This window comes from Bos mutus, chromosome 23 (assembly GCF_027580195.1).
Source record: "Bos mutus isolate GX-2022 chromosome 23, NWIPB_WYAK_1.1, whole genome shotgun sequence".
Classification (NCBI taxonomy): Eukaryota; Metazoa; Chordata; class Mammalia; order Artiodactyla; family Bovidae; genus Bos; species Bos mutus.
This window is the reverse complement of record NC_091639.1, coordinates 16,648,805-16,792,983: the sequence shown is the minus strand read 5'-3', so window position 1 is coordinate 16,792,983 and position 144,179 is coordinate 16,648,805. Positions and strand designations below refer to the sequence as shown.

Below are 144,179 nucleotides of genomic sequence, written 5' to 3'. Positions count from 1 at the left end.
AAACGGGTAAAGATTGAGAAGATGAGTGGCACATATTCTATAAATGTTAACTACTAACCAAATAAGCAAAAATCAACAGCAGTCATTGCAGAGAATTAAAATGCGATCAGATCAAGTACTGCCGGTAAAGAAGTCTGAGCACTGAATGATACTAACAAAGAAAAAGCCATCCATCTGAAGATCAGGGAGAACAATGAGAGACTGAGGACATCGCTAAGGTGCAGACCCTGAGATAGGAGAGAGTGCACACAAGGCTCTCTCTCATGTTGGGCTCTGAAAGCCTGGTAAATGCACTTGGATTTTAGCCTAAATGGAAAAGGAAAAGGTTACATGGTTTTAAGCCTGAGAGTGACTTGATGCCGTGTATAATTTTTAAAGATATTACTCTGGCTGTCTCGTGGAGAACTGATTTTGAAAGAGGAAGAGAGAAAGCTGGGAGATGCTTCAGGATGTTGTTTTAGGCATCCAGGCCAGAGATGATGATGATGACAGCTTGGTCTCACAGTGATTGGATTTCATTTGTTTTCCTAGAGTAGCAAGAATGGATTTGCTGATGAAGTAAATGTAGGAAAATGAGAAGAAAGAAACAAGTATAACTCCTAATTTGGGTGAGCAAGGGTGGATGGTATGCCAATTACCGAGATACATTTAAAAAAAAGAGAGAGAGGTTGGGATTTTTGACTTCTTCAGGAACTCTCATATTGGATACCATTTTGTTGTTTTCCTAAGTATATTGTAAGTTACTTGAGGAGAAGAGCATAGTTCCTGCCACAAATGGTTTACTCTCCCTACCCTTGTTTTTTCGAATGGTCTGAAAATGTCTGAAATGTTTTCAGACAGTCTGAAAACAAGGAATGCTTTTTGAACAAATGAGTAAATGAGAGAACATATCCTCAAGTGGAAAATGAAACTTCCGCTACTATCAAGAGTTGTTTTTCTACTGCTTAATTTTACTGTGTTCTCCTAGAGCATTAATCTCTATTGTGGAGTGTGTGTGTGTGTGTGTGTGTGTGTGTGTGTGTGCGCACTCAGTCTCTCAGTTGTGTTCAACTTTTTGTGACCCCATGGATTGTAGCCCGCCAAGCTCCTCTGTCCATGGAATTTTCCAGACAAGAATACTGGAGTGGGTTGCCATTTCCTACTCCAGGTGATCTTCCCGACCCAGTGGTAGAACCTGCATCTCTCATGTCTCCTGAATTAGCAAGTGGATTCTATAGCACTGAACCACCTGTGAAGCCCTGTCATGGGGTCCTTGATCTTTATTTACTAAAATATGGATAAAAACAAGTTGTAGCACTTCCTTACACTTTTAAGAAAAGAAAAATGCAAAATAAAGGAAAATATCATAAAATAGGCTTTTCAGAGAGAGCAGATTTATCCCTGGAGAGGCTATTTAGCATCTGGAGCTATTTGACTTCAGGAGGGATGAGTGGTGGTTGTGAAAAAAATTCATATTAAATAAGTACCTATATATACCAGATATCATTTAGATGTGTTTTACACCACACAACACAAAAGGGAGATGATATTATTATTACTGTTATTTGCATTTTATAGATGTGGAAACTGAGCTCTCAAAGAGGAAATGACTTGTATAAGGTTTTTTAACAACAAGGTGCCTAGTCAGGAGTCAAACCAGGCCAGTCAGTGCTCACAGTTTTTGTTTTTTTGCATCTGAGGTTTCCCGAGGCAGAGACTAATAAGACTTGGGTCTGAGAAGTCAGTGGAGACCTAGGAGTGACCTATCCACAAGTTCATGGACACTTAGGAGCCATTCCACCCCCGCCCCCAGGTTTCACAGATGAGCAGTGCAAGGTTCTCCAGGAAGACCTGCCAAGCATAGACACATCTATTTCAGGGCAATCAAAGAAGTGGGAAGCCCTTTCCTAATTGGGCAACACACACCTGGACATAAGAAAGCTGAACTGAATGAATGTGGTCTCTCAGAATTTTTTCCCAGTCAGATGAAACCCAGACATTGGGATGGCCAATCTGAAACCTTCAAGTCTGTGAACCTCGATCACAGCTGTTTGACTATGTTTGACTATCTCTCCCATCCCAAGTGCCTGTTAAGCTTACAAGCCTCTTGGCCCACAGAAAGAGATGTTGAGGTAGGAGAAAGTTTAGGCTAAGGGTCTTAATAAATGGTTCCTATGAAATTCGCTTCTTCCATTGTACAAACTGGAAAAGAGATTTTCAAGTAAATCATTCCAATAACTCCATTATTACTGTATCCTCTGCCTCTCCTGGAAGCCCTCTACTAGCTGTGTTTATTCTTACATTCTATTTGACACCTCAAACCCAACCTCTTTTACACACATACACACCATTCACTTATTTCTAAGACATCACAGAAACAAGGAAATAGTTCAAGCGGCTAGGTTTAATTTTAGCAAGAGGAAAATTTGGCATTGAAGGAACTTTCTAGGACAGAGGTTCTTAACCTTTTTTGTAGCATGAAACCCTTTCACAGTCTGGTGATTGCCATCGACCCCTTCTCCAAACAATGTTTTTAAATGCATAAGATAAAATACACAGGATTAAAAAGTGCATGCTTATGTGCTCAGTTGCTCAGTCATGTTCAACTCTGCGATTCCATGGACTGTAGCCCATCAGGCTACTCTGTCCATGGAATTTTCCAGGCAAGAATACTGGAATGGGTTGCCATTTCCTTCTCCAGGGGATCTTCCTGACCCAGGGATCACATGTGCACCTCTTGCATTGACAGGTGGATTCTTTACCACTGCGCTACCTGGGAAAAGCCCAGGATTAAAAAGAAAGTCAATTATATTGAAATAAAGTTTCAAAATACAAAAAAATACAATACAAAAAAAAAAGGTTTTTTTTAAGTTTCAAAAAACAGGGCTGTGATATAGTTATTTATGCAGTTCTGTATTGAAACATCAAATAAAAAGATCTAGCAGTTGGTCTAATAACTGCCATTATTTTTAAGTGATGACAATCCTAAATGATATTCAGAGCTATCTGCAACCAACATAAAGTGATAAAAGAAAGAGCTGTGATTCCTATTAGTAACAAAATCATGGGTATACTGAAATGCAATATGTCTATATTCAAAAATGAAGGGAAATAAATTCTTAGTGGTTAAGGAAACTAAAAATGTAGTGTTTCCACCTCCAGGTTATGAGCCTCTTAAGTTTATATGAAGAATAGCTGTTTTACAGAATACTGTAAAGATCATAAATTAAGTGCAAGTTGATAAATAAATAAAGTGCAACTAAAATATCTCTGACTCTTTTAGTCTTCACATGTTTGTTTTCAGTCCCTAAGCTGTGTCCCTCCCTTTTGCAACCCCATGGACTATAGCCCACCAGGTTCCTCTGTCCGTGGGATTTCCCAGGCAAGAACACTGGAATGGGTTGCCATTTTCCTTCTCCAGGGGATCTTCCTGACCCAGGGATCGAATCCTCTCTAGCATTGCAAGCAGTTTCTCTACTACTGAGCCACCAGGGAAACCCCTTCAAATGTGGTATTTCCACTTAACTTCATTATAAGAATAATCTGATGACTGTTTCAAAGTGGCCTAAGACAGTTTGGACAAGAACAACTCTTTGGTGGAGAAAGTTAATCACAGAATAGTTTGAGGTGAGAGGAAGTTAGCTAGAGAATCTTATACCAAATTATAAACAAAATAATTTTTAGAGAAAATTCTGTTGTTACAAATATAGAAAATATTAAACATTTACATGCAATCCAAACTCTATTCTGTAAGCTGGATGAAATCTCACTTTCCTGCCTACCATCTTGCATGAATCTTTCTCTCCAGGTAAGTGTTTTAACATTTGGGGGATGTAAAACTGTGACTTTAATAGTTATCATCAGGCCTTCAAGGACCAGCCACAAAGTCATTAAGGGTTCAAGCATCAGAGGCCATCCCTGAGAACCACAGGCAATGAGCCTCCTTGAATTATACACTCTGTCCATGCACATTTATGCAACATTAAAATATTTCAGCCAGGCCACATCTCCAGAACGGTTTTCATTTTATCTCACCAGAGTACGGTTCTACTCAAGATCATGCCAAAAACCAAGTCACTAATTTCACTGAGCAAACCCTTGTCTGAGCTTCATTATGCTGATTAGAAAATCCTCGGATGTTGATTGAGCTATAGATAGTTAAAGGCTTTTAGTAGTCACCTTTGGAATTAGCCTTTTTCCTATGATGTTAAGCGCCTTCCTTGGAGTGTGGATTCTTGATTAGAGATACTGAATGGCCCTAGAGTTGAAGCTTAAACTAACTAGCATGCACATAATATTGTACAGTGTGTGCCAAAGTGTCTTAAAGTAAATCATTACAGACATTTGTAATAGTCCCCCATTCAGCTTGAAATTAACAAGTGTGATACTTTAATAAGTTCTGTTGCCGAGTATTTCTGGATGCCTGACAGAATGCTCACATGTCCTCAGATCTACCATGCTGCCATTTGGTACCTCAAGTGAGGTACTGACTATCACTGAAACTTTCTGCCTCATCACCCCCTCCTTTTCCCAAATACCAGCACTTTAAAAATGTAAGATTGAACTCCAGGATTGAAATGAGATCCTTCTTTAACAAGTTGTTTAGTTTCTGTTATCTTCAGTTCAGTTCAGTTCAGTCGCTCAGTGGTGTCCGACTCTTTGCGACCCCATGAATTGCAGCATGCCAGGACTCCCTGTCCATCACCAACTCCCGGTTATCTTACATTGTCTTATTTACTAAGATCGCGGGTATAGTAAAGTATGAGCTGTTTATTTATTAGTTTAGTTGTGTACTTTCAGCTCCTTACAGGGAAGGGAGATAAGAGGTCCCATTAATTTCCGTTATTATTGCAAAAGTGTAAGCATCTTTTTTCTATACAGGGTAGAGATGAATGCGTTCGTTCTAAAGGAACTAGAAAATGTATGCTCGTGGCACTTGCAAGTTATTACAGTCTAATTGTAGTTAATTTTATTTTATTCTCTGGGACAACTAATCTCTCGATAACATTTGCAGTGACTGATTAAAATCCACTCCTTGCTAAAATCAAGGTCTTTAGATAATTGATGTGCTAATAGACCCGCAATTATTTGAGGCTGTGCTTCCTCACGGAGAGCAAGTCAAGGAATGGATAAAGCCCACATAAAGCACCTATTTTGCAACAGGAGCTCTGATAATTGCCAGGAGACAGCCTGCTTATCAGTTGTGAGAGGTTTTCATCCTTCATTAATATGGAGTTCAGTTGGACATCAGAGAAACTGGCCCCCATGAGAATATGCTTTGAATCTCCCATTATCTCATTTTCCATACATTTGGCTTGACCCACTTTTTATCTACATTCACAGAGAGATCTGGCTTTCCACATATGGGCTTTTTAAACAATCAGCTAGCCATGAACCTGGAGTCCCTAAAGCTCTACGCAGTGTCGGTTGCTATAAATTTGGACAAGTGTGTCCACCAATAAAGTATCAGTTTAAATGGTTCAGACTAAATATTTTTAAAGTAGACAAAATAAATATTCTAAAGTGCTAACTTGTGAGTTCTCCATGCTGTGGCTCGTGCTTGCATGGCTTCCTGCAGTGGGCTCTCAATGGAGACTATAGGTCTGGACTGTTGGAGAGCCGCCCTGTCCTGTTTTAGGTTTCTTGTACATTAGGGTGAGCCCTCTACTGAGTCGAAACATACTTGTGAAGAGATTGGGAGCAATGCTTTAAGATTCCATTTAGTAAGGCAAAAACTACAGTCCTGGGCTTGGGAAAGAATGTTTGAGTGGATTACAATTCTTTTACAGCTTTGGCTCTCTTTATCTTTGGCCTCATAAAGAATATTCTTTCCTGGGAGTTTATAACTGAAGTTCATTAAAGATAATTCTTTACAATTATGAGTGATGACTGGTTTATTTTTTGACTCAATCATCATTATGGCACAGAACAAATATCCAAGGTGGTCAATTATTGTGGACAATTATCAAGAAAAACCAGTTGTTCAATGATTAGTAGAGTATACTTTTCAGGTACTATACTAATGGTTGACATATGTTTTGAGTTTAGTGCATGTCAGTCTCTGTGTTAAGTGTTTTATCTCCAGCATATCATTTAATCCTTATAAGAAGTATTACTTCTATATTACATCCCAACAAGTACCATTCTCCTCCCCATTTTACAGATGAGTATACTGAGGAAGGGAAACGTTAACTCGACTAGGGTCCTACACATATTAAGTAGCAGATCCCAGGCCAAAACCAGAATAGTAATTGACTGTTTGATGAGAACCCTGTTAGGTATAACTTGTGGTCTTCTGAATAAAGTTGAATGAGGAAAAACTGGCCATCCATCATCTTAACCAAGTTTAACTTTTGTTGTTGATATTTAAGCATAATTTCATCCTGGGAAATTCACAGTGAGTGATTGTGATTGCATTTTCCTCATCTACATGCCTCTGACACTCTTGTTGAGGATGCTAATCTTGTGCAGAGCTGTCTTTCGAGTTGACGATGCTGCCACATCCCACTCCTGTGGGAAATGGAGAGATGGCATGCATAAAATCGAATAAAATGTATTAGGGCCAAGTTAAACTGCTAATAAGATAATCACAGTAATAGATCCAAAAATTATTTTAAATCTAGTTTTAATTACTTAAGTTCATTCCAGAAGTCCTACTGATATGATGAGAAATTCACAAAATCTATACAAATTGAAAACAGAAATTATATTGCTTATTAAAATACTATCTCTATAATATCACATATGTAAATTTATGCACATATACATAAATTATACATTTACATGTATAAACTTTAATTTATCAGGACTACTCAATTTCATCTCCTAGTTAATAATTTAGTACTTATTAACGTTCAATATTCCCATCAAAATATATTCTCCCATCAATGATGAGAAAACATAAAAGTATTACAGAATGTATTTTCTAAACAAAACTCGCTTCCCATTTTAGAAACTTGATGTCACCAAGGCATTACCATCAAATTTAACTTCTGTATTTTATTTTAAGATAAAAATAGAGAAGAAAGCTTTCAAATCTGTAAGTCCAAGAAAAACTATAATTAGAATCCCTGGCTCTGGCTTAAGATGTATTCTACATTTTATTTCAGCTTGACAGTAGGCAGGAGATTTCTCATTCAATTTCAAGTTGAAGCCAGAATGAAAAATGCTTTAAAAAAAAAAAAAAGCTCTGGTTTCTGTCCTTATAATTTCCTTCTCCCCATGAAATGAACCTATGCAGAATATTTGAAATATCATCCCAAATATACCCAGCTCTTGTCTATTTGTCATTAAAGAAGTTGGATGACTGAGTCTTGAGGGGTCCATGGTGGATCCAATTGGAAACTCATGTCTATAGGGCTTTCCCACCAATGGGTTTCCAGTGGACTCAAAGCACTGTTATTTGCAGAGCAGTTCCTGTGGCTCATGGCTGGCATTAGATATTGCATAAGCCTTGGGATTTGAAACTCAAGACAGGCTCCCGTGGCTTCTCAGCTTTCTTTTTAGTTAAGGACAGAAGACTATCTATCTGTGGCTGAGCTGTCAAAAAGGCCTGCTCTGAAAATGGATAGGCCTGTAGCTGGGAAATTACTGGCCAGGAAACCTACAGTGGCAGGGCTCAAAACCTCCTCTGAAGATATGATATGGAAATAAATGAGTGGGGTTGAATCAGAAGGTCAGGCTAGAGGTCAAAACATTATCCAGACAGAAAGAGACCAGCTTCCTAACTGGTCTTACTGTCTTTAATGGAGTGATCTTTCTCAAGTGAAGTGTTGGATATGCTATTCCCTTGCTTAAGACATTTTGGTAATCAAGGCCTGGGGCAAGAGTACAGATAGAATCCCATATACATATGGTTAAATATATAAAAACTATTCAATTTAATAAATTGATAAATAGAATATGTTCTGGGAAAAATATGCCTTTATATTGACATTGTCTTATATATAACATGTAAAATTATGTTTTTTTAAATATGAAGTCAGGAAAATAGCAAAAATAACTAAAGTGTGTCACTGTTCTGCATATTTTAGTATTCTGTTTAGTCTGGTGAGTTTAGAATGGGTAATAGAAGCACACAAAAATATAGATTTTATATATGTCTATAATATTGTCAGGCAAGTGTATGTTCCTTGGTTCTGTCTCGTCACAACAAAGATTTGGAGTGATGGACATTAAAGCCCCCTCGGCATGTCACAGCTCTCGGGTCTTGGACAGACTGTGTTATAGCTCTCAGGTCTTGAATGGACCATATTATAGCTCTTAGACAAATCAGTGTTACAGCTCAGTGTTACAGCTCTATTTTATTTAGACGATAGCAGGAAAATCCATCTTCAAGGCATGAGGGCACGTCGATCCAAAGACGCGAAAGGAAGAGCACCCCAGCACTCTTCAGAGAGAGAGAGAGAGCCCTTTGCCTCCTCTTTTTATATGTTTTTTTCTCCCTCCTAGGCCTGCCCTATGCAAATTGGGCTTAGTCAGGAATGCTGTTCTACCTGAAGTCCTCACTCTGGTCCTCGGACCTTCCTTTGACCTTCCTCTGTTCTATTTTCGCGGGCTTTTCCCTTCCTTGTCTTTTAGCCACCGCCATTTTGGACTCCTTTTCCCTATTCTAACTACCTAACAATATCCATTTTAGGAAAATTACTAATTATATTATTTTAATCAAATTTTTACATAATTTATGTTCTAGTAATTACAGTGATCTAGAGGATTAAAAAACAGTCCAAGTATTCAAAAGTTTTAGTTTCACTCACTAAAGATGTAAGTCTAAGGACAAATGAAAAATGAATATGTTTTCACACTTTCAGTCTTTTCTTCCAAAATGTTCAGTTGTCTTTAAAATTAAAAGGCAAAAGGCAAATTACAATAAAAGTGTCAAAAGAGTAAGTAAAATATTTTAACAAGCTGAAATCTTTATGTAATTTTAAAGAATTTAGTATTTTCATATAAATAAAGCCTTTTGGATTTTAGCATTCAATGTAAAATTTTCATGCTTTATGTGTTTTCATGAATATGTTTTTGTGTATATATTATGTGTGAGTGTATATGCATAGAGAAAGAGCAAAAGGCGGGGGTAGGGGGAGAGAAATTTTTAAGGAATAAAAATACTTAATTTGTTGTTGTTTAGTCACGAAGTCATGTCTGATTCTTGTGACCCCATGGACTGCAGCCCTCCATATTCCTCTGTCCATGGGATTTCCCAGGCAAGAATACTGGAATGGATTACCATTTCCTTCTCCAGGGGATCTTCCTGACCCAGGGATCGAACTTGTGTCTCCTGCTTGGTAGGCAGTTTCTTTACCACTGAGCCACTTGGGAAGCCCATAAACATTTAATACTGTACAACATTCCTTAGCCTTTATGTGAAAATTTTGAGAATACCACCCTACTTACCAAATTAGGAATTAGGAATTAATTTTATTTCATTCCTCATCTACAAACTAGAACATTAAAGATAAGCAAGGATATGGATGCTCTTTTGGTCCTAATTGAAAACTGTCCTTTTTAGGCAAAAATCTATTGCGCACATATTATCTGAGAAGTTTTAGTCAATTAGGACAAATAAATGCAAGAAAATTGCTTCCATTTTTTTCCTCAAGTGTTCTGTTTGTGAAACAGGGTCCATTTCCAGTGTTACATGGGCACAGTCATAGGTCTTCACAGAGTGAGGACTCAGTAATTGGCAGACAAAAGCCCAGCTTACGGGGGGCGGGGTGGGGGGGGATGGGTTTCCCTGGGCTCTGAACATCCATAACAAGAGCTGATGTTTTAGATTATGTGTTGAACTGGGCAGAAATGACTGCTAAACCCAGAGCGCAGAGCGCAGAGGACTGCTAAACAAGACCACAGAGTGGCTTGTATGATGTAACTTGTTCTGTGTTTTCCATGTCTCCTGTAAATGTGTTATCATATTTTCATAATTTAAAAAAAGAAACAAAAGCTTCCTAAAGCATGGGTTCCAGAGCAAGGGCCCCTCTCACCCGAGACTATGAGCAATTATGTCAATAGCTATTCTGATCTCTACACTAAAATTCATATATTTCAAACACAATAGAGAAGACAAGGGTTTTTATGTGCAAACTTGCCTTTCTTTTTCCCACTTGATGCTTTCCTCATTCTTCCATGTTCTCATCCCCAACCAAAGGAAAGAAAACAAATTATTCTTGTTTTTCATTTCTTATAATGTTGGGTGCTTTGAAAAACTCTAGTCCTTTTGCTTTCAAACCCTTTCACTTCACTCTTTCCTGATTAATTGGCCATTAAAGACTCAAACACAGATATCACCATATATGGGAAACTTCCTTCTCACACCCATCTGGGTAAGGGTCCCTTCCAGGTACTTCTCCAGCACCCTGGGTCTCCTTCCATCATAGAATTGGCCACACTGTAGTGTAATCTTCTAATGAGAAGACTGCTCCTAATTATTTGAATGTTAAGGACAAGAACTGCATTTAATTTGATTTTATAATCCCTCCACCTTGTACATCATCAATTGATGCATTGTGGGTGATTAATAAACATCTGCTAAAAATAAGCTATTAAATAAGTAAAGACACTTAACTGTTGAATTGTTGCCAGTGTAGGGTGATATCAACTCTATTTATATCCATTCATTTGATTTTGCCAGACAGCCAAATCATGGTCAAATCAAAGCCCATCCCTGGGATGTCCACCCAGAACAAGGCCTTTATGGGGGTCATAAAACAAGGCACTTCCCTCAAGATACACAAACTTCTCTTCAAATAGAAACTGAGTTGGCTGGCATCAAGCCTTGCCTCTATTTCACTTACTCCTTATAAGCCTCAACTTCATCCCTTTGTCACCACATGTGTGAAAAGACAGCTGATGTCAGTGTTCTAGGCAGAGTTTTCAAAAAAGGTCAACCAGCATTCAGATTTATGCTGCTAAAATTCATCCCTTCTCTTTCAAAAATTTAATGAGAAAGGACAGCTTTGTGAAATGGAGGAGCAAGAACAATATTGCTTAAATAAATTGGAATTTGCACTTTGATTACCCTGCAGTTTCTGCCATACTTTACTGGAAATGCTCCCTGCAGTGCAGGCTTTCTCTGGAATGACATCATCATATGAAGCCATCCTCACTATAATTATTTCCATCCATATTTGTAGAGCACATAGCAAGAACATTCAGTAAGGAATATTTGATGCATATAGAACCATTTAAAACTGTAGAGTCACCAGAAAGCCCCATTAAAAGGCAAATGATATATCTTTATGCATGCCTTGAACCCCAAAGGATATATTTCACATTCACATTTAGAAGAAAAAAAAAAAAAAGAGTCTCTTGCAAACAATGAGACTCTGATAAGAGCAAATATCCTATGCCATGAAATAACAAACAAGTATAGCTTCAGTTTCTTTTCTTGGAATAACACTTTTAAAAAACTGTGACATTGCGGGATCTGGCATATTTTAGTTCACATTGTCAAACTGAAATCCTTTTGGAACTTAGGCTCTGTCAGTGCTAATACCAAGTATTGGGATTTAAAATTTTTATTCCTGGGAATCCTGGTTTAAAAATTGATTGTTCTCTTTTGAATGCATTATTTTCGATTTTAATAGAAGTGAAAACACCAATGTATTAATTTTCTCAAAAATCAAATAGTTAGAAAAACAACATGCTTTGACACTGTATATGATATAAATGTAAAAGCTGAGATGGCTACCCTCACAATTTGCAATTCCCTGATTTCCTGGGGCTAACTGTAGTAGAGGTGGGGGTAGGGGAGAGCAGCCTCCCGCTGTCGTGATGTTAAAAATATGTGGGCAGGTTCTTTGTCTTCTGGAAAAGAAAAGCTTCTACCATCTGCTCACCGAGGCTCTGATTTTGTTTTAAATGTAGAAAAACACGTGTTTAACTCTGCAGTTAGTGATAAGGTCCAAATTCATGTGTTCATCCATTCATTCATTCAACATAACAACCAGGGAAAAGAAAAAAGGTGTTGAATATGAAGTTGAATTGAGAAGTGTACTTAACAGGATGGAAATGTGCTTCTTCTATTTCTCTCTAACCACTATTTTCAAACCTGCTCTGTAAAATCTCCCTTCCATGTCCTTTAATGTCATCTCGATCAAATGCTATCATTTTTAACTAGTATCAGTTGCTTAAAAGTTCAAACTAATCTCTGTTTAAAACTTCTGTCCACAGCAGTGTACTGCTTTTGCTTCTCCCCCTGCAAGGTGGTCTTCAACCTTGTTGGCCACCACCTGCTATCTTCTACTCTCTCCGGAGCTCTCCCACCCTGGCCTTGTCCCACCAGGAGGATGGTTGTGCTGCTGTGTGTCATCTTTAGACTCTGGCCCCAGCCCTGCATCACAGGTAAATGGCTATTTTCTATGGCAGGGGGAGAATCTTGGTCCCCTAAGTCTCCACAGAGGACCCACTCCCCATGAGCCTTGTGACTGAGTGTAACCTCCCTCCACAGCCCCCTTGGCCCTGGCCTACCACAATACATCCTCAGTCTCTCGATGTTGGGGTCTCCTCAAAGGGCACACTGACCACCTGCCTTCATAGCTCTCCATCATGTCTCCAAACTCCCAGGGACAGATGCTGTCAAGCACAGCTTTATTGACATCTGTTTGGCTGCCTGAAGATTGTTCTCTTTCATATTTTTGGCTTCATTATTTTACTCTGAATGATGATGTATTTCATAAAAACTCAGATGTGAAATGAGGTCAGTATCATATATTCATCCAAGCAACAGACGATCACCCATGTTTACGGGTCAGTATCAGATACCCATCTGAACCAGTGGTCAGACACCCACCCTGGTTTATGCTGCAGTGCAAAGCCTGCCATGAGACAAAGTCTCATTTGTCTGGACATGAGCCACTCTGGGGGCTGAGCTTCAAGGGTTGCTACTATGCTTTCATTTGCATATGGCACAAAAGACATTGGTCAAGTTAACTATGATAATGCTGTCAAGAGTTGTCAAACACATCAATTTTCCCTATTCTCACATTTCCTGTTTCCTTGATGGAAATTTGTGATGGTAAGTGGCAGCAAGTGGCTCCAACTAAGTTCTGATCACATTTGTAGCAGAATTAAATAGTTCTGTTAAAATGTTTTACATTTTCCATTGTTTCTTAGGGTCCTTGCTCTGTACGGAAAGTAAAACCACAGTATCCTGACAGTGGATGGTTTTCGTCTTACTAGCTTTAAACTCCTGAGGACCTCATCACTTTTTTGAGTTTATAATCAGAAACTAGAAACGCTGACTCTCACGGAAAACTCTATTTCTAGGATTTGGGTAACAAGTTATCCCAGTCACTAAATAAAGCTCTACCTGCCAGAAAAGCAACAGTTACATTGAACAAGTCTGCCAAATACTTTAAATACAGAGGGGCCATTAGGGGATTTAGGTTAAATACTGATGTTTTCTACCATCACAACAATGAGCCTGTACCGTTCTGCTTGACCAGGAAGGGTTTTAAATAAGTCATTTATACCTACAACCTTCATAAATTGTATGCTTCTTTCACACGTGTTTAAAGAAACTTAACACCTCTTCAACTATACATCGTAAATAATATTGACCAGGAGGCAAGTAACAGATAAGACTGTGGATAACTGCTTTAGAATTTGGTTTAAATCATTGCCCTTTTTCATTTTTCAAAGAACACTGAATTAACACTCATAATCCATCCTTAGATCTCACTAAATAGCCCTCTTCCCCATTAATGCAAAAATATTCAAATGTTGAACTGTTCAAAAATTTTCTGTGAAGTTATAAATGCTAATCTACAGTTTTCAGAAATTCTTTCTCATAAATTTCCAATGTAAATTTATAACTTGCTACCATGGGGGGTGGATGGGAAACCAACTTCTTACTATTATCATCTTAGAAAAGGAGGTGAAAGTATTTTATCATAAAGAAAGCTGGGCCTCAAAAAAAATTTTTTTTGAAACTATCTAAATGCCTGCTGCTAGGTGTGTGTAGGGAAATTTGTTCTTCTTGAGGAACAGGGCATGATTTTACATAAAAATACTTCTATGGTTGACTTCCCCAAATTTCTTAATAAGTGTCTGGTGAGTTTATTTGAAAATGCTGATAGAATCCCTGGGTCAGGCATGAGGCAATGAGTGGCTGCTCACCAGTGTTCATCGTGTGCTTTCACATTCAAACTAAATCAAATCTGATCATTTTGCTTGGTTCTGAAAAATGACTCCAGGTCCCCTTTTCCTCTTTTCATTATGACAATTCTTTCATTTTCTTTCTCTTTAGCTTCAATTTTTGCTTATGATTGTAACTGTTCATCATCCAATAAGGCTTCGAAAGGCTGATAATACTAGGGAGAAAAACAAAGGTATTTATGGGCTGAGAGTAAAACCTAATTAGGAAATTAATTATCATTTCTGTGCATATTTTCATTAAAATGCAATTTGGTTCCATTCCAAACAAATTTAAATTCCAGAGAAACTATGCTTGCATATCTAGATTAAGAAAGCTGAATAAAGTTTCATTTTTAATAGAATAGATCATAAGACATATAGATGTTAACCAAATGAAAATGTAAACAATTCATAAATGTTTCAATGGTTATAACTCCTCTGTGTCTGTTAGTTGTTCAGTGTCTGACTCTGTGCAATTCCATGGGCTGTAGCCGACCAGGCTATCTATCCATGGAATCCTCCAGGCAAGAATACTGAAGTGGGTAGCCATTTCCTTCTCCAGGGGATCTTCCTGACCCAGGGATCAAACCCAGGTCTCCTGCATTGCAGGTGAATTCTTTACCATCTGAGCCACCAGGAAAACCCTCTAACTTGTCTACCTTAATCTTAAGCTCTGGAATTTATGCCACCCAAAGTTTCCTGATTATACCTCTAAAATGAAATTTTCCCCTGAAACATCATCCCTGGCTATTTTCAGAAAGGCAGTGTTCAAAGCAGAGTCCAATTACTAATGACTATTAATATCTTCTTTAGTAACAATAAAATAACCCCTGAAATAAAGTCTTAAGTAAAATGCAACTATTTTATATATTTAGGTGCTGCTTGCACAGTAACTAAGCCAAAACTGAAAAGAAGCCATAGAATTTTGCCTCCCCTGATAAGTATTCTTTAGGTGTGCAAGATTAAGCAAGCCTCTATTGTTCAATTTCTATTAAAAAAATAATAATTCATTGAAAGATCACAAGTGATATTCTCTTACTCAATCATTTATTAATTAATTCATTAGGCATTTATTTTGTGCCTACTGAACCCTAGTACACATATTAAATATTAGAAATATATTGCAGTGTAGAACTCCATCAATGCACTTGAAATCTCAGAGGCAGTGACTAACAGAGAGGAAGACCAGGAGATTCAGCTAATATTTGATGCATTTCATCAGGCTTCAGGAACACAACAGGGAACCATGGTCTTTGGTGACTGACTGCATGTATAATGAGCTGGGCAGTAAGGTTAAAAAGGCAGCCACACAGCCACAGTGAATTCAGCAAACCATCTCACTAACACATTTGGGTTTTTTTTTTGTTTTTTTTTTTAATGTATGAATTTCGAGCTACCTTGAATCACTAGCAGGCTCCTTCTAATTACTAACAATGACAAGTCTGCCCTCTCAGCTGCAGCTGGATGCCCCAGGCATCTTCAGAGCAAAACCAACAAATGATTGGAATACTATGATTTAAACTCAAAACCAAAGCACAGTTGGAGATTTTTTTTTTTTACAAGGCTGCTTGAACGTCTTGCATCCAGGGTTTGCCAGATCATAGAAGATGCAGAAGGACAGCACAAGGTCAAATCTACATCTCATATACAAAGAACAAACTGGCTTTCTAATCCGTTTGCCGTAGCTCATAACTTAGAGGACATGTAGGATGAATAGCGGGGTCCCGGGCACGGAGACCACACCAATGACCCCAAGTGCCCTGCTGTGAATAATGGCCATTATGAGAGGGAGGTGATGGCAGCAGGAGCAATATACCGTCATCTGTCCTCCTGAACCAGAGAGAGAAAGTGCAGAAAAAGCAGCCTGCAGATATACACTATGCTAATTATTTTTGTGATATAATTTTTGGGGGCATCTCTATCTGAACAGCCAAAACAGCCCTTCAAGTGTAGCAAGAGACACCTTGCCATTAACCATCTGTGGCTTGAGGTCTGTTTTTTTTTTTTTTTTAATTTGATAAATATGTGGTATCCATTTTGGTCTCATAAGATCACTAAAAAAAAAGATTCAATATGCAGCTTCTATGAAGGAAGGTTCTCTTTGATCTCCGTGATAACACATATGGTTATGCTGTCAACATAAGAGTTTGGGGGCCATTTTTCATCCACCGTTTTTAACATGTTAGTTATTATTTATATTCACTGGTGGCTCAGATGGTAAAGAATCCACCTGCAATGCAGAAGACCCAGGTTCGCTCCCTAGGTTGGGAAGATTCCCTGGAGAAGGGCACGAGAGCTCACACCAGTGCTCTTGCGTGGAGCATCCCATGGACAGAGGAGCCTGGCAGGGTACAGAGTCAGACACGACTGAGTGACTAACACTTTCACCTGAGGTAATCTCTTTAAACAGTTCCCAAGGTGAGTACAATCAAAGGACCAGAGAGTTGGTCTCCTGCATGATGTAATATTTGTTTCTGGGAGCTGAGAGCGGTGATGTTTACCAGGGGGAGGGAAGAGGACTGAGGGGAAGACAAGAGAAAGTGGACTGTGTCTTGTTTTTGGTGTTTTTGTTCTACACTTAGCACTTGGGATGTAAAATGTCATTTTCCTTATTCTCTCTTTTTTTAAGCCACAAGTCAGAAATATTACAGAGTACCTGCACTGCTTGTACTGCTTGTATGGTGGCATCTGCTTGGCATTCAAACACATATAAATCAATGTGATTAAATATAGTTAGAATGTCCATTTCTCATGACAGTCGTAAGAAGCACAAGAAGGTGGATACTCAGCTGTCTCATTCATTGATGTAGCCCCGCCCTTTTCTGTCTCACTGAGGAACCTGACTGTGGATTGTTTCCACAAGGCCATGCGTGCTTCCGGAGAGCAGTAGTTACAAAAGACAATCGAGTGGAAAGAGTAAAACTACTGGCTTTCTCTCTAGTGTGAAAGGAGGCTTTTAACTTCTCTTAAACCCATCTCTGCACCCTCTGGACCATCACCCAATCCAGGCTTATATTGTTAGTTTCAAAGATTAGCATTTCAAGAAACCCAGGATGCTACAAGGCCTCTCTGTGGGAGACTGAATGCAAAATAGGACCCCAGAAACATATTTGATTTATATCTATTATATTGATTGTAAACTCTGCTCCTGAAACAACAATTCAGATTCTGGACCAGAAGAAAAAAAAATGGCTTTCAAAATCTAAAATGATTTAACACTAACAAGAAATTCAACCTATCTTTATGCAATCTAAGTAAAAAATTGACCTTGAGAGTTACAATAAAAATTTGTCTCTGGGATATTCTCCACCTGCACACACACTTCCCTCACTATGCACACTCCAAAATGAATCACTCAGGGAAATTAGCTAGTAAAGACTGGCGTGGGGAGCCATTCCAGCAAAAATAACCACACTGCAAACCTTAATCTGTAAGCAGGCAGTCACCACATGCCTCACACATATCCCATCAGATTACAACAACATCCAGACCTGACCTTATCTGGCATCACATGTGAAGCTTATCTCACATGTGCACAGAATTCTCAGGACACTGAGGTGTGCCGCTGACATCTACCTTGATTCCATTAGGTTATAATTGACTATTTACAGTAGCCAGGACATGGAAGCAACCTAAATGTCCATTGACAGAGAAATGAATAAAGAAGATGTGGATATACAATGGAATATTACTCAGCCATAAAAAGGAATAACATTGTGCCATTTCCAGAGAGATGGATGGGCCTAGAGACTACCATATAAAGTGTAAGTCAGAAAGAGAAAAACAAATACCGTATATTAATGCATGTATGTGGAATCTAGGAAAGCGCTGCAGATAAACATTTTGCAAAGAAGAAACCGAGACACAGAGAACAAACTTATGAACACTAAGTGGGGAAAAGGGATGGGATGAATTGGGAGATTGGGACTGACATGTATACACTGCTGCTGCTGCTAAGTTGCTTCAGTCATGTCCGACTCTGTGCGACCCATTAGACGGCAGCCCACCAGGCTCTCCTGTACCTGGGATTCTCCAGGCAAGAACACTGGAGTGGGTTGCCATTTCCTTCTCCAATGCAAGAAAGTGAAAAGTGAAAGTGAATTCGCTCAGTCCTGTCTGACTCCATCCATGGGATTTTCCAGGCCAGAGTACTGGAGTGGGTTGCCATTGCCTTCTCTGATACATACATTACTATGTATGAAATAGGTAACTAATGAGAATCTACTGTATTCCTCAGGGAAAAGAAAAACTGCCATCTGTATGTAAGACGTGTATTAAGTTCACCTTAAAAATGTATTCTAGTATACATTAGGTGCAAATACTGTTTGATTCCACTTATACAAGTTACCTAGAATAGTCAAATTTAGAGAGTCAGAAAATACATTGGTAGATGCCACAGGATGGAGGGTGGGGGTGAGGCGTGGGGAGGGAAAATGGGAAGTTAGTGTTTAATGGGGACAGAATTTTAGTTTAAGAAGGTGAAAAATTTGGGAGAAATGGATGATGGTGAGAGTTACAAAACAATGGGAATGTACTTAGTGCCATTGAACTGTATGGTTAAACATGGTTAAAATAGAATATTTTATATCATGTAATTTTTACCACAAGAAAAACATTTTTTTTTAAATGGATGGTTGTTTGTGAAGTGCTCTCCTAGGTATTGCAGAAGATATGGAACATTTTATGGCCCCTGTGGTTGAGCAGTTTCTATTTGGGGAGAAAAAAAAAAACACATAAAATGTTAAATGTCACATAGACAAAATCTTGGTCTATATCACAGAGCAAAGAAGACCACATGGATGTATCTGATAAATACGCAAAACAATGCTCTTGGGCAATAATTCTCATTTCAAATATTAGAGAATCTGTGTGTCCTCTCTGCTGTAAGTTGTGCACCTGTAACTTATACACAATGAGTATTATGAGTTTGTGTTTTCATAATTATATCAATTCAAGGCCACTTTTATAAGAATGCCATTCTGTGCACTTACATTCTTTTTTTTTTTAATTTTATTTTATTTTTAAACTTTACAATATTGTATTGGTTTTGCCAAATATCAAAATGAATCTGCCACAGGTATACATGTGTTCCCCATCCTGAACCCTCCTCCCTCCTCCCTCCCCATACCATCCCTCTGGGTCGTCCCAGTGCACCAGCCCCAAGCATCCAGTATCGTGCATCGAACCTAGACTGGTGACTCGTTTCATTCTGATGTGACACATGGAAGGATGGGGAAGGTGAAAGATCCAGGTGCATGCCTAAACCTGGCCACCAGCCATCACGGCCCTATTTAACATCACGCTGTTTCCCTCGTGGAGTCCTTCTTACTCTGCTCTGTTCTTATTCGACAGCATTTATAACTTTCTAACATACAGGATAATTTTCTTATTTGTTAAGTGTCAGTCAGTTCAGTCACTCAGTCGTGTCCGACTCTTTGCGACCCCATGGACCGCAGCACGCCAGGCCTCCCTGTCTATCACCAACTCCCGGAGTTCACTCAGACTCAAGTCCATTGAGTCGGTGATGCCATCCAACCAACTAATCCTCTGTCTCCCCTTGTTAAGTGTAGTCTTGTTTAGTCCCCTTGTTAAGTGTAGTCTTTTTTTAAGTTTTTTTTAAACTTTTATTTATTTTTACTTATTTATTTTGGCTGTGCTGGGTCTTGGGATCCCGGTTGCTGCATGGGCTTTTTTCTAGCTGCAGTGCTTGGTCTTCTCACTGCGGTGGCCTGTCCTGTTGTGGAGCACGGGCTCTAGAAGTATCCAGGCTTCAGTAGTTGCAGTTCCCGGGCTCTAGAGCACAGGCTGAGTAGCTGGGGCACATGGGCTTAGTTGCTCCATGGCACGTGGGATCTTCCCCCAAACTGTGAAAGCCAAGCAGTTATTCCACTTCTGATCATTCAGCAGATTGTAATTTTTAAAAGAAAAAAAATAAAAGTGATTCACACTATGGAACAGCGACTCATCTTTTTAATTTTTCTGTTTTTAAAGTATATTTGAGGTGTATTCATCAAAGCATTCACTGACTAAAATGAGTGCTTTAGGGTCTTCCCTGATTGTCCAGAGGTTAAGACTTCTCCTCCCAAAGAGAGGGGTGTGGGTTCGATCCCTGGTCAGGGAGCTAAGGTATCACATGCCTCTAGACCAACAAACCAAACTGAACCAAAATGAACAAAAAACAGAAGCACCATTGTAAGAAATTCAATGAAGATTTTTTTTTAATGGTCCACATCAAAAAATAAAAAAAAATAAATTTAAAAAAAGTCGATGCTTTTGTCTCAGCCTCTCAGGGTAAAACAAGGATGAAAAAAGAAGGTGATGATAAGCATAGGGCTAAAATACAAACATCACAGAGGAAAGGCACATGAAAAAAACTGCACGAAGAACAAAAGGAATGACTGACAAATACTAAGCACCAGGAGAATCACAAGTGGAAGGGGAAAAGCAGGCCTTGCTGACAAGTGATGAGCAGTGAGAAAGTAGCTGAGTTGAACATATTTTTTAATGAAGTGTTAAGTAGATCACCAAGAGAGGTAGGTAATGACTGTGATGAAGAGTTGACCAGGGTGCGAAAAAAAAAAAAAAAAGCAAAATTAAGTGACACTTGGTAAATCACAGGAGGACATGAAACCTAAGAGAGTTTCTGAAAAGAATGGTCCATCCCTCGCTACACTCCGATGCCTTTTAGTAATCAAATTGGGCAGCTCATTAAAATTATGTGTGAATAGATAGATACTCTGGCAAAAAGGCAAAGGAGAGAGACAAAACTAGAGCAATACAATGGCTATATCCACAGATGCAGAAAACCAGCACTGGAAGGTTCTGGAGGAGATGGACTGCAGAGATACTCATTGGAAAACAGTGAGTGGATCCCCTGGGAATAATAGGAGCAATGAAACTGACCACAGGAGAGATGCGTCATGCCAAAAGATAAGTATTTAAAATTGGATGTGTTTGCATGAAATAATTCAGTTAACAGCAAGGGAATTTAAAGAAATTAGTTGAAGGAGTCATGTGAGTAAATGGGAGGATAAAATTTGGTTTCTCTCTGTGTATGGACAGAATAAATACAGGATTTTTCCCAACTAGGAAACTGTCTGGTCATTGGTGAGTGGCTTCCAGTGTTTTCCTAAATAAAAGTGATGCACTGGGCCATAATTATTTCAAATGGTATGGTTAGTTCTCTGGATGACACAGAAAGAAAGTGAATTTACTTGTACAGAATGCTGATATTGTGTTGGGTCCTCTTTGATATTTTAACATATATTAAGTCTTTGGCTTCACACAACAAAACTGTCACGTAAAAGGCATGATAACCATGTGTAGCTGGAGGAACCTGAGATCACACAGCTCTCAACAGCTCGGAATCACATCTAAGCATGGGTGGCTCCAAAGCCAGGGGCCATCAAGCTGCTTGCTGCATCAAAGGAAGTTGAGAATGAAGTATCAAATTATTAAAGAGAAAATATAACTTAAGGAACTGGATATTGTATTGAATATGCTTATTCACACTCAGAGTCAGATGGCCAACTTGAAAAATTTGATTTATCCTCCTAGGGTCTTGCTAAGGCTTGTTATTTAATGAGACCAACACGTACCTCTATACAATAACAAAAAAAAAATCTTTAAAAATGGTATACACATCCACTTAAAAAATCCATACTGTGTTTTATTAAGCATAACAAAATTCCCCAATTTTTCTCAAAGGGCTGGAATGAGTGTGAGCAGCAGGACTTAGTCATTCATTCATTTATTTCTTTATTAACAACCATTTATTGACTGCCTGGACTTCCCTAGTCGCTCAGGCAGTTTAAGGAGAAGGCAATGGCAACCCACTCCAGTACTCTTGCCTGGAAAATCACATGGACGGAGGAGCCTGGTAGGCTGCAGTCCATGGGCTCGCTGGGAGTCAGACATGACTGAGCAACTTCACTTTCGCTTTTCACTTTCATGCCTTGGAGAGGGAAATGGCAACCCACTCCACTGTTCTTGCCTGGAGAGTCCCGGGGACTGGGGAGCCTGGTGGGCTGCTGTCTGTGGGGTCGCACGGAGTCGGACACGACTGAAGCGACTTAGCAGCAGCAGCAGCCTGCAATGCAGGAGACCCAGGTTTGATACCTGGGTTGGAAAGATCCCCTGGAGAATGGAATGGAAACCCACTCCAGTATTCTAGCCTCTACAACTCCATGGACAGAGGAGCCTGGCGAGCTACAGTTCATGGGGTCACAAAGAGTCCAACACAACTGAACAACTAACGCATACACACGTTGTGTGCCTAATGTGAACCAGGAACCTTGCTAGATTCTCAGAATAAGCAGAATGATCATAGTTCCTGTCTGCTGAGAAGGTACAGCCTATTGGTTGATACAAACCAGTAAATAAATTTCACTGATTCACTGAAAGTAAGAGAGCATATTTTCTTTCTCCTCTAGTCTACTGGAAGGGCAAAAAATAGAGAAGAAAGTAGAATATGATCAGTATGGATATAAAGTTCTCCAGAAACACCCAGAGTGGCTCTTGCCTTGAGTACTTGGCCAGGCTCAAAGAAGGCGGCAAAGTCATTTAAACACAAGGACAGCCTGTGTGCATAGCATGTGTAGCAGAAGCTTCTTTGACTAGAGCGATGACAGTGAAGCAAAGAGAAGGTGCCCTATGTGCCCTGAACACCTACTACATTTTCAGGAAACTTAAAAGGGATGTATGAACCACAGGGAAGAATGTGTGCTGTGGATGAGAATTTGCAGAGGCGTGAGAGCTGAAAGAAACAAAATTTACAACCCTCGTTGGCATCTTAGTCCCCTGCCAAAGTGACGTAATCACTGATGCTTGTGTGAAATACCAAATACTTGGAAAGCCTCACAGAAACCAGAATGCTAAATATGTCTGCAGATCACTGACAATGTGATGAACACACATTTACTTGGAATGCTTGAATACGATCTTCAGAACAGTCATGAATGCATCTGACTGAATACCCCCAACAAAGCATCAGTAAAAGGCCAGGAGGTGCTCTTTGTTCAGTAAAGTAACTAATTCTTGATCAGTAATTTTGTCACTGAGACACGCTTGTTCAGAAGAAAATAAAAAAATAGCACCAAAATTATGGGAGATTTTAAAATCAAAGAAATTTTTAGAAAGCAGTGTCTTTTTCAGTCCACACAATATTCCTTGGTCACCAAAGCATATATATAGGGCCTCCTGCCAAGAAGAGGGGTGAGAACACAGATTTTCCATGTCTCCCTTTCTTTATTGGGTTTTTATGTGTGTGTGTGTGTGTGTACTAACTCTTGTGAATCATTCTTTAGGTGCACTATTACTTAGGTCACCATTTTAACTACAATATTATTCTCATCAAGAAGGCTGCTTCCTAATAAACACTAAAGTTTTCTATCTTCAACATTTGAACAAATAAAAAGAAAGAAAGAAAGAATACAAAGAGAAAGATTCAGATGGTATAATAGTAATTTCACTTTATGTCATTCAGGTTATTGAATCATTTCAGAAGATGTATCTCCACAAAAACTTTATCAAACCTGCATGCCTGCCTGTGGCAAATATAGTGATCCATATTCAGAATTCCTATAGTCATATACTTCTTGAAAAATACTGAATGTGCAATTGTCTTCATCATTTCACAAAGTCATTTAATGACAAAACAATTGTCAAATGTCCCAAATGGTTTTTCTTACACACCCACAAGCAATGTTTGCTAATATATTATTTCCTATACAAATTTCTAAATGGTCACTTCAAAACAGTAGAGCGTGAGTACTTCCATTTTATTCAACAAGAAGTTTTATACAATGGGAAATGATAAAATAAAAACAAAGCACCCATGATTTACAAGGAGAGACACCTGCCTTTGAATTTTGTCTAGTTGAATTGTCTAGTTGTCCGACCTTGGGAAAATAACAACTCTGACCCTCATCTCTCTCAGCTTTGAAAGAGAGATCATAGTAGGTAACCTAACTGGGTAGTTGTATTTATAAAGACATTATGTATAGAATCGGAGAAGGCAATGGCACCCCACTCCAGTACTCTTGCCTGGAATATCCCATGGATGGAAGAGACTGGTAGGCTGCAGTCCATGGGATGGCTGAGAGTCAGATACAACTGAGTGACTTCACTTTCACTTTTCACTTTCATGCATTGGAGAAGGCAATGGCAACCCACTCCAGTGTTCTTGCCTGGAGAATCCCAGGGATGGGGGAGCCTGGCGGGCTGCCATCTATGGGGTCACACAGAGTTGGACATGACTGAAGTGACTTAGCAGCATGTATAGAATACAGTACACTGGCCTGACTCATTTTAGAGACTCAGTACTAGCTACTCTCATGATTACTTGTTACTGATATGAAAATAACATTTTTTTTAAACCTCTGATTTCATGGTAGTGCTTTTCTGAAGGGCTTCCCTGATAGCTCAGCTGGTTAAAGAATCCCCCTGCAATGCAGAAGACCCCGGTTCAAATCCTGGGTCAGGTAGATCCTCTGGAGAAGGGATAGGCTACCGTGGGCTTCCCTTGTGGCTTAGCTGATAAAGAATCCACCTGCAATGAGGAGACCTAGGTTCAATTCCTGGGTTGGGAAGATCCCCTGGAGAAGGGAAAGGATACCCACTCCAATATTCTGACCTGGAGAATTCCATGGACTGTGTAGTCATGGGGTTGCTTTTCTGAATGTGCAACTCATGGGGAGAAGCTTAGACTTGGACCAGCAAAATTTGTATTTGCAACCTGAGTGTTCTGTGAAGTGCAAGAAAAGCCAGAGTTGCTCTCTGAACCAGAGTTGCTTCCAGTGGGAAATCTGAATACTAATACCTACTTGCCAGATTACAATGGTTGAATGGGGCCATTCTTCTCAGTACATGGTAAATGTTCACTAAATAGTAACTCCTAGTATTATTGTAAACAGAAATAGTTGAAAAGCAAGGAATCATCTAATGTATCTGCCTTGAAATAAAACATGTGTGCATGCTAAGCTGCTTCAGTCATGTCCAACTCTTTGCACTCCATGGACTGTAGTTTGCCAGGCTCCTCTGTCCAGGGGGGATTCTCCAGGCAAGAATACTGGAGTGGGTGGCCATTTCCTCCTCCAGGGGATCTTCCAGATCCAGAGATTGAACCCTCTTCTCTTCTGCCTTCTGCATTGGCAGGCCAGTTCTTTAACACTAGCACCATCTGGGAAGCCCTGAAATAAAATAATACCATTTTATACAGGAACAGAAAAATAGGACTGTCTTCAGTTGCTAACCTTACTGGTTAGCAATAGCCTGGCAGGTTCTATGAGAAGGACTCGAGTATTTACTAAGTCCTTGTATGCATGCGATGACACCACCCTTATGGCAGAAAGTGAAGAGGAACTAAAAAGTCTCTTGATGAAAGTGAAAGTGGAGAGTGAAAAAGTTGGCTTAAAGCTCAACGTTCAGAAAACGAAGATCATGGCATCTGGTCCCATCACTTCATGGGAAATAGATGGGGAAACAGTGGAAACAGTGTCAGACTTTATTTTGGGGGGCTCCAAAATCGCTGTAGATGGTGGCTGCAGCCATGAAATTAAAAGATGCTTACTCCTTGGAAGGAAAGTTATGACCAACCTAGATAGCATATTCAAAAGCAGAGACTTTGTCTAGTCAAGGCTATGGTTTTTCCAGTGGTCATGTATGGATGTGAGAGTTGGAATGTGAAGAAGGCTGAGTGCCAAAGAATTGATGCTTTTGAACTGTGGTGTTGGAGAAGACTCTTGAGAGTCCCTTGGACTGCAAGGAGATCCAACCAGTCCATTCTGAAGGAGATCAGCCCTGGGATTTCTTTGGAAGGAATGATGCTAAAGCTGAAACTCCAGTACTTTGGCCACCTCATGCGAAGTGTTGACTCATTGGAAAAGACTCTGATGCTGGGAGGGATTGGGGGCAGGAGGAGAAGGGGATGACAGAGGATGAGATGGCTGGATGGCATTACTGACTCGATGGACATGAGTCTGGGTGAACTCCGGGAGTTGGTGATGGACAGGGAGGCCTGGCATGCTGTGTTTCATGGGGTCGCAGAGTCGGACACGACTGAGCAACTAAACTGAACTGAACTGTATGCATGCAGTGTTGAGGAATACTGAAACTGGAACCCAGCATGAGCACCATTAAGTAGATCCACATAACCCCAGATACTTGCACAAATCATTGAAAAGACACAAAGTATTCTGCAGATACTACATTAAGAACTGGAAATAAAAAGTAACTGCTTCCCCCACCCCCACCCCCGACCCCCACCCCCCGCCATAGAAAGTGTTGGGAGTCGTGAGATCTGGGAGAGCAGCAACAAAACAAAGACTGAATCTGTTTTTTGGCAAAGCCTGTAGAATATTAGAAACTCAGTCGCTGTCCCAGGTGTCACCATTCCAGCATTTTAAGTTCACTTCTTTCTACTCATTCTAATCAGTGGCAGTAATTATTATAGACAGAGTGAAGTGTAAATACCCTAACAGAAGTTTATCAAGGGTGATTCTAAAGGAGCCCTGTACACTACAAATAATTGCTTTTAACACAGGATGTACAGAAAACAAAGAGGAACATTAAATTTAAGGGCAAATTCTTCAGAAACCAAAAGAACAGACTTGAGATTTGTTAAAGTAATCAACGGGTTTTATTTCCTTAGAACTGAAAATATTCAGATCTAAACTTCGAAAGCTACTGTCAACAATATTTCCTCAGAGCCCAAGGGAGAAGGGCATGGGTGAGACAAAAGATGGAGGAAGGCAGAGAGACCACCAGGAAGAGGTGGGGGAGGGGCCCCTTGTTTTCCTGACTTAGTCGGTTACACATCAGATCTGGTGACAACACTGAGGGGACCAGGTCCAGGGATGTGGGTGGGAAAAAAGGAACAGCGAAACTTAACTACATAAACGAGCCATGAAACTCCAAGTAGAAAGGGAACCACCTAGTTCATCTCAGAAACGGTTAACTGCAACGGTAAAACTAGGAGAGTGGAGGTACCCAGTTCTCTTATACCTGGGTGATGTTTATGACTTGCGGTGGCCTTGAGGCTGGGGGAGGAGGGAAAGGGGTGGCCAGGGGTCTTCCCAGAACATCCCGTGAGCCCCTAAAGATCTAAATGGGGACAGATGTTCCTCAGCCTTACAACCCAAGAAGCTGGGCGAAGCTAAGCTTCCGCTCGCGCTGACAACCTGGAAGAGCCCACCTTATCTGATGAAAAACTACAACTCCCATAACTCCCTGGGTCAGCAAAAGGGAGGCCCTCCGCCAAAGCCGTTCACTTTCTCAGAATCTAGGCCTCAAATACCGTAGGCCTGGGAGGAGTGGACGCGAGCTCAGCAATACACCACCCTCCTGCCATTCCCACCACCACAGCTTGAGGGTTGCCTCTGCCAGGTCCCTGGAAGTGCCCCCCGGCTCCTTATCCTTCACCCCTTCCGAAACTCCCGGCTATGATTCCAACGTGGACTCCAGAAGGCCGGGGCGGGGGTGGGGGAGGGACAGGGGGCATCAGGAGGTGGAAAACGGCCGGTCTGGGCTCCAACAGAAGCCTTGGCAAACAGTTCCAGGCAGGGAGGGGCCACGGTGGTTTCAACTCGCCCCAGGGAGCAGAGGCGCTGACTCAGATCCCAGGGTGTGGGGGCGCAGAGGTGAGGGCCTGGTGGGCTGCCCTCTCCGGGTCAATCCCCGAGGGCCGGGCGGGAGAGGCAGAGAGGGCGGTGGAGAGCAAGTGGGGTGGGGGAGGCAGTCCCAGTTTGCAGGCCATGGCCAGTTCCCCCTGTGACAGCCAGGCCTCAGCAGGAATGGGGTGGGGGGCTCTTCTGGAAACTTTGGTGACTACTGGCTCTCGTGGCCACCTCCGACGCCTGGGGCCTGGGCCTCTCTCTCAGCGGACTCTTCCTCTGGCTCCTGCTCCATCATGGGCAGCCCCCAGGCCAGGCCCAGCACGGAGGCGGCGGGGTCGTTCTCCACCTCCACAAGGAGCGGCCTCGCATCCTCGGCATCCTCGGCCTCCTCGGCGACAGCGGCCGCCTCCTTCCTCTCCTCTCCTTCTTCAGGATCAGCCTCCTTGGGACGCTTGGGGATGTCCTCTGGCGGGTCCTCGGCGGTCCTCTTCAGGGTCTCCTTCTCGTTCTCTTCCTCAGCTGGCAGGTCGACGCCCAGCTTCCCTTGATCATCGTCGTCGCCGCCGTTGGTGTGGCTCTTCGGGTCCTCGCCGCCCTCGGCGGCCTCGGGCTCGGGCTCCTCAGGGCAGCTCTTCTCCAGGGCGCACTGGTAATCGGAAGCCTGGACGGTGGGGTTGTTCTCAATCTCCCACAGGCCCTCGCTGAAGCCCCGCCTCTTATTCGGTTTGCCAAACTTCTCCTTGGACTCCTCGTACGGGAAGAGGTGCCTGGGGCCCAGGAAGGCCGTCTCGTGGGTCCCGAAGAAAAACACCTGGTAGCGGTTGGCCTCGGCCGTCTGCTCAATCCTGGCGGGCCAGTGGGCGTAGCCCTTTAATTTGGCAAACACCAGGTCCCCGCACTTGTACTTGCGACGGTAGAATCGCGACATGACTGCGGACAGGGCCTCAGCGGCCGAGAAAGGCGACCCACCGTGGCTAGCACGGCGGCGGCCGCTGGGCTGAGACTGCGCGCGCCTCGCCTCGAGGGGGCCACCCCCCGACCACGCGCCCCTGTGGGCTCAACGCTCCGGCGCCCTGAGAAGGTTCTAGTGCGAAGAGTGCAGTATCTCGGAGAGCCTAAGCCTGTTTGGGCCCAGCATCGACGCTGGAGTTTTCTAGAATGAGAGCTTGAGGAGCTTGGGTGTCCCGGGTGGCGGCTCTGCTGTGCCGATCCATCACTAGGCCTCGTTTATTGTGATAGCCAGAGGGGCCTAGAAGGGGAGACATGAGGCAATGTGGCGAGACAACGCAGGGACAGGACGAGCACCCATTTCTGTGAGACTAGTCACAGGTTAGGGCACATTTGCAGGATCGGTGGGGATCCCCATCTGCTCATGACAGAAAACTCCATTCTCGCCTCGGGAGATTCCCTAAGTCAGTGGTTTCACCCCATTTCTGATTTCCTTGAGAGCTAATGCTGGTGCCTGCAAGGGGATTCAAAAACAGTGGAGTCAGCCACCTTGATAGGACGGCTAGAGGGCGACTCTTTTGGAAACCAGTGTCCTAAATAGTACTTTGAGGGAGGAGGCGGTGGCGGGGAGGGGGCGTACGGGTGGGGTCAGGAATGTAGAGAGGCATCATGACCATGTCCAGACTGGCCATGTACTTTATTTTTATTTATTTATTTTTTTTTAATTTTTGCAGCGGCAGCGGCGAGGCTGAGACTCTGTCCCTGGATCTCGCTGCTCACAGGCTACAGCCGCTCCGCAGACACGGGGTTTCCTCCAATCCTGGCCATGTACTTTAGATGGGATGCTGGGCATGACTTTTTACCCTTTCAACTATCCTTGCATATTTTAAGAGATAAATCTATGTGTTTATAACATGGAAAGGATGTCAAATGCTCTCAGTATTTTTCTAGGAGAAAATTGAGCTGAAGAATTAGAAGTCTGTTCATATCAGATATCTTGTTGGTATCTGGAACTTCTTGGTTGGGGGGCTGGGGGTTGGGTGGGTGGCACAGACTAAAGAAAAAGCATCATCTAAAGGATAGACTTTTCTCCTTAACTGATATTTATGGGAATTTCCGTGTAACTGCCCTTGTTACACGTTTGTCTACACTTTTTTTTTTTTTTTTTAGCCCTGCTAGGGCAATGGCACCCCACTCCAGCACTCTTACCTGGAAAATCCCATGGATGGAGGAGCCTGGTAGGCTGCAGTCCATGGGGTCGCTGAGAGTCGGACACGACTGAGTGACTTCACTTTCACTTTTCACTTTTCACTTCCATACACTGGAGAAGGAAATGGCAACCCACTCCAGTGTTCTTGCCTGGAGAATCCCAAGGACAGGGGAGCCTGGTGGGCTGCCGTCTATGGGGTCGCACAGAGTCGGACACGACTAAAGCGACTTAGCAGCAGCAGCAGCAGCTAGCTATGAGTTTGCACTCTGAAACCTAGCCAAATTTGTCATAAGGGCTGTTATGACAAAGATCTTTCAGTGTCAGTTACACAATTTAACTACAAAGGTTTTTTTCTTTTTTTTTTTTTTAAAGGTAACGGACAGTGATTAGTGGAGAATTAGAACCACTGCCCGCCCTAGTTGAGCATGACTTTCAGCAAGAGGATCACAGGGGTATAAGCCAAACATCAAAGACTATTGGAGAGCTGGATCACTGCAGGTGAACAGGTAGGCATTTGAGACAAAAACACAAACTAAGGAAGGAGAAGTGAAAAGATCTAGTAAAGAAGGATCCCAAAGGGTAATAGATACTCTGTTAGGCCAAAGGGGGTAATTTTTGTACTGCTACCCGTTGCCCACTAACACACTGTGTAGCGCTAAGGGTTGGCACAAAAGATGCTGATTTTGAGGACTTTATAACTTAAGAGCAAAAGCATCAGGGACTTCATTAGGAGAAATGCAAGCTAGTCTTCAAGTGTTAAATCATGTGTTCTTACATAAATATTGAAGGCATTCCAGGAGAAACCAGTGGGAGTGTGGTATCCTTCACTTGTTTACCAGCCTTGTAGAGCTTGGAATAGATATAATCTTTCTGAGCTTCTGTTATAAGATCTTAAGGTGTTTAATATTTAGAATTTCCCTCAGGATTTTTAATATTTATTAATGAGATTATGGGTATGAAAGTACAGACAATGGGTATAAAGTTCTAGAATGTACTAAAGAGTATGTCATAGAATTTCACTATGGATAAATCGGGCTATTATTATTAGGCTAAATGAAGGAAAAGGTATGTCAAAAAGAATAGCGTCATGACTAAGGATACTGAAGAATGAAGAAAGGTTACCTACCACCCAAATTCTCTATTAAGCTTGGAATTCCATATGGCATTATATAGCAGCACAATTTCTATATGAAACAACATAAAAGTTTTTCCTACATGGAAATATTATTTTTTTAAAGCAGTGTTCTTTAAATTTATCACCTACATATGTGCTAACTCCATTTGTGTCTGACTCTTTGTGACCCTATGGTCTGTTAGCCTGCCAGCTTCCTCTGTCTATGAGATCTCCAGGCAAGAATACTGGAGTGGGTTGCCATGCCCTCCTCCAGGGGCTCTTCCTGACCCAGGGATTGAACCTGCATCTCTTAAAACCCTTGCACTGGCAGGAAGGTTCTTTACCACTAATGCCACCTGGGAAGCCCAAATTTATTTACTGCTGCTGCTAAGTCACTTCAGTCATGTCTGACTCTGTGTGATCCCATAGACGGCAGCCCACCAGGCTCCCCTGTCCCTGGGATTCTCCAGGCAAGAACACTGGAGTTGGTTGCCATTTCCTTCTCCAATGCATGAAAGTGAAACGTGAAAGTGAAGTCGCTCAGTCGTGTCCGACTCTTGGTGACCCCATGGACTGCAGCCTACCAGGCTCCTCCATCCATGGGATTTTCCAGGCAAGAGTACTGGAGTGGGGTGCCATAATGGTAACTAATTCCTAAAAGGGGAGGATAAGAGGAAGGTTGAGCAAAGTTGAATGCATTTACACAGTTGGATATCATTTTGACAGATACCCCATTCCTTTTGTGCCTGCATGCTCCCTGATGGAATTAAATAACAGGATCTTGGCTTCTTTTACCCTTGAAACCAACTTGTTCTTAAAGTTATTGTCTATCTTTTGCTCAAAGTGAGGAGACTACATAAGTAGTGGTCATGATAATTTGGTTAGGTCTATATTTGGCTATTACATAAACAAAGTACTCATGAGCAACTCTCATTATTAACTTTCAGAAACTAGATCTCCATGAGCTCACATATTTCTAATAAAATCAAATGTACCAAGAACATCTATTTGTAGAAAGGACTTAATTGCAGCAGCAGCAGCAGCACCAGCAAACCTATCAAAACACCTTAGATTCCAGAACAGATAACACATCACAGTTTCCTTTTCTGGAAAACTAATGATAGGATTTAAAAGCTGCATGGTAACAATTATGAAACATGGGCAATAAAACAATGTAATTGTACAAGAGAGAGAATAGATAGCTAATTGATGTTTTCTTGTTTAATTAGTTTTAAATTCAATTATTTTGGTGTAAACTATGATTTAAAATAAATGTAATTGTCTTCTATGTGCTTTTGTCTTCATTAAAAAATATTAGCTGCCTCTGGGTTTATACAACAGAAGTATTTATACACAATTGGTATTTGGGATCAAGAGTTTTCTTTTTGAAATGTTCTAGCAGACGTAATCACACAGAAAATAAGCCCCTTACTCCACCATGGATAGAAAATCCCCCACCCTCCTTTCTTTAAAAGTCATAGGAGGTGAGCTACCTCTGTATTTATTCACTTCTTTTTATCAGGGTGAAGTGAAAGTCGCTCAGTCACATCCAACTCATTGCAACCCCATGGACTATACAGTCCACGGAATTCTCCAGGCCAGATACTAGAGTGGGTAGCCTTTCCCTTCTCCAGGAGATCTTCCTAACCCAGGAATTGAACCCAGGTCTCCTGCATTGCAGGTGGATTTTTTACCAGCTGAGCCACAAGGGAAACACACTTAGCCTAATCTTTAAAGCCTCAGGGATTTCTGAAATCCACAGGATCTGCTGGGAGTGGATAAATTCTGTACCTGGGGGATGTCCCGCAACTAACTGATAATTTAAGGAATGTTCCTAAGGAGCTGTATCATTATCAATTTGAATGGTGTGTCAAGTCTGTGTCTAATTTGATGATGAGTTTGGGGTCGTGGGGAGAGATGGGAGTGCCGATTTTCCAAGTGATGTATGTGTTTATGTGTACTGGTGATTCAGGCTAGTCATAAATATCACAGGGTGGAGTGTCAGAAGGGCCATATAGAGAGATCAGAATTTAGGGACCTTGGAAAGAAAATGACCACTGTAAAATGAATAAATGTGGCTGGTTTGGAATATTTCATTATAATGATTTTAGGGCTTCCCTGGGGGATCAATGGTCAAGAATCCACCTGCCAATGTAAGAGACATGGGTTCAGTCCCTGGGTCGGGAAGATGCCCTGGAGAAGGAATGGCAACCCACTGCAGTATTCTTGCTGGGAGAATCCCCTGGACAGAGGAGTCTGGCAGGCCACAGTAAATGGGGTCCCAAAGAGCCGGATATGACTTAGCAACTACACACCAGCACAACAACATACTGATTTTGGGATCACTTAAAGATTTTAAAAATTACTCTCTGGAAAATGTTTTAAATGAAAAGTATCAAATAATATGAATTCAAATTTTTCTAATTTGAATCTTGCATGATAATATTTATTTGAGCTCTGCTATGTGAAAATATATGAGGGTTTTTTTCCTTTTATTTACATAATTAGCAAAGTTTAAACAAGTTATCAATGCTGGTGAATATTCAATAATTAGGTATTGGATGTATATAACATCATCTGTTTACACAATAATTATATAATTAGATGGTCTTCTGTGTTTAGAGTTTTTAAAGTATAATTTAGTTACTTGGAAATTCTTGCAATATGAAGTTGAGTGAAAAGACAGGACAAAATATATAACATAAGTAATTTATTAGCCTACGTGAAACCCAGTTCCTTAAATCTAAAATGTGGATAATCTTGAGAGAAACACTGCTTAAAATAAGCAGAACAGTGTGTCAAGTATGTTGCCTGACACCTATTAAGTATTCAGTTACTATTAGCCATTGATATTAAAATAGCCAGTTCTAGCTTTATCTTGGGCATCCCAGATGGCTCAGTAGTAAAGAACTGGCCTTCCAAGCAGGAGACACAGGTTCAATTCCTGGGTTAGAACATCCCTTGGAGAAGGAAATGGCAACCACTCTGGTATTCTTGCCTGGGAGATCCCATGGACAGAGGAGCCTGGCGGGTACACGGGGCTGCAAAGAGAGTCAGATATGACTTAGCAATTAAACAACAACAACAACATGCTCTATTTTGTTTTGTTAAAGTGTAATTTTTTTGCAGTATATGACACATATTTTTTCTTGTAACTATTATTTTCCCCTGTTCAAGTTGTTTCTTTAATTTTATTATCATCATATTTTTTTTTCTTATTTTTGGAAAGGGTGCATTCTTCATAAAATAAAAATACATTTTCAAAGATTTAAGATCAACAATGTCATATCTATAACTAAATATGGAACTTGGTTTTGCAATTTCAATTTTTTACTTCTTGCCATTACATTAAAATATCACACAAATTTGGTTAAAACAACCAAAGTTTTCAGAAAGTCAGGCTAAAGTTTTTGATGATGTAACTTCTGTCTTTATCTCAATTGTTTCTCAGTGGTTTCCTAGCTTTCATATATTGAAATTTTATATGAAATAATATTACCAAAATATTAGTCTTTGGGAATAAATAATTATAAAAGTTAAGGAAGTCATCAACAAGGTGAATAATAATGAAAAGGAAGAAAATTTTAAACTAAGATGTCTAATTTTGAATTAATGTGATAATGGTATGTGGAGCTGGACAATCATTTTGACTTATCAAGGTTTTGCTATTTTATTATTACAAAATGACTTTAACTTTTCACTTAATTTTCATTTAGTGATATCTGTATTGAGTTGATAGTTATCTTTTAACCAGAGGGTTATTGGAGGTGGGTGACTTTCTCCTTTTAAACATTATGAGAGAAATATTTGGCCTCCTGAAGAGATTATGATTTTCTGTATTAGGGAACATGTATATTATTTATTGGAATAAATATTACAATATAAATATTATAGATAAAATGTACTTCTTTTTGAAAAAATGTCCCACCCTTCTTTTTCTCTTCAGATATTTATAACTTTAAACTCTAACCATGTAGGAGAAATTTTTTGAAGTTTTCAAAAAGCATATATTCCGAGCTTTTTATCAGCTACCAACTTGTTTCATGATGGCTGAACCAAGCCTTTTGCTCTTTGAGAAAAAGCAAAATCAACAGTTTTCATAAAACAGATAAATTTAAAAATGCATAACTATTAAATTGAACAATGTTATGCTAATTAATAATAATTAATTAATGATGCATAGGAGAATCCTTTGGACAGAGAAGCCTGGCAGGCTGCAGTCCATGGGGTCGCAAGAGTGGGACATGACTTAATGACTAAATCACCACAATGACGCTTCAGTTGATTATAATTTTGAAGTAGTTGAGTTATTTTGTCTTCACTAATTTTAGCTGTTTCACACTTTTAAATATAACTGGAAGAAATAAAAGAATGAAAACATATAGCTTTTTCATATTGGGAAAGACTAATCTGGTTTTGTTCAGTTTTTCTTTCGTTCACTTTATAGGACTCCTGTAAGTTGACAGTTTGTAGGCTGCATATATAGAAAACAGTGGAAACTGAAATCTAGACTGTAATGTATCTTTTAGGACATTAGTTCAGGCAATCCAGTTTATGAGTACTTACTATGTGGCCACCAGAAAGCTAGTGCTATGAGAAATATATCATGAGTGTAGAATATTTTAACCACACTAGGTGGTCTGTGTTATATCAGTCTTGATATATTTTCAAACATTATTTGTGATGTTTTATAATTTACACATATACATTTTCAATATACAAGAGCAATCTCAGTGTTAATAGTTCTATGTACTTGATAATATTTCATCTATTTTATTTAATTAAAAACGTATTAAAAAAATTTTCCATGGTTTATTTCTAGATTTGTCGTTTGTCCTTCCAGTTAGGTTTATTTCTGCTTTGTGCATTTCAAGGCTCTATTACTGTTGAGTTCAATTCAGTCACTCACTCGTATCCGACTCTTTGCGACCCCATGAATTGCAGCATGCCAGGCCTCCCTGTCCATCACCAACTCCTGGAGTTCACTCAAACTCACATCCATCGAGTCGGTGATGCCATCCAGCCATCTCATCCTCTGTCATCCCCTTCTCCTCCTGCCCCCAATCCCTCCCAGCATCAGAGTCTTTTCCTATGAGTCAACTCTTTGCATGAGGTGGCCAAAGTACTAGAGTTTCAGCTTTAACATCATTCCTTCCAAAGAACACCCAGGACTGATCTCCTTCAGAATGGACTGGTTGGATCTCCTTGCAGTCCAAGGGACTGTCAACAGTCTTTTCCAACACCACAGTTCAAAAGCATCAATTCTTTGACGCTCAGCTTTCTTCACATTCCAACTCTCACATCTATACATGACTACTGGAAAAACCATAGCCTTGACTAGATGGACCTTTGTTGGCAAAGTAATATCTCTGCTTTTTAATATGCTATCTAAGTTGGTCATAACTTTCCTTCCAAGGAGTAAGCATCTTTTAATTTCATGCCTGCAATCACCATCTGCAGTGATTTTTGGAGCCCCAAAAAATAAAGTCTGTCACTGTTTCCACTGTTTCCCCATCTATTTCCCATGAAGTGATGGGACCAGATGCCATGATCTTCGTTTTCTGAATGTTGAGCTTTAAGCCAACTTTTTCACTCTGCTCTTTCACTTTCATCAAGAGGCTTTTTAGTTCCTCTTCACTTTCTGCCATAAGGGTGGTGTCATCTGCATATCTGAGATTATTGATATTTCTCCCAGCAATCTTGATTCCAGCTTGTGCTTCATCCAGTCTAGCGTTTCTCATGATGTACTCTGCATATAATTAAATAAGCAGGGTGACAATATACAGCCTTGACGTCCTCCTTTTCCTATTTGGAACCAGTCTGTTGTTCCATGTCCAGTTCTAACTGTTGCTTCCTGAGCTGCATATAGGTTTCTCAAGAGGCAGGTCAGGTGGTCTGGTATTCCCATCTCTTTCAGAATTTTCCACAGTTTATTGTGATCCACACAGTCAAAGGCTTTGGCATAGTCAATAAAGCAGAAATAGATGTTTTTCTGGAACTCTCTTGCTTTTTCACTAATCCAGTGGATGTTGGCAATTTGATCTCTGGTTCCTCTGCCTTTTCTAAAACCAGTGTGAACAACTGGAAGTTCATGGTTCACGTATTGCTGAAGCCTGGCTTGGAGAATTTTGAGCATTACTTTACTAGCGTGTGAGATGAGTGCAATTGTGTGGTAGTTTGAGCATTCTTTGTCATTACCTTTCTTTGGGATCGGAATCAAAACTGAGCTTTTCCAGTCCTGTGTCCACTGCTGAGTTTTCCAAATTTGCTGGCATATTGAGTGCAGCACTTTCACAGCATCATCTTTCAGGATTTGAAATAGCTCATCTGGAATTCCATCACCTCCGCTAACTTTGTTCGTAGTGATGTTTTCTAAGGCCCACTCGACTTCACATTCCGGGATGTCTGGCTCTAGGTGAGTGATCATACCATCGTGCTTATCTTGGTTGTGAAGATCTTTTTTGTACAGTTCTTCTGTGTATTCTTGCCACTTCTTAATATCTTCTGCCTCTGTTAGGTCCATACCATTTCTGTCCTTTATCGAGCCCATCTTTGCATGAAATGTCCCCTTGGTGTCTCTGATTTTCTTGAAGAGATCTCTCGTCTCTCCCATTCTGTTGTTTTCCTCTATTTCTTTGCATTGAGGGCTGTCTCTCCTTGCTATTCTTTGGAACTCTGCATTCAGATGCTTATATCTTTCCTTTTCTCCTTTGCTTTTCGCTTCTCTTCTTTTCACAGCTATTTGTAAGGCCTCCCCAGGCAGCCATTTTGCTTTAAGTACCTGCATATTCTTTATTTTGATATTGTTTACTTTCGTTAGAATCTTCATTTTATTAGAATGAAATGATTGCCTTATTGAAGGTTGTTGCTTTAATTTCTGCCTTTGTATTAGCATGCTGCTTTTACTTTTTTTGATTAAAGTTTCAGTGTTAACAGTTCTTTAAGTTTCCTTTGTCATTTTGTTTAGTTATACCCTGAAACCAGGATATGGTCATCCCTCTGTATAGGCAGGGAATTGGTTCCAGATAGTGTCCACCCATCTCCCCTGATACCAAAAATTCCTCAATGCTCAAGTCCATTATATAAAATGGCAGAGTACAGTAGCCCCTCCCCCATCTTGCCCCCTCACCCCAGCATCCCTGGTTCCACCTCTGTGGATTCAACCAGTGAAGTGAAAGTCAGTCATGTCCGACTCTTTGCAACCCCATGGACCATAGAGTCCATGGAATTCTCCAGGCCAGAATACTGGAGTGGGTAGCCTCTCCCTTCTCCAGGGGATCTTCCCAACCCAGGGATCCAACCCAGGTCTCCTGCATTTTAGGCAGATTCTTTACCAGCTGAGGCACTATGGAAGCCCAAGAATACCTAAGTGGGTAGCCTATCCCTTCTCCAGTGGATCTTCCCAACCCAGGAATCAAACCAGGGTCTCCTGCATTGCAGGTAGAGTCTTTGCCAACTATGGATCAAATCCATAGATGCTAAACCCTTGGATACAGAGGGCCAACTGTGTAAGTAAATTGTCTTCAATCTAATATTTTATCAAGAGAATTTAACTTTCTTAACATGTCGTGATGAATTCTGTGTCTACCACCTCATTTTGTGTTTTTGACTTACACCTTTGTAGGATTTTCTTTTTCCCTTTCTGCTTTTCTGCCTTCCCGTAGGTCAGTAAAGTTCGTAATATAATCATTGTGTGCTGTGTGCTAAGTCCCTTCAGTTATGTCCTACTGTTTGAGACCCTATGGGCTGTAGCCAACCAAGCTCCTCTGTCCTTGGGTTTCTCCAGGCAAGAATACTAGAGTGGGTAGCCAAAATCATTATCATCATCATTATTATTGTTTTCCTTTTTTGCTGGTTCCTCTTTGCTGGTTGGTAACTCTTCCTTCATTATTTTCAGTAATTATTATTTAAAATGCAGAAGAATAAATTTTTAAACCCAAATTTAAAGACTTGAGCATATTTTAAGTAGCCCTAACATTCAACTTTGCAATTGTCTAAAATTTTACATTTTAAAAAGTTCATAATAGGTATTTTTACAATTATTTGTTATATTTATTCACATATTTATCATTAAGTTCTTACACACTTTTACTTCAATAAAGGCAATGTGTCACATAGTAATTGTTTTAATGATGGTGTGGAGTAGTAGATATACTCTCTTAGCTTTATATAGTTGAAGATATATTTATTACAACCTCATTATAAAAAGTATATTAGCTGGGTATGTAATTCATATTTAAAATTTTATTCCTTTAATATTATGAGGGCATTATGTGTTCTAGCATTTATTACTGCTTCTGAGAAGTCTCCCATTGTGTGATCATTATTCCTTGCCAAGTGTCCTTTTTCTTTATCCTTGATATACTTCAGTTTCTTTAAGACAGGTATCATTATCAACTTATCTTCATCCATTATAGTTGGTGGAGACTTTGAATTCATGTCTGACTTCAAAGGTGGCTCAGCCATAAAGAATCCACCTGCAATGTAGGAGCCACAGGAAATGGAGGTTTGATCCCCGGGTCTGGAAGATCCCCTGGAGGAGGGCAATCCACTCCAGTATCCTTGCTTGGAGAATCCCATGGACAGAGGAGCCTGGCAGGCTACAGTCAATGGGGTGGCAAAGAGTCGGACACGACTGCGACTTAGCACACGTCCTTAATTCAGAAAATTCTTACATTTTTAAATATAGCCTCAGACATTTTCTCTGCTGGAACACTGATATAATTACATTAAATTATCCCAATCCATAGCCCATACTTCTTATCCATGTTTTATGTCTCTATCTACTGTGCTACATTCTGTAAAACTTCCCCAAAACTGTATTTCCATTTATTTATCCTTCATGTCTCATTTAAAGGTTACTCTAATTACGACCATTTCAAAAACAATAATTTTCATTTTAAGAATCTCTTAATTTTTTTATATTTATCCTTCATTATTACATTTATATCTGTTTTGGTTTCATAATTTCTCATTCTTGAGTTACTCATTTCTCATTCCCTTTAGAGATTCTAAACATACTTATTTTAAAACCAGTATTGATGTTTTTCTCTTATTTTCATTTAATCTGTCATGAGTTCATTTCCTGCTGCCAAGTGGTGGCTTGGCTCAAGGTTGCCTGGCTGCAAGGCTGTCTGCTTCTTTGTGCCTGTATAAGAAGCAGTGCTATAGGCACTGTGTCCCCCCAAAGTAGTAAATCAGGGATTTTTTTCAGCTCCTTTTCTGTGTCAAGAAGCTCCACAGTGAGACCAGCTCTAGTGCCCCATTGCACCCAAGGAACCACATTTCCTTCTGCTCAATGGAATCTGCCTTTCCTTGCTTCTAGTCTCAGATCCTAACAGACCTGCAGTGTTAGTTTCTCTCAGTATTTTTCATTTCCTCCCATTTCTGGTCTTTCAGTATGTCAAAGATATTTAATTGTATCTTTTATATTTTATCTGCTTTCTGCCATATGTTGGATCAAAAAGGGAAGGTCTCAAAGCGTGAATTTATAACATCTTAATTGGGTATCAGGAAGTTATAAAATGTCATGCATACCCTTCCCCTTAGCAGTCTGCAAATTAATTGAGGAGAAAAGATTCTCACATGAAACATTCTAGCAAGAAACATTTAGAGAATACAAAAGAGACTCTAATGAAAATAAAAACTTGTACCCATTTGTATCAAAATAATCAGGGAAGGCTTTTTAAACATAGCAGAAGGAGTTGAGATTTTTCTTACAGAATGAGTAAGATTTGTAGGAAATATATGAATTTTAATTCTTTACAGATGCACTTTATTATGTGCCCAGAAGATGCAATATATGTAACTTCCATTAGTGGCTTTTCAGGAACTTCCATTAGAAAGACAGTGTGTTAAATTGTAAACCTCTGGGTACACATTCAAGTGGGAATATTAGATAATTTTAAGGGGGCCCTAAAATAGTTTCACATAAAACCTGTCCCAGTAGTCACTCAGTTTTGCGGAAGCTGATGCAAGAGGTGGAAATGTGTGCACACATCTACATCCTCTAAGAAATGCTAAGACTATAACTACTATGTTATTGCATTTAAAGGAATATTCTTCCAGGAAAGTATTAGCAACAACTAATTGGATCAGTATTGATTCATTTCCCAGAGAAATCCAGTACCTAATGCTGAGTGTCTCTTACTCCTTCTGCCTGAATTTTCAGCTTTAAGCTACTTCATAAACTGTTCATATCCTCAGAAAAGCCTAAAAATAATTGCATGACATAATTCCCTAATATACCTCTGATGCCTGCTCATCAGGGCCCATACTAGGGATTCAGCATACAAGCCAAAAGCCAGTAAATGAACAGTAACCAAAGGCAGGACTTTTCACAAATAGGCTCACAGTTTATTTAATGCCTGTGTTTAAGTCTCTCTTATTCATGCTGCACCGAAGTTCACCCAGCCATTTTACAGAAATAATGGATATATTTGGCCCTGTGCCTTGTTAGTTCTGATGGTTAGTCTGACTCAGACAAATAACATTCCAGGCAAAGAAAAATATGTAGCTCTTCTAGTGCATGGAAATGAGCAACTGCAGGCTTCAGCCACGGGCTATGGCAAGGTCTGCAAATGGATGACTAAATAGGTTCAAAGTAGGTGATGGAAATCAGGAGACAGGAAGATTAACCCACAGACTGGTCTGTTTTAAGTCAGCTTGACTTCCATTTATTGCAACCCTGACATTGGAATAAACCTATTAAATATATTTTCAAAATGCAACCAAGTGGTAAAACATGATACCTTACTTTAAAACTTTTTAAATTGAATGCACCTGGTGAGGCTCTCTATCAATTTATGTTAATACCACACACAAGCAAGCCAGGGCCTAATTACCAATTAAGCAATAAAACTGTTTATAAAAGCAAATGTTCTCTGGGTCAAGTCCATGAAATATATATATAAAACATGTATGTACAAATATAAATGTAAATATATATACCCATACGCATACTTGCATGCTCAGTTGCATCCAACTCTTTGCGACTTCATAGACTATAGCCCACCAGGCTCGTCTGTCCATGGAATTTTCCGAGCAATAATATTGGAGTGGGTTGCCATTTCCTTCTACAATATATACCTGTATACACATACTATATTTCTTAACCTTTGTTACAATTCTCAATATGTTATTGAATATATGTTTCATAGAGATAACTTCTATGCAGTGATTTGATCATCCTAAACAACAAGAGGGATCCCATAATTATATAAATTTCAGGGTCTTTGTAAGTCCAAAACAAAAATTCTTTAAAATGCATGAAAAACAATTGTTTCTTGAATGGTCATTGACTGAGTGCTCTCATTCTGAATGTGGCTGTTTATGATCACAAGCATTCACAAAGAGACAGAGTTCTGACTGAACTCACCCCAGTCCACCCAATAAACCTTTCTCTAGAGAGCTGGTGTAAAAGCTGAAGGTCAAGAAACAGAGGGGGTCAAGAATCCGCCTGCCAATGCAGGAGATGGAAGGGATGCGGGTTTGATCCCTGGGTCTAGAAGATACCGTGGAGTAGGAAATAGCAACCCACTCCAGTATTTCTTGCCTGAAAAATCCCATGAACAGAGGAGCCTGGAGGGCTGCAGTCCAAAGGGTCTCAAAGAGTCAGACACAACTGAACTACTAAACACGCAACACACACACACACACACACACACACGTATAGGTTGTGATTCCAACAGATACATGTTAATATGCAGCACTATTTCCACAGTGTTTCACTTATTAATTTCTCTAGTGATAAACACTTGTACTAATCTCTGTCTAGGTATCCATCCATTCGTCCATATTCTATCTTTTTAAACAGTTCAGTCATCGTGTTTTTTGATGATTTTTCCCTCCCATGTAATAGAGTGTTAATGCAATTTTCAATCTCTGTGAGTAAAATACAATGAAATCTGGTCCAGCATCCGAGAACAATTGTCTTCAAATGTGAAGAAATAAGTGCTGGAGTGAGTTTCTTGGTCATCCAGATTATACTCATTTAAATATCTTCAATATGGTTACAAACTGGATCAGAAGTCTATTTGGAATTGAAAGGCTGCCTTTGTCACACACGGATGTGCTAAAATCTCTTACATACTGTGGGTTAACTTCAAGTTTATATCCAAAGAATTCTTATTTCTTCCAAATATTGTTCACACTTCCAAATGTCAATTTCACATACTTCTCTTCTGAATTTGCCACTGAATGTATTATTTTGATTAGTGTTGTCAGGAAGTACCTAAACATTTTTCCTTCTTGATTGGTATTCAGCAAATTCTTTATTAGTCCCAGGCTGCTTTGGTACATTCAGGAAAGTGTAAAGAAGTATGGGTTCTAGATCTTGCCATCTTTCCTACTCTCTAAATCAGGTGTCCCCAACCTGTGGGGTCTAATACCTGATGATCCCAGGTGGAGATGATGTATTAATAATAGAAATAAAGTGCACAATAAATTTAATATGCTTGAATCATCCTGAAACTATTCCCCATTTTTGGTCTGTGGAAAAATTGTCTTCCACGATACCGGTCACTGGTGCCAAAAAGGTTGCTGCTCTAAATGACTCTTGGGGCACTTCCCCGGTGGTCTAGTAGGACTTCCCCGGTGGTCCCCTTTCAATGTAGGGGGCCTGGGTTCGATCCCTGGCCAGGCAGCTAGATCCCACATGCTGAAACTGTGGGACCTGGCTCAGTTTAATAAATAAATATTTTTTTAAAATTACTCTTGGCCTCAAGTTTTCTCATCTGTACAAAAAAAGGGGCAGGACTAAATCACTGATTCTAGTAGAAGATGGATGTAACAAAATCACTGATGAGACAATATGAGCATGTCTGTCAATAGTGTTTGTGACATGGACTCAAGAGTCAAATCTCAGCTGTTCCACTTATTTAGTTTTGTGATTATTATTTAATTTTTGCAGCATAGCATGTCATCATGTAAGTGAGGGAGAAATTATGGTGGTAAAAATATAATTAAAAATCTCACTCATATGCCTTTATGTGAGTGTGTGAAAATTAAATGTAATAAATTCTGTAAGGCATTTAGTTTATGCTTCAAATGCAGTGAGCACCCAGTAAACATCAGCAACAACTGTAAAATGCCAGCATTACTGTTGCATCAAAATGGTGTGCAGGACTGCAGAGCTAAAACTATCGTATAGTTTATTCAGATATTTGACATTTATTGAGCACCTCCTAAGTGCCTGACATTGTTCCAAACACTCATGTTATACAATACCTCCACCCACAGAGTTTACTTACATTTTAGTGGGAAACACAACAAAAATATGATATGACAAGAAATAATGGAATATTGCCAACATGACATAGAGTGAAAAAGGCCACAAAGGAAAATGAAGTAGGATAAAGGAACACAGAATGATTTAGGATGGTCAGTGTTCCTTTCTATAAGGTAGCAGGCAAGGCTTCTCTGAAGAGGAAGTGTTTGAGTAGAGGCAACTATACAGATAGCCGAGGGAAGAGCTTTCCCAGCAGTGGGATCAGGATATGCAAAGACCCTGCATGTGAGCAAACTAGCTGTGTTAGAAAGAAAGCAAGAAGGTGACTACCGATAGGGAGGGGGTAACCTGATACAGAGTGGGTAATTGTAGGAGATAAAGGCAGAGGTGTAGACAGAGGCCAGAGAGCTAAGACCTCGTAGAACATGATGGACTTGGGAGTTTAAGTGTGGTGAGAAACCATCAGAGTACCATGAACAGGGAATTATCATGACTTAAGTTTTAAACACACCTGAGTTTAAATCCTATGCAGGAAAGTTGTGAACCCCTATGGCGTGTTTCTTCACTTGTTATTGGAAGGTGTGAGAGAAGCGCTGGATGTGAAAGCAATAGACACAGTGTTTGGCACAAAGGATTTGCTTGAGATCCTTAAACATTAGAAATTCTTCTTCTTCACCTTGAAAGTTTTAGGCGAGAAGAGACACAAGATGGATTTCAACCCATGCTTTCCCACTGTTATTCCCAGCTCCTGACATGACCTCCATCACAGCCACTCTTCTGGATAAAAGCTTTTCCCTTAAAAGACTCTTGTAATAACATATGTGTTACATAAGATGAATTAGTTCTACTGGCCTTTACTAACAGGAGTCCTAGTTACTATTATAGTTGGTGATACTTTGACCAAATGGGGAACAAGGTGTGCGTGAAGCAGCGAGAGCCTCCTTCATGGCCCATGCAGAACAGCATGATCACTGGTCCCGGAATTGGAAAGAGGAAATTAGATAACAGCACCCTGTGAGGGGGTGGCAGGGGTGGTTGATGAATGAGATGCTATCTTTAGACAGCCTTCCACTCCAGGTTGGAATTTGTTTTCTTTTTCCACACTTGAGGAGTATATGTCACATGGAGCCACACAGAGAGTAACAGATATACTCATATACTAGAGGCCAAGATTTCAGAGCCAAGCTCTTCTCAGGTTCAAGATTAACACTTGAGGGTTTCCTGGACTCAGTGTTTCATTTTGGAAACAGCATTTTCCATTTGATCTTTGCCTCTTATTTGCTCCTTCTTAGTTTCATCTTTTATTATGATATTTGTATTGGGCCATTGCCTTTCAGTGAGTCAGTAAGTCGGTATTCAGCACTGTGGATTTTTCTACCTAAAGCAATCAGTTGTGAAAATATAAGGCGAGAAGAGGGACTTCCAAAATATATACTTTCTTGCCAATGATTCAAAGAAGGCCTACCTGCCTTGGATATTATTTAACTTGAATATTCTACAATATTTTAAGTCTTGGGAAAAAAAATTTTATGACACAATTATACCAGGAATGCTAATGAAGACTGTAGCAAATTCTAATTATAAAATGTTCCCTAGGTCTGCTTCATATAGAAATTCACATGATATTTTGCATGACATGATTCAGCGTCTTGATAGCAAATATGGCACCATGTTTTGAAGTTTCTACATAGACTGAAACTCGACACTGAGTCCCCTGGTCTTCAAAGCTGAGCTGAAAATGAAAGGAACATCAGTCCAGACTTGGGCCCAACTCTTGTCTTCACCTAATTATAAGGATAGGGATGTTTCCATTCTGGTCTCAGGAAAGACTCACAATGTTTCCCTTGGAATCTCAAATCTTAGGTCAAAGAAACCTCTGCCAGTCTGGTAAGTGTGACAACTATCAGACAATTAAAGTTTCATGTCCAGCACCTCTCAGATGACAGTGCTAAATGAAAATAAATGAGAGTATAGATATTTTTTTATGGGCCTGTTCCCCAAATCCTTTGTCTCTGTCACCTTTTCATGTGGAATTCAGTGTTAGCTATCTATAAATTCTCTTGCAGCTGTCCAAAATAAATTATTCAGGATGCATTTTCTTGACTTTTTTACCAGCATTCCACATGCTTCTAATCCTTATTTATGTAATAGGTGGGAAATACATTATAAATAAATGAGAAAACCATTTTTATCAGGTAAAAACTCCCCTTCCTTTTCTTGTCCCTTAACTGAATTTTATTACCATCCATTCTTTTTTCTCTATTCTGTTTTGAAGTTCACCATTCTTACTCCTGATCACATACTTTTACTGCTTCTCAGTGAACTTGTTCCATCAATTATTCACTCTTTCTTTTTTTATTTTTGGCCATGCTGCACAGCTTGCAGGATATTAGTTCCCCAATCAGGCACTGAGCCTGCACCCTCAGTGATGAAAGCTCAAAGTCCTAACCAGTGGACTGTCAGAGAATTCCCTTTCTTTAATATTTCAATCTTTATCAGATCTTCCCACTCTAAGTTCTGATTAAAGATCTTTCATAGTAAAAATGTTATTTTCTCAAAAGAAATGTTATTTTCTTAATCCTCTCTTCCCATCAATCTCCCGCTCTCCACCTTTTTTTCCCATCATCTTCACACTGTACTTGGAGAAGCCACTTCACCATTTAATTCCAACTCCTCTGCTCATCCCTCTACTCTGTTTCCCTCTACCACCTACAAACTGTTCTGTCAAATTTACCTTCTAATGTCTGTGTCCAGTGACCTCTCCTGGCCCTGGGTTGTACATTCCAGCTCCTCTGAACACCTCATTCCTTTTAAAAAGTCACACTAACTGTATTTTTCTTTGGCCACACACCTTAAAAACTCAAGATCCCTTGATATGTATTTTTCATATCAGATGATATGCTGGGTCAAGGGAATCAAAAATAACTCAAATAGAGTTTCACATGAGATGAAGTTTGCAGTCCAGGAGGGTAAACAAACACATGCAAAGAATACACAAATCCTTGTCACACTGCCTTTTCTGGTAAAAAGGGAGACTAGATTTCCAGAAACTTTATCCTAACAAAAAACACTTCAATTGATCCAAAACTATTTTGTGTTAACTTCTCTTCAAAAGCCGTGCTTAACTGGCAGAAAAGCAAAGGAAATCTTCAAAATTGGTGGGGAAAAATGTGAAAAGGTGAAGCAAGAGAGGTAAGCAAACTCTAGAAATAGTGCTTTCCTTGAGAGCTGCTAGGTCCTGAACTGTACTGGGGACAGAAACATAATTAGGAGAGGAAAAAAAAAAATAAAACATGGTACCCAATCAAAGTAGAAATCTGAGCAGAGAAAGCCCTATCCTCATTTTTCTGCCACAACCTTCCCTCCAATTTTCCACAAAACTTTGAATTCTGAAGGACAGCTTTCTCAGAAATAACACAGTGAGAAGGGACAAAACAAAAAATCCATAAGGCATAAACGACTAAAATATCAGCAGTAAAAGTCAGAAGGCAATGAAACAATATCTTTAAGGTCCTAGGAGAGATAACTCACAATCTAGAGTTATACACCCAGTTAAACTATCTTTCAAATGTTTTGGCAAAGTAAAGACATTTGGAGGATTTTATGCCAAAAACGATTCCTCACAAATATTCCTTCTGAAGGCCCATGTAAAAAGAAAAAAGTATGTCAGAAGAAATGGTGAAGAAAGAAAATGTTAAATGTCTGGGTAAATGTAAACAAACATCAGTTGCATAAAACAGTAATAACCACTACTTTGTATGGATAATAAAAACAACATTGGATTTCTGAATACTTGTAATAACATAGCTTACAAATAAGAAAGAGGCAGTTGATTTTTCTATTAAATTCATTTCTGCTATTATATATTCTTCCTTTTATTTCTTTGATATTCATATACTGTTTTTTCTAATTTCTTAAAATAGTAAGATCATCAATTTCCAGCCTTTCAAATTTTCTAATATATGAATAGAAGACTACATTTTCTTTTTAACTCAGCTTTAGCTGCATCCTAATCATCTGATATCTAATTTTCATTATCACACAAAAATATTTCTTTTAAATTTCCCTTTGATATCTTATCTGACCAACATATTATTTAGAAATGTAAAGCTTAGTTTGCTAAAAGTTGAGTACTTTTTATTGTTTTTGTTACTGATTTTTAACTTAATTAGGGTCTGTGAGGCTGTAATTTTGGTCTCTGTTCCTGCAATATTGCCAAAATCTCTACTTATTATTCTGCCTCTTAGTAGGAGTTCTCTGTCCAACACTTTGGATCCTAACTAAATCTTTTCCCCTATATCCAGAATTGACAAAAGTTCTGAAGTTAAAGTTGAATTCTTTCTTCCCTATATGGTTTCCCATTATCAGATTGTTTGCCCTAAAGTCTTGTTTGCCACAACAGTTTCCTAGTTTAACAGCTCACTTTTAAAGAAAACTTTCTCAGCTTTAATGGTTGTTCTCAGTGACAACCGAGGTCTGGCTGAAATTATAGCAAAAGTAAAAAACCCTCATATTTAATTTTACGTTTATAACTTGTTGTTCTTAAAAATTGTCTCCAAAATTATTTGTTTTGCCACCTTAAACATACAACTTCCTCCATTTCCATTACTCCTTTGTTGTTAATATTGATCTACTTTATAATGTTATGCAACTAGAATGTAAGTTATTGAAGGCAGCAACCAATATCCAGTATATGACTACACTTTTCTGTAGAAATCTTAATTGGTGTCTTTTTTTTTTTTTTTTGGCTGTCCAGTGCACAGCATATGGGATCTTAGTTCCCTGACCAGGGATCAAACCAGCGCCCCCTGCAGTGAAGGCACTGGAAGCTTAGAGTCAACCACTAGACCTCCAGGGAAGTCCCTTAGTCTGTATCTTTGAGCAAGAAGTTTTAAAAGAAGTGGAAAGAAGCACTGGAAGACAGTTAGGATAGAATAAACGCAATGAAAATAGGAAAATGTGATCTATTTTTCAGAAAAAGGCTTTTTAAAAACTTTAATGGAGGAAACAAGTAAAGTCTCATTCCTCGATTTATACAGACCTCCATAATTTTATATCTTGCCATTACATGTGAGAGTTGGACTGTGAAGAAGGCTGAGCACCGAAGAATTGATGCTTTTGAACTGTGGTGTTGGAGAAGATGCTTGAGAGTCCCTTGGACTGCAAGGAGATCCAACCAGTCCATTCTGAAGATCAGCCCTGGGATTTCTTTGGAGGGAATGATGCTGAAGCTGAAACTCCAGTACTTTGGCCACCTCATTCGAAGAGTTGACTCATTGGAAAAGACTCTGATGCTGGGAGGGATTGGGGGCAGGAGGAGAAGGGGACGCCAGAGGATGAGATGGCTGGATGGCATCACTGACTCGATGGACGTGAGTCTGAGTGAACTCGGGGTGTTGGTGATGGACAGGGAGGCCTGGCGTGCTGTGATTCATGGGGTCGCAAAGAGTCGGACACGACTGAGTGACTGATCTGATTACTTGTATCATCATCTATTGCCTGATTAATTAAAAAGAGTTGGGACATTTCTGACTATTTTTTCTCTGGATTTCATTTGTCAACAATGCTTCTTTCTTCCATCATTATACATAACAGAAAAATATTGAATTGCATTTCTTATCAAAAGGAAGTTTTTACTGGAATATTCTCATTGGGTAGCAGAGATTGATATATTTTTATCAGCACTTCCCCACTAGTTACATTACTTTGCATACTGTTCCCATTGACAGTGATATTATGAAAAGCCATAGTGCATGCTGGGTAATGCAGACTTCAAGCATTCACACTCCATTAATTAATTCATCACCTAAAAGCTAAGTATTGATTTTTTAATGGTTTTACAAATCTATTTAAGTTTCTGTGATGTGATTAAGAGGATGTGTGTTTACTGTAAATTATCCAACAAGTACAATGGTATTAGTCTCAGAAATAGCAAACAATTTAGCTTCTGAGAAAGGAGGGGAAAAGATTAGTTAAAATATTTTTCCAAATACTGATTATTTATTCAGTAGCTATTATAACTTTCTATTTGAAAAAAAAACCCTGCTATTTCAAACCATGGTACTATGTTCTTTGATTTGTGATGATAATGAAATCATATACCAGTGACTTTTTCCCCTAGATCCTATTGAAAATTATAGTGGATTAAATATTCTTTAATTGCTAGAGTTGGTCAGAAATTTTTCACTTTAGTTCTTATTTGGAATATTGTGGAGCATGTCGAATTATTTTGTGTGTTTCCAACTTCATTCCTAAAAATTTTAGCTCACAAAACCATGCAGTCTATTCTGTAATTCTTAGACTAAAAAGATTTACCTCGTCAATTTTCTAAAGCTAGAAATCAAGTCATTTATAGGATAAATTGATTCTTAATAGCAAAATAGAAAAATAAAAGACTTTGGAAATGATGGGAGTTGCATTCAGAACACATGATTTTTTAAGTACAGTTGGAAAAGATAAGAGTCATTTATGTGTCTACACAAAGTTAAGTGTATCCTCTAATGATATTCTACATAAAGTATCATATAGAATGTAACAGTAACATGTAAGCCTTGGCTTATCCTCTTAATTTTATTAGAAAGATCCTGGAGATGTTTTACAAAAAACCCTATATCATGTTTTTGTGCAGTATAGTGCAATATAATCCTAAAACTAATTCACCTTGAAGCATTTCAGACATTGCTAATATACACAGCTAAGGAAGGCAGAGAACATTTCTTTCTAAAATTAAAATGGTGAGCATTTTAATTTTATGTGTGAGTGTGGGTGGTATGGGTATAGAAAAAAAGAGTATGGAAATAATTACATGAAAGAGTTTCAAGTAAAGAGGTTTTTGTTTTTTCCTTACTGTCAAAGCAGAAATATATTCTGGTGTTACTTTCCCAGCTAATCTTGACCTTACAACTACCTTGGAAAAAACCTGGTCATTAGATAATTATGTGGCTGCCCATTTTCTTTTACTTTATATTCTAGAGGAAGTGGCTGCAGTATTTTTCCTAAGAACAGTTGCTGCTATTATTCAGTTTTTAGATGACATCCAACTGGTAAGGGGAGATGGGAGCTATTTGAAGCCACTCATCATGCAGAGATAAAAAGGCTGCAGAAACTCCTGCTAGGTCTTTTGATAGCATTAATTAGCAGCAGAGTTAAGGTTGGTATATATCTGTGACTTTCTTAAGACAAAGTTAATGTTTTATTCTCGGTGTCGAAAGAAGAAGAAGAAGAAGAAGAAGAAGAAAAAACCCAACATCAGAATGCTCCGTATTTTATGAATAAGGATATGAGACTATTTTGTAATGAAAGCTAAATAAGAGCATGTGCAGTCAATTTGGACTTAGGGAAGGACATGCCCTTTTTCGAGGTTTGGTTCTTTTCTAGCTCTTTCCAAATCATCACCATTTGGCATTTCTTAAAAAGTGTGCATAATTAGGATTTTTAAAAGGCTTTTTTATAGGTTATGAAGCAGTTCTCTCATTTGTGGTTAACTTCAACTAAGTTTTTGGACTCTGAAAAGGAAATTAAGTGTCACTTATTTATGTATTTCTGCACACAGCCCATCCGTTCTGCATCTGTGTACGTCAATAACTACAGACCCACAATTCTAAAGTATGCCACCTACAGAGGGTCATCAGAGATCTCTACTACCTAAGTTCCCATTTCTGAAAATGTACTCCATACAACATCAGCTTCCCAAATGGCTGAATGGTAATGAATCTGCCTGCCAATGCAGGAGACACAAGAGACATGGGTTCAATCCCTGGGTCAGGAAAATCCCCTGGAGGAGGAAATGGCAATCTACTCCAGTATCTATGCCTGAAAACTCCCATGAACAGAGGACTCTGGCAGGCTACTGTCCGTGGGGTCACAAAGAGCCAGATATGACTGAGCAACTGAGCACAAATAGGAGTGATAATAGTAACTGCTTTTTAATCAGGCTCTCAGTGCTGGGAAACATTTATGTTCTATTGAGGAATGATGCTATTCCAAAACATGTCGAGTAATACATGATCAACTGTCTTCCAATGAGGGTAGTAAAAAGTCAATTTCTTGACCATGAAATCATTTTGAGTGACTGTACAGTTCTTAGAAATCCTGACAGTCTTGCACTTGGAACCATAATCATTTGATTCTGAAGTATTAGGTTATGTTGACAGAATCTTGACTTTTTGTTTGGCATTATCAACCACCTAAAGAAATTATTTTTAAAATAAATTTTCTCTTGCCCCCATCGGATATTTACATGAGTACCTTTCCTTGACAATCAGCACTCTGTAGCATAGATGTACATATCATGCTGGAAAAACGTATCTTTAGAGGCAAAATTTGATTGTATTTTCAATTTTAATTCTTTTCTTCACCACTGAATCAAAATTCAAGACATATTATCAACTTCCAACTGTTTCCTCTAATTAATGTGGTAAGTGGATTGTCATCTTTGTGCAGCTTCTTTTGTTCATGTGACAATGCCTGTCCTTGTTGATCAGATAGCTGAAACTATGTCAGTTAGGAACCAAATGCTATTTCAAGTTTATATTGTTTTTTAGAATAATCATTATTTAAATGAAAAGCCAATTGTTTTATCCAACTACAATATAAAAATATCTGCTAGTACATAGACAGTAATTAAACCTCCACTTTTTATGCCACTGAGACAATCTCCAAGTGTGCCTTCAGATTAGAGAATATTACCAATTGATTATTCTGCTGCCTCTGAAAAAATTAGTATGAAGTGTGCAGGTTGTACAACTTAGCAATACCCTGACTTGCATCTAGTTGTGTACTGTTGAATGACACTTTTTCACACTGAAAGGAGTATTTTGCCCTGTTCTGGAAATGCTCATTGCCATATAAGAAAGGTCACTTTACTTTGAAAATGACAAGAAATCTCATCACTCATTTATGAATGAATTTATGTGATTCACTGACATAGCTTCATAATAAATAATACTCTGAAGAATTAAAATGGATTGAGTCTCCAATAAAAATCTTATTTTCAATTATTTGAAATTTGAAAATAAGGATATATGTAATAAATACAGAATAATTTTTATATAATAAGAATAAAAGGAATATTGATTCCTTTTATATTTCAGTGAATATATTATGAAACATTATTTTATGACCATTTTGATAAAATTCAATACAATAGTAATAAATAAATTTAGCACATAAAAAGAATAGCATTTTATTTATAAAAATCAGTTAGGACAAACTCTACCCTAACAGTATGTTAGTCAAGATAAATTGACCACATTATTCCTTACAGCTTATGTTAAACCTTAAAAATGTAACATCAAAATATATCTGTGAAAATCATAATTAATTTACATTTCACCTTTGTGAAAGGTATACTGTGATACAAAATATTCTAATATGTTTTCCAGGAAAGCATCAAACTGCCAGCAGAGGACTTATTATCCAAATGTGTATTTACTATCCAGCAGTGTGTTGCCGACAACATTTAGAAAGACTTTTAGAAAAGATGGAATATGTTTTATTCATCAATATGTCCTTAGTGTTGAATACAATGTCAGACACACAGCAAGTGCATAATAAACAGCATTTAGATGATGTTAATAAGTCAATATGAGACTGCATGACACTGAGAACCCAATATTATGGTGTCTAAAATGAGGGCTTCCAATAACTTGCCTTTCATATGAGTAGTTGGTTTGGATTGAGTGAGCTTGATGGGCTCTGTAGAGTTTATGGTGTTCCTGGATCTGGGCTGCATTTCTGGGATGGCATGGTCTTGGCAGAACTTCCCAGGTGGTACAAGAATACTGTAGTGGGTTGCCATGCCCTCTTTCAGGAGATCTTCCTAACCCAGGGATTGAATTCCCGTCTCCTGTTTGGCAGAGGGATTCTTCACCACTGCACCACCTAGAAAGCCCATATGTGTGTGTGTGTGTGTGTGTGTGTACACAATGCAATTAAGATACTAGTTTTAATATTTACTAAATGGCTAGCACTTGGTTCAGAAATTTTAATTCTAGTCCAAAGAAAGTGACGGTCACCATCTCAATTCAAATAATGGCAACCATTGCAAAATTTAAAGACAGGAGGAGCATAACCATGAAAGAGTTTTACAAAACTTGCAGGCAACTAAGCCTGTGTATGTGAAAGAAAAAGTGTGATACTGACAGTTTGTAAATTTATGCTATGCCCCTCCTGGGGCTTTGGTGTCATTTTGAGATGATGTTGGAATTGAGAATATCAACAGTACTTCACAGGCAGAGATGATCCATGCAGTGATCAGATTTCTCATTTAATCTCTCATTAGCTAAGAAACATCAGATAGTCTGCTGAGAAAAAAAAAAATATGTGGTATTCCTACACCCTGTGTGTGTTTATAAATATCTACCAATACATTAAGATGAGCATTGAAAATAATTCACTAAATGATAGCTGTAATGAAGTGTGAAATAAATTATCGTCTTTGTTGGTGATAGAGATTATTGTGCTGGGCACGAAACATATTTATCATTGGAGCCTTGATGGTACAGACCTGCTATAATAAAGGAACTATAAAATAAACAAGCTACAAGCCAAACATTTGAAATTAATTTGCTATTTAAATCTATATGGTAGATATGACTAAGACACCTATCACCAGGGTCAGAAGGTGCCTTTGAGGATGTTTGGATTCCCAGACAGTAGCTGAGGGATCCATTGAAACCGTGCAAACTTGCAGCTGCTTCCCAAGATCTGAGACAGAAACTTTAAGTGAAGAGATTTTCTTAGGAGTATGTCTCAAATGTGAGCACCATGATGATTTGGTTAAACTCATATCCAGCTCATCAAAATGTTGCAGTGATTTTAGGTCACTATCAAAATTCAGTTATTTTCAGGTAAAAAAAAAATCATATCATCTTCAGAAAGTTTCTTGTAATGACTTCACATGGCACCCATACACCCGCTACCAACACTCCTTATCACAAAAAAAATCTTACTCCAAAGCCTAACGTGCTATCTCCAAAGAACTATTCTGACATTTTGCACAGGGAGGAAAGGATGGTCATCATGAATAACAATTTTGAAATGGTTTGCCATTTTGGGACATTTCTCTTTATATTAATTTTAGTACATGCTAATTTATAAGTAGGGCTTCCTGGTGGTTCAGTGGTAAAGAATCTGCATGCCAATCCAGGAGATACAGTTTCAATCCCTGAGTTGGGAAGATTCCCTGGAGAAGGAAATGCCTACCCACTCCAATATTCTTGTTTGGAAAATTGCATGGACAGAGGAGGCTGGTGGGCTACAGTCTCATTCAGTTCAATTCAGTCACTCAGTCATGTCCAACCCTTTGCGACCCCATGAATTGCAGCACGTCAGGCCTCCCTGTCCATCACCAACTCCCAGAGTTCACCCACACTCATGTGCATCGAGTCAGTGATGCCATCCAGCCATATCATCCTTGTCGTCCCCTTCTCCTCCTGCCCCCAATCCCTCCCAGCATCAGGGTCTTTTCCAATGAGTCAACTCTTCGCATGAGGTGGCCAAAGTACTGGAGTTTCAGCTTCAGCATCAGTCCTTCCAATGAATAACCAGGACTGGTCTCCTTTAGGATGGACTGGTTGGATCTCCTTGCAGTCCAAGGGACCCACAAGAGTCTTCTCCAGCACCACAGTTCAAAAGCATCAATTAAAAAAAAAAGCATCAATTCTTCAGTGCTCAGCTTTCTTCACAGTCCAACTCTCACATCCATACGTGACAACTGGAAAAACCATAGCCTTGACTAGACGGACCTTTGTTGGCAAAGTAATGTCTCTGCTTTTCAATATGCTATCTAGGTTGGTCATAACTTTCCTTCCAAGGAGTAAGTGTCTTTTAATTTCATGCCTGCAATCACCATCTGCAGTGATTTTGGAGCCCAAAAAAATAAAGTCTGACACTGTTTCCCCATCTATATCCCATGAAGTGATGGGACCAAATGCCATGATCTTCGTCTTCTGAATGTTGAGCTTTAAGCCAACTTTTTCACTCTCCTCTTTCACTTTCATCAAGAGGCTTTGTAGTTCCTCTTCACTTTCTGCCATAAGGGTGGTGTCATCTGCATATCTGAGGTTATTGATATCTCCTGGCAATCTTGATTGCAGCTTGTGCTTCTTCCAGCCCAGTGCTTCTCATGATGTATTATGCATGTAAGTTAAATAAGCAGGGTGACAATATACAGCCTTGACGTCCTCCTTTTCCTATTTGGAACCAGTCTGTTGTTCCATGTCCAGTTCTAACTGTTGCTTCCTGAGCTGCATATAGGTTTCTCAAGAGGCAGGTCAGGTGGTCTGGTATTCCCATCTCTTTCAGAATTTTCCACAGTTTATTGTGATCCACACAGTCAAAGGTTTTGGCATAGTCAATAAAGCAGAAATAGATGTTTTTCTGGAATTCTCTTGCTTTTTCAATGATCCTACAGTCTATGGGGTCACAAAAGAGTTGGACATGATCTAGTGACTAAGTAATAACAACAAATTTATAAGTAGTATTTATATCATTAATAAGACAGTACAGTACTCAAGGCAAGTAGAATATGTATGTTGTTCCTGTTTATTTTAACTGAAATTGACTTCGAACTGTGCGCCATAGTGTATTTTTGACCACTTACTACATGCTGAGTCTTACTTAAAATTAATTTATCACTATAAATCTCAGTTAAATTGCATTAGTTACATTGCATATGTATTTTTTTCATTTTCAGAATAACGAGACAGGAAGATGTATGTGTACAATTCCTCTTAGGGAGAACACTGCCTTTGGGAAAATTATTTAATCCATGCTTTGTGCAGCCTGGGAGTTCTTGTCTTTTCCCTCCCTGGAGCCTAGGAGCTGTCTCACACTAAGATGTCAGAACATGTGCTAAACTCTTCTGCATAATCAGAGGAGAAAAGTGGGCAGTTCTTGAGGGAAATCCAGAGTAGAAAAGTAGGGAATCAGGGTGTTGGGTGTGACATATTATGAAAAAATGTATTTGTTTTAGTACTGAGTGAAAAGACACAGTGGCCTAGAAAGCCACTGAAAAATATTTTAAAACTTAGCACCAGTTGAGTAGAAGAAAATAGTTTACATCTGTTGACAGTGGTTATTTTAAATGGTGGGATTAGATGACTATTCTTTTTATAATTTTTGTGCATTTGTATGTTTTCATAATAGGCTTATATTATTTTTAAATCTTTCACTGTAAAATGCTGTTACCAAGCTGCATAAAATGTATGTGTGTGTGGTGTCTATGTAAGTGTGTTAGTATGTATATGTGGGTCTGGGAGTTTCCGTGTGTGTGTGTGTGTGTGTGTGTGACTTTCTTATATTTACCAAATACAAGTTATGTGACACTGAAAAAAGTTATTTAACTTTTCTGTATCTCAGTTTTCTCTTTCTTAAAATGGGGATAATACTATTTGTTTACAATACTACAATAATACTACTTCTTTTTAATATCTTTCACAGAAATACATGAAGACTAAATTAGTTAATGTTTGAAAAGACAGAAGATGCTCAATAAATATTAGCTTTCATTATTGCCATTATTCTTGTTATTGTATGGGCAGTTTATAGATAGGTATGTGTACACAGACAGACAGACTCCAAATAAATTGAATAAAACATTAACATCTGTTAACACTCACTGATGGGATTATACGACATTATTTTCCTACTTAATATAACTTTTTTATTTCCAGAATAAACATCTATTATTTCCACAGTTAGAAAAAAATATTTTGAAATGTGAGTTCCTTTTCTTTGAGAAATTTGGTTATCTTATTCTTTTGAAGAGAGTTTAGTATTTTGCTTGCCTGAAATGGTATAAAATATATAAGAGACACATTTTAAGAGCAAGATGCTGAAGTGCAGGGGAAATACCATTTATGGAGATTTCTTCTTTGCTTTCTCCAGCTGTGCCCTTAGGAGATGGAGTTACCTTCTGGGTGAACTATTTTAACTTCTTGATTTATTAGGTTGTAGGAACAACACACTCTTCTTGAGATACTTTCTAGCAAAAGCAAAAATAGACACATCCTCAATATAGCACATATATTACGTTGACTATCTTCAGTTTTGTGTCCAAATTTCAATGATATTTCAGTAATCACAGACTATGGAGATTCAGGAAGCTGATACCAGAGTCGAGCTCCTCTTACTCACTTGCTCCAAAATGTAAGAGAGCAAGTGACCAGGTTTTCTCCTGAGACAACTACATCCCTCCACACTTTTTCAAACATCACTTCCTGGTCCTCTGTCCCTTAGGAACTGAACCCCAGTACTCTGGCACTGGCTTGACGCTAAAAGAATTATTGTCTGTGGAGTCAGACAGAGTCAGAGAAGGGAGGTGTGTCCTGGGTCCATCCAAGAAAGAAGACTGAATCAGACACACAGTTCCTCATTGGATGGGGGCTTCTGACCACAAAGCTGTTGCTTGCACACACCAAGCCTGATGGGAGATTCACTAAACTACAGGGTAGCCTTTTCTGCTTCCCTGTCATTACCAAAGAGGCTGTGGGGTATTGAAAAGCTCATGAGATCTTGGGAACGTTTCTACACACACCAGATGAACGTAAGCCATGGAATTCTGAGAGCAGAGCATAGACACAGCATCTCTCTAGTTCAGAGAAAATCTCCATGCATCATAAAATATACATGTATTTTGATATGTGGCTACTCATATGGGGTGGTTGTGTTTCACTAATACATTTCCAGAGAATGACTGCCCCGAGAGAGTCAATAACAGCAATAACAACCAAAATAATAATGCATGTGCTAGCTCACTGGGAAACCTGCAACAGCATCCATCTTAAGCTACCTCCAGAATCGAATTCTGCCCTCAGCAATTACCAGTCTCCAGAGGATGACCGAGAAGATTTACTAACAGTTTGCACCAAAATAGTTCTTATGATCCTCCAGAGGATTTTCATCTATAAAAGTAATGGAGATGATAAGCAAATGGCCTCCGCCTTAACAAGATGCTGCTTTGAAACAGCTGCATTTAAGCCTAACTTAAGGCTACCAGCTAAAGAGACTGATCAGTTTCCTGGAGGATAACTCCATGGTAACAGAAAACCCTGCAGACCAATGTGGTCCAGTAAGAAAGCCTAATTAGCAGTGGGGAGAGCTGTTCCTAGGCACATTTGTTGTGTGTGTGCATGTATGCTCAGTTGTGTCCTACTCTTGGTGGCCCCATGGATTGTAGCTCATCAGGTTCCTATGTCCATGGAATTCTCCAGGCAAGAATACTGGAGTGGGTTTCCATTTCCATCTCCAGAGGATCATCCCACCCCAGGGATTGAATGCTTGTCTCCTGCCTCGGTAAGTGGATTCTTTACCACTGCACCCCCTTAAACCATAAGTCCCAGCCCAAGTTCCACTTAATGGAGTAGCAGGAGCATTAGAAATGTTTGAAGGGGAGGGTCTATCATTTTTTAAGGGTTATTTTGAAAATGACCATTATGGACATATGAGGCACTAGGTTGTTGAAACTGATTTTCCAAACCAGTGCTTAGAATACAACCTGCCTTTATACTTGGACAACCCCAGAGAATTGAGCAATAAGCCATGTCCATGGGTCTTAGAAGCACAGACTTTCTAACAGTGCAGGAGAATTGAGTAGAAGAGGAGGAAAATGGAATGATACTGCATAGGAACTGACTAGACCTGCTTCGTGGTACATCTAAGATATCTCCTGGGTAGTATTTTAGGATACTGTAGTTCATGAAAATGGTGTGTATGTATTGGTAGACATGGGTAGAGCACAGAATTTGCCAGCTATAGGTTATAAAAAATTCAGGTTCTACCAGGTGTCTCACTAAACTTAGCTTGTTGCTAGAGCTTTCAGAGATTGACATAGTTCCATTATCTACTACAGAAAAATTTTTTTCTAGACATTATTTGATTTAAAAAGAGAAGAACTTTCACCACTATTATTTATGTTGAAAGGTCTTTCCAGGTGGCACTAGTGGTAAAGAATCTGCCTGCCAATGCAGGAGACACAGATTCGATCCCTGGGTCAGGAAGATCCCCTGGAGAAGGAAATGGAAACCCACTCCAGTACTATTGTCCAGAGAATTCCATGGACAGAGGAGCCTGATGGACTACAGTCCATAGGGTCTCAAAGAGTCAGTCGGACACTACTAAAGTGACTTAGCACACATAACAAAATGTAGACATTATCTGAAACAAATTGTCTCCATGGAAAATTAAACCAAGAATTACTATCAATCAACAGTTATAACAAGGAAGGAAATATGAAAGGTCCTAGCTATTTTCTTTGATACAAAACGATAGAAAAATAATTTTTAAAAATAGGCCCAAATCATCCAAACTTTTTTTCAATCAAGGTGGCAAACTAACACATTAATTGACATTAAGGTACACCTTGAACTTTCTACTAAATTGGGTCAGAGTCATCCAGCTTCCTCAGAAGTTATCATGAATAGACAGAGATAAAAGCAAAAACACTTAGTTCAAAGAGGTCTGATGCCTATCTGTCAAAGTCCTGCTGCCTAATTCTCCATGGCTGTTAGGCTCAAGATTATTTTTTCCAATAACAATTAGACTGCCAGACACATTAACCTACCCCCATCTTGTGATCTTTTAAGTGCAGTTCTACTCACCTATAATAGTTCTCTAAAAGCTACTCATTTTTAAGCTATTCAATCATTTACACTTAAAATTGATCAAAATCGACAGAGGTTCAACACAGCACCACAGGTGATGGTATCTCCTGCTACTAATGCTTCATGCGAGTGGTTGGTTGCAGTGCATTGGTGTTAAGACAGAAAAATAGGATCAGAACAGTTTCAAAGACCTAGGGAATCTTTCAAACTAAACTACAATTATATATCCGATTTTGCATAGGACTCTAAGTATAGTTTAAATAGTTTATTTTCTCTCTGGTGGAAGATATTTTTCCAGGCCCTATTTTTTTTGTTTTGTTATTATGAAGTCTTATGTTTTACTTTCCCATTTTTTTAGCTCCCATCTATGCTCATGCAGGGTCTCATGTGTACAGGTTTATTTTACATTTTCTGTAGCATCATATATTAAAAATAGAGAGGTCATTTCTTCAAGGTAATGCAAGCATCATTATAAAATATTGCTAACTCAACATCATTGAAAATATCAACTTTTAAAATCCTTTTGGTTCATGATGTGAGATTAAATTCCACTTGTCAGAGAAATCCTATCCACCCTTAATTCAATGGCCTGTCCTCAGTGGTGGGCTGTAATTCCCTTAGACACTAGAAATGGGTTTATACACATAAGTTTATTGAAAAACAAGGCAGATCATTGTAATTTAATGATGTAAATACCTTCTCTTTTAATTTATCTTCAGTAGAAAACATCATACCAAAGATGTATTTTGGATGGTATAGAAGAAAAGATTGATCTTATAAGATGATAATCTGTTGAGCTTTATGGCATTGGGAAAGCAGACTAGGCTTCATAGGAAATGTAAGAAAAACTGAGATAAACCATTTTGTTATATTACTTTACTATTAACGGCTTTTTGTTCTCATTAAGTTTGATTCTGTCTTTAATGAAGATGAGGGGCTGGACATATGAATTACCCTTGAGGTTATTCTATGAACAGACATAGCAGTGGAACCCAGTTTCTATTCTGAGGATGAAAGGGGTGCTGTGGGTATTTACTAAAGAGTATAGCTCTGTTTGAGCATCAAGAGTTAACTAAAAGGAAAATGTTAGGGCATAGTAGTATTCTCCAGGTCTCTGTTGATATCTGTATGTTTTTCTAAGGTTTGAAATTCACAACATAGAACTACTCCTACATTTGTGAGTTTAGCGGAAATGGCAACCCACTCCAGTGTTCTTGCCTGGAGAATCCCAAGGATGGCGAAGCCTGGTGGGCTGCCATCTATGGGGTCGCACAGAGTTGGACACGACTGAAGCGACTTAGCAGCAGCAGCAGCAGCAATAGGCTGTCTTTTAAACCTCTCAGCATAAGTCATTGTGAAATTATCAAGATTATCTTAATACTGAAATTTTACTTTCAGAAGCATGTAGAGTTCGGATGTCCAACTGCCATCAACTCCAGTTTTGATCTTAAGCAAAACAGTTAACAATTATGCCTCAGTCCTTGTTTTCCTAGCTTTATCTACCAAGTCAACTGGCATGAACTTGATTGGACCCAAGTTAATTCCTAAGACTATCTTTACAATTGCTCCTTATAGAAAATAATTGATGTAAAATTCACAGCATTCCTACCTCCAGGATACTTTAGTTTCAGTATCAGAATATAATAACAGTACTTCCTGAAAGTAGTTCGACATGAAATTTGGGGTTGAGACATTCTTCTCTTTTTTAAATATCATACACTAAAATCTAAAACATGTTCCACTTTCCCATCCTAATTTTCCATCCTAATTTTATCTTTATGTGTACATTTGAATTTTAGTGTACGGCTGAAGAGCTGAGTTGCATGCATGTGCCAGAATAAAGGAATCTTATTTCTCTTGTTTAATTCACTACTTAAAATTAATGGCATACTGTAATACTGAACTCTAGAGCAACACACTGCAAAACTGTGCCAGTGGACATTCAAACATTATTTCCCAGTTTAGTCCTTTGCTGGACAGATTTCCTGTGCCTGCCTCGTTTGAACACATTTAGTCATTTGTCATCAGACTCCAAATTTAACTGAGTTAACATATTTTATTTAATCTCCCCCAAAGGAAATATATTGAACTCTACTAAAATAGCAGGGCTTTTTTGGGCAAAGAGGCTTCACAGTAAATCACACACACACAGCTAACACTTTAATATCCTGCATATATGTAAGGAAAACAACTGCCAAAGTAGTTTAAAGTATAATGAAACATCACCTTCCTCCCACGCATGAGTACTTGCATTTCTATTTTCTTGTTATATCTTTTTGAGGAAAGTTAAAAATATCTTCTTTATTTTAAAACATCACTTTTAATATTTATGAAAATATTATGTAAATATAGTTTGTTCTTTCCATATATGTTGGGAATAGAGGTTTCTTATCTCACGAAGTGGCACATATTCAAGCAAGTATTTAGTAGAAATGCAAGAACAGACTCAAAAACTTATGACTTGACATAAGGAGGAAAAGAAAACAGTGACTACTGCCCAAAAGGGGAACTACAACCAAATATATTTATTCTACTGAATAATCTGAGTGGAGTATTTATATGACAAAGTCAGGGCTAAGGTTTGCAATAGGTGTTTAACAGCCCCTAAATGTTTCTGTTTAAGAAGCTCGTTAAGTTCTGAATAGTGGAACAGCCTGGTTTCAGACAAGAAGACCTAAACACATATCCCAGGGATATAAATTATGAAAATAGAAGATGAACTATGTAAATAGAAGATGAGTGCTTTAGAATAAACAGTAATAAGAAAAAGACTTTTTGCCCCAGAACAAGATTGAAAGGGAAAAAGTCTGTAAGTCAACCACTGATTTTTACTCTTCAGCATTGAGCATATTTTTGGTTAGAATGGAAGAGGTTTAGTTCTAAAATAAAATGAATTTTTCATTTTTCAACATATCCTATATTGAAACATCAGTTCTCATGTGAGTTGACTCATGCGATGTTTCTATATATTCCTCCTCATTGATTATATCAACTCTTAGTTACTTTCTCTAAACTTTAGACATCAAATTTTCATCAATATTCGAGCTAAATTGTCAGCCAAGTAAAAAATAGTTGAGATCATTATTAATATTTCAAGAAAGAGGTTGCTATATTTGAATTTTATGCTGTGACCTCTTTTCCACAATCATATATTATTTAGGAGGTATAATGTCAAGTTTTCATCACACATAGTTTGTCAGATTTTCTTCATTCAGACCATCTTAATAAAACATCCAATAGTAACATGGTATTCACTTTATTAGGCACGGTGGAGGATATAAGCATGACTCTGCCCTCAAGACGCTTACATGAGAATAGGAAAAATAGAAAATATACTCCATAAAAAAACTCACATTAAGCTTCATGAGCTGCTTTCAGTTGAAGATCTACTATGTTGATTTTTGTGATGAAAAGAGTTTTGACTTTAATATCCAATGACCATAGTGAGTCCTGACTCTAATACTGGTAACTTTGTAGCTTTGGGCAAGTGATTTTAACTTTTCCTCTTTGTCTGCAAAACTGGAATAGTAATATCTACATTACACAGTTACAGCTAGGATTGGAGATACTGTGGGTGATGTGCCTGACGAGTAGTTGGAGAAAGACAATTCTCTATGATCATCCCATATTTCAAGCCCTTTGAGAAACGGCATTTATAGCCAATGTTTATATAAGGAGATATTTCAAGAAGGTAAAGCTGAATTACATCCCCTCCCTGAGGACATGCTGGGACAATAAAGGTAAAGAACTTCCCTTCCCTTCCATTCCAGGGTAATCATCCTAAAGATGCCTTTACCCTCTTCTCCTGGGAACATTTGCTTACAATTTAGCTCAATGATTTCTCTTCCTTTCTAGAGGAGAGAATGGGCATGTCACCAGCAGCCCTTTATACAATCAGTTTCCTAATTTTGGAGTTCCTTTCCTTTGATGCACAAGCAACATCTGGCACTCACAACATCAGCCTGTGGGAACTGGAGCCTTAAGGAATCCATGCAAAGTATTGCTCTTGCTGCTGCTTTGTTGTGTGTAATAAATGGCCTTTGTCTCTGACCCAGATACATATAGTTGGTGGGTGTGTTTATGTATGCACAGATAGACAGATAAACAGACGTAAATAAACTGTCAGGTTAAAGTTTTAGCTTGCAAGTACTCTAAACTTTCAGACTATTTACATCTTAATAGTAGTTCTTAGGCTTCCCAGGTGGCACTAGTGGTAAAGAACGCACTTGCCAACGCAGGAGACATAAGAGACACTGGTTCAATCCCTGGGTTGGGAAGATCCCCTGGGGTAGGGCATGGCAACGCACTCCAGTATTCATGTCTGGAGAATCCTATGGACAGAGGAGGCTGGTGGGCTATGGTTCATAGTGTCTCAAAAAGTTGGACACAACTGAAGCGACTTAGCACGCAAGCAGTAGTTCCTTAAAATTTAGTCATTATTACTATTAAACTACTATACCCATAATTTAAAAGGCATTATTATTATCAAAGAAAGTATCAAATAAGAGATAGTATTAGAGCTGAGTCTTTAAGGATGGATAGAATGAAACCCCTGACAAATGGTGTGAGAAAGCTTTGCAAGTACCAGGAATAATACGGACAAGGCTATGTGCAGGAGCTGAATCATTGCTGGGCTCATCATAGAAACAACCATATATTCTGATGAAGTATAGGGGGCACATGGAAGAACAGACAGGAACAAACCAAAGAAAGCTTGATTTGAGAGCATGTGTTGCCTCCCTGGATAAGTAGTTTGAAAAACATTAGATAGCAATGGGAAAAAAAAATTACACTTTAGCAAACAGTAGGACATTCAAAAATCAATACTTGAAAAGATAACTCCATTAGTAGTACATATTAGGGAAAACTGAACAAGGAGAAACTGGACAAGCGACCCTTCAAGTAATCCAAAAGAGGAGTAATGTGGCCTAAAATCAGACATGACCATGGAAACAGGACTGGGAGAGGTGAGAGTAGTGTAATGCTTGGGGTCCTGGCTTTAGGTCAGTATTTTTCTGGTCTTTGTCTCAGAGTCTGATCTATGCATGATCTTTCAGAACACACACAGTCAGGGTTCTGCTGCATGTCATTTTCTAATGGTTTGGGAATGAACTAAGTTCACAGTTCTTGGATTAGCAGAAGTGAGCCAGGCTTTACAGAGCATATGAGAAGTAAGTTTGGCTGCATGTGACCCAAATGCTAATATAAAAATGTACCTAACTTTTCACCTCCCATAATCTCTACATTACTGCACAGCTCTCTCCGAATGGTCCAAGGTGGCTGTTTGGACAATTATCCAGTCCAGCCTCCTTACGCCAAAGAGCAAGATGAAAAAAGGAGCTAAAGAAGCACACTTTAGAAATCGTTCATGAAGGAAACTTTCACTTGACATCTTTTGAATGAAACACAGACCTACATAAAACTTCAAGGGAAGAAGCGATATGTAGTGTTTTAGCTGGCAGCAAGGTACCCAGATAAAAACTGGTTCTGTTATTCAATGCAAGGGAAAGAGGGCTATCTCCTAGGTGACTATACAGAGCGGTGCTATGGAAACCCAGTTTCCCTCAGTCTTTATGAGGTACTTCAGATCAAAGCTCAGGGTTTGGGTCTTCCCTGGTGGCCCAGAGGTTAAGAATTGCCTTCCAATGCAAGGGACGCAAGTTCAGTCCCTGATCAGGGAACTAGGATTCTGCTTGCGTTGGGGCAAGCCAATGCACCACAGCTACTGAGCCTTTGTGCTAGAAAGCCTGTGCTCCACAATGAGAAGTCTGAGCACTGCAACCAGAGGAAGCCTGCATGCAACAACGAAGACCTAGTGAAGCCAAAAATTTAAAAATAAATTAAAACTTTTTTAAAATTAATTTTTATAAAATCTCAAGATTTCCCCCAATAAAGATTGGACTTGCTCAAACTAGATTTCTGTAATGTGACACTCACTGTCATAGTGGCCTCTTGACTCAGAATCTACCTTCTCTGACGAGTATTGTCCAGAGAGCTCTAAGCCATCATTTCAGCCAGTGGTATACTTCTCAACCAAATAAAATATAAAGAGAAAGCTTGGAGTTTGTTGCTATCTTCATTTCATAGTTTAACAAGGTTTGTTTGTTTGTTTTTCTGAATTTCCTTGGCAAATGAGACATACCACAAGATGAGATCGAAGATGATGAATGTCAGAGAGACTTAACAAGGATTTTCCAAAGGTATGAACAATGAAAAAGGATAGAGGGCTGAGGAAAGTTTTTAGAAGTATCTGGAAGTTGACCAAGGCCCTGAAGAATAGCAGAATTTAGAACACGTAGAGATAGAAGGAAGAGAGAAGGAGTATTTAAGGGGAGGAGAATAAAGCTAGAGTGGGCTGAAAGCGCAAGGCAACAATGTAATATGTGACTCCTGGAGGCAGGGCTAAATGGGAAAGGCAGGCCAGGCAGTTCATGATGAGATCACAGACGGTTTTTAATTCTGAGTTCCAGCATCTGTGATTTATTCTAAGCATTAGACGACCATTTCCTGTGGAAGGCACTTCACTGCTCTCTGTTCAGAGTCGATGTGGGCACACAGGAAAAGAAACGGGGGAAAGAGTTAAGTAGTGAGATGAGCAGGACAGGGGTGAGGTGGAACATTCTGCTGACATCCAGCCTTGGGACTGCTCTTAGGGCCAGAGAAAGGATATCACCTCCTGGGGATGGGCAGACCTTTCTGTAGGAGAGAACCTCGGGCAGAGAGAGAAGAGGGCACCCCCAGGCTGCTTTCTCTCTGCCTTAAGCAAACTGTCCTTTCGATTCCCAAACAACCAAATTCCCATGACTGATATAACTCAGAGAACTGAAGTTCAACAAATGTTTTGGCTGTTAAGAGAGCTATACAGCCACGGACATTGTGAAACAGCAATAAAATATTTATTGGGCACATAATGAAATCTAACTATATTTAAAGCAAAACAAAACTGTGTACTCAAGACCACCATGAGCTTTCATGTAAATTTAGACCTTGACCTGACTCTATAAAAGCTATTAACTGTTCTTGGGCATGGCTAAGGTAAAATTAAAGGTGCTATTTTCACATAAATACGTATAAATACAGCTTTGAATGTACAAGAATAGGAGAAACGTACATGAAAATCAAGTCTATCTTGACATAGGATTGTATCTTTAAAATTCATGTAATTTAAACAGAATGTTACAGTGTAGTTAAATGCTTGATTAAGCCAAACCACATCACTGGAAAACTTTATTTTGATTTGATTGTGTTTAATTTGACTTTGCATTCCCAGGTTAATTGTGATGAGAATTTAAAATCATTTAAAATCAATTTAAAGCATTTCTCCTGTTTTACTTTTCTGTCTCTCATAAAATCTTTTGGTGATAGGAAAACCTAGAAACACAACTAAAACTGCCTCATCTCTAACCCATTCCTGTTTCTCTAACGTCCAAAGGTCCTTAAAAAGTGCAGAGCAGTTTAATTTGGTCCTAGGAAATTAAGAATGCTATCAATGACCATCAGTAACTTCAGATTTTCTGTCATATCTATCCCCACACTTAACTTAAAGGAATCTGTTCATGTTAAGTATCCTTTCTAAGCCTAGATGTATGAAAGTAACATCATGGTAGAAGGTCAGGAAGCTCTAGACTCTAAAGACCCTGATTCTCATATTCAAACATGTGTTTTGTTTTAAACTCTCCAACCTCAGTTATGTTTTTCCTAATACAAGACCCACTATTAGTTTTCAACTCCTGACTTTTGGTTTTGCTTGTTTATTCTCAATGGTCCAATCACGCTGACAGGGAGATCAATCCCCCTCAACAACTGGCCATATTCAGATATGAATATTTATGTAATATACATAAATATACACCAGATGCAAAAATAATAAGTGAATATAAATTGTATACATTCATATATGTTCAGTTCAGTTCAGTTGCTCAGTCGTGTCTGACTCTTTGCGACCCCATGATTTGCAGCACACCAGGCCTCCCTGTCCATCACCATCTCCAGGAGTTCACTCAAACTCACATCCATCGAGTCCGTGATGCCATCCAGCCATCTCATCCTCTGTCGTCCCATTCTCCTCCTGCCCCCAATCCTTCCCAGCATCAGGATCTTTTCCAATGAGTCAACTCTTCACATGAGGTGGCCAAAGTACTGGAGTTTCAGCTTTAGAATCATTCCTTCCAAAGAACACCCAGGGCTGATCTCCTTTAGAATGGACTGGTTGGATCTCCTTGCAGTCCAAGGGACTCTCAAGAGTCTTCTCCAACACCACAGTTCAAAAGCATCAATTCTTCGGTGCTCAGCTTTCTTCACAGTCCAACTCTTGCATCCATACATGACCACAGGAAAAACCATAGCCTTGACTAGATGGACCTTTGTTGGCAAAGTAATATCTCTGCTTTTCAATATGCTATATAGGTTGGTCATAACTTTTCTTCCAAGGAGTAAGCGTCTTAATTTCATGGCTGCAGTCACCATCTGCAGTGATTTTGGAGCCCCCAAAAATAAAGTCTGACACTGTTTCCACTATTTTATATGTATATACATATATATGTAAATATATAGATTTTGCATATACATAAATTGTATATATAACATATAAATGTACACTATATATAGATATACATATAGACATTTTTATATTTCCCCCTATGAGTATGGTCCATATCCTTTGCTCCTTCCTTCCTTCATTCCTCTTTCCCTCCCTCCTTTCCTTCCTCCTTTTATCCTTTCTTGGATTTCTAATGTTTTTAAACAGCTCTTTCTTCATTGTAAATATTAACCATTTGTTATATATGGTGTAAATATTTTAGTCTGCAAATTATCTTTTAACCTTGTTTATAGAGTTGCTATTTAGCACTTCATTATTTCTTAATTTTTTTTCTTTATGACTTTTGCCTTTTGTACCTTGATGAAAAATATATTCAAACCAGGATCAAATTTGTGAGCACATTCTCCTATATGTGATCCTATGGTTTTTATAGTTTTGTTCTTTTACATTTCAAATTTTGTGAATGTCAGGATTCTAAGTTTTGGGGAGGGGGGCAGGAAGGACAGTGAATTGTCACCATCCTGTAGAACGTTTTAGGTTTTCCCCATTTTAATATTCTCAATTAGAAAATTAAATAGATGTGTGGAGACACCACTACTAATAGTTTCTTGACCATTCCCAGGCCAAAATGACAGAGTTTTAACATCCATTCTTTAAAATGTTCTATTATCACACATGGAGAAGGCAATGGCACCCCACTCCAGTACTCTTGCCTGGAAAATCCCATGGGCGGAAGAGCCTGATGGGCTGCAGTCCATGGGGTTGCTAAGAGTCGGACACGACTGAGCGACTTCACTTTCACTTTTCACTTTCATGCACTGGAGAAGAAATGGCAACCCACTCCAGTGTTCTTGCCTGGAGAATCCCAGGGATGGGGGAGCCTGGTGGGCTGCTGTCTTAGGGGTCGCACAGAGTCGGACACGACTGAAGTGACTTAGACGTAGCCGTATTATCACACAGAACAAACCTCTCCCTACCTCCTGCCCTGCCACTGCCTTCCGCACTGGACTTTTTCAAAATTGCCTTGGATATTCTTGTGATTTTTCTCATCCAAATGAATTTTAGTATCCAACCTATAAGGTCACCCAAATAAACCTTCAGGGATATTATCTGGGGTTGCTTAAAGAATACATTTGAATCAGTTCTAATGAGGTGGATGAAACTGGAGCCTATTATACAGAGTGAAGTAAGCTAGAAAGAAAAACACCAATACAGTATACTAACGCATATATATGGAATTTAGAAAGATGGTAACAATAACCCTGTGTACAAGACAGCAAAAGAGACACTGATGTATAGATCAGTCTTATGGACTCTGTTGGAGAGGGAGAGGGTGGGAAGATTTGGGATAATGGCATTGAAACATGTATAATATCATGTATGAAACGAGTTGCCAGTCCAGGTTCGATGCACGATACTGGATGCTTGGGGCTTGTGCACTGGGACGACCCAGAGGGATGGTATGGGGAGGGAGAAGGGAGGAGGGTTCAGGACGGGGAACACATGTATACCTGTGGCGGATTCATTTCGATATTTGGCAAAACTAATACAATATTGTAAAGTTTAAAAATAAAATAAAATTAAAAAAAAAAAAAAAAGGTTAATTGGGGGGAGACTTGGTCTAACAGATCTACTATGCACAATCCATATAATCCAAACAAATCTACTACGTGTTTTCCTGGTAGACCTAAAAGTACTGTGGCCCTAAGCCCAGTGCAACTGTATAGCCTTTCAGTATCTATAGGTTAACGATGCCATGTGAGCAAACCCGCACAGACCACAGGTCACTTACATTTTTACAGTTCTTTGTCATCCTTTTATGCTATTTGATCAATATTCTTTTGTACATAATATTGCATCTTGATCCAGCAACAGGAAGAGTTTGTGAAAATTCACGTGTTGCCATTACAGAAACTGTGGTCAACAACGTTTACCAGACACAAACCTAAGTTTTATGTTTTCTGGTAACTTTTCCTACTCCACAAACCTGTTAGATCACCCTCTTAATATATCATTAAAATAATTTATTTTCTTTTTATTGAAAAACTGGATCAGCCACTGTATGGAGATAATATACATGCTCTAGAAAATGCTATCTTTAAAAGCAACATAATATTTGAATTGAAAAGACTTGTAGAAAGTATTGAGTAGCATTACTTTGATTTATAGTTGAAGAAATTGAGGTTAGGAGAGTAAAGCCTTTTTCAAGATTGCCTAGCTCTAGTGGATGGTTACACTGTGTCTGTTTTTTTTAAGCACATGTCCAGGCTTTGATCCCTTGGCATTTCTTCCTGCTGAAAGATATCATGCTATAACAAAATAAAATAAATCTGCTGATCTCCATGTTCAGAAAATTTCAGAATCAGAGTGATCTCAAATATCAAGAGATACTCCTATTCTGGTGTTGCCAAGGTTTGCATTATCCATTTGAGAGATCCTTTCAGATCTCTATTAACAACAGCACATCCTTCATGGTCACCAGGACTTTTAATGTTTTGCTAGATTCAATCTGTAATCATATTAGGTGACTGTTCTATTGTGCTTAATTAAAATTTGAAAGGACACAGAGTAGAACCAGTTTTTTACCTACTTGTAATAAACAAAGTTCAGTTCAGTTCAGTTCAGTCACTCAGTCATGTCCGACTTTTGTGACCCCATGAATCGCAGCATGCCAGGGCTCCCTGTCCACCACCAACTCCCAGAATTCACCCAAACTCATCTGCATCGAGTCGGTGATGCCATCAAGCCATCTCATCCTCTGTCATCCCCTTTTCCTCCTGCCCCCAATCCCTCCCAGCATCAGGATCTTTTCCAATGAGTCAACTCTTTGCATGAGGTGGCCAAAGTACTGGAGTTTCAGCCTCAGCATCAGTCCTTCCAATGAACACCCAGGACTGGTCTCCTTTAGGATGGACTGGTTGGATCTCCTTGCAGTCCAAGGGACTCGCAAGAGTCTTATCCAGCACCACAGTTCAAAAGCATCAATTCTTCGGCACTCAGCTTTCTTTACAGTCCAACTCTCACATCCATGCATGAACCACTGGAAAAACCATAGCCTTGACTAGATGGACCTTTGTTGGCAGTGTCTCTGCTTTTGAATATGCTAACTAGGTTGGTCATAACTTTCCTTCCAAGGAGTAAGCGTCTTTTAATTTCATGCCTGCAGTCACCATCTGCAGTGATTTTGGAGCCCCCCAAAAAATAAAGTATGTCACTGTTTCCACTGTTTCCCTATCTATTTCCCATGAAGTGATGGGACCAGATGCCATGATCTTCAGTTTCTGAATGTTGAGCTTTAAGCCAACTTTTTCACTCTCCTCTTTCACTTTCATCAAGAGGCTTTTGAGTTCCTCTTCACTTTATGCCATAAGGGTGGTGTCATCTGCATATCTGAGGTTATTGATATTTTTCCCGGCAATCTTGATTCCAGCTTGTGCTTCTTCCAGACCAGCATTTCTCATGATGTACTATGCATATAAGTTAAATAAGCAGGGTGACAATATACAGCCTTGACGTCCTCCTTTTCCTATTTGGAACCAATCTCTTGTTCCATGTCCAGTTCTAACTGTTGCTTCCTGAGCTGCATATAGGTTTCTCAAGAGGCAGGTCAGGTGGTCTGGTATTCCCATCTCTTTCAGAATTTTCCACAGTTTATTGTGATCCACACAAAGGCTTTGGCATAGTCAATAAAGCAGAAATAGATGTTTTTCTGGAACTCTCTTGCTTTTTCCATGATCCAGCAGATGTTGGCAATTTGATCTCTGGTTCCTCCGCCTTTTCTAAAACCAGCTTGAACATCAGGAAGTTCACGGTTCACGTATTGCTGAAGCCTGGCTTGGAGAATTTTGAGCATGACTTTACTAGCGTGTGAGACGAATGCAACTGTGCAGTAGTTTGAGCATTCTTTGGCATTGCCTTTCTTTGGGATTGGAATGAAAACTGACCTTTTCCAGTCCCATGGCCACTGCTGAGTTTTCCAAATTTGCTGGCATGTTGTGTGCAGCACTTTCACAGCATCATCTTTCAGGATTTGAAATAGCTCAACTGGTATTCTATCACCTCCACTAGCTTTGTTCGTAGTGATGCTTTCTAAGGCCCACCTGACTTCACATTCCAGGATGTCTGGCTCTAGGTGAGTGATCACAGCATCGTGATTATCTGGGTCATGAAGTTCTTTTTTGTACAGTTCTTCTGTGTATTCTTGCCACCTCTTCTTAATATCTTCTGCTTTTGTTAGGTCCATACCATTTCTGTCCTTTATCGAGCCCATCTTGGCATGAAATGTTCCCTTGGTATCTCTAATTTTCTTGAAGAGATCTCTCGTCTTTCCCATTCTGTTGTTTTCCTCTGTTTCTTTGCATTGATCGCTGAGGAAGGCTTTCTTATCTCACCTTGCTATTCTTTGGAACTCTGCATTAAAATGGGTATATCTTTCCTTTTCTCCTTTGCTTTTCTCTTCTCTTCTTTTCACAGCTATTTGTAAGGCCTCCCCAGATAGCCATTTTGCTTTTTTGCATTTCTTTTCATGGGGATGGTCTTGATCCCTGTCTCCTGTACAGTGTTATGAACCTCTGTCCATAGTGATCAGGCACTCTGTCTATCAGATCTAGTCCCTTAAATCTATTTTTCACTTCCACTGTATAATCATAAGGAATTTGGTTTAGGTCATACCTGAATGGTCTAGTGGTTTTCCCAACTTTCTTCAAGTTAAGTCTGAATTTGGCAATAAGGAGTTCATGATCTGAGCCACAGTCAGCTCCCAGTCTTGTTTTTGCTGACTGTATAGAGCTTCTCCATCTTTGGCTGCAAAGAATATAACCAATCTGATTTCGGTGTTGACCATCTGGTGATGTCCATGTGTAGCGTCTTCTCTTGTGTTGTTGGAAGACGGTATCCTCTTGGCAAAACTCTTATTAGCTTTTGCCCTGCTTCGTTCCGTACTCCAAGGCCAAATGTGCCTATTACTCTAGGTATAATAAGCAAAAGCTAATAAAAACTTAGAAAAGTGGAAGCATTAGTCACTTGGTCATGTCCAACTCTGTCCATGGAATTTTCTAGGCAAGAATACTGGAGTGGATTGCCATTCCCTTTTCCGGGGGATCTTTCCGACCCACGAATCAAACCCAGGTCTCTCATATTGCAGGCAGCCTCTTCACCATCCAAGTCACCAGAGAAGCCTAAAAACTTAGAAACCAGACTTAGTGTTTTTACTCTTTGTGTTTGCTTTGGTCATCAAGTGTGTATTCTGAGATAAGACAATTTGCCACAGATTATGTGCATGCTTTTTGTTTTAGCTTTTCTTTAAGTATCTTGACAAGTATTTCTCTGTGCATTAATGAGGTGGAGCTTAAGTCATGGTCCCATCTAAACCTTTCTTATTTTCTAGCACGTTCATTGCTAAAAAGGTCAACTTTTGTCTAGTAACTGCTTCTCAAATTACCCAGTTTTGTAGCTATTAAATATTTTTGTAGACTCAAATATAAAAGAAGAGTATCTGAAAGCTTTCAAAGCATCTATCTTGTACATAATTTTCTTTTAATTTCTAATTGAAGATGTTTTTACAAAGCAAAATTAATAGCATTCAACTAGTAGAAGGTTGCTCCAGTTATTGTTGAGTATGGTGGTTGTTCTTCAATCTTGAAAGTTTAGATGTATTGAACAAAAGTTTTCTATATAGTGTCAACACTTAATTTTGCAACAGTCCAATTAACTCTCCTGTCCAGTGTCCTCATGTCTTGAATCTTCTTTCATTCAGACTTATTCAACAACCTCAGTCATGGATGAATCTAACCTGGGTGGTTGCAAATGGCTAAGAATACCACAAAATTAACCCACATTGGTTCACTGTAATGATTTTCAAGCCCAGCTGATCTTATTTCTGACAATACTTCTGTGTTTCCATCCTCATCTGTCTTACTCTGGTCTTTGCACTCTCCACAGATCTTCAAATTTTGGCTACCTCCTCACTCACAGTAGGTGATATTGTCAGTTTGTCACCTAGGAAAAATCAATTCCCCCTTTATTATTGATTTATTTATTATCAATAATAAATGGTGATGGTGTAGTCGCTCAGTTGTGTCCACCTCTTTGTGACCCCTTGGACTATACAGTCCTTGGAATTCTCCAGGCCACAATACTGGAATGGGTAGCCTTTCCCTTCTCCAGGGCATCTTCCCAACCCAGGGATCCAACCCAGATTTCCCGCATTGCAGGTGGATTCTTTACCCACTGAGCCACAAGGGAAGCCCTGATAATAAATAAATCCTTTCTTTATTGTTGATAATAATATTATTTATAATATTTATAATATTCTCATAATACAAATGCATATTATATATTATTGATATTATTATTATTTTATTATAAACCTTTTATTCTGTGTCACATTTTACAGTGGAAGAGTCCCTGCCTTTGTGGGATACCAAATCCTTCACCTGTGCACCAAATCCAATCAACTTGAAATTGAAATACATGGGTCTATATAATTATATATACTTCTACATATGTCATTTTCTATCATCAGCTCCCTGTGGACAGTGCCATTGCCCGTCAAGCTCTCATTAGCCTAGTCACAAAAAGGGTGTTTAATAATGTGAAAAGCAGGAAGTTGAATAATTTTGACTGGTTAACTATCTTTAAAAATTGTATCACTGAATTCAGTGCATAGCTACTCTATGCTGAATATCAGTTCACATCCTCAGTATTTTTAACTTGCACGAGAGGCTGATAATATCCCATCTCCAACTTGTGTGCATTATTTTGTCCTTCTTGCCCTTTCTACTTTTTGTATTTTTCACACCTGATTTCTTGGCTTTGATTCTCCCCAGTAGCCTTGCCTTCAAAATTTGACTTGATCCACATTTATTACCTACTATGAACTTAATGTGTAATGAATTCTATAGTTTTCTAGGCTCATTTTGATATTTGCTTATCAAGCCCACATACACCCAAGGAGGCCTTGACTCAGGCTCTCACCAAACTGAATTTATCTACCTGCCACCAAACACACACACACACACACACACACACACAAAATCCTTGAAATATTCAAGTAAAACATGCAATGCAGGAAGTCACAAGGGTGGCAGCAACATGACAAGTATGAAAACTTGGGAGAAACTGAAGGCTGTTTGTCATCACAACCAGGAAAGCAGGGCAATGGGTGGCCACTCTGAGATGAAAAAGATGGAAGGAGGGCATCAGCTCTGCTCCTCCCTTACCTTGGACCATTGCCTTAGGACTTCACTGAAGGCCCAGGCCAAGGTGTCCTTGAGAATAACATCCAGACAATGCAAGGAGGTGAAAAAAAGGAAATACAGGTAAAGAGTGACGAACATCTGACACTCTGTTCTCTGCCCCCTTCTAAACAACTGGGGTTGGGGGAACACGTGTCTCCTCTCTAATAAGTTCTTCCCTGAGGGTTTTACAGTGAAACTGAGGGAAGAACTCCTTGATAGGATAAAATGAAATGGGAGTTTTTAGCTGTGTTTTTCCATCCTGGGGATTTCCACTTTGGGACTCATCCCTTCCCCAGCTGCCTTAGACCTGGGTCTAACCTCAGGTTCTTTCTCAATCCGTCAAGCAGATTAGATGATCCCTCAGCCAAATACACATTTAAGAAATTCCCAAACTTTCTTAAGGTTCAGTGTGAACTACTGATTAGTATGGGGTCCAGGAAGTTATTCTAGGCTAGTCCAGTACTTTCTGCCCATGCCTTGTCTTGCTAGAGCACACAAGGTAAGGCACAGGGTATGGTACTGAAGAGTCAGATGGGTCCTCAGAAATTCTGCATAGTTCCATGGAAGATGGCTTTTTTCACTCTGGGGATGTGGCGTAAATATGGGGAAAAAAATATATGGGAGACATGCCAAAGAATATGAACAACCCAATCAAGGACAAGAATTATGAGCTCAAATCTTAAGCAAGCCCAAACTATCAAAAAAGAGGAACTTTTTCTCCTAACTGATATGATTCTTTTGCAAACACATTAGGCTAAAACAATCATTTTAAAATTCTGATTCAAGACCTCTAATTTTAATCTACAGACACTGGGTTGAAGAGACAGAATATAAATGTGATTAAGGAGATGGGGTTAAAAATTGAAAATTTCTGATTAGATTTAAAAAGACAAATATGTTTGCTTGTGATAGTGTGAATTCTTCCTTGGAAGATTTGGTATAAATCGGTATAAAGAGCTAATAATATTGCATTTTAAAGATTTAATTTTATTGTGAAAACAACACATGTAAGAAGAAGTATACAAAATAGAAATGCACCAGTAAGTACTACCCGGGTCAAAAAATATAATATTACCAGTCCCCAGACACTCTCTAGATGTTCTTCTTAATCCCACCTCCTTCTTCCTCCTTAAAGATAACTCCTACCTCAACTTTTATACCAATCATTTTATTGCTTTACTACTTAAATATCTCTCCTTGTACAATGCAGTTAAGGCTTTTTATAATCAAAATCATACAGTGCTTATTCATTTATGTCTGGTTTCTTCGGTTCAACTTTATGTTTTCTTTTGTTCAACTTTATGTATTCCATTGATGGTGTTGTTTATAACCGAAGTTCAATCATTTTTGTTAATTCATACATGGCCCATCCTCCCACTGGTGATATTAGCATTACTTTTGCCTTGTGATTGTTTTGAATGATGTTTCTACAAACTTTGTTTTTCCTATCCTCTGTCGCATATATACATGCATTTCTTTGGGACCTATACTTAAAATTGGAACTGCTGGATTAGATGACCATGCCTATACATACCTTCACTAGAGGATGGAAAACTGCTTTATAAAGTGGTTTCACCATTTTGAAATTCCACCAGAAGTTGCTAAGAGTTACTATACTATTGGCAAGCTTTCTAATATTAGCCATTCTCTGGACTGCATTGTGGTATTACATTAGATACTACCTTAGTTTTCCCTGATGGTCATAGGCCATCTGAACATCTTCTTTTGGGACGTTCCTATTCAAATTATCTGCTCATTTTTCTACAGAACTGCCCATTTTTTTTCTTACTAATTGGTAGTTTAAACAATTTTAATCAAAATCATGTATATAGTAAGTAGCAAAACTACATCTGAAATTCCAATCTGAGTTAAATGTTCTTAATTGTCATTCCCTTCATCCCCACACCCTCAAATAGCTACAGAATAACTTATGGAAAAAGCCAAGTAATTGCATTTATTAATAAATATATTAAATAATTCTGTTTTAAAATATTTTAAGTTTTCAAGTAAAACACATTAGGAGATATACATATATATATATACACACACACACACACACACACATAGTAAGTAAGTATTAGTCACTCAGTCATGTCCAACTCTTTTCAATCCCATGTAATGTAGCTTGCCAGGCTCCTCTAGTTTATGGAATTCTCCAGGCAAGAATACTAGAGTTGGTAGCCATTACCTTCTCTGGGGGATCTTTCCAACTCAGGGATTGAACCCAGGTCTCCCACATTGGCACACAGATTCTTTACCATCTGAGCCGCAGTGGTAATGCTTCCTTACTGAAGCATCCCCTTCAGTAAGGGGATGAAGGGAATGACAATTAAGAATATTTGACTCAAATCAGAATTTCAGATGTATTTTTGTTACTTAATTTATATGTGATTCTTTACCACCATGGCTCAGACAGTAAAGAATAGGCCTGCAGCGCAGGAGACGCAGGAGATAAGGGTTTGATCCCTGGATCAGGAAGATCCCCTCGGGTAGGAAATAGCAACCCATTTCAGTATTTTTGCCTGGAAAATTTCATGGACAGAGAAGCCTAGCGGGCTGCAGTCCTTGAGTCACAAAGAGTCAGACATGACTAAGAGACTGAGCATTCACATATATATTAAACTAAGGAAACAAATTTTCATTCATGGATTGTGGAAATAACCGCACTTATTAAACAGAGCAAATGAGCAGTTATTGAATGTCCACAGCACACCAAGTATGGCTAATTGTATAAATGTGTATTATATGTAACAGCACTAAGTATGTGTAAGTTTGTACTGACAAGGAATGGTAGGTAAGAAATGTAGTCAGTTGGCCCTTTTTGATCTCATTTGAAAATCATAATAGATAACTCAGATTCATTGGTATGAGTAAGTCTTTTATTCCTACAGTCATACTTATAGACATGATGTTAACACAAAGCCATTGCTTCTAAGGCTTCTAAACTAACAAAACTGAAAGGAAGATGTATATGAGCAGAAAAATGCTCTGAAAACATAGTATAAGAATCATGAGATTTCATTTAAATGAGCTCCAATATTTGCTCTTTTCCTTTCTCCCATCATACTTCTTCCTTTTCTCTATTTTTCTTCCTCCTATCCTCATTCACTCTTTTCTCTTCTCTTTATATTCTGTAGGGCTTAGAATTTCAATATATTAGAGGTAAGGAGATACAAGAGAGTGGCTGAAAGGAAACAGGAATAGAGAAAGAAGAAGAGATTTTTCTCTGGATGCTGACTTGCAGGTCCATTGCCCTCCTTCAACTGCACATTCCGCGGAGATGGTGACTGCCTCTCAGAACATCAGACATGGGGAATGAGGCCCCATGCTCCTGCTGATAGAGAAGCAGTACTGTCAAGCTGCAGGTGCAAGCCCTCAATTAGGATGTGTCGTTCATCTCTGTCAACACTAATGAAATTCAGAACCCTAAAGTGACAGGTACAGCAACTGGTTTGGGAATTTTAAAGTTAATAACTTCAAATTTAATTTTCCCATTCCTCCCAGCCTCGGCATCTTCCATTGGGAAGGTGAGCAGAAGGAGCCCCATCTAGCCAACATGCCCATGCCCCGGAGTTGGGGCCAAAATCCAAGTGGCATTGTGGAATAATTTTGAAAAGCAAGGAAAGGGAGGGGACCAGGGGATAAAACTTGAGTGCCCTTTGGAACTCCAACAAAACATATGAACCCTCTGTCATGCTATTTCAGACCAGAACTGACAACTTCAGGAGGCACAAATTTGATTGCAAGTGCAGCCTGTCTGTTGGAATCCACCAAGAAGAGTAACAAAAGAAAGCTGAGATGTCACCACAGCCCTTTGCAGCACGCTTCTAGACAAAGAAGATGGAGAACTTGCTGCTGTTGTTTAGTCACTAAGTTGTGTTCAACTCTTTTGTGACCCCATGAAGCCCACTAGGCTCCTCTGTTCATGGGATTTCCTAGGCAAGAATACGGGAGTGGGTAGCCATTTCCTTCCGCAGGGGATCTTCCCGAGTCAGGGATCGAACCCGTGTCTCCTGTATTGGCAGGCAGATTCTTCACTGCTGAGTGGGGCTACATATATTTTTTTTTTTTTACAAGTGAAACAAACCATTACATATAAATGACACGGCAAATGAGAGGAACTGAAGACCTCTTTAGGAATGTAATAGTACATGGGCTGATTTTATATATGTATGTATAAAGAGATCCAACCAGTCCATTCGGAAGGAGATAAGCCCTGGGATTTCTTTGGAAGGAATGATGCTAAAGCTGAAACTCCAGTACTTTGGCCACCTCATGCGAAGAGTTGACTCACTGGAAAAGACTCTGATGCTGGGAGGGATTGGGGGCAGGAGGAGAAGGGGATGACAGAGGATGAGATGGCTAGATGGCATCACTGACTTGATGGACGTGAGTCTGAGTGAACTCCGGGAGTTAGTGATGGACAGGGAGGCCTGGCGTGTTGCGATTCATGGGGTCGCAAAGAGTCAGACAGGACTAAGCGACTGAACTGAACTGATGTATATATGAGAGAGAAAGAAATAGAGAGAGAGGAGATTTTTAAATGATTCTTTTTCCTTTTAAGATTTGAAAACATGCTTTGTCAACTCCTTGTATATGTATGTTCTCTGAGTTAATATGAAAGTTTCCTATGAATGATGTGAAAATTTGCCATGAATCAGAACTGAAACACTTGCCAGCAAATCCCTTGCTGAAATCTGAGAGCCTACATTGAGCATATTTCTGTAGGATAACTGAAACATCGCCAAGAATTTTTTTAAGAGCTATGATGTCTTGGAGGAAATATACAAACAGTTTCTTGATTCCTTTAACCCATATAGCCAAACTTTGGCTGATGTTAGGGCCAGCATGCCACTTATGCTCCTTGCTTCTCTTCCCCTTACAGGTTCCCAGCTTCATCCATCTTCGATCTCTGATCCTTGGTTTGTAGCATCTATGCCCCAGTTTGAACTCAATCTAATTTAGAAACTGCTTCCTTTCCTCAGTGAGCAGTAGCTCAGGTCAAGTGCAGGCTAGTTGGTCCCATGCTCTTTTCTTTGAAAGCTGTTTCTCTGGTTTTCTTTAGTCATGTACAACTTCCTGCCTTTAGCCCAGTGTGGTGCCTATTATAAATTCATCAACTTCAGCTCATCCTCACGCTTCACTGAACATCATCTAGGTGGGACTTGCAAACATTGTGAGGCCACCTCAGAGCAAACACATTTCCCATCCAAATCACAAAATTCAGCCCGTTAATAAAAGCGTTGTGGGCTTTTATCATAGGGGAATCTTCAACAACACATGGTTGAAATATTACAGAGTGTTTCCTTTTAGTTTCCATTTTAAAAAATTCATTTCGACAGGAGGCAGTATAGGTGAAGTAACCATATAATTTATTATCAAAAGCAGGACACTTTTGAAAGTGAAAGGGAGTAACTCCTCATCATTAATTCAGGACAAAAGGTATAAAATGGAACTGTCTCAGGCAAACCTGGTTGTGTGTCATCTTAAGCGAGGTCAGTTGGCCCACAAAGTGGCTCTAATTAGTAAAAAAACAAACAAACAAATAAACAAAAATAGGTAGCTGGCTGGAGGAAAGTCAGCCATTTTACCTCAGTGGTATTTAATTGACATCTTTTCACCTAGGAATTTAAGAAGCGTGTATTTGTTTTCCAATCACTAAGAACCACACTTGACATTTTTTTTTTTTTTGAAAACTCAGATGAGAGTGAAAAATTGAGATTAGGAGAAGAAATTTACCGAAGAAGGAGACATAATTGGATGAGCAAGTTCTGATCTGTAAAATCAGTTAAAATATTCTTATTAATCACCCAGTATGGTATACAGCACTCTCCTAGGCACTTGGGGGTATAAAAAAATCATAACAAGTATGTATCTATGGGGTCACACAGAGTCAGACACGACTGAAGTGACTTAGCAGCAGCAGCAGCAGGCTATAGTCCATAAGGTTGCAAAGAGTCAGACATGACTGAAGCAACGAAGCATTAACATAGGTAGATTAAAGTCAAGGTTAAATTTGGATCTTTAGAAGTGATTACATTTAAAGTGATGATCAAAATTGGAGAAAGTAAATGAGATCTCTGTGGTTAAGTAGATATTAAACAAGAAAAGTGTGTTTGGAAGGAGAGGCAAGGTGGAATGAGGAAATAACCTTTGAAAGAGGCAAGGAGAGATACGGTGGTTAGGTGAAGAACTAGAATTTTGTTCTTTTATAAAACCTAGATGAAGAGATCTTAAGATAAAGAGAGGCAATTTTATTATTAAAAGGCAAAAATAAAACAATAAAGACTTTACAAAAACCTTCAGATTTCATGGTTGAATTATTGTTGTTAATCAAGAATTCCACTTAACTGGAATAGCTGAATTTACAAGTGACCAGATACCAAGAAAATGAAAGCATCAGATATACTAAGCTCATTGAAACATTTTATAATGTAAACAAAGCAAAACATAGTACAGATGGCAGCAACTGGGGGCATCAATATATCTCAAAATAGACTTCAAGAAGACGCTGGAGACGCTTTAAAAAAAAAAGGAAACATTTTTGGAATAATTTATAAGTAGAAGGAATGTGACATGATTGAAAGAAGAAGCCAATTAGAATTTCCTGAAATGGAGACAGGACATCATGCCCTCTGCATCTAGAAAGGATGGTAGTAGGTAGCATCCTTTAAGTAAGAAAAGATATTTAAATAAGAAAGTATAGTATAGCACAGTGAGACTTAACATCACATTAAAGAAGGTTATATCCAGGTGTGTCTCTGCTTCCTTTTTTATAAGGGTTAAAAAGTTCTCTATTTCATATTTTTGAGATAAATCTTTAAATCTTCCATACTTCCTTATCCATCATGTTTGTTTACTTGCTTATGTGATTCTGCATCTTCTTTGGTGTCCCCATTCAACTAGTGATACATAATATTAAAACACACAGATATACTTTTTATTTATAGTATCATATATATTTTGTGTTTTCTGTTCATGGTTCATAATTTTTCCCTCATGGATTTCAATTAAAAATAAATTTTTAAAAATCTCTGTTCTAGCAAATGTACACGTTATATAAGTCATGAAGCTATTTCAATAAAAGGATTTTAAATATCAAGATCTTTAATTTTTCCATATTTAAGAAGTGACTGATTTAAACTATTCATGATTTTATATTGCAGATTCTTAAAACATAGAAAATAGCATAAAGATTGAACTTCAGATAAAGCTCTATTTTCTCAATAGTGAAGTGGGTTACAGTTTAGTTAAACTCATATTGAATTCAAGGAAAAGCGCCTGTGCCAATTATAAAGGGACCTGAGGCTGATTTGTGCACTGAGCACAATTTGAAAATGGTGAAACACTAAATAAATACTTAGATTTTAAATTTTAGATGCAGCATATTTATTCCTATGTCTTAAAACGTCTTAGTTGGGGTCAAAATAGGAATTATATAACTGCTAGGTTGATTTGTAGGCTGTGGGCTATTGACATGGCTCCAAATATGTGAATAAAAACTAAAAAAACAGTTAATTATCTAGACATTTATGAATGCCTAGATTTTTGAAACTATGTAAAGAACATATCTGGATTCAATTTTTATTCAAATATTGGGTTCCTACAGTTCCTGAAATACAATCTTCTGTACTTCAAAAGTAGTCAATTATCAAGTAATTTTCCTTCTATTTTTCACATAGAAGCATCATATACCCCTAACTTTCCCTCCCCATGGCCACCAGTCTAACATTTGGTCAGCAGTAATTATGTACCAGGAACTGCAAAGGTGTTTCCATATATTATCTGCAGTCCTCCCAACAACCCTGCAAAGTAGACTCAGAAAGGTGTAAGTTATCGCTGAAGCTCCTAGTCAGCATAGGTTTGTGTGATTCAAAGTCTATATAGTCTTTTCACTGATACACTAAGCTGCCTTTCCCCCATCACATCAGATATAAATCCCTCTTTACCTATAATTTAATTAATTCAATAGTTCTCTAAGTAGGTCTTTCTGCTTCAGATCTCACCATTGGTCAATCCAGTAACATACTTTTAATCCCCTTTAGTTAAATCCCGTACAGTAACTTTCAATTATCCCTCTTCCTCAAGAAACAAGAGCCTCACAAGATAGCTTATTCATTAAAGGATAGAAAGATTAAAAAAAAAAAAGTTCTATTGTGAAATGTACAGCATTAGACTGCATGTTACCTGTTCACTGAAACTTGTCAAGATATTCTTTGTGATTCATTATGGGATCAATATTTGCAAATGTTCCATGTGTACTGTAAAAGTATAGCCAAGACATGGAAGCAATCTAAATGTCCATCAACAGATGAATGGATAAAAAAGATGTGGTATACACACACACACACACACACACATATATATATATACACACATACATACTGAGTAATAATTACTCAGCCATAAAAAAATAATGAAATAATGCCATCTGGAGCAACATCGGTACACACAGAGATTATCATGCTCAGTGAACTAAGTCAGACAGAGAAAGACAAATATCATACGATCTCACTTATATGTGAAATATAAAAAAGTGATAGAAGTGAACTTATTTACAAAACAGAAATAGACTCATAGACATAGAACATAAAGATGGTTACCAAAGGGGAAAAGTGGGTGAGGGATAAATTTAGAAGTTTGGGATTAAAATATACACACTACCACACATAACCAGCAAGGACTCACTGTGTTATCCAGGGAACTATACGCAATATCTTAAAATTATAATGGAAGATAATGTTAAGAAAAAGAGCATATATATGAGTATATCACTTTGCAGTACACCTGAAGCTAACACAACATTGTAAATAGACTATATTTCAATAAAAACTTAGAAAAAAACAAAAAATTATTTTATATTGCAAATGGAAGTGAGTATATATCACATATCTATTGGATCAAGCTTATAAGATTAAGACTTCCAATTCTTTAGTCCCATTCTTTTATACCCTTATTCTATTTTCATTTCTCTTCTTGCTGAATTCTTGGTTTTATTGATGTTGCTATTACTTTTTAAATTTTCTCTGCTCATCCACATCTCTTTGCCCTCATTCCAGAAGCAGGTTTTAGAACGGTGGATTAAAGTCTTTGCTTTGCAGTGAGACTGAGGACATTTCAGGACCCACTGTTGAACCACTGTTGACCTGTTTTAGTTCCTGGTCACCTAGATCAGCTTTGTTATCTAGAACCAAAGACAGTGATTTGGCAGCAGTTTCCTTGCTTGCTTGCTCAGTCATGTCTGACTCTTTGTGACCCCATGAACCCTGCCAGGCTCTTCTATCCATGGGATTTCCCAGGCAAAAATACTGGAGTGGGTTGCCATTTCCTCCTCCATGAGGGGATCGAACCTGCATCTCCCACAATTCTCTGCAGGAGAATTCTTTATATGCTGAGCCATCTGGGAAGCCCTTGGTAGCAGTTTACTTGGTAGCCTTTTACATAACTTTAGGGAGGGGATAAGGTGCTCTTTGAGGACCAGAGTCTCTGTTAGGTCCTGACTTCTACCTGTGGAACTCTCTTCTGAGCAATTTCAGGCCCCTTGTGAACAGAACTTTTCAAGTCTACCACCTACCTTGGGACTCAGACTCCAGCAAACTCTTCTCTTCACTCCTCTCTCTTTACATTTCTAATTCACTTCTGGGCCTTTGAGTTACTATCACATCTTCTCAGCCTTGACTCTATCTACTTAATTTTCTCCTTTCATGTTTTATCTACTCTTAGTACCAGTTTGGAGAAAAAGAGTGGCATGAATATGCATACAACCTTGACCAAAAGTTGGAAAATCACATTTACAACCCTGTGCAATTTCTGATACATATGAATCTCAATATGTATTATAATTTACCTGCATAAGGGTGCCAATAACTGGCAGAGCCTCCTTTCATGGTGAATGGAGAGGAGCTTCATTCTTAAGGAAGGAGAAAGAAACCCACCTTTAAGCCCAGGGAACAGATGTGACCCACAGAAATCCAGCCAGGTTTCCTCTGAACACCTTTCTGTGACTTCCCAGACAGAAAGCCCCTCTTCAGCTGGGTAGAGCTACATTGGAATTCACATTGAAAAGAGTCCCTTCTCTTTCCAGACCAGAGTGAGGTAAGGACTAAGGGTAAGTCTCAGAGAGCTCCCAGCACACTGCAGACTCTAAGACTTCCTCCAGCTCTATGATTTTATGGATCTGTCATTAAGGAACAGAATCCAGGTGGTGAGCATGGTGTATCCATTCCTCAAAGGACTAGATATGATAGTGTAGGGAAAATGATGTGCTCTTAAAGACGTTAAAACTGAAAATACTGTCAGAAATAAGAACAGAATGTTAAGATCACACTCAACCTTATGAAATCTCGAACTGCTGCCAGGGCACGGAGAATGGCTCAAACTATGTCCGAGTTGGTAAAAATGAACACATCAAATAAATAAATTGAAATACAGATGGTGTCCTTACAAATTTTAAGTCTACATTTCAATTCCACAATGCCACAGTTTTCAAATTAACCTAGGTTTTCAAAAGTGAAATGAAGGTCAATAATCTTGGAAATGCTAAGATACATTTTCTAAAAGCAAACCTTCAATTTAATTAAGCACAGTTTGAAGAAGAATTCTGTAATTAAATAACACATATTTCCCCAAAATTTAATGAACATAATAAACAGATAAAGTCTTAAGTAAGAAATGTTAAAGATATTCTGTACAATCAATTTTTTAATGTGGACTGAAAAAAATAATCTCATAAATAGAATTTTGGAAAGAAACAATAAGGGTAAATGTATGTAAGGAAAAAAGCCAAAGGAAATGAAGTTGTAATGAAATTTTTATGTGTGTGTATATCTTTCTGTTTTCTGGCACCATCAAAATACTGATAGGAAAAAATCTTCCCCATTCCTAACATCTTAGGAAAGAACTGTACATGTTTGACCATCCTTAGAAAAACTGGCCACAGAGCTGTCAAATTATTTTAAAGTTTTCATTTTAATAATATACATATTAATTTGTAATAGATTTAGCTAATTCGATATAGAGGACATATAGGAGATTTTCATCTTGATCTTCTGGCTAGACATTCAATTTCTCTTTTACTAAAAGAAAGCCTCCAGCTGCCCTTTTCTCGGAAGGGTAATTTCATTTAATTTAAAAAAAATACCAACAATTGTCTGCCTTGAATATCTCTTGTATAAAGTTAGTCTTTCTGAGCTGAGTGTTTCCTTCATTTCAGTCTTTCAGTGAATTTTCTTTTCCTTTTTTTTTTCCTTTGAGGACATAAGGATCAAGGCCTGACAGAGCCAATCAACTCAAAACTGTTCTGACATTTGTACAGCATCATAAATTGCTGTTGTTCAGTTGCTAAGTCGTGTCTGCCTCTCTGTGACCCCATGGACTGTAGCATGCAGGGCCTCCCTGTCCTTCACCATCTCCCAGAGTTTGTTCAAACTCATGTCCATTAAGTCAGTAATACCATCCAACTATCTCATCCTGTGTCACCCTCTTCTCCTCCTGCTCTCAATCTTTCCCAGCATCAGGGTCTTTTCCAATGAGTCAGCTCTTCACATCAGGTGGTCAGAGTATTGGACCTTAATCCCTATTTATGTCAATCACATATTCTTTTTATGAAATTATTTTTATCAATTCACACTGACAATTGAAAAAGTAAGCTTTTTAGCAACACCAAAGCTATTAACAATTCTAAAGTTTTTAACAATGTTACATCTCAGATACACTTTCAGAATTAACCTGGACCCTAAACAGGACAAAAATGGGCTTCTACTTCATTTAAAAACAGCATTTTTCAACTGCCCAGGTCTTTTCCTCCAAAGATGAGTCGTGTAAATTTAGTCCAAGAATATATCAACTGTTTCATTCATTGAACTTTTATTAAAGACTCTGTCTTTGTCAGAAAGATACTTTAAAAATGCAAAACAATCTATATCTGTATTTTTAACACAAGGCCCAGAAATTTAATAGATGAATAAGAAAGATTTACAATCTGTCTCTTTAACTTTCAAATCAGTTGGGGCTTTCTATCACAGGATGTTCAGCTGGATTTAGTATTCTCAAGTTACTTCTTTTCAGGTTATTGTCCAACGCCTTGATCTTTCTATTGGTGCCAAGTGTGCTCCAGTGAATTCTATTGACTTAGATTCTTTGCTTTCTTCAGGGCATTTGTGAGAAGTTCATTCCTTCATACAATTTGAAGGATTTCAAAACAAGGAGTTTTGTTTCTTTCTTTCCTTCTGTGTTTCCTTCTTTCTGTTGGTATAAATTCAACAGCTCTTTCTAAATCTTAAATTCTGTGAAAATGTTTATTAAGGCTAAAAGCAGTGCTGAAGAGCTAATGAAAATCAAAAGTATTTTGTCTTCTAACTCCTTCTTTGGAGGAAATGAAGGATGAAACTGAGCTCCTTTAGAAAATTAACAGAATAAGTAAGTTTAAAAGGGCCTTCAAGGTCATCTTTTTTGGAGATTCTCTTCTTTGGTTTCAGAGTTGAAACCAAATCAGTAAAATGGGGACTCATTCGATCCATATTGGGATTTACCCAGTCATCAGAGGATCACTGCCTAATCCATAAAGAGATAAAAGGGAACTCCATGCCTTGTTACACAGATCAAGTTTTTGTCCTTATCTGCCCTCTTAGAACAGAAAATAACACAAGAATTCCACAGTTAGTGTTGCTTAGACTGATTTGAAAGGAAAGCATTCTGTGACCAAAGAAAGAAAAATTTAAGCCAAAACTTTATAAACAGGAAAACTCAGATTTCTGAATTCATGGTAATTACCCTAGAATTCAGAAGCCACTGTGATAAAAATCTTGACCAGGAAACCATAAATAAGGTGAATGTGATAAGTTTTCACTTCAGAGAATTCAAGCTGTGGATTCCTAAAGGAATTGGCTAGAGAAACCCAAGCAAGGACTTACTAATTTAATTACTCAAATTAAGACAGCCAAGTTATTCACTGCCCAAGAGACAAAAGTCAAATATTGAATGATGATGTGGGTTTAATTTTCTCTCTGATTTACTGGTGCCATTTAGGTATAATCTTTGAGTTTCAGTTCAGTTCAGTCGCTCAGTTGTGTTGGACTCTTTGCTACCCCATGGACTGCAACATGCCAGGCTTCCCTGTCCTTCACCAACTCCTGGAGCTTGCTCAAACTCATGTCCATTGAGTCGTGATGCCATCCAAGCCTTCTACATAGCAAGTACCTAGCAACCACTGGGTTTGCCAAAGCTATGTGTTCTTAATTCAGTGAGGGCATTTAGACATTTAAAATAAAAATAAATGGGAATAAAATATTAAACAAGAAATTTGAGGTGATGTAGAGTTGCAGACTTTCCTGAAAACTGCCAGGTACTATTAAAAAAGTAACTTGGGCTGTCACACAAATTTCATATTAGTGGTAACCAAATTAAAAGATGCTTACTCCTTGGAAGAAAAGTTATGACCAACCTAGATAGCATATTCAAAAGCAGAGACATTACTTTGCCAACTAAGGTCCGTCTAGTCAAGGCTATGGTTTTTTCAGTGGTCATGTATGGATGTGAGAGTTGGACTGTGAAGAAGGCTGAGCGCTGAAGAATTGATGCTTTTGAACTGTGGAGCTGGAGAAGACTCTTGAGAGTCCCTTGGACTGCAAGGAGATCCAACCAGTCCGTTCTAAAGGAGATCAGCCCTGGGATTTCTTTGGAAGGAATGATGCTAAAGCTGAAACTCCAGTACTTTGGCCACCTCATGCGAAGAGTTGACTCATTGGAAAAGACTCTGATGCTGGGAGGGATTGGGGGCAGGAGGAGAAGGGGACGACAGAGGATGAGATGGCTATATGGCATCACTGACTCTAAGGACGTGAGTCTGAGTGAACTCCGGGAGTTGGTGATGGACAGGGAGGCCTGGCGTGCTGCGATTCATGGGGTCGCAAAGAGTCGGACACGACTGAGTGACTGAACTGAACTGAACTGAAAACACCATTTATGTAGCTATCTAATAAATCACTAATGCTATAGGGAATTCTCAGGGTGATGAGGAAGATGTGTCCGTGGCTCAGTAATTTTAACACGCAAAACCTAAAAAATGCCTTTGTTATTATTTCAGCGTAAACTATGTAAATAATTCATTTAAAGGAAATTTTTCATAATAAATTCAGTAATCATTTTATCAATTGGGCACTGAGAATAATGAATCAATCAACAAAACAGTTTGCTTTTGCTAATCTCTGACAGAATGACATATTGGGCTGTTTTTAAAGCACAGCATACCATTTATAAAATAGGATTTATGTATAATTTGTTATGTTCTGACAAAACAAATGCCAGTAGAATACATAAGAAAATAATTCCTGCCCCACTCTGGGATCAGTTATCTCAAAAAAAAAAAATACTATTCATGTTGGCATGCATGCAGCCATCTTGCTGTAATTATGTCTTTCAAATGTCACTGAATCAGAGATGTGTCCAACTGCTTTGACCTACAAGCTAGTTACACTGCATTTGCCACTACCAAACCCTGTTTTTAAAAAGCCCTTCATTTTGCTAGCACAGTGCCTCTTCATTCTTCTTAGACTGATTAAAAGCTGTGTTGTCCATTGTTGCTTAGTCGTGTTCGACTCTTTGCGACCCCATGGACTGCAGCATGCCAGGCTTCCCTGTCCTTCACTAATTCCCAGAGTTTGCTCAAACTCATGTCCATTGACTCAATGATGCCACCCAAACATCTCATCCTCTACTGCCCACTTCTCCTCCTGCCCTCAATCTTTCCCAGCATCAGGGTCTTCTCCAATGAGTTGGCTTTTCACATAAGGTAACCAAAGTATTGGAGCTTCGGTTTCATCATCCATTCTCCCAGTGAATATTCAGGACTGATTTCCTTTAAGGTTGACTGCTTTAAGTCTCCTTGCTGCCCGAGGGACTTTCAAGAGTCTTCTCCAGCACCACAGTTTGAAAGCATCAATTCTTTGGTGTTCAAGTCTTTATGGTCCAACATACCCATACATTCATACATGACTACTGGAAAAACCATAGCTTTGACTATACGAACCTTTGTCAGCAAAGCGATGTCTCTGCTTCTTATAGCTGCATTTTAAAAAACATGAAAGTAATTAAAAAATGAAAATATCAATCCATCATTTGTGAGGTAGGGGTTGTAAGAGGGCAGTTGGACTTCTCATGACAACAAGAGAAACTAAGGAGTGAGAAGGAGAAAAGATCAGGCACAAAACCCATCCTAAAATAGAAGTCTGTCTGTTTTGTCTACACCAAAGACAAACGACAAGATCAAAGTTTCAAAACATTAACAGATGTAGCACAACAAATATGACCACTAACCAAGAAGAATGGACACCAATTATAGAGGAAATAGTATGCCATATGTTTCCTGGTATGCCAGGGTCGCACCCTTCAGCTGCTGAATAATAAACTCCAGTTTGGGAGTCCTGCAAGAGAGGCTGTAATAGCTGAGGGAACTGAGGAACACTTGGGGGTGAGAGGAGGTCCTGGGATCTATAGCTCATTACCAACTGCTGGGAAGCATCTCACTACTTGAGCAACTGATATGTCCTCACTACTTCATATTCTCTGAAGAGCAATCCTAAGACAAACCCTGGTCTTACTAACAGTCAGACCAGGAGTTCCAGACCAGAAAACAGCAGGTTCTAAGGAGCTAGAAGAATGTTTTTGTAACATATCTCTGGAGAGTGGTAACATGTTAGTAAGAAGTTATCATCATTGGGTCTGAATACAGGACAGAACCTTATCCCTGGGCTGAAATTTATAAGCACAGTCCCTGTCCCAGTCAAGATCTCCAGGGTAAGAAGGTCTCTAACAAGGAAGCAGGAAACACTGAGTTAGAGAACATTACAGGATGCCAGAAGGTTTGCATTGGGATCCCCAAATTCCAGAGAGCAGAGCATGACTAATGTGAAGTTGTAATAGACAACTGATCTAGAATGAATTTAATATGCCTTGTCCAGGTGGTTCAGGAATCCCAGGTAAGGCTGAAGCCTCAGATAGGGAGGTCAGTGTACACAGACAGAACAGATATGGTTTGATCAATTTTTCCTCAGCCTGTGAAAGTTATCAGCAAGTTTTTGTAAAAGCATATATGTCTGCCTTACCCCAGCAGGTTTACAAATATTTATTTCATAACGGAAATTATCCAAAAGAATAAATATGGCAATACAAACATGAAAGGATTATTCTGAGCCTCAAATGAGACTGTTATATAAGTTCAGTGCTGACAGGTATCATATACCTTGTAATTGTTATATAATATATATAATTGTTATATAACAGGTAATATACTTGTCATACATATATATATGTCTGCTGCTGCTGCTGCTAAGTCGCTTCAGTCATGTCCATCTCTATGCGACCCCATAGATGGCAGCCCACCAGCCTCCCCCGTCCCTGGGATTCTCCAGGCAAGAACACTGGAATGGGTTGCCATTTCCTTCTCCAATGCGTGAAAGTGAAAAGTGAAAGTGAAGTCGCTCAGTTGTGTCCGACTCTTAGCAACCCCATGGACTGCAGCCCACCAGGCCTCTCTGTCCATGGGATTTTCCAGGCAAGAGTACTGGAGTGGGGTGCCATTAAATAATTAGATTGCAAGTGTATGTGTATGTATTTCGCAGAATGCTCATTTTTACCATACAAAAGTTCTAAACATGCAGTTGGTTGACCTAAATTTTAAAGAATTGCGTTGATGATAACATACTTGATGAACTTGCACATACTGGTAACACAGTTATCCCTAAGTGAGTAATTCCTAGGTTCCATGCCTTTGCACCATGCTGCCTACATACTTCAAACGTGGCAAAACTGTCAGTATCACTAATTCTGGAGATAATGTGTGCAGTGTTGCGTGTCATTCAACTGACAAACAATTGGCAGGTACCTTTTTTAACAGCAAGATGGATTCTTGTATGGGCTGTGTTGATTGCTTATGTCAGTCCCTTTGAAATTTAACAGCAGTTGTAATTAGAGCTGTAAATCTCTTCTAACTATAATTAGATTAATATTTACAACCATTGTCATTTTTTTTAAACAGCCTGAGATGCTACTAGGGAGTGAGAAAGGTAAAGGTATTTATTTGTGGGGGAGGGGAAGGAGCACTGTGGTGTCTGGTGGTCAATATGGTTTCTTTAAAACAATAACCATTATTAAGAATTATCTGCATGCAGGTTTGTGAGTTTAAATACTGGGTCCCAAGGACAATATTTCAGAGAAATGGCTCCATGAATCCTCAGTCTCTACAAAGCAAGTGTATTCCCCCAAAGAAACAGATCTAGTCTTTTCATGGGTTGCTTGAAAATGCACCATATTAATTGATGAGACTAGAGAATGTCTGTGTAATAGAAAACTGAGTTCTGCAATTTCCATCTCACTAAATCTCAGTCCCCTCTGAAAGCATCCTTTGGCTGACTTGGTGGTCCAGTAAGACTACAGAATGACACAGGGGAGCAACATTCTGCTTATTTAGGATACTGTTATATTGCTGAAGGCAGTTAATGGATTCTCGACTCTTTACTCGGAGAAGGCAATGGCAAACAACCCCAGTACTCTTGCCTGGAAAATCCCATGGACGGCAGAGCCTGGTAGGCTGCAGTCCATGGGGTTCCTAAGTTTTGGACACGACTGAGTGACTTCACTTTCACTTTTCACTTTCATGCATTGGAGAAGGCAATGGCAACCCACTCCAGTGTTCTTGCCTGCAGAATCCCAGGGAGAGGGGAGCCTGGTGGGCTGCCATCTATGGGGTCGCAGAGTCGGACACGACTGAAGCGACTTAGCAGCAGCAGCAGCAACTCTTTCCTCTCCTCTTCTCAACCTTCTTACAAGTGCTAAATAAAATCAGATTTGTTTCACATTAACAGATATTTTTATAACTAAACCTAGACTTCATAATAACCAGTAACAATATTCTGAATCTGAGCAAGAAGTGAAATATGTGCAGTTTGACACTTGAGATGTACTAGGTTCCCAAGCCTCCCCTCCAAAAAGCTTTAAAAACCTGGAGTACATTTTATCCTCTTAAATTGAACAAGATGATCAATAAATGTGGCCAACTAAAATCATGTGATGCCCAGATCATGATTTGCTCATTAAATGCTGGCAAAGTGGAGGAATGAATGCAGTAAGAAGCAACCTCATGAGCATGGAAAGAGATCTTCCTGTTGGCACCTGACGCTGCAGGACCCTAGGTAAAATATTTTACTATGCTGGAATTCTTTACATTCATTTCCCTTTCCCCACCTTGAAAATGAGAACATCTGACTAGATGATCTTCACAGCCTATTCTTGCTCTAAAACCTAATTATTATCTCTGTAGTCTGCAAATTCTTGTTTCCAGATTTAATATATGGTAAAAGTCTTCAAGCTATTTTCAGCAAATTAGCTAGCTGTGATAGGATTTCTCCACAGCTCAATTGGAGCATAGGTGCCAAGTACTGACATTAAAAAAAGTAAACCATAAAAGTACTAGAAGAAAACATGCATTATTTCTAAAAATCGAATCCTGGAAAAGGGAAAACATTTCTATGTGTGGCATACAACTCAAAAGACATAAAAGGAAAGTGGTAAAAACTTATAACATGAACAAAGCTGCTTCCTAAGATTGGACTATGGGAAGCTCAGGCTTAGTGTTGGTTTAATTCTGAGGAGGGATGTCACACTTAGATCATTAAAGGGTTTGGATTTACCATACTTAGAATCTCAGAACCGCTCATCAGTACAGCCATTAGCTCTCAGATGTGCTCGATACAATTAATTATTAATAACTGAATCAGAATGAGTGGATGATTACAGGTTTGAATACAAATTAGAGCAATGATGAGAGTATCTGTATATTTTTATTACCATAAACTTGCATTCTTACATGCATAACTTTTTGAGCAGGAAAAACGTGGGAGAGTTTCAGCTATAACACTGGGAATTTCACATCAAAAAGTGTTACCTAATGAATACCATTCAATTTATGTATTATGATGGGAAAAAAAGGAGTGCTGTTGCTTCAATACATTATCCTGCATTAACTTCTTTAACATGAGAGAGGTTTTATATATAACAAGATACGCTCAGGCTCATTCTATGAGGCAGATGCTTACCAGGTGTGCTTACTTTGCATTTGATATTCACTCAGTTCGGGAGAAGGCAATGGCACCCCACTCCAGTACTCTTGCCTGGAAAATCCCATGGACGGAGGAGCCTGGTAGGCTGCAGTCTATGGGGTCGCTAAGAGTCGGACACGACTGAGTGACTTCACTTTGACTTTTCCCTTTCATGCATTGGAGAAGGAAATGGCAACCCACTCCAGTGTTCTTGCCTGGAGAATCCCAGGGACGGCGGAGCCTGGTGGGCTGCCGTCTATGGGGTCGCACAGAGTCGGACACAACTGAAGCGACTTAGCAGCAGCAGCAGCAGCGGCAATTCGGAATATACACATACAAATCAGCACCTCGTTTTGCATGAGGCGCATGTTTCTGGAAATGGCATCACTAACTGGCCCAGCGCTATGTGGTGTCATGATAGTATACTCCCTAGAAGAACACACTTTGTTCAGCCATAGATGTTCCCAGATATAGTTCATATAACCCCAGGCAAAATTTTCCATGCTGCAGTGATAGGAATGAAGCACATTGTAATGTCAGTGAAGTTCTACCAGTCCCTTATTGGCTACTAATTGTTCCCTCTACATAATGGGCCATTTCTTAAAGGTATTTCAAGGTACTAAGTAACTTGCATATTAGCATCTACAAGGCTAATAATCTCTTTGTTGTAGATTCAGCACTGTTACTTTATCCAGTTAATGGATCAAAACTGCCAGAGCACAAATCATTGGCAGAAGGAGAGATCACAGCAGGAAAACTTTTTTTTTCTACAAAATATACTTAACTAAGAAAATCCTGTTAAGTATTGATTGGCTGGGAATATACAAAAAAAACTTAGGAATTTTTTTTGGGGGGAGGGAGCAATAGCTATTATATAATACATACATATCTAAACATAAATGTATATTTATGCTATATATAAAATTTATATTTTACACATAAATGTATATGTAAGTTTTTTAGAACAAACGCCATTGTAATAAATCCATCTGGTGTGTGGTAATGTTAAAGAGAGACTTATCTTCAGTAACAACCAGAGAACTCTCTATAACAAAAGGATTAACTGAATATAGGATTTTAGAATGAGTTAATGCAAACAGCAAATGGTTAACTTAAGTGAAAGAAAGCGAATGTGAAATCGCTCAGTCGTGTCCGACTCTTTGCAACCCCATGGACTATAGGCTACCATGCTCCTCCATCCATGGCATTTTCCAGGTAAGAGTACTAGAGTGGGTTGCCATTTCCTTCTCCAGAGGACCTTCCCGACCCAGGGTTCAAACCTGGGTCTCCTGCATTGTAGGCAGACACTTTACCGTCTGAGCTACCAGGGAAGTCACCTGGTTAATTTAAGTATAAAATAATTAACAGTACTCCATAAATAATAAACAGCAGGTAGGTGATTTTAATTCTTCTTCTCCTAGGTTTAGGAAAATACTTAAGTGATGTGTCTTACAGAAATGTTCAAATAGGATTACCCATAATGACCACTTTGACATCCTGGTTTTCATTAAAACAATCTGAAGAGTCCATGTAGAGAGTACAGGTAGGAATACTTTTATCTAAGAGCCTTTTGACAGCAATCATATTTAGTGAGAATACCTAGTATACATTATCACTATCTACACTTTGCCTGGCATTTTAATAGGCCACATAGTAACCTAGTTCAGTTCAGTTCAGTTCAATTCAGTCGCTCAGTCGTGTCCGACTCTTTGCGACCCCATGAATTGCAGCACACCAGGCCTCCCTGTCCACCACCAACTCCCGGAGTTCACCCAAACTCATGTCCATCGAATCAGTGATGCCATCCAGCCATCTCATCCTCTGTCATCCCCTTTTTCTCCTGCCCCCAATCCCTCCCAGCATCAGGGTCTTTTCCAATAGGTCAATTCTTCGCATGAGGTGGCCAAAGTATTGGAGTTTCAGCTTCAGCATCAGTCCTTCCAATGAACACCCAGGACTGGTCTCCTTTAGGATGGACTTGTTGGATCTCCTTGCAGTCCAAGGGACTCTCAGGATTCTTCACCACATTTCAAAAGGATCAATTCTTCGGCGCTCAGCTTTCTTCACAGTCCAACTCTCACATCCATACGTGACCACTGGAAAAACCATAGCCTTGACTAGACGGACCTTTGTTGGTAAAGTAATGTCTCTGCTTTTTAACAAGCAAAACCAAAACAAATGACCCCTGTGAGCACACCCATTTCTCCAGAATATGACACCACCATATTCCAAGTTGCTAAAGGCAGACAAGGAGTCACCTGGCTGTATTGTTTTTCCATCATGAAGTCTGTCACCAAGTCCAGTGGATTCTGTCTTCAGAATACAATAGGAATCTGTTCATTTTTCTTTTCCTTAACTTAGCTCCTAGCACCATTGGCCAAATCACCATCATCTCTTTCTAAACTACTCCAAGCACCACCTAACTGGTCTTACTTTTTATGCCATTGCCTTTCTGTGATCCATTCTCCATAGAGCAACCCAAGTGATCTTGGAAGCATCAATTGAATGCTTCACTCCCCTGCCTAAAATCCATAAGTAGTTTCCCATCACAGTTAAACCAAATCTAAACTCCTCACAGCCTAAAGTGGACAGCATGGACTGATTCCTGCCTACCTTCTTGATTTCATGGTAGATATTCCCTTTCCCTTTTGCTTAATAACATATTCCCCCCACTCCTTTTGAGTAACAACAGTAAAATCTGAATTTTGTCATCACAAAAGTTTCCATCTCTGCAGAAAAGGCAAAATTCTTCCACCTATCTATAATTTTCCAATCTCATAAAATTCAAAAACCTAAAAATGGAGAATTTACTTGTGAACCAAAGAGCTACACAGATATCTTTTTTCTCTGAGTCAAGTACTTTAAAAGCATTTGTTTTTCCCTAGAGAATGCTCTTGGCCAACGCTATATTTCACGTATTCCTTGAGTTTTTATCACTCTAAGTAGAGTAATAATATCTCTGTTGCCTTATCAAGCCTCCTTTTAAAAATCTATATTTCCTGTTCCCTATTTTTCTTTTCTTGTCCAGTTTTATTAGAAATAAGTAACAGATAACACTATATAAGTTTAAAGTGTATGAGGTGATGATATACATATATTGTGGAATGATTAACACAGTAAGTTTAATTAACACATGGATCACCTCACAAAATATGTTTTTTGTGTGTTTTGGTGAGAGCAACTCAAATCTACACTCTCGGCAAATTTCAAGTATACAACATATATTATTAACTATAGTCGCCATACCGAACTATTTCTTTTATGTTACCATACTAGACTATTTTTAAAACATTTTTGTTAAAAGCAAAGGAAATATTACTTTTAATGATCAAGTCTCGCTACTATGTTCTTTAATCACTGCCACTCAAGACATCAAGTATTAGTCATTCTGTAGGAACCTAATTGTTTTAACGCTAGAAAGTTCACTTCTTAGAAGTTCATTTCTTTTATCATCCCCATCTTAAAAGAGTGATTGCTTAATAAGAGAGATCAGGTATCTTATGGCTTTAAATCTACTAAATCTTTTATGTTTTCAAGTTTTAGAAAATTTTAAAAAAGCAAAAATTCAAGTGGTTTGACCAAAAGCATCTTCCTGGTTCTAAGGAGCAAAAAAAAAAAAAAGTAAAAAATAAATCCACATAGATTAAGAAGCCTGTTGGATACCAAATAGCTCTTAGCAAACATTATTTTGATGAGTTAAGTGTAAATGAATCACAAACACATGGACTAAATTTCCCTCAAAGAGCACAAAAGTTGAAAATGGAAGGAGCACGGCTTTTGGAAAAATACATTATCTTTTCTACCACAACCCAAACATTTACATAATAGCCTGAGCTGTTTCATAATCTGAAAGTACATCTGGATTCATCCAACTGTATGAAATTTTTCCCCAATAAATAAATGCTTCAGCATCACTTAGATTAATCCAATACATAAAATCTCTCATTTTCTCATCAGAAGAAATTTTCAGGTTCTCATGTATACAAATGATCTTCACTATTTATAGGATATAAACTACTATATATTTATAAACATATGATCAAGGATGCCTGTTCATTTATCCTTAAGAAAGAGTAATATACACACACATATGCAAGCCCTTGCCAGAGATAGAGATTAACCTTTAAAGAAGATGAACAGACATGTACTATTTTAAAACACTGGGCAGTGAGAAAAGTCATACAGAGAAAAATTAACGATAATTCAACAAACTACCATATTTCAGAATCTGGACAATTTTGTTTGAATTTGAAGTAAGTGTAAAGGTTGACTGTGTATACCAAGCTTAGAAAAAAAGTAACATTTTAGTGAGCTTAAGTAATGAAATGGAAAAGTTTGCCAGAAAGAATTTATTCGCCATGAATAAATTTGCCATAGTTCTTTGGAAAGCTAACCTGAAGTTTTTCTTTGTCTCAGTGCTAAGGCTTCCCAGAGTTCCTAGAGAAAGGCGTGGTCACCTTACAAGCCTGTAGCCCATCTCATTCTATTAAAATAGACTTGGTGAGTCTTGGACACTATGAGCTTCCAGCTTCCTTCGGGATAACCTCAAGAAGGGTAGAGAAGGCGATGGCACCCCACTCCAGTACTCTTGCCTGGAAAATCCCATGGACAGAGAAGCCTGGTAGGCTGCAGTCCATGGGGTTGCTAAGAGTCGGACACGACTGAGCAACTTCACTTTCACTTTTCACTTTCATGCATTGGAGAAGGAAATGGCAAACATTCCATTGCCTTGAGAATCCCAGGGATAGGGGATCCTGGTGGGCTCCTGTCTATGGGGTCGCACAGAGTTGGACATGACTAAAGTGACTTAGCAGCAGCAGCAGCAGCAGCAAAAAGGGTAGATAATTTCATCTGCTCTCACTCATTCAAACATTATGGATCCATTTTCATGCAGTATTTGCTTTTTTCCCCATTTTTTTCCAAAACCATTTTTTTCCATCTTTGTGTTCTTCTTGATAAGAGATGTTTTATCTTGAAATATGAGAACCGTGGAAAATAAAATTATTATTTTTAGGTCTATTGATCTCCCAACCTACTGAAATGCCAGGAAGGCAGGAAACTATTTTTTATTGTTTGTCTCATTGCCCACTCTACCATGCCCATGGTAGGAAAATAATGAGAGACTTTTGAAGGTAATCTCAAATCAGCAAGCCATGGTAAGAGAAATTAATTTTTTTTGGAAATAGAGTTATGCAGGAAAGGAGAAAGAGCCACCTTTTTCTCTTTCCCATACCTCTTTCTTCCCTTCCTTTCTTTCTTTGTCTTCCAACATCAAAGATAGAAATTAGCCTTCTTGTACTGTGCCTTCTTGTATATCTCTGAACTTTATAAAGAAATACATTCATGAATCTATTAGAGCTTAAGGCCTTGACTGCTGATCTAATTTTATTCTCATTTGTCAGGCAAGGAGTTTGAAGTATTTATTTTAATGAATTCCTTGCCTTATGTCCATGGAGAAACTTGAAGTTAATCCTACTTAGAGTGTTATCTAGTAGGGGTTTATTCAAAAGATCTGCATATTTGTCAAATTAAAGACCATGCTTCAGACCATTTTTACTACTTAGATGTTAGCCCACAAATCAGAAGCAAGTCTAATTTCTATATGAAAGAAAGTAGATTTAATTTCATAATGAAAACTGATTTTCCCAGCAATTCTAATGCTGCTAAACTTCAAACCATAAGTGGAATGGTGTCTAAAGTTTGTAAATCTGCTTTCATTAAAAAAAAAAAAAAAAAAAGGCTGAACTTGAGAAATGATCAATTGTGGGAGGATCAGCAATTTGTAATGTTAGGGAATACATACCCTTGGCAATTTCATGCTGAAAATTTAGCAATTGCCAGTGCAAAATGATTCCATTGTATAAAAACCAACACAGAGCTTCCATACACAAACGTTGATTAGTTGATTGTGAATATATTTCTGTGTCTGCTTAACTCAGCTAACATACACCCTGAACTGACTCTCTCAGTGTGTACACACAGAGAAACAGGGTAACAAATAATGGATGCCATATTTCAAACAGCTTTATTATCAGAGAATGTGAAGGTTAATATTTAATTCTACCCAATCTTATTTCTCTAATCATAATAGCATGTTTTAGGTGAAATTTAATTTGAAATGTCAATAGGTTAATTAGTTAAGTAGGAAATTTTCTCTGGGAAAACTTCAAGAAATAAAAAATACAAAAATTGGTTAAAATCAAAGAAATGGATCATTTTTGGGCCAAAATTCTAATTCATTTGTTGATATAAACACCCATCTTTTTCACTTTATTAATTAACTATTATCAATAGAATTAAAACAAACATGCCAAATAGTTACACCCATGGGTATTAACTCAAAGTAAAATATAACATAGAGAGATGAAAACTAAATTAGACTTAGAAGGAAGAAATATTGAAATAGGGTTAATGACCATAATGTTCCATATAGATACAAATGTAAGTGCTGCTGCTGCTGCTAAGTCGCTTCAGTCGTGTCCGACTCTGTGCAACCCCAGAGACGGCAGCCCACCAGGCTTCCCTGTCCCTGGGATTCTCCAGGCAAGAACACTGGAGTGGGTTGCCATTTCCTTCTCCAATGCATGAAAGTGAAAAGTGAAAGTGAAGTCGCTCAGTCATTCCCAACTCTTAGCGCCCCCATGGACTGCAGCCTACCAGGCTCCTCTGTCCATGGATTTTCCAGGCAAGAGTACTGGAGTGGGGTGCCACTGCCTTCTCCGACAAATGTAAGTAGCTCACTGTTAAAACTGTTGAGAGTTCCTCCTCAATCTGGTTCTTAAAAGGCTTATACATATGCACACACACACAAATATGGAACTACTACACATTAAAAATTAAAACTACGCTTAGAAATTTGGAATTAAATTCTCCCCAGATTCTTATGCCTGTGTCAGACTTCCTGATTAAGCAAATCCTTAGAGTTGGGTACCCAGCTGCCCCACTCCAGACAAGCAAATCCTTAGAGTTGGGTACCCAGCTGCCCCACTCCAAACAAACTAGACTCCATGACAAAAAGCCTCTGCCAGGGGTTTTCAATCTTGAATATAATCAGTCCTGCTGATTTCTCCTGGGATATACTAATTTGATCCAGGCATCTAAGATCTAAGCAAAGCCAGGTATAAGGCTTGGAAAGACAGCAAACCTCTCCCACAACACATATTCCTTGATTTTTCTAAACATAACATATTTTTGTGATTATCTCAGGCAGTACATGTTTTTCCTTTAGTTACATTGCACACCAACTATTTTGCAACTTCTTTCAGACATTTTAAGAAATAGACATTAAGAGATATTTGTTCTGTGTTAGTAAATTTTTTAAAAAATCAGCAGTTTTACAGTATAGTAGGGGCCTATAATTGGAAATGTCACCATATGTTAGCACCCAAGCTCCTTATGAACCTATCTGTTCAGTTAAAATGTCAGCTGTCTATTGGCTATGAAGATGCCACACAAATAATCGTGTCCATTTTTGTGTTTCTAATGCTCATGCATATGGGAGAAATAAAACTTTCCAACTAAATCCATTGTTCTTGTTACCCAGTTATTCTGGCAGTGAGGAGCATAAAGGAACTTATCAAGTTACTGATATGTAATTCTGAGGCTCTGCTGGATCTAGCTTCTTTTAATACGTCTCAAAATAACATGCATAGTATAGCCTTGAAAGGATTTCTCACACTGGATTTTAGTTTCTATATGGCCTCTAGAGGATGCTAAGATAAGTTAAACCAAGCATAATTCGGCAGACTATTACATCAGAAAGGTCTTGGCATCAACTTAAAAACGTTGGGTAGCTTTGAAGTATCAGTCATAGCTATTTGCTTAAAAAACCCTCATCATCGAACAACTTCTTTATTCGAAATATCTGCTGGCCACAGAATATTAAAGTAGAGGTTTTTTTTTTTTTTTTTCCATCCTGAAGATGATTAATTCATTACAGCCCACCACTAAAATGCGATTTCTCAGACTATAAAATTTGGTAGTTGTTCCAGAGTTGAAATTAGAGGCATGTGATTCTCTTTTACCCATCAAGGGGAAGAATTACAATTCTTCTCTAATTAGTGGTAATCCAATATAAAGAGATGACGGCACAGTTGTGTATAATACAGAAACATGAGTAAGCATCTCTCCTATGACAAAAGTCAGTTGAGAAAAGGAGGCACAGTGCTATTCGTGCCAGCACAAACTGCTCACCCTTTTTAAAAGCTCACGAAACTAAGTAAGGATGCTAACATATTAATTATTGACACACAGTCATTGGAGAAGAGCATAGCAACTCACTTCTGTATTCTTGCCTGGAGAATCTCATGGACAGAGGAGCCTGGTGGGCTATAGTCCATAGGGTCGAAAAGAGTTGGACACGACTGAAGTGACTTAGCACACATACACATAGTCGCAGGTCATTGGAATTGAACATTTACACTATTGTTTTCATTACCGTATTGAGGTAAATCTTAGTTAAGAAGTGCCCTTTTCTTCTACTTAGCGTGAAACATTTGTACATGAGTAAACCTGTAGTGTAACAAGCATACAATCCATAAGGCATATTTATAGTAACTCCAATTCCAGTTTTATAATACTTAATGAATAATAGCTATAGGCAAAAAAATAACAAGTTGGGCTTCCCTGGTGGCTCAGATGGTAAAGAATCTGCCTGCAATGTGGGAGACCCAGGTTCAATCCCTGGGTCAGGAAGATGCCCTGGAGAAGGGAATGGCAATCCGCTCCAGTATTCTTTTCTTGCCTGGAGAATTTCATGGACAGATGAGCCTGGCAGGATATATAGTCCATGGGGTCACAAAGAGTTGGGCACTACTGAGCGACTAACAGTTTTTTTTTTTTTTCGAGACAGTTCTCACCCTCAAAATCCTAGAGTAGTCTCCAGAATAAACTACAAGCTTCTGAATACTTTGGCTCTCCTACTTTGGCAAAAGCCAGTGTAAATCAACTTGCTAGATGTTGCATTGGACAAATACAGATAAAAAGACTAGATTTGCCTCCATCCCACAATACCATGAATAATATTTTGCATTTTGCAGAAAAAATAAGAGACAAATGTAATTTGGGGCCTATGTTGTATCTGTATCTGTTTAAAAACAAAACAAAAACAAAAACTCATGCTTCGTGGGAATGCAGCACCTAAGTCAAAGTATCGGAGAGAACTAAGTGACGTAAGACTTGTAAAGCATTTAGAACGAAGTTTGGCTTGTTCATAGTCAGATCTCAATAAATATAAGCTGATTTTATTATAATTACAAGACAGAGGCTACAAAATCATTTTAGCTAAAGCAATTCAGATTTCCAGTAAAGACCAAAATGGCACCATGGAACAAAGAACCTAGGAGAAATGTCCATTTGAAATGTTGAAACATTTTTAATATACATTTCTCACTCAGGAGACTAACTTAATAAATAAGGGGACAACAGTCTGGCTCTTAACTCCATCAAAGTTTATCATGAGACATTAGTTTCACATCACTCGTGACAGTTCACCAGTGTATAAAAACTCTGGTCCCCAAAGGACAGCAGGCTGATAGTATAGTGAAAAAGAACGCAAACCCCATTGACCTGCTATAAAACAATTCAGCGTGGGTCAGAAAAAAAGGCATAGAATTTTCATGCAGACTTTATGGAGTGAACTTATCTTGAACCCATGGAAATTTCTGAATTTCATTTCAAGAATCACAGCATAACAGCATCACTTTAAGAATTTTCATTAACCATTCAGCCTGTATCCTCCTTTTAAAGCAGTTATTGGTATATTATTTATGATGATCAGCTGGCATCAAAAAATGCCCTCCACTGGAGCTGGTTGACCTTGATTTAAAAAGCTAAAACCAAAATGCTAGGGAGAAAGTCCCCAGAGTTCAATTCAGCAATACAATTGCTTTGACTTAGAGTTCAGAGATTGTGGCCAAAGCAGAGACACAGTTATGTTAGCACGTTTTAAATAAAGGATCCCTATTTGACTCTGGACCCAGACCTTCACTCCCAAGATGGTTCAATAAACTTCACTTACCATTCTTTTCAGCCTTACAGATTACATTCTAAAACTCAAAATGGAAACATAGAAAGCCAAATCTTCTAGTCATCAGCACTAAGGAGATGAGAGAACAGGACTACATGATACAGTAGCAAAGGAAGAAACCATAAAGTAGCTTTTTAACATCTAATATCTGCAGAAACACAGACAGGGATGTACAAATGTTACCATATGAAACTCTCTAAAATAATCTCTTAAAGATAGATATCATAACCTTGTTTTAGAAATTAGAAAACTGAGGCTCAAAGAAATTGAGTAACACGGATAATTTGGCAGAACCAGATTCTGGCTCAAGTACTGGCTTGAAATTAAAGAGTGGAGCATCTACTCTCAGTTCTTCAACCAAGCAGCTATGTCTTTGGAAAGCCAAGTCATCCCTCTGGGCCTGCTTCTTCATCCTTAAAATGAGGAGGTTTGGCAAACCGACTCTGGGGTGGCCCCATGATCAAGCTCTCGTGTGATCCTCTGCCCTAGCGTGTGGGCAGGATCTGAGACTTACTTCTAACCAACAGAACACAGCACAGGAGACAAGAAGGACATGATACATTACATAGGACTGTAGCAGCCATGTTTGAGGAGACTCTTTCTTGATGGTTTTGAAGAAGCAAACTGAGATGTGGGCTGACACGTAGAAAAGGCCATGTAATGAGGAGCTGAGTTTAGTAGTAGTCTACGAAGAACCGAATGCCACCAACAACGATGTGAGTATGGAACTGGATCCTTCCTCAGGGGCTTCCAGCTTAGAACCCAGCCTCAGCTTACTCCTTGATTATAGCTTTGCAGAGGACCCAGTTAAACCACGTGAAACTCCTGATTTGATTGGCTTTAAAAATAAGCAAATGTGGACTTCCCTGGTGGTCCATTAGTTAGGAAGCCACCTGCCAATGGAGGGGACACAGGTTCAACCCCCGGTCTGGGAAGATTCGATGTGCCAGGGAGGAATTAAGCCCATGAGCCACAACTACTGAGCCCATGTGCCTAGAGCCCATGCTCCTCAACAAGAGAAGCCACCACCATGAGAAGCCCATGCACCGCAATGAAGAGTAGCCTCCGTTTACCACAACTGGAGAAAGCCCGTGTGCACGATGAAGACCCAGCACCACAAAAAAAAAAAAAAAAAAAAGGAAATGTACTATTGCCCATAACCAAAATATGTAGATACTGCGCAGATTTCAGGGTTGGTTGCTTAAGAAGCTCAACATCAAAGACTATATCTCTGTCCCAACTCTCTACCCTCAGTTCAATTCCCCCAGTGTTTCCAAAATGGCTATAGAAGCTCTAGACTTCACATTCAGACATAGGAATCAGTTCAGTTCAGTCGCTCAGTCGTGTCCGACTCTGCAAGCCCATGGGCTGCAGCACGCCAGGACTCCCTGTCCATCACCAACTCCTGGAGTTTACCCAAACTCATGTCCATTGAGCCAGTGATGCCATCCAACCATCTCATCCTCTGACATCCCCTTCTCCTCTTGCCTTCAATCTTTCCCAGCATCAGGGTCTTTTCAAATGAGTCAGTTCTTCACATCAGCTGGCCACAGTATTGGAGTTTCAGCTTCAGCATCAGTCCTTCCAAAGAATATTCAGGACTGATTTCCTTTAGGATGGACTAGTTGGATCTCCTTGCAGTCCAAGGGACATAGGAATACCTCGAGGCAAAAGATAGGCCAACTGTTTCTTATATCCCTTTTAAGAGTCAAGCTTTCCTCAGAAAACTCCTGGAAGAAAACTCTCACAAATTACTGATCAGATCTAGGTTATATGTTCACCTTTAAATGGATTATTGCCAAGGGAATTGAACCAAACAGGCATGACTTGTTTATATCAATGAGGATTTACCCATAGAACTGGGAAGAAAGGGCCACATTTCACTGAGTAATGGTGACGAGGCATGAACACCCTGATATCACTGGCTTTTGCCAGCCAGAGTAAGAGCTAAAAAATGATTTAGGGTAGGCAACAGGGGAGATGCTGCAGTAACAAAAACCTTCTTGGCTTTGATTTTTTTTCACCCTATAGATAATCCATATGGAAAACTATTTTTCAACGGATATTTTTCAAGTACTTGATAAGAAATTGTAGTCTGTACTCAGTACATACTGGTGCATAAGAGAAAAACAACCCCCTCCCTTTTCCCCCAGAGTATACAGTTAAGTGGGGAATATGCAAACAAATAGGTAATTTTAATGCCAAGAGCGGATAAGTATTGGGTTGGCCAAAATGTTCGTTCAGGTTTTCTGTAAGATGTTAGGAAGCCCAGCCTGGCACTCTGTGAAAACCTAGAAGGGTGGGATAGAGGAGTGAGAGGGAGGCAACATATATATAATTATGATGTATTCACATTGAATTTGCATTGATGTACAGCAGAGACCACAATATTGTAAAGTAATTATCCTCTAATTTAAAAAAAAAAGGAAAAACCTGAACAAACTTTCTATGAAAGCATTCAGTTGTAGGAAGATTTTCTAAAGGAAAGATAAGTTCATACCTAAAGGCTTCTCACTGATGACCTTGGTGAGCTAGCTAGTGTGCTTAATTTGCTTTGCATATTTCAGGAAATGAGATGCAAACATGGGCTACCGAGAAATGTTTGATCCAATGGACAGTCTGGAACTGCACTGTCCAATACGCAAGCCAATAGCATGTGTGGTTATTTAAATTTCTGTGTATATTTATTAAAATTTAAAAGGAAAATTTTTAGTTCCTCAATCACACTATACAGATTTCAAATGCTCTGGAAGGTCTACACCTTTGAGGAAGGTCAAAAAAGCCTCAATAAAACATACACGCATAGCATCTCACATATCACTCTAGCACTTGTAATATTAGGCTGTAATTGCCAATATTTTTCAGCCACCCACAAAGAACCGTCAAACCCAATGATGGCTTCCGTTATGGATTTTTGTCCTCCTTATACTTGAGGCCCCCCCAGGTGCTATCAACTAACAAGATTGTTTTTCTTCCAGATTAAAAAAAAAAAAAAAAGAGCCAGTCAAGCCCTTTGTTCGTTTACTCATTTACCTCTTTTAGTGGCACTGGGTCTTCCTGGCTACCCCTGGGTCCTCTCTAGTTGAGGTGCATAGGCTTCTCGTTGCAGCGGCTTCTCTCGTTGCAGACCACAGACTCTAGGGCATGCAGGCTTCAGTAGCCGTGGCACAGGGGCTTAGTTGTCTTGTGGCATGTGGAATCTTCCCAGGCAAGGGACTGAACCCGTGTCCCCTGCACTGGCATGCAGATTCTTAACCCCTGGGCCAACCAGGGAAGTGCCAGTCCTTTTGTTCTTTAAGTGCCCATGGACTGGCACTTTTAAAAAGGCAGGGTTGTTGTGACAATGTGACAGAAATCCCAAGGAGGGGCAGGGAAGAAACAATCCTGAGTTCTTTGGAAGATTTCTCTTACAGATGCATTTTTGGCAACTTCACAGATGAGTTAGTTATATGTAAGGGCCAGTTTGATGGTCCACAGAGGCTCTCCTCCAGCTGGGACCCTAGTTGGTGAAGAAAGGTCATCTATTTGCTGCTCTTCACTCCTGAACTCAGAAGGAAAAACATAACTTACATATGTCCTGACGGTGTTGACCAGTGTCATAGGTGGGAGAAGGGGTACAGGGATGGAATTGTTGCTTCTTATCTAAATTAAGTAATTTAGGGTAAAACAGAGTGAAAAGGGAGCAAACCAGCCTGAAGGGTCATAGGGTACAAACTGGTTGCTTGGCAATGTCTCCATTTACTTTAATTAAGGTTTTTAGATATCATGAGTTTGACTACTTAAAGAAGTAAGCATTTGGGAAATTTAGAGATTATCAAATTCTCTCATCATCCTTGTTAGTGACCCAGAGCAGAAAGTGATAGAATTAAATAATTTCATAAATGTGTCTTCACAGCTGCTTAGCTCAAAAGAATGTTCAAATGAAGATGCAAATGAGGAAGATTAAAAAGTGACAACGCCTTTTGATCAGAGAAGCTAGCAGCTTAAAAACCTGAGCCAGATGACAAGTGTTAAATGAAAGTTATACAAATATCTGCTGGAAACGGGCAAAGGATGAGGAAGCCATGCTGTGGAAAGTGGGACGTAAGACTCGGTGGATAAGCCTCCATGGAAGTCTCTAGCACATACACATCTGCTAAACTTCTGGCCTGCGAGAGTCAGGAAAACAATCAAAGAAGGAGAAGGAGAAAATAACTGAGTAGGCAGACTGCCAGTAGGCAGAAAAAATAAAATGGTCTGTTGGGCACTCTATTTGCCACAATCTCGGGGGTTCAAATGAATAGCTGATGCATAGAAGTACCAAAACAAAAATAGGATTGGCAAAACTAATACAATATTGTAAAGTTTAAAAATAAAATAAAATTAAAAAAAAATAGGAATGGAAATAATAAATAACAGAAATAAAAAAATAGAAGCCCTATTTATTTTTATTAATTTTCTTGAGTTGTTGGTGACCAAAATTAAAACCAGGTGGAAAAAAATAACTATTACATTCAGGGTCATGTTGGCATATTTCACACTCCGTGGCTCCTGTGGCCCATATAATCTGAAAAACAACTCTGGCTGCAGGACACTGGAAAGGTGATCTCGGGGGTCATGAATCCCCTTGTTGGTAAAGAACGCTGCCCCAGGCAGCTTTACACCTCTCTCTGCATTTTCTCCTGTTTCAGTGAACTCAGCTAACCCTTGTCCTGTGATGGAACATATATTTTTTACTAGATAAAAAGTTTAACCATAAACTGAAACAATAGCACTGATAGAAGTGGAGGCTGCCAGGGCACATATGCAAAAACTACAATCATCTGCAGCTAGGATAACCTGGGGGTGTGTTTGTTTTGGCTCACTGTCCATCTGCAGGCTGCCTGAGGTCGCCAACGACATTTCTGTCAACAGTAAGAAACTACTATAACAAAGTCCGTGTTAAGCAGGAAGTGTGACCACAGTGAGGGACACTAAGGAAGTGCTGTGTTTATAATGCCTTCTGAAAGGCTGTCCCAGGCCCATCAGTGACGCTGGGAAAATTCCCACTCCATCCCCTGCATTCCCCTGCACAGTCCACAGAGGCAGGCAGACCTGCCTGTGGAAGTCTTCTTCTCGTAGGCTCATTAATGTCCTCAAAGCACTTTCAGAGTTTGCGTGTGGCCGGCAGTCCCTCTTTTTGCTGTTGTTGTTCAATGACTAAGTTGTGCCTGACTCTTAGCAATCCCATGGACCACAGCATGCCAGGCTCCTCTGTCCTCCACTATATCCCAGAGTCTGCTCAGATTCAAGTCCATTGAGTCAGTGATGCTAAGTAACCATCTAACCCCCTTTTTGCTGCCTTCTTAATCCTCTCTCTTTTATGTTTAAATTTCTTGATTGCTGACTTATGTTTCCCCTTTTCAGTTCTTACACCGGACAGGCACCTATTTTGCACTGGATGTGTGATGATGTCCATGTGTTAATAGTGAAGTGAAGTTGCTCAGTCATGTCTGACCCTTTGAGACCCCATGGACTGTAGCCCAGCAGACTCCTCTGTCCCTGGGATTCTCCAGGCAAGAATACTGGAGTGGGTTGCCATTTCCTTCTCCAGGGGATCTTCCGGACCCAGGGATCGAACCCAGGTCTCCCACATTGCAGGTGGACACTTTAACCTCTGAGCCACCAGGGAAGCATGTGTTAATATAATGATATCAAATAATATACAAATCAAGCTAAAAGGAGAAAGTCTCCCTGAACACTGGCTGCCTTCTTCCTGCTTCCAGAACATTCCTTGACGTCAGAGCTTCCAGGCCTCTGGCCATCAGGAACATGTGACCCTCAACCACTCCACCCATCCCTTCAACCTCTTTCCACAGTGACAGCACTACTCTGGTGAAGTCTGTGGACAGAACTAAAAGGATGGAGTGGTCTTTGCCCTCAAGATCACCCTGACACAAAGTGTCACATCTGCACAGGGTCAGCCTGACTTGTAAGTGAGCACAGTCATTTGACAACTTAGACCATGGGCTTTACATGTGTTCCCTATTTTCATCCTTCAACAGACCTGCATTGTTGGTCAGTTTCTCTCCTTTGCAGATGTGGAAACTTAGGCCCACACATCATGTGACTTGCCTGAGTTTATATAGCAATATCTGCAGTATCTGATAGAGGTGGAATCTGGACCTTTGGATTACATTCTAGCAGTATAGACACCCATGCTCTTTTCTTTTAGTGTAGTTGCTTTACAATGTTATGTTAGTTCCTGCTATATAACAGAGTGAAACAGCTATCAGATCAGATCAGATCAGTCACTCAGTCGTGTCCGATTCTTTGTGACCCCCATGAATCGCAGCACGCCAGGCCTCCCTGTCCATCACCAACTCCCAAAGTTCACTCAGACTCATGTCCATCGAGTCAGTGATGCCAGCCAGCCATCTCATCCTCTGTCATCCCCTTCTCCTCCTGCCCCCAATCCCTCCCAGCATCAGAGTCTTTTCCAATGAGTCAACCCTTCACATGAGGTGGCCAGAGTACTGGAGTTTCAGCTTTAGCATCATTCCTTCCAAAGAAATCCCAGGGCTGATCTCCTTTAGGATGGACTGGTTGGATCTCCTTGCAGTCCAAGGGACTCTCAAGAGTCTTCTCCAACACCACAGTTCAAAAGCATCAATTCTTCAGCACTTGGCTTTCTTCACAGTCCAACTCTCACATCCATACATGACCGCAGGAAAAACCATAGCCTTGACTAGACGGACCTTTGTTGGCAAAGTAATGTCTCTGCTTTCGAATATGCAAACTTAGTAATAACTTTCCTTCCAAGGAGTAAGCGTCTTTTAATTTCATGGCTGCAGTCACTATCTGTAGTGATTTTGGAGCCTAGAAAAATAAAGTCTGACACTGTTTCCACTGTTTCCCCATCTATTTCCCATGAAGTGATGGGACCGGATGCCATGATCTTCGTTCTCTGAATGTTGAGCTTTAAGCCAACTTTTTCACTCTCCACTTTCACTTTCATCAAGAGGCTTCTTAGTTCCTCTTCACTTTCTGCCATAAGGGTGGTGTCATCTGCATATCCGAGGTTATTGATATTTCTCCCGGCAATCTTGATTCCAACTTGTGTTTCTTCCAGTCCAGTGTTTCTCATGATGTACTCTGCATATAAGTTAAATAAACAGGGTGACAATATACAGCCTTGACGAACTCCTTTTTCTATTTGGAACCAGTCTGTTGTTCCATGTCCAGTTCTAACTGTTGCTTCCTGACCTGCATACAAATTTCTCAAGAGGCAGATCAGGTAGTCTGGTATTCCCATCTCTTTCAGAATTTTCCACAGTTTATTGTGATCCACACAGTCAAAGGTTTTGGCATAGTCATTAAAGCAGAAATAGATGTTTTTCTGGAACTCTCTTGCTTTTTCTATGATCCAGTGGATGTTGGCAATTTGATCTCTGGTTCCTCTGCCTTTTCTAAAACAGCTATATGTATACATGTATCCCCTCCTTCTTGGCCCTGCCTCCCACCACCTCCCCCATTCAACCACTTTAGGTCATGACAGAGCACTGAGCTGAGCTCCCTGTGCTATATAGCAGCTTCCCACTGGCTATCTATTTTACACATGGTGTGTGTGTGTGTGTGTGTGTGTGTGTGTATATATATATATCTCAATGGTACTCTCAATTCATCTCACCCTCTCCTTCCTATGTCCATATGTCCATTTTCTATGTCTGAGTCTCTATTCCTGCCCTGCAAGTAGACTCATCTGCACTATCTTTCTAGATTCCATGAAGTGAAGTGTAAATCACTCAGTCATGTCCAACTCTTTGTGACCCCATGGACTGCATAGTCCATGGAGTTCTCCAGGCCAGAATACTAGAGTGGGTAGCCATTCCCTTCTCCAGGGGATCTTCCCAACCCAGGGATCAAACCCAGGTCTCCTGCATGCAACCAGATTCTTTACCAGCTGAGCCACTAGGGAAACCCCATATACGTGTGTTAATATATGATACTTGTTTTTTCTCTTTCTGACTTACTTCACTCTATATGCCAGACCCTAGGTCCATCCACTTCACTACAAATGACTGAGTTTTATTCCTTTTTAACTTATGCTCTTTAAAGCAGAGCTTCTCACTGTGCAGATGAATGGCTGAAGGCTCTGTTAAAACACAGACTCTGGCTCAGTAGGTCTTGGGGGTGGGAGTCAAGAATGTTCATTGACGGTGTCTCCCAGGTGCAGACTGGGTGGCCCTGGCACCACCTTTTGAATACCAACGTTTTAAAGAAACAGATTAGGCCTAAGACTGGGTAACCTCCAACTGTGGATTGCTCACTAATAATCTTGGAAACTTTTGTACAAGGATCTGGATGGAGGGACCTCTCTTAACTCTCTGGGAAATTTTCTCTCTCCCAGTAGTCCTCTGCCAGGGGACCACAGAGAGATGAACTTGCCTTCTGGTCATCTTGATGTCAAAACTCAGTCCTACGATAAAGACTGGGGCAGGGATCTAACAGGAGAAGACTTCCAGTGTGTTTCTCCAATATGAATTCTACCACCCAAAGAAGGATACAGAAGAAAATTTTTCAATCATTGAAATAATGTAGATTATTGTAATGTGAAAGTCAACAGACAATTCCCTACAAGAAGAAACACAACCATCACACTTTAGGTTTGCAAAGAAGCAATAGAACCTTAGCCATATTCACATCTCTAACTCTAAAGTACAATATTTAAAAGTAGGAGTTCTTTTTTAACTCACTGGTTGACTTTGAAGAACCTGAAAGAAACTGAAGAAATTCTTCAGTCTTCTCATCCACAAATGGAGACAATAATGGTATTTGCTATAAGGGTTGTTATTCACATCAATAAGGAGACATATTTAAAGCATCTAAGAGAGTTCAGTTCAGTTCAGTTGCTCAGTTGTGTCCGACTCTTTGCGACCCCATGAATTGCAGCATGCCAGGCCTCCCTGTCCATCACCAACTCCCAGAGTTCACTCAAACTCATGTCCATTGAGTCGGTAATGCCATCCAGCCATCTCATCCTCTGTCATCCCCTTATCCTCCTGCCCCCAATCCCTCCCAGCATCAGGGTCTTTTCTAATGAGTCAACTCTTCACATGAGGTGGCCAAAGTACTGGAGTTTCAGCTTTAGCATCAGTCCTTCCAATGAACACCCAGGGCTGATCTCCTTTAGAATGGACTGGTTGGATCTCCTTGCAGTCCAAGGGACTCTCAAGAGTCTTCCCCAACACCACAGTTCAAAAGCATCAATTCTTCGGTGCTCAGCTTTCTTCACAGTCCAACTCTCACATCCATACACGACCACTGGAAAAACCATAGCCTTGACTAGATGGACCTTTGTTGGCAAAGTAATATCTCTGCTTTTCGATATACTATATAGGTTGGTCATAACTTTCCTTCCAAGGAGTAAGCATCTTAATTTCATGGCTGCAATCACCATTTGCAGTGATTTTGGAGCCCAAAAAAGTAAAGTCTGACACTTTTCAGTTTCCCCATCTATTTCCCATGAAGTGATGGGACCAGATGCCATGATCTTAGTTTTCTGAATGTTACCTTACAGTGAACTAATTCCTCACCTTGGTCTAAAAACTTTAGGATCTGAATAGCCATCATACAAGGAAACTAAGTTAATGTTAAATGCTACTTTCACTATTTCTAAGAACACAGAGATTCACAATGGACTAGAATTTCTCTTCTATGTCAGGCAAGATGAAAACAAAGTAACATCTTTCACGTACAAACAGGATCAACTTCATAACTGTGTTACTTCATAACAGTAAAACCCAACAGCACTGAAGACTAGATGTATGAAAACTTTGCCTAAAATAATTTTAGTAGAGTACCCATTTTCATCTTATTTTACCTTTTCAAGTTCTCCCATCATGACTCAATTCTCACTTGCCATATTTAGCATATAGATAGCTCCTTTTAAGAATACTAAAAAGCAGTTTTGTGATATAGTAAATGTTTAAAACCAAGGAAAGCCTTTAAAATGTGAGCATTTATTTTTTTCATTGAAATCTAAAATACCAAATAGATGCAAACACATACACACTTAACCCAATTTTCCCCCCCAAGGAAAACACTAAGAAAAATATGTGTAGTTTTACATAAAAATGTTTGCTACAAGGGAAATCTTTAAGCTAAAAAAAAAAGGCAAGATAAAAGCAATTTATTATTATGCTGCCCAACATTACTATACGAGATCACTACAGTGATGAAAGATGTTGTCATAGTACATGCAGCCAAGTAAGCTGAATTCAAGTATTGTTGGGAGTTTTCCATCCCTTCTTCTAATGCACAGTCCTGTCAGTCTGAAGTCTCAGGGGATGTACAGAATGTAATTACCAAGGTTCATGATAAGGAATGAACCAAGCCAATAGGCAGAGACCAATTCTAAAATGCCAGCCAGTCTTCAATGTCTTTCCTGAAATGTGTCTTCTGCACACCACTCTTCATTTTACAATGAAGAAAACACTGCTATGTCTGTGTTCTACCTTCTGGTGGAATTTTCTATCAGGTTTAATGTTGACATGGAAACTAATTTATTGCAGGGAGTTGACAGGTGTAACGATTCCAGTCCAGTGAAGACCTTACACGGGTGCCTCGAATATGAGTTTTGCTGAATTTATCTCAGGCCTGCGCTGGACCGTCCCAAACCTGAATTCAGCCTGGGACAGGTATGGCATGTAAGAGTAGGGCTCAGTGCTTCTTCCATCCCCTTTGGATCAATGGCTTTGCCACCAAAGCTGCCAGCTGGCATAGGTCTGCTGGCTTCAGTATCAAGGGTAGTGCTTGTATGATGGACAGTTGGCAGGTGACATGAAGTGCCATGGCATTCCATTGCAACTAAGTCAATAAACTCTGCTCACACCAACATTAATTTAGTTGGAATGATTGCATCAGTTATTAAAGAGTTCCAGTTTATAAAAATTTAATATCTCAGAAGGTTTAGTTTTATATATTCATAATTTTTTATCTTCTTAGTTCTGAAATCAAATAGAAAAGTCAGATGATTCCACTGGGCTGAAGTACAGCCAATGCTCTTCTTTTTGCTCAGCACTCGCAGGAGCGTCATGGGTTCTCAGTTTCAAGCTCAATTTAACTGAGCCTTTTGGGCTCTAAGTTTCATTTACTCCAGGCCAAACAAAACTTCCTCATGGCAAAAAAAAAAAAAGAATTTAAAGAAGAAAAAAAACCTCAGTAAAGGAAGAATATCTACACGAAGATTTCTGAATATTAAGAAGTTTCCAATAAAACAATGTCTTCATGCAACATGTTAATATAACACATATGGGGCTGATTAGAATTGAGAATGGATTTCTAAAACTCTTTGGCCTAAATACCTTCTTTTTAGCCTATAATCGGACTGCCTCCACATTATAACTAACTTTTCTCCATTCTCATTTTCCTCCCATTCTCTTCATATTACCAGTCTCTGAACATCTGCCATGCCCCAAATAATGCCAATTTATCAGGCCTAACACACTGTCTGGGATCAGGACCACTTACCAGTGTGAACTCTCTCAAAGTAAAAATGACTAAGGTGTCCCATGGAAGAGGAATGAATAGAACAAGAGGATAACCAAGCCAGAACAACCTCAAAGGTTTAGTTCAGGAGATTAAAATCCAAACGCAGGTGACTGAAGGCAAAGAAGCACACACAATGAGTCCAGTTCTTTGCTACATGTTGACACAAAGCTCCCATTGACTCTCCTGAAGGGCTCAGAAGAGGGCCCGAGGTGTAACAAGTGTGCTGGTATGGTTGGTATGCACCCACCACCCTTTCCTAAGCACACAGTCAAACACATTTAAGAGTTTGTGACATGATCGATGGTCTTCTCTAGTTTTTGACCTGAATTTTAGGTAAACAAGGAATCTAAAAGCATTTTTGAAAACAAAGAGCAAATATTAATTGTTAAGAGGCTTTCTCTTTCATGGTAAGAAAGCTTCTTAATGAGCAGGCTGCATTTCTTCCCAAGTCTTCTCTCCCTCAGCCATGTCCCCCACCATCCATGTCCCCTGCTCCATTCAGCAAAAACAAGGAGACAGCTGGGGAAGAGGCAAGACTGTTCTGATGTTCAAATGGCATGCACTACATGTCTGGATTGAAAAGGTCCCAGAGCTTGGGCAACAGGCTGCATCTTGCCGGGTGGAATTGGCTAATAGGGACCCAATTGTTTCCAGCTATGAGTGCACTACACAAAATGCACAATACTCCTTTCAGGTATCGGACTCAGAGTCCACCAGAGTCAGATGTAACCTGGAAACGTAAAATGGGTCTCAATACTGTATATAGCACAGGGAACTCAGCTCGGTGCTCTGTGGTGACTTAGATGGGTAGGATGAGAGGAGGGGGTGTCTAAGAAAGAGGGGACATATGTATACATATAGCTGATTCAATTTTGGTACAGCAGAAATTAACACAACATTGTAAAGCTACTATACCCACATAAAAATAATAACAATACTTAAAAATAGAGAAACCATCTTTACGGTGAAAGACAAAAAACAAATAAATATGAATAAGAAAAAGACTGGATGGCAAATCCACAAACATAATTTAAATTCAGGAATGTCAAATGAAGAAAGAAAAAAATTGGTATAAAAAAAACCAGGCAGAGTGATTTTTCTGAGGCCTGATAGAAATTCTAAAAGCAGATCCTGGCTTTTCAGAGGGTTTTTATTTATTAATTTTGTTATGTTTTAGCTTTGGCAAAACATATGGAAAAGGTTTAACTACCAGGGCTGCAAACAAAGATGTGTTGCTCCACTCGGTGAAATGCCAAGTATCAGATAATATAGAGCTCTGCATTTTTTTCATTTATGTTAAACAATTACTCTTCCATTCTTGACTTATTAAATACAAACAATTGTTTTCATTTTCTTCAGCTGTCAGAACCGTTTAATAATAAGATTTTATCTACTTTATGTTTTCAGTAGAAAGTATTCAGCAAAGCTTAAAGATTATGAGGTGATTATGCAAACCAAGGCGGAAAAAACATATTGGGGAAGAGACAACAATGGTAAAAGTTTCACAACTATATACTTTCTGGATTTATGGTCTACTGGAACCTCTATAAAAAGATTTTAAAGCACCTCCAATCTCAAGGTTAAAAACAACATAGGCAATTAACCTTGAGATGGCAGATTTATTACCTGGTTCCCTTGCAATTAGGCTTTTAGACCACTTAGATTCCATTTGAGCACATTCTAGAACAGTCAGTATCTCCCTAGCCTGCTACCTGTAGGATGACTTATGGGTTGGTGATTATCAAGGTATGGTCTCAGAACCAGGAGCATTAGCCTCACCTGGGAACTTATTACAAATGCAGATTTTCACACACATTTCTCCTCTTTCTGAATCAGACTTTAGAGTTGTTACTCAGTCCTCTGTGTTTCCCAAACCTTCTAAATGACTATGATGATGTACATTCAAGTTTAAGAACCATATAGACAATGGAATATTACCCAGCCATAAAATAGAATGAATGTGAGTCCGCCATAGTGAGGCGGATGAACCCAGAGCCTGATGTACAGAGTGAAGCAAGTCAGAAAGAGAAAAACAAATATTATATATTAAGGCATATATGTATGATCTAGAAAAATAGTCATGATGAACCTATTTTCAGGGAAGGAATAGAGACATACAGAAGGGACTTGTGGACACAGCGGGGAAAGGAGAGGGAAAGACAAATAAGAAAACGACATTGACATGTGTACACTATAATGTGTAAAAGAGATAGCTAGTGGGAAGTTACTATATAGCACACGGAGCCCAGCCTGGCGCTCTTGTGATAATCTAGAGGGGTGGGATGGGAGGGGGCATGGAGGCTCAAGAAGGAGGGGACACATACATAATTATGACCAATTCAAGTTGTATGGCAGAAACCAATACATCACTGCAAAGCAGTTATTCTCCAATTAAAAAACAAAGTTACTTAAAAAAAAAAGAAACATTGATTCAAACAGGAAATATGGAAACTTTACAAGCTAGGGAATATGAATGAACAAAGCAAAATGTGAAAAAAAGTCATGGATTAAGAAAGATGGAAAGAAAAAACAAAGAGTACTATGAAAGAGAGAGAACATAAAGAGATTTATATTTTATGAAAAATAAAAAACAACAAATCCCTTGTTTTTACTTCCATGACCTCAGTACCCTAGGTTATTTAGCTAGCTTTGAAGAAATAAGACTTGCTTTTTCTTAGAGACCAAAAGAAATTCATTTTTTCTGTTAATGCAACCTAACATTGATTGAAACTGATAGATCAGAGACGTTATTTTAAAATCAATTGCTATGAATGAGAACACTTCTGTTATTTGATTGTATCTAAGAACCAAATTGTTTAAAGTAATATACATGTTCTATGTTCTTAGAAAATGCATATATCAAGGAATCTTCAGTCTGGTAAAGTGAACTAAGAATAGTCTAGAGAGATCTGAGATTTCCCTATTACTACAGAGCTTTAAAAATGTTATAAAGCTTTTCTCCAGGCCTGGTATTTATTTATTTGAGAACAATATGCAGGGTAAGAGCAGAGGGAGATCATCCCAAATTTTACCTCTAAGTCTGTCTAGCACTCAAAAGCTATCCTGCCATATATGATGCACTCACCAGACCAACCAGGTCTCATTGTGAGCAGTGGCGGTTACTATTTACTCACAGACCTGGGATCCCCAGATAATCCATTATGCCCCATCACTACATCGATTCAACTCATGCCCAGCAATTCCCTTATAATTCATTCAGAAAGTTATTCTCTGCCTCATTCAATTTTCTCCTAATTGTTAAGTATACACAAATGAACAAGATACGGTGGCCAAGGCTCAATACATCTAGTCTTGTGATAAACTTCATGTTCATACCATTGTCCATTTCCTTACTACATCTCACTAGAGAGGAAAGCTTTTTGCAGTGCAGTTCTGACCCCTTGGCTTTGGGGGATAGCCTGGTACAAATCTGCAAAGCTATGTGGGCTGAAGCATAGAAAGCCAGTAGCCAGATGGTACCGAATTTTGAAGACCTTGATCTTCAGGTTTCCACTTGCTATCTTTACCTCTAAAAAGCCTTCCCTTATCCCATAAATCTGGTATCAATAGTCTCTCTACATGGTCATATATATGTGTGTGTGTGTGTGTGTGTACTTATGTATGTGTATATATATGTATGTGTGTGTGTGTGTGTGTGTGTGTGTGTGCGCTCAGTCACGTCTGATTCTTTGTGACCCCATGGACTATAGCCCATCAGCCTCCTCTGTCCATGGGATTTCTCAAGCAAGAATACTGGAGCGGGTTGCCATTTCCTCCTCCAGGGGATTATCCCAATCCAGGGATGGAACCCAAGTCTCCTGTGTCTCTTGCATTGGCAGGCAGATTCTTTACCACTGCACCATCTGGGAAGCCGCAGAGGGGCCGTTCTGGACATTATATTCCAGGAGCCCAATTAACTAAATCAACTAAACTAGAAGTTCTTTCAGTACCAAGTTGTGTTTACACTGATAGAGTTACAAGTGGCCTTAATTGCAAGATCTTTGCTCATATAATTAGTTAAGTGAATAAGTGGGTGAGTATATAAATACATAGTAAGCTGCATTGTGGTTCAGAAAGCTTCTTTAAAATTGGGTTTAAACAGTCCATTTAACCTGACAGCAAACTTCCATACTGTTTCCTCAATGGCTGTATTATTGAACTTTATCATCAGCTTTGTATATTTCCAGTTGTTCTACATCAACACCAACACTTAGCATTTGGGGTCTTTTTAATTTTAGTACTTTCAGAATGTATGTAGAGGTATCACATTGTAGTTTTAATTTACATTTTACTATTAACTAACAATGCTGAGCATCTTGTGTTTATTAACCACTCATACATCTTCATTGGTGGAATATTCTTTTGCTTTTCCTTTTTTTTTTTCTTTTTTCTTGTCAGTTGTTGGATTTCTAGTTTCTGAGTTATAAATGTTCTTTACCTACCCTTTAAATACATGTTTCGTAAGTATTTTCTCCCATTCCATTCCTGGCCTTTTCCTTTTCTTAATGGTGATTCTTGGAGAGCAAAACTTCTTAATTTGATGAAGTCCAACACACCATTTTTGCTTTTATGTACAAGTTCTTTGAGTAGATCTAAGAAATCTTGTTACCCAAGATGACAAATGTTTTCTTCTAGAAATTTTATAGTTGTGGCTCCTACAATTAAGTCTATGATTCTTCTCTGTGACCTAAGACTTCTTTGTCTAACTTAAGGTCATAAAATTTTTCTCCTGTTTTTTTCTGTAGTTTGTGGCTTGGGCTTATACATTTAGGTATATGATCCAAACTGAATTAATTTTTGTATATAGTGTGAGGTAAGATTTGAGGCCCATGTTTCTGCTATGGATGATTTGTTCCAGCCTCATCTGATGAAAAGATTCTTCCCCAGTCTACTGAATTACCTTGGAAACTGAACTTTTAGACTCTTTTATTTCATTAATTTATATATCAACCTTAATACTGTATTTTTGTAAATGCATGGTAATTCTTGAGTAATTCAAGTCCTTCGGTTTTGTTTGTTTTTCACTATGTTGGTTATTCTAGGCCCTTTGCATTTAAGTTGTTATTGTATATTTGAATTTTTGGTAACTTCACTAATGAAACCAATTACAACTATATTTTCTTTGTGAGAAGAATTTTGACTACAAATTTAATGATATAAAGCTATTTCTGTTACTTCTTTCTCTGTGGGTAAGCTTGTATCTGTCTTTCAAGGAATTTGTCTATTTCATTACATGTCACAATCAGCATAAACTTGTTATAACATTTCCTCTTTTTTTTTTTTTATCATTTGTAGAGTCTATACTTATGTTCTAAGCTTCATTTCTTACATTGGTAACTTGCGGTTTTTCCTTTTCTAGATTACTCTTGTTAAACATTTAGTAATTGTAATAATCTCTGTAAAGAACTTTTTAGTTATTTTTAACTTTTTGCTTTTCCATAGTCTATTTCACTGGTTCCTTATCTTTACTGTTTCCTTCCTACTTCTTACTTTGAGCTTAATCTGATATTTTTCCCCTAAATAGAAGCTTAAATCATTCATTTTAGGCCATTTTCTTTTCTTATTTGAGTATTTAAGTTTCTGATATGAGGCTTTATCATTTTCATCAAATTGGGAAAATTTTTATCATTTGTTCAAGTATTACTTGACTCACCATCTTTGCATCCAATTAAACATATATTATACCACTGAATATTATCCAGTGGGTCTCTGAGACTTTATTTTTTAATGCACCATACTTTAATTTTGAATTTTTCCTGTTGCTGTCACTTTAATTCCACTGGCATTTTTATTTCCAGTGTGGAATCTGCTATAATTTCCATTTATGGTATTTTTTAATTTCAGATATTGTGCTTTTTATCTCTACAAGTTATATTTGTATTATTTTTCATATTTTCCATTTCTCTATTCATCTTCATAATGAAGAACATGTTACCTTTTAATCTTGTGCATAAGAGACATATTTTCTTTTCTGTTAATTTCTTCACTCTATAATTTCTGGATGTTTTATTTAATTATTTCCTGATGGTTATGTGTTATACTTTCTGTTTTTTCAAATTTTTAGTGATTTTCTGAAAACAGTATATTTCAATTTTTCTGCTTTTGAGCAATTAATCTTGTTGTATTTCTTTAAAGAGCACTGGAATTTCTCTAGCAGATAATTAAGTTAATTGTAGGCTAGTTTGATCCATTTGTTAAATACTTAGAGTAGTTTTATTGAGTGCTAATTTAGCCCCACTTCTTTTTTAAATAATATTTATTTGTTTGGCTGTGCCGGGTCTTAGTTGCCGCATGTGGGATCTAGTTCCCTGACCAGGGATTGAACCCAGGCCCCTGTATTGGGAGCACAGAGACTTAGTCAGTGGACCATCAGGAAAGTCCTATAGCCCACTTCTAAGTTATACCTTTACTAGGATGTCTACTGAATGCCCCAGGTCTCTTTACTTGGATTCAGTTAGAAGGAACAAAATTTCCAGACCTGTGTCGCCATTTGTCTCACAGCCCCAAGTAATAGCTACGTCTTTGGAAAGTTGTTTTTATCTGGCCTTGTGGAGTTTCCACCCAGGCACTTGCAAACCATATTCAACAGGTCTCAAGGGGTCTCATGAATATTTCAGGACCTCTTTCTCTGAATAGCTCCCTCCTCCCAGTACTGCGCCTTGAAAATTCTAGACATCTTGGACTTCTGAAACCTAGTGTCCATCTCCTCAACTCTGCAAGACTGCTGGATTCCATCTGGATCCCTGCTCCCTGCGCTGTAGTATCAGACCTGACTGAGCAACTAAACAGTGAAGTGATATGAGTTTTCTCCAGGCAAAAAGCACTCATCCAATTTACAATCAGAAATATTATACGTATAAACATTGATATCTGCTCACAAAGACAATTGATCTTTTTAATCATAATAAACAGCATGCATAAAATTCAGTGGCATCAAAGGTGGTTTTTTGTGGAGGGGGTGGTTTTCTTTGTTAGGGGAGGTAGAGTAGAGGGCATAGGGATTCTATGAGAACTCTGCCATAACTTTGGAAACCAGCAGATGATTTTCTGAAACTTTGTTTCTCAGCTTTCTGATAAGCTAAGTTCACCAATAAGCTTCACCTTGCTTAGGTAACTGTTAAGGAATGCAAATAAAACATTAATAAGGCACTTTTCCTGATGTATCTAGGGCAGTGAGTATTAACTTTCTTCCAGTGACAGGGAATCTGTGGCACAGAGCATTAAAAGACTCGTCAAAAGTCACACAGCCAATACATTATCTGAGTCAAGAACTATCCCAGACATTAACTTTTATCCAAGCATTTAAAATACTTATGAGCTATAATCCACAAGTGGAAAAAAATTCAGAATATATTATTTTGCTGGAAGGCTTCTTTTTTCATTTAAAAAAATTAGGATTTTTTATTAATATATCTTCATGATGCCAATGACTCTGTGTCTAAAATTCAGCCTTCAGAATATGATACTTACATAGAATTCTGAATTACTAAAATACCCATTATCTTAATTGTTAAAGTAAAACAATATTGCCCAAAGCTTTTCTGGTCTCACCAGCTTGTGAGAACAATGAAATGTTGACCTTACCATCTGGATTTCCCTTATTTACCTCTGAGACCTGACAATTGATTACAGGATCTCAGACCACTGCTGAGGTGTCTCCAAGTATCCTGGGAGTCCCTAGAGGCTCCTCACATGCGAGTGTCACAGAATCAGCTCTGAGTACAGGAGAGAAAGCAGACACTACCTGTCCTCCAGTTCCCTGTCTTTCCTGTCACTTGGAGAGGGTAAGAGCACCACTCTCTCTCCAAACTTCTTCCATGAGTGCACACATGCACACACACACACACACACACACACACACACACACACACACACATTACGTATCAGATCATGGAAAAAGCCCTTTTGGGAGAGAGAGATCTTTGCATTCACTTAAACGGACCACTCAGCTACAAATACTTTAAGTCAATGGCTTTAAGTCTGTCACTTTCACCTAGCATGATCCCATTAGTGACAGAGTGTCAGTATGGAATCACTTCTCAAGTAGGCAAGCATACTTTTTGAATCCCAGCACTCAATTCAAGCCTCCTTCCCAGAGATTCTGATGTACCATTTCTTCTACTTCACTAGGGCTTCCCATGTGGCTCCTTTGATCCATTTGTTAAATGGTTTTAAACCATTTGGCATAAGACCTGGAGTAGTTTTATCTGAGTGCTAATTTAGCTCCACTTCTTTTGAAAATAATATTTATTTATTTGGCTGGGCTAGGTCTCAGTTGCTGCACGTGGGATCTAGTTCCATGACCAGGGATTGAACCAGGGTCCCTGTACTGGGAGCACAGAGACTTAACTGGACCAGTGGCTCGGTGGAAAGGAGTCTTCCTGCCAATGCTGGAGACGCAGGAGACTCAGGTTCGATCCCTGGGTCGGGAAGATCCCCTGGAGGAGGAAATGGCAACCCACTCCAGTATTCTTGCCTGCAACAGCCCATGGACAGAGAGGCCTGGTGGGCTACAGCCCATGAGGTTGGAGAGTCGGACACGACTTAGTGACTGAGCACCCATGCTACTTCACTCTGTATCCCCATCATTGATAACTGCTGCTCTAAATGAATGCCATGGCTAAGGACTAAACATATAAAACTGTCGATGGCAGGGAAAGCAATTAAAAGCTTCCACTCATTCATTATAATTCCATATATTCTTCTACTATTTAGACTATAAAGTATAAAATGATTCCAGTACAAATTTGAACTGAAAAAGTATGGTTTAACTCAACCTTTGGCTTCGATGCTCAAATTAGGAACAAAACACATGTTCGACACACAGAAGTCTTTTGGTTTCATGTGGCTCAAGCTCAGGAAGGAAACACACTTGGATTTATAATATAGCCCTTTGGCGGGATTACCCAGCAAAATGCCAATGAATGCCAGAATCCAGCATAAACTAACAGACTCCGGATTACTAAAATGTCACCCCCACCCCCAGTCAGGTTTTAATGGTTCTGGAGACATTAGATTGGGTTAATAATCTCTTAAGTAATCAAATTATGGATCATTTTGCAATGAAGTAACAGGTCATATGATTTACTAAATGATTACAAGAAGTTTGTTCAAAAACACAATAACTATCTTTCTTGTGAGAGATAATTTGCCTAGAAATCTCTGATTACTCATAATTATTAATAATTTTTAAAAGTCAATAATACATTTTAATCATTATAAGTTTTTTTAATATCCATCTGTGATTATAAATATTTAAATTTTCATAGTGTTTGGATTTCATGCATCACGTATTTTTAAGTAGATTCAGTTGATGTTTTCAAATGCTGATGCCTGTAATCAACTTAAAGTCTTAGAATAGCACTTGATTACCCTTCAAAATTAAACTATACATTAATCTTTAATTTTCAAATCAGCAAATAGGTAGATGCATTTTTATGAATTACTAGTATTCTGTCTTTAGCTGCAATATATGCTCATGACAAATATTTTAATATATATTTTTATTATATATTTTATAATATAATATATTCTTAAAAGCTCTTTCTATCAAACCCTTTCGACCTAATTTTACTGGAATTCTAATAATAGATCAGATAATCTCTAGCAGCCCATTATGACATTTGATTCTACCATTTATGTTATTTATAAAAGCAACACATAGCATTTGCAATGTGCTTCCATTCGGCAAACCAGAAATGGACACATTCCGTGTGAACTTTATTACTGTAAAAGAGCAATACTTCCATACATTATGTATAATGATGGTAGTTCATTTAAAAGAAAAACTATAGAATTAGTCACTGCTAATCAAGGAAAGTATCTTCTCCAAGACATCAGGTTGTTTAAAAAAAAACTCTCAGTTTTTTTTTTAACTATTCAAATCCTAGAATTACTCAGTGTACCTCCACAGTGTCCAAAGACTGCTGCTCCAAGCTAGATTTTATAGAAGAATGTGCAGCATGTCAAGTGATGCAGAATGTACACAGACTTAGGAAGAGTAAATACACAGAATCCAGAAGCAACACAATAGACTGACCTTCTCACCAACCTTCTTCCCTCCCCTTTCCTTAATCATGCAAAGTCAAAAAGTAAAAGCATCAGAAGAAATAATAAGTGAAAAACGACCCTCCGTAATTGTGGTTTCTCGGTGCCTGATTACCCTCCTATCCCCTCGCACACATCAAAGAGCAAAGAGCAGGGCAGACAGAGTAGAGGAGAAGAAAGAAAGAAAGAAAAACGAGAGATTATTTACTGGCCGTTTGAGATCTGGTTACCAGCCTGAAAAACAAGAACAGATGTATTTGCATGATTATAAAATAAAATGCCTTTCAAATAACTTAATCTCTGGGAATATTATGGTATATACATTTGTTTTTAATTCCCCAGGGATAGGCAACAGACCGTGGGCTCCTTTGTTTACCCACGGGTATAAGGACGGAAGATTCTTACATACATCTCTGAATGCAGGCTAGTGAATAACATGTGTGAGAACCAAGAGGATTACGGTATTATCCTGCTATTGTTTTCTGCACTGCATCCACTTCAATCTTCAGGAAAATGAAAACAGAAACGGGCCCAGGAGATTATAAACAGGCTGCTGCCACTGAAGTCTGCCCCTGGAAGGCCGATGTAGCTCAGGAAGCAGGTTGGTTTCTTTAGGTTTTATCAAAACCCCTATATGAATATGAAAAGAATTAGTGGAGGTGAAATCACCCAAAAGGCAATTACTGTCTTCTCTCCCAGAGGAGGAGATTTCAGCCAAGCAGACATAAAATCTCAAGTTTCCATCATAGGTGATGAGTTCAAAGCCATGAAGCAGAGTCCATGGGCTTTGGAAATGTTCATGGTTAGTGGTAGGTAATAAAGGATATAAGTGCAGCAGCTCAGACCAAATGTGAGTTTAGGGGGTAAGAGAATAGAGTGCACCACTGCCTGTACCGTTTCCCCAGGCTGAGTTTCCATCTGGCATGAAAAGAACCTGGATCCGCCCCAGCCGAATCATTCAAAGAACCCTCAAAGTGTTGGGTCCACAGGGCCCATTTTTGCTCTGAACTGGATGACCCTGGGCCAGCTGTCAAAAGCCTGAGCCTCATCAGGTAGCACGAGGCCATCAGGGTCAGATGGAAAAGAAAGCTGACTGGCTCACAGGGTTGCGATCACGTCAGACAAGGTCGGCTCACTTTTTCCATCCCAAGCCCAGGGCTGGCCTGTAATGGTGATCCAGTAATATTAATAACAACAGGGACAACCAACGCCTTTCAGGGAATGGTTTCAAAAGGCTTTCCAAGGTAAGGCCGGTTCTTAATTCCCCAAATGACAGATAAGAAAACTCAAGCAGAAAGAAGGAACATGATTAGGCCAGGAGTGGACATGTGATTTGGGGCACGGCTGAAAGAAAGAGCTGAGGCCCGCCTTCCTGGATGATGTTCTGTCCTCCAGAATTATCTGACCCACCGGGCCTGCTGTCTGCACAGACTGACTGCTCTGCCCAGGAGCTGCCCAGACGGGGCAGACTCTCTGCACTGCACATACCATTTCCAAATCTTCTTATCCCATCAACTCACCTCCTTATTTAAACAGGTACAGACGTTGTCTGCACTGTTTCTGTTATTTTTTGTAATATGAGTTGAGAAAGTGCCGTATATGCAAAATAAGAATCAGAACATAATCAGAGTGAAGAAAATGCACAGGCATGTTTTCTTCCCCCAATAGCACAGAAATACACTCATCCCCAAGGTGCAATGACTCACATGCCCCTGAGTAAGGCAAACAATAATTATTCATTTGCTTGTGATTTATCATTTAAAGTGAGATCAATTTTTCAAACTTTTCTATCAAACTCATCAGATATAATGACTCTTCTTCATTTTCAGTCTGTGATGGTTCTGGAATCACAAAAACATCAGGGGCTTCTTTTTGAGTGATCAACGAACACTGACTAGGCACTTTAATATTAATATTATAGAAGAGCAGACAAGGGTAATTAGAGCAGCAAAGCTCTACTCCTCATGAGTCATGTGACTTTGGCAAGGGCCTTAACTTCTCTCCCAGTTTTCTCGTCAGTAAATTGGGAATAAGAAGGACCATCTGGGTTTGATGGCTGTCAAGAGGATGAATAAGAAGAGGGCTTAAGACAGGGCCCAGCACATAGTCAGCAATTGCATGAATTTTCCTCCACCACAGGGCTTTCACTTCACAGTAGAAATGAAAAGTTCTATGCAGTGATTCCTGCCCAGGGAGCACTACCAAAATGAGTAAGTGTAGGCATCTGGCATAGCTTTGGCTAAATGACAGTAGATAGTGAAGGTAGTTGGGCTTCCCTCGTGGCTCAGACGGTAAAGAATCCGCCTGCAATGCAGGAGACCTGTCGATTCCCGGGTTGGGAAGATCCCCTGGAGGAGGGCATGGCAACCCACTCCAGTATTCTTGTCTGGAGAATCCTATGGACAGAGGAGCCTGGTGGGCTATGGTTCATAGGGTCACCAAGAGTCAGACACAACTGAGCAACTAAGCAAAGCCACAGTGAAGGCAGTTAAGCAGAACAGTAGTTACAGTAATCAAGAAAGACTTCCTGGAGGAAAGGAATGAAGTTTTCATCAATGTGAAACTGCTCCCTTTATTTTCTTTGTCATTTACAGTATCTCTCTCACATCACATAGTGTTACTCCAGGGAAACACTGCATTCAGAAATAATTACACTTCTATAACAACAGGAAAAAAAGGACACAAAGCAATTAAGAAACAATCCAAAGGTTATCAACTGATTGAAAAAAAAAAAATGGTTCCTAGATCTCACAACTCTTTTAGTATTCTACCATAAGGATGACAGTAACTATTTTTTTTTTTAATTCCTGCTTCCTAGGTGGCGCTAGTAGCAAAGAATCTTCCTACCAATGCAGGAGATACAAGAGACATGGGTTTGATCTCTGGGTTGGGAAGATCCCCTAGAGAAGGAAATGGCAACCCACTCCAGTTTTCTTGCCTGGAAAAATCCCATGGACAGAGGAGCCTGGTGGGCTACAGTCCGTTGGCCACAAAGAGTCAGACACAACTGAGCACTCCTGCAACGATTTTTTTTTTTTTAATATAATTGCTTCACAAGGTTGTGTTAGTTTCTGCTATATAACGAAGTGAATCAGTTATATGTGTATATATATCCCCTCCCTCTTGGACCTCCCTCCCTCTCCCGTCCCACCCACTTAGATCATCACTGAGCACTGTGCTGAGCTCCCTATGCTATATAGCAGCTTCCCACTAGCTATGTATTTTACACAGGGTAGTGTATTTACATCAAACCTAATCTCTCAATTCATCCCATGCTCTCCTTCCCCCACCTGTGTCTAAACCTCTGTTCTCTACGTCTGTGTCTCTATTCCCGCCCTGGAACTAGGTTCATCTGTACCATTTTTCTAGATTCCACATATATGCATTAATGTTAGAGAAACAGAATCTCCGCCTTCTTATAACTGTACCTTACAATAGCCTTGGTGTTCTGCCTTATTAACCAAGGCCCTATTCTGCCTATTGGACCATTGTCTAAGGCCTTTTTTCTTGTTTCCCCTACAACAGTCCAAGCACTAGGCGCTAGTTCAGTTCAGTTCGGTCGCTCAGTCGTGTCCGACTCTTTGTGACCCCATGGACTGCAGCACGCCGGGCTTTCCTGTCCATCACCAACTCCTGGAGCTTGCTCAAACTCATGTCCATCGAGTCAGTGATGCCATCCAACCATCTCATCCTCTGTCATCCCCTTTTCCTCCTGCCTTCAATCGTTCCCACAATCAGGGTCTTTTCACATCAGGTGGCCAAAGTATTGGAGCTTCAGCTTCAGCATCAGTCATTCCAATGAATATTCAGGACTGATTTCCTTTAGGATGGACTGGTTTGATCTCCTTGTTCAAGGGACTCTCAAGGGACTAGGTGCCATAGTACTCGAATTTGGGGGGAAAAAAGACACTTCCCTTGTCTTTCAAAGTGCTCCTAAACCAGCATATTTTAATTAATACATTAATTTCTCTAATCATAAATGTCATATAATCATTTTAATTGAAAAATTTAAAAAAGTATGAAGGAGATTAAAAATAATCATAAATCCATCACATAGAGATAATCATTCTGGTATATTTCCTTCTGGCATTTTTCATATTATAAATAGATAAATACACATGCACATAATTATGACTATATTGCATGCCCAGTTTTAAAATTGGCCTTTTTAATCTACATATAGAGCATTTTTGAAGCCATTAACATTTTCTTTAAATGTATCATTTTCAGTGTTGCATAATATTCCATTTTATGGATAGCCAATAAAATAATCATTTCAACATTATCTAAAGATGAATGTAAATCTACAACTAATGGAAATCACATCCATAGAGATGCTGCTGCTGCTGCTGCTGCTAAGTCGCTTCAGTTGTGTCTGACTCTGTGCGACCCCATAGACAGCAGCCCATCAGGCTTCCCCGTCCCTGGGATTCTCCAGGCAAGAATACTGGAGTGGGTTGCCAGTTCCTTCTCCAATGCATGAAAGTGAAAAGTCAAAGCGAAGTCTCTCAGTCGTGTCCGACTCTTAGCGACCACATGGACTGCAGCCTACCAGGCTCCTCCATCCATGGGATTTTCCAGGCAAGAGTACTGGAGTGGGGTGCCGTGCTAGCTAAAGGAATGAAACTTCTGAAAAACACGTCAAACATGACAGCTGACTTTATGTAGTCAACTCTCACGACTCACACAGTATGAGCTATGTTAAAGCAGTCCTTTTTATGGCTGAGTAATATTCCATCGTATATATGTACCACATTCCTTTCTTTATTCATCTGTTGAAAGACATCTATTAATAGGTGTCCTGGATCTTATAAATAGTGCTTCTATGAACACTGAGGTCCATGTGTCTTTTGGAGTTAGAGTTTTCTCAGCATATATGCCCTGTAGTGGGATTGCTGGGTCATGGAACCTCCATACTCTTCTCCACAGTGATTGTATCTATTTATATTCCTATTAACAGTGTAGGAGGGTTCCTTTTTCTCCACACCCTCTCCAGCATTCATTGTTGGTAGCTTCTTGATGATGGCCATTCTGACTGGCCGTATGAGGTGACACCTCATTGAAGTTTCAATCTACATTTCTCTAATAACTAGTGATACTGAGCATCTTTTCATGTGTCTCTTGGCCATCTGTATGTCTTCTTTGGAGCGATGTCTATTTAGGTCTTCTGCCCAGTTTTTGACTGGGTTGTTTTTTCTTACGTATATTGATTTCCACAACTGATTCATGTTGTTGTACAGCAGAAACTAACACAACATTGTCAAGCAATTATACTTCAATTTAAAAAGCAACATAATAAATAAAGCATTCCCCAGAGCAGGCCAGGACCTCTCATGGGCCCTATGGCCTTCTTTCACAATCCTTTCATTCTGTATCCTTTTCCCCAAAACTGGAAAGCTTCACTGGTTAGATAGTTTTCCCATCTTCTGAACTCTTGGCAGGAAGAAGGCAAGAGTAGCTGGGAAAAAACAGTCCAAATCCAACCTAAATTTCTTTTAATAACCTCACAACTTCCTTGAATATAAACTAGCTAAAAATATACATAATCCTTAGTGTGTACCTGTACAATTATATACAACACCCTAACTTACATAACTCAAGGCCTTCCCATTTGTTTGCTTTTCAAATCACTTCCTTTCAGGGACGTGGAATTAAGTGGTTATCCAGAATCAGCAGTGAAACTTGGCAGTGTAGTCACATTTCCACGCCTAAGAAGGCACGCATATTTCTAAGGAGCAGGGATGTAAGAAAGTTTCTTTGCAACTAATAAAATTAACATGAGTTTATATACAGTAAAACTCCAAACCAGCATAGCTTTATGCATCTCTCATAATAAAATGAATGGCCATGATCTTCATACACACTTTGGTTTCTAGATCATAGTCGTGTGGTGATCTGAATTTCTTCATAGATAAAGAAAATAAATGTTATTTGGACAAACTGACTACATATTATATTTATAGAAAAAAAGGAGTTTTTTCCCCCCCTATATTCCAGTATCTAACTAAAGGTATACCCCACTTCACAGAATACAAATCTTCCTGAAAGGTTGTGCTTTCATGCTAAGTCGCTTCAGTCATGTTCACCTCTGTATGACCCTATGAACTGTAGCCTGCCAGGCTCCTCTGTCCATAGGAATCTCCAGGCAAGAATACTGGAGTAGGTTATTTATAGCCAAATATCTATTTTATAATTGTCTTATTGGGTTCCATTAGAAAATCAAATATGGGTCACTGAAGAAATCTATGAAGAAATAATAAAGTTACAAATGAGAGTTTCTTCGTCTATCAGTTTTCTACTGCCACAGTAACATGGCATGACAAACCACCCCAAACTCAGTGGCTTAAAGCAATCTGCATCTGTTTTGTTTGTAGGTCCCCAGGTCAGTGACTCTGGTGGCTCTGCTGGGTTTGGCTGGACTGTTCTGGCCTGGGCTCACCCAGCTCTTGCTGATGAGGATGGCATCAGCCATGACAACCGAGATGATCTGGCTTCCCTCCACCTGTCTGTCTCATCTTCCAGGAGGCTCGCCGGGGCACGTTCTCAAGACAATTTCAGGAGAGCCAAAGCAAGCCAGAAGCACACAAAGGCTTCTTCCAGCCTCTGCTTGTGCTATCTCTGCTGACAGCTCATTAACGGAAGCAAGTTCCAAGTTCTACTCAGATCCAAAAGGACAGGGCAGCAGACTCTACCGCATTAGTAAGAAAAGCTGCGAAGTCATACGACCAAATGCATCTCAATGGAGAAGATTGAAGAATTAGAATCTTTAATACACCCAGTGTACCACAACCTTGATTTTTAAAGGACAACAACAATAATAAACAAGATAATTCAGGTTTGGGGAAGGTAACTGGGTTTAATATAATCAAGTACTGCAGAAAAGAAAAAGAAGACCATAAATGAATAGAGAAAATCAGATGCTGAAAAATCGAGAGGCTTGTCTTCAAAATCGTTCTTCAATTCCTATGGCAGGATGGTACACTTCTTAATTTCTTAACTCCTTTTTCCTAATGGCTAAAAGTAGAAGCTTACATTTAGTACAGTTGATAGAAATAAAGCAGGAAAGAAGACAAAAAAAGGCAAAGAAATAAAACAATTTTTAGTAAAAAAAAAAAAAATTTTTAACTAAAGAATGTTTTAAAACTAGTCACATTAATTTCATTATTATCTTTACAAAAAGCCACAGGGGTATGTTTTATCTCTGGGTACAAATTTAAACCAAGTCCACTCAGGTGGAATAAACATTGAGATCTAAATGTAGGACTAATTTTCAGGGGATGTAATATACAGTATGGTGACTAGAGTTATCAATACTATATTGCATATTTGAAAGCTATTAAGAGAGTAGATCACCTTAAGAGTTTTCCCCACAAGAAAAAAAAAATTGTAACTATATGTGCTGATATATCTTAATTTTAAAAACAAAAAATTTAGGCCTAACAAACACAAATGTTGCTTCCATGTTATATCAGAAACAACTTTTGAAACAATAAATTCTGTTCCTTATAACTAAAACACTTTTCCCTCTCTCAGTTCAGTTCAGTCGCTCAGTCATGTCTGACTCTTTGCAACCCCATGAATTGCAGCACACCAAGCCTCCCTGTCCATCACCATCTCCTGGAGTTCACCCAAACTCACATCCATCGAGTCGGTGATGCCATCCAGCCATCTCATCCTCTGTCGTCCCCTTTTCCTCCTGCCCCCAATCCCTCCCAGCATCAGAGTCTTTTCCAATGAGTCAACTCTTCCCATGAGGTGGCCAAAGTACTGGAGATTCAGCTTTATCACCACCTAGTTAATTCTCTTCAGTTCAAATTTCACTTATTTGTAGATGTCATCTTGATCTTCCTGACCAGGTGGAACTCTTCTCATACACTTTTCTTTGAGCCCTTTATTTCTTCCAACAGAAGCATGGTTTTACATTTGTTCATGAGATATTTGATTGTATCTCTCTCTCACTAGACTGTCAGATCCATGAAGGCAAAGACTTTATTTCTGGTTTGGCTCAGTTCCATCTGTGGACCCAGGATAGTTGCTGCCATATGATAGCTCTTAATACATAAACAACAAATGAAGGAATAAATAACACATAATCAATGGGGGAGCATGTTTATTGAAAAGATGCAATCGTCATACAGATAACAGAGCACACACATACATGGCTGATGAGTCCTAAAATGTTCTTCATAGTGAAGTTCAAGGTAATACATTTCTAAAAGAAGGAACTACATCTAAAATACATATTTTATCATTGCTATGTTGAATGTTCTGGAGAAGGCAATGGCACCCCACTCCAGTACTCATGCCTGGAAAATCCCATGGATGTAGGACCTGGTAGGCTACAGTCCATGGGGTTGCTAAGAGTTGGACATGACTGAGAGACTTCACTTTCACTTTTCACTTTCATGCATTGGAGAAGGAAATGGCAACCCACTCCAGTGTTCTTGCCTGGAGAATCCCAGGGAGCCTGGTAGGCTACCGTCTATGGGGTCACACAGAGTCGGACACGACTGAAGTGACTTAGCATAGCATAGCATAGCATGTTGAATGTTCAATACATGAATGTTTCAGCACAAACAACTGCATTTCATGTTTTTCTTAGTAAGAACCAGAGAAAGTCAATGTCAGAAACTTATCAAGCAAACGCAGCTCCTCCCATAGGATAAGCCTTTTTTTTTTCCATCATTTTCAGCAAGCAAGGAAGATAAAAGGGAGGATGTATATTTCATATGCGATTCAGAGTTCGCTGATACAAAATCAAAGGCTTTACTAAGATGCTCTGCAAGTGTGTAATATTACCTGGAGGTAATTTAGAGTCGTCTGTATTGTCTAACCACTTACTTGCTGGTGTTATAGAACCTCCCGTACAGGTCAGGGCTCAACTACTGCCACCTTGCTTGCCAAGGAATATAACTTTTTCTGGTTGCAAACCAGAAGATTTGAAGCATGGGAGTAATATTATTTTCATTAAAAATAAAAACTACCAACAATATAGAAGACAGACATGGAGAAATCAGAGAGAGAAAGATCAGTAAGGAAATCCTTAAAACAGTCCACAGGAGAGAGCTGATGAAGACCTGAAATAGGGCATTAGCACTGGGATTGGAGACGTGTTGACTGATTGAGAGATGTTAAGTAAGGAGAACCTATAATATCGAGTAACTAGATGAATATGAGAGATTAGGGATTGGCAGAAAGGGAGAAGTTTGTAATTAGGTCCAGATTTTGTATATACACAACATCAGAGCAGGTCAAGGGAGAAAGAAAACAATTTTGGTTCTACATATGTTGGATTTTTCTTGTAGGATATCCTGATAGTAATAAATAGCAGGGAGTTAATGGGGTGGTGGGGGGGGGATAGGGGAGAGAGAAGAGAGCTAAGGAAAGTCAAGAGTGGAGAGACTGATTCGCAGTCATCAGAATCCAGGTAGCATTAGATGCAGTGAGCACTGGAAAGGTTTCTGCGGGAAGGCACAGAATTGAAAAGCGAGACTGGCTAAACCCAAGGAAATGCCACCATGAATGGATAAATAAATGAAGAGGAGATTGTGAAAGGAAGAAAGAGGGGAAACAGGAAAGAATGATGTCAGATAAGAGCGCTGCTGCTACTGCTGCTACTGCTGCTAAGTCACTTCAGTCGTGTCCGACTCTGTGCGACCCCATAGACGGCAGCCCACCAGGCTCCCCCGTCCCTGGGATTCTCCAGGCAAGAACACTGGAGTGGGTTGCCATTTCCTTCTCCAATGCATGAAAGTGAAAAGTGAAAGTGAAGTCGCTCAGTCGTGTCCGACTCTCAGCGAGCCCATGGACTTCAGCCCACCAGGCTCCCCCGTCCATGGGATTTTCCAGGCAAGGGTACTGGAGTGGGGTGCCATTGCCTTCTCTGTTTATGGATAAAGTAGTACTCACTAATGAAGCCACAGAATTTAGGCAGTTCGCTTTATCTAGTGTGGACATCATATGCTGTTTGAGTTTTTATTTACAAACTGAATTTAGAGACTGCCTTGGAACCTAAGTTTTTGGCCATTATAGTCCCTTTGGGTTAAGCTGAATTAAATACTCTAGGAACCAGGACAGTTTCCTATTGATGTTTCCACACCAAGCAGAATCTGCCAACAAAACATTCGTCAAAACTAAGCACATGATGCTTGAATGTGAATATTGCTGAAGTACGGAATTCATAGATTCTCAGGTTTTAGTGAATTTGTATCTTCAGTCTGACAGTGGATATGTTCTTCAGTTGATTAAAACCTTATTATGTAAATGACTCTGAGAGAAAGACACAGAGACAGAGAGAGTCCCCAGGTTTGAAGACAATCATTCATTCACTCTGTGTGAATCACATTCTATCGTATCTAGCAGGAAAATGTGCTTATGACAGGTCTGGGCAAGTTGAATTTGCCTAGCTTCCTCTCTTCCAATCTTGCTTCGACAGATCTGTATTTTTGCCATTTGATGTCTACCTCCATCTTTCATCAGTTTTCACTGTATTTCCAGCCTTCAATTTGCTACTTTGGCAGAGTGAAAGATCGGTATTGACACATTTTTTATTCCTTGAAATAATAAAAAGGGTCATTTCTCTTACCATTCGTATCATGTGAAAATAAAAAACCAATTGCACTGGTCACCCACCTAGCTAAGTTAAGTGGACATGAATTTCAGTGTCAGTAGATGGGACTGAGATGTTGTTTGTTCAACTGGACATCCCTCAACCTGTGGCAGGTTAATATGAAGGATCCGTTACTACCAATGGATAGTTAAATCATAGCATGGTCAGTTCTCAGCCTCTCGGCTGCTCCAAAAAGAAGCACAGGAACCAACAGTAAACTACACGATCTCCCTCCCTCCATTCTCAATAAAGCCCGTCACATTCAAAGTTTGGAAATACACCCCCTCGAGAGTTATTGTGGGGATCAAGGCATGTTAATAAGCTTATAAATTACAACAATATAAAATGTCATTCATGGCTTGCTTGCCCAAATCCATCGTAACTCCAAGTGCTGTGTAGAACAAGAGCATGGAGATGGGGTTGGGGGGAGGGAAGGTCCCAGGAGCTGAATGTACAAGTGGAGTAACACAAGCTAATGGGATAAACAGAGAGGCTGACGTTCAGAAGACCAAAGGGATATGATCACCAACACTGAAAACAGAGGTGAGCCGCTGGTGATAAGAAATCCAGTAGTTTCTGACAGGCACGGCCCTATGGAGACTCAGGAACATCCTAGTCAGAGTAAGAATGTAATGCCCTGTGAAAGCCTTTATTAAACACCTCTGCAGAGGACTGGAAGAAACTGATCTGCTATAAAATATTTCATCTTCAAAATAAGGAAATCATGAGGGCCATCTAATGTAACATTTTATTAAGTATTGCCCTAGAACTATGGTTTTGTGCAACAGACAAATATTTGAAAGGTCCTTAAAATGACTTGAATAATGAGAAATCACTTAATTGTGGCAAATCATGGCAAGTCAAGTGTTGTTTGGTTTCAGAATTTCACATGATTTCAGGGGCCAGTTAAGTTGCTGCTCTCAAAGGAGGTAGAATCACCACTTGAAACTCTTACCTATGCACTGAAAAATTATTTCATGTAACCAGGCCTAGACAGATGGACTTTCAAGAATTTTCATTAGAGGTTGTTCTAACTACATTTCAATTATCACATAAAAGTCATGTGTGAAAATTTCATTTTATAAGTATCGTATTTCTGATTAATTTATGGATGCTTAGCTCTGCTTAGAGGTCTCTGCCCCATCCAGTGACCTGTCCGGTCATCAAATGGGCAAAGATAGGAAAACAAGATGTCAGAGAAACAGCTCCCAGAAATCCACATAAGTGGCCTTCAGGTTAAATAAAATTGTTCCCAGATGTGGTCAACACACTGTAACTGACTCACCAATGAGTCATGCCCTTGAATAATCCTCTCTCCCTGAATCCTGGCAAAACCTGTGCCTTGCTTCTAACCAACAGAATTTGGCCAAAGTGACAGGCACATCATTCCCACAATTCCATTACCTTATATAAGACTCTGTCTAAACAAACCGGAGCAACAGACTCCTACCAACTGGCTTTGAAGTCAGTTTTCATGTTGAAAGAGGGCATACCAGGAGGGTCACAGCAAAGAACTGAAGATGACCTTTAAGAGCTTAAAATTGCCCCCAGCCAAGACAACCAAGTTTAAAAAAAAAAAGACAAAAAAACCCCCTGTGATCTCAACCCTACTGTAAGGAAATGAATTCTGCCAACACACTGATACTGCCTAGGAGTGGACCTTGCCCCAGTTGAGCCTCTGATGAGAACACAGATCTGGCCAATACCAAAATTCAGCCTGGTAAGACCCTGAAGCATCTGAAGCTTAGACTTCTGACCTACCAAAAACCTGAGGTAAAATATGTGTGTTGTTTTAAGTTGATAAATTTGCAGTAATTGGTTACACAGCATAGAGAAGCAATGCAGCAGGGAGCAAAGTTCGGCTGCTTGTCAGCACTTCACTCACCGGCACTAGTGTAGAAGATTTCAGAGCAAGAAAGGTCAAAGGTATAGACGAGAAGAACTGGATAACTGGCAGGAAGTCAAAACACACTAATTTAGGCAAAGGTGTGTGGTGGGGGGGAGGGGGACAGGGCACAGGGGGGTACAGGGGAGGGGGGTTTGTAGGGAGGTTGCACCTGAGGGGTGAGGCATGTGATGCAAACCCAATACAAGACAAGAATCTATCAGCAACCAAAGTTGAGGTGTTAGAGGCTGGAGAGGACTTAGTCTGCAAATGGGATACCTATTTATCGGAGATTACCATAGTCAATCGTGAGAATTAGGCCGGGTGTTTCCATACTTTTTTGAGGCAGAACAAAAAGAAACTCCAGTTCCAAATAACACTGAATGGCTGAAACCTCCCAGCAGCTATACATTCCTGTTTAAAGCAATACTTTTGATATAATGATACTCATTAACTATAACAGTACAGAATGAAATTGTTATTGAGTCCAATAATTGGACTTCCCTGGCAGTCTGGTGGTTGGGACTTTGCCTTCCAATATAGGATGTGTGGGTTTGATCCCTGGTTAGGGAGCTAAGATTCTCACAGCCAAAAAACCGAAACATAAAACAGAAACAATATTGCAACAAATTCAATAAAGACTTGTAAAAGTCTTTATTGACTTTACTGACACACACACAGTATTTTAAAAGAATTACTGGATTATGTTCCTTAATGAAAGCTCCAATTGTGGAACCACTGAACAATACTTGGGATCAGACCCACAAAGAATGAGAAAGAGCAAACACAAACTTTGATTATTACACAAATGTAATAGTGGCTGTCTTTTCCCTAAAGCAAGCACAATCTTTGGAGTTAGAACTGGATTGACACCCTAGCTCCTGTCTTTCCTAACTTTCTGATTAAGGCAAACCTCTGCACTTCTCTAAACATTTGTCTATTCACTTGGAAAAACAGACTAATAACTCCTCCTCCTGACTGTCACAGGGCCAAAGAGGCAACAAAATGGGAAAATGAGATGACTAAAATAGTCTCCACCAGAGTAAAAAGGGTAAACTGAAGTGTTACAAAAGTTCAATAGCACAGAGAGTTTAAGGCTTTGTTTTTGAGTCAGCCTGTGTGAATTTTAATTTCAGTTCAGTGGTGTATTATCTCTATGACCTTTTGCTAGTTACTTCACCTTCTGAGTGTTCATTTAGCCATCTAAAGGCATGAAAATAATATCTACGTACTACATTAGGCAGATATTAAATGAAACAATGTATGTGAAATGCTCTAATTTTTCCCTAAATAGTAGGTTGCTGCTCTACCTGATTAAGACTGCTCAGCTTTGGAGCTAGCCAGCATTTGGTGGTTGGGTATGATATGACAACTCCCTCTGTGCCCTTTCATCTTCATTTCCACTGCTCCTCATACTTCTAATTATAACAGTTAATGGGTTATAGTATCATTATACAATTCTGTTAATACAACTAGAATTTCCAGGGCTAAGCTCTTCAATAAGTATTTGTTGCATTGAATTGACCCCAAATTTGCAGACTGAGGAAGAATTGGGGGGGTACAGGTTATGGGACTTCCTCTCTGTAACGTTGCTTGGCCTCAATAATAACCTTACAACCAAATGTGTGAGCATATTTGCTTTTCAGTGGATGAGATAATACCTTTTAGGTTAATAGAAGTGGTTGATTTAATGCAGGGTGTTAGATTTGGTATCAGCCTAAATCATATCAGCACCAAATATAGCGGGCACCACTGCCTGCTCGGAATTATGCTGCAGGCTTTCCCAGTTCCATTTAACTCCCTCTATATCACTGCACGCAAAGCACATTACAAGGACAAGATATTTATACTCTAAGTTAAATGTCTATACCATAAAAGTGATCTATGTAAGATCAATGTAACTCTAATTTAGCAATATAGGATGGGAATGGAAAACTTTCCATGGATGTAAATGTGAATTTAATAGGCCAAGATGGTTACCCTAGAAAATGACACGTAGATTGCTTTAGAAGGTTCTGGCGGACTTGTGGAAAACAACTTGCTGTTTGACCAGCTGGACTCATAGGTGATTGCCAAAAGTTTGCTTAAAAGTGATACCTTTATCTCCTTATTGGCCTTACTGAATAGTGTAACCAAAATGTCCCACATGTCCTGAGTTATCTTTTTACTTTACTGGGTCTACTTGGAAGAATATTCTACACTTTCCTTTAGCAAAACTTTCTTGTATCTCCTAATAAGCCATACATAAGCATTATCAGGGAGACAGTGTTCCATGTGATGGTTTAGAAGTCCAGAAATGCCCAATCAAAAATAGCCCACAATTCAGTTTATAATTATAAATACTTTGATCATCATTTACTATAGTCTAAGTACTATTCTAAGCCTTTATAGATGCCAACTCATTTAATCTTCACAGTCATCCTATGGAGTATTTCTGATCTTTAGTATCATGTTCATTTTACACGAGAGGAAACTGAGGCTCAGAGATACTAAGTAACTTGTCCAAGGTCACACAGCTAGCTAGCAGCAAAGTCAGTATCAAACCAAGTTAACGTAACTCCAGATTCATGCTCTTAACCATTAGCCTACACGTAACCCTCAAAACAGATATATCACCAAACTGGGAGTTAAAGGAACTAATTTTGAAGCTCAACTCCTCACTACATAGCTACATGAAAATGTGTAACTTCACTTAAAGAATATGAATACCCATATTACCAGGTGGGAAAGATTCACAGATATACACAAAATCTCCTTCCACGGTGTCTCATTCAATAAGAGGTACTTCGATAATATTCTCTGGATCTAAATTTGATTCCTTCAGATTTTTCATTAGGCCTCCACTTAACCTACAAATAAATTACTGGGATCTGTGATGCTTTTAGCAATAACCCCATGAATACCTGAGGAGAAGGCAATGGCAACCCACTCCACTGCTCTTGCCTGGAAAATCCCATGGATGGTGGAGCCTGGTGGGCTGCAGTCCATGGGGTCGCAAAGAGTCAGACACGACTGAGCAACTTCACTTTTACTTTTCACTTTCATGCATTGGAGAAGGAAATGGCAACCCACTCCAGTGTTCTTGCCTGGAGAATCCCAGGGACAGGGGAGCCTGGTGGGCTGCCATCTATGGGGTCACACAGAGTTGGACATGACTGAAGTGACTTAGCAGCAGCAGCAGCCATGAATACCTGAGTATAATTTGTTTTAACCGGTTAACTCTCTCCAAGAGCAAACTATTGAGGGGAATTGAAAGAAAAGGCAATTCTATTTGGGTGGACCCTGTAAAAAAGTCAATTTGAGGGCATTGGGCACCACTGAACAGGGCAGGCCTAGGCTGGTGACTGTGAAGTTGTTTTGGCAGCCAGAGGTCACTGTCAGCTAAAAGGTAGATGACGAGACAAGAAATGCCAAAGGAACACCGAAAGGGTGGAACCCATTTTACCTGGGGCAGGAACTTCTTTAATGGCTGCAATTTACCCTCTGGCCCAATGCCACACTGGAGCATTTGCCTAGTATTAGACCAGCAGTCATATATGGATGTGAGAGTTGGACTATAAAGATAGCTGAGCACTGAAGAATTGATGCTTCTGAACTGTGGTGTTGGAGAAGACTCTTGAGAGTCCCTTGGACTGAAAGGAGATCCAACCCGTCCATCCTAAAGGAGATCAGTCCTGGGTGTTCATTTCGAAGGATTAATGTTGAAGCTGCAACTCCAATACTTTGGCCACCTGATGCGAAGAGCTGACTCATTTGAAGACCCTGATGCTGGGAAAGAATGAGGGCAGGAGGAGAAGGGGACGACAGAGAATGAGATGGTTGGATGGGATCACCGACTCAATGGACATGAGTTTGGGTAAACTCCGGGAGTTGGTGGTGGACTGGGAGGCCTGGTGTGCTGCAGTTCGTGGGGTCGCAAAGAGTCGGACACGACTGAGCAACTGAACTGAACAGAACTGATACCAGCAGTGGGGTTCACAAAGGATTTCTCTTATTTCCTCCTAAAGACATTAATGATGAAGATGCACTTGAACTCTCTGAGTACTTTTCCCGATTTTCCATAGTGGCATATAAGGGAAACGTCAGAGGGCAGACACTCAAGCTTTGGTACTGCCATCTGAGCTCTGTGTGGAGAAGAAAGCTCTGGGCACTGGGAGTGGGCAGAACTACCGTGATGGACAGAGAACTCCTCAGGTACACAGAGTCCAGGTTCAGCCCGCTGTCCGTCATGGTGGATACATATGGCATTTCACGCTACGATACACAGAGGAGCAATCAGGTGCCTCAAGTCACCAACTTTTGCTGTGAGTCTCCCCTGAAAGTGACAAATCTTAGCCATCACACACAGAATCTCACAGAAAGCCAGTACATGTTTATTACTGTTGCGTATCAGAAAGGCA

At 39.2% G+C, this 144,179-nt stretch overlaps 1 protein-coding gene across 1 annotated transcript; it reads right to left on the bottom strand.

The window, feature by feature from the left end:
• Positions 1–27,939: 27,939 nt before the first annotated feature.
• HDGFL1 (HDGF like 1) lies at positions 27,940–28,656 on the bottom strand. The gene has a single exon (XM_005894273.2). The coding sequence runs from the start codon at positions 28,654–28,656 to the stop codon at positions 27,940–27,942; it is 717 nt and encodes a 238-aa protein (XP_005894335.1).
• Between the last annotated feature and the right edge of the window lie 115,523 nt (positions 28,657–144,179).

Bases quoted from the DNA above. Each gene is read 5' to 3' on its own strand.
- HDGFL1 (XM_005894273.2), bottom strand. From the start codon at position 28,656: ATGTCGCGATTCTACCGTCGCAAGTACAAGTGCGGGGACCTGGTGTTT.